Source organism: Acipenser ruthenus, chromosome 26, assembly GCF_902713425.1.
Source record: "Acipenser ruthenus chromosome 26, fAciRut3.2 maternal haplotype, whole genome shotgun sequence".
Classification (NCBI taxonomy): Eukaryota; Metazoa; Chordata; class Actinopteri; order Acipenseriformes; family Acipenseridae; genus Acipenser; species Acipenser ruthenus.
This window is the reverse complement of record NC_081214.1, coordinates 20,276,302-20,419,515: the sequence shown is the minus strand read 5'-3', so window position 1 is coordinate 20,419,515 and position 143,214 is coordinate 20,276,302. Positions and strand designations below refer to the sequence as shown.

Below are 143,214 nucleotides of genomic sequence, written 5' to 3'. Positions count from 1 at the left end.
CTATATTGAACGGTAAGGCGGTACCACCCCAGACAAGCTGAATGCCCAATGCAAGGCAGATAAGAAGGGCTTGGGAGCCTGAAACACGCTGGCTAATTAGATCATACGTATATCATGCGCTTGTTTATAGATCTCAGGTGATATGGAGCTCCCATTCTTTCAACTACAAGATGTGCTATTGTGGAGCCCGAGGGCTCATTTGTTTTAGTTAGTCGGAGGGGTCAACTGCTTTAAACACACACATTACAAGACTACCGGTAGATTGTATTACATTATTTAAATAAATACAGGGCAATTTGTCAATGTCATGTTACGCACAGCTCTGCCCCCACAGCAAAACAGCAGGAAATGGTAATCTTGATTGCATTAACCTCTGCTAGAGAGAGGTGAACTGTATCCTCTGTTTAGGTAAAGATAGTGTTGCTGAAATGCTTTCGTCTGCACCAGGGTATTTATATTGACTTCCAGGTACCTGGGAAAAGTAAACAGTATGAAATGTATGTTTCCAAATCCGTGCTTTCCTTTTTTTGTACATTTCACCCAAACAACTTTAAAATGCCAAAAAGGTTATAATACAGGGTCATAATAATTTAAGTTATTTAAAAAAATAATAATAATACACTGGTAGATTAATTCGATTAATATTATTGGATATTTAATTCATCAACCAAATGTTGGCCAGATTTACTTATCTTCTGCTCCAGTAAAATGTTCCTTACACTGAAGCACTGAATAAATGTAAAGTACAACTAGTAAAGGGCAGCAGTGTGGAGTAGTGGTTAGGGCTCTGGACTCTTGACCAGAGGGTTGTGGGTTCAATCCCCAGTGGGGGACACTGCTGTTGTACCCTTGAGCAAGGTACTTTACCTAGATTGCTCCAGTAAAAACCCAACTGTAAAAATGGGTAATTGTATGTAAAATAATGTGATATCTGTATAATATGAAATAATGTATAATGTGATATCTTGTAACAATTGTAAGTCGCCCTGGATAAGGGCGTCTGCTAAGAAATAAATAATAATAATAATAACTATATAGTACAGTAATACAATTTGAGCAATTTACTAATCACAAACCCTTTTAAATACTCCTACACAACAGATATTGAAGGAAAGAGAAGGTGACCCACATGGTAAAAGGCATCACCATGTTGGCCTTTGTCCTCCAGGCCATTGTAGTTCTCCTGAGCTGCTGTGGGAAGTTATTACAGTGAGGGAAAATAATTAGAGTATAAAATGGGTATGGCATTGAATTGAGAAGCTATTTAAAAAAAGATGTCAGGTCATTTCTTTAGTGAGTGGTTCACAAACTAAAGAAATGATTTTCATTGTGGTCAGCCTGTGATGGGCATCTCTCTGTTCTCCTGTATCTGAGGGGATGGTCAGTGGTAGAAACACTCGAATATTTTTATAAACATCCCGGCTCATTATTACACCTGGGGCTTGCACAACTTCGCAGGCTTTGGACAGAGTTAGCTGTCAGAACTGAAAGCGCAAACTGTTTTTTAGTTTTTTCTTGTTTACATTCTCGTGAGAACTTTTTTTTAATGAATCCTTTTGGGAAACTTGTTATTTCTTATTAAGGGGAATTAAATTATATGGGATAGTACTGAGTAACAGGGAAGAAAGGTGATGACATGTCCTGGAACAGTTTGAATGGTAGCACTTAGAGTATTTGTTCCTATTTAATAAACAGAATGCCCTGGGTGGGTTCAGCTTTACTTTTCCACCTATGAATAAAGGAAATAGGAGCCATCGGGCACAGTAATTGAACAACCTCAGATCTCACATTGTGACGCCCTGGTTTAAAAACCCATCAGAAAAAAAAATTAATAAGCTTTATTTATGATTAATATGATTAATATGCTTTAATACAATGTCCTAGGTATTAAAAACACTTATTTATCCAACACCAAGGAATGCTTCAAGTCAATATGCATTGCACAGATCAATCCGGGTGTAGATAGTTGTACTGTACATGTATCCATACATAGTCCCAGCAGGTAATATATCAAAGAAGAAAAACTATGCCTATAAATAACAAATTCTCGATTGATCTCCTTTTCCAGAAACCACAGGGTAATTCAAGTCAACCGTGCCTTGTTGAAAAAGTTTGTTTTCCACTTTCAGAAGCAAAGTTGGCTGCACACAGTGAGTATTCCAGCAGCCCAGTATAGACATGTCTGTGAGTAATGACATGTTACTAATTGACCCAGTCCCATAGTATACAAATGATATACATATACAGTATATAAAAAAACAACATTATAATAGGAATTCAAGCACAGATGAACATTTCACAAGCAGCCAACAGAAATAAAACTCTATCCTTTGTGTGCACAACCTCTTGCACTTTGACACGTCCTCCTCAGAGAAACTTATCTTTGATTAAACCAAACTTAAACCATATTCCCTTTCATGGGAGTGAAATGTGCTGGACATGTGTTCTGCAAAATAAAAGCATGTGCATTACAGTTCCTTAGAGGAAGATGCTTTTTTACGTTTTTATAGGAGAGAGCATCCTCCCGGGACCCTCCATTACCCAAGCCAGTTAGTACAGGAAAAGGGCGAGCTAGTGCTGGATGTGAGGTTTTCTAGGCAGGCTGTGTAATCAGGGATATTTAATATATACATGGAGAAGCTCCTGTTGAGAACCCTGCCTGCGAACCTGGGCCAAAATGCTTGCTTAGCAGATAAAAGTGAAACCTGAGAAATTAGCAGGAACTTTGAGAGTGGCCACCTGTAATTTTGCCCAGAAATAGCATTAAAAAAAATTGAGTTTTAACAAGCCCACTTTCAAGGCGTTCGTTTCTGTTTCATGTCCAGGATTCACCTTTTCACCCACACACCGGGGTTCAAAGGGAGCCTTTATGAATCCTCCTTTTTCTCCCCGCTTTCAAAGAATCATTTGTGAGGTTCTTGCGGCATCTGCAGCCATCCCTGATCCAAGCTTTTTTTGTATTTCTAGAAAATAAATCTGTCTCCCTCTTCAGCTGCTAACATTAGAAGACGTTTGGTTATTTTTGTAAAATGTGGGGCCGTAGGCATGATGGCGTTATTAGCAGGGGAAACACAGGGCCTAATGTCGGAAGAAGGGCCTGGTTTGATACAGTTGACGTCAAAAGGTGGAAGTTTAGGTTTTACGTGCACTCTGTGGGATACGGTATTTATTTGTGACTGACAGTGTTGTTCAGTGTCTCCATGCCTTTCATCTATCTGTTTATTGAGCAGTCAGACAACACTACCTACAGCATCCTGCAGTAGTGCACACATCACAGAGCTAATTATTATCATTTTAAAAAGTGAATTTATGTATGTAAGTGAAGCATTGCTACAGACTAAAATTACAATTCTCATTTTAATCACATTTATTTTTAAATGCTGGTTTATATAATGAATTATCCTAGGGGGTAGGGAAAAATCCTAGTGCTGGCTAATTCCCCAATTAAGAAAATTGACAAGGTTTTTGTGTTGCAGGTGTGTCAGGTAAGAGAGTTGGTTTGGAGAACAAAGAAAATATTTGTGGGGGAAGCAAGTTGTCTTTTTTTTAAATTTATTTATTTATTTTGATTTCCTTTCGTTCATTACCAACAATTTGTTTGGCGACTTGTGTCTGATTCAGGGTTTTTTCAAGAGCTCGAACGATTTCCAACTTTGTGTAGCAAGAGAAACAGCGTTGCATTTTGCCATGCCATTTTATAGCGATGAGGTGCACTCGTGGAAATCAGAACACGAAACAATTCAATGATAAGACGGTGGTTCTGGAAAGATTTAATAAACCAATCAGTGTCCCTCAAGACACTCTCGCGATGACTCTTGCGAATCACTATCGGTGCCAAGAAGTGTTATTTTAAGCAAAGTTCCTGTTCCTTTAGCCAGAGCATTTTCACTCAGTTTCACCACAAGGGTGTTCCCTTAGGCAAAGTGTTCTCTTAGGAGGTGTTCCTATGCGTGGAGGCTACTGTACTAGTAGGATTTTAACCGCCACTAACGGAGATGATTTTTCTGCTGCCAGTAGCTGGGCTAAACAAATTATATAACTAGCCATTTCACTTTCTCTAAACTTAATTCCTGAAGAACTTGCAGCAGTCTTTTTGAGCTTTCTTACTGGCAGTATAATTTGTACTGGTAATAAGAAGGACGCAGTTGTTTGCAGAATTTAAAACAGTCATAGGCCCTTATATAATTAAAATGTGTGTGGTAATACTGACAACAGAGAATGGAGTCAAATGTGTGCCCTTGAGATCAATGGCATTCAAGAATTTGAACATCACAAGGTACAACAACATGGGTGCTGAAACCTTAATTTGGTTCCAGACTTTCATACATAGTTTCAAGCTTGTGCTTACAGGACTGACAGTTCCCTTAAAAAGCAAATGTCCCCTTGAGAAAGATAGTGGGGAATCATTACATCCACACCTACCATCTCCATTCACTGGAGATCTTTGTTTCCCTAATGGTCCTAATGAAAAGAGAATGCAGTCCCCGGGGGTCACTCACGGCTGTTGTAAACCCAGGCCTGGGCTCTTTTATGGCTGACCTGTGATATGTAATTGGAGTCTAGTTTTACATTATAATTTTTTCCCTCCCTGGCAGAAAGAGCATTACAAATGTGAAATGGCCCGGGCTAGTTACACATGCATGGGAGGTAAGGAGGCAGAAGGTAATTGTGTATTCAGTTTAAATGGAGCTGGCTCTCCTGCTGAGATTTCAATATCTGACAGCGCTGCTTTCATTGCCCCCAACCCCCCAACCTCCCTGTGATGTTTCACCTTGGCCGTGATTAGAACCCAGCCGCAGCCTCCCTGTGACGCTGCTAAGCAATCCTAGCTCAGACCTCACCTCCCTGTTTGATTTCTTGCCATCAAAAAGGGGACATCATTAACTGGGCTCTCTGTTTTCCAAAGATTTGAATCACCACCAGCAGCAACTCAGTGCAGCAAGGTACAAACTAAATAGGGGCCGCAGGCAACCAAGGTTTATTGATATTAAACAGCAGGGTGTAGGCCAATCTCAATACCCTTATAGGAGCTGTCTGATCCAGTCCTCATAACCTAAAGCCAGCAGGACCTCAAGATTGTCAGGTCTTGTGTTTATTGGATAGGGTCTGGCAGGCAGCGTGGTCTAGTGGGTAGAGCTCATGGGCTGGGAGGCAGTGTTGTCTAGCGGGTAGAGCTGATGACTGGGAGGCAAGTTTGTAGTCTGAAATTATCTTTCAGATGATAGTTAGAGCAGAGTGGAAGGCAGATACAGGGGTGGGAAGCATTGTGGACTTGAGGTAAGAGCTGAGAATTATGAGGAACTGGATATCTTTAAAGATAAGAACTGGGAGCTATTGCTCAAGCAATGGAAGGCAGTGTGGTCTTGTATACAGAACTGTGGAACAGGAGGCCGTGGCTAGAGCCAACACAATGTACCCTAGGGGTGAGAGCTGGGCAGGCTATGAGACAGCTTCCCCCAGCACACAGTCCCTTTTAACCACTTGGTTGTCTGCCATGTGTCACGGCTCACTTACAGTATTTAAAGGATAACTTTCAGGACATAAATTCTGTGTGTTGTGCTAAAACCATAACAGCTTTGTATCTATCAGCAACAGCGTATCTCTTGCCTATAGGTTTGTTTAATATAAATGTTATCCTTAACATTTGTATTTTTATTATTTTTGTAAAATTTGCTTCATAAAATAAACCCAGGAAAAGGTGTATCAATGTTTCAAAGGTACTATGATGTTGCTAGGGTATCTAAACCCTACAACATGGCACATGGTGTAATTTTGAAACACTTGGTAAATGCGTTTGATATATTTCAAAAAGGCATTTCAGAGCAAATGTAGTAACAATATTAAAAGTAATATTGTCTTAAAGGTAATATTGCATCTTTGGGGTCACGTTGGACCGCATTTACTGTGTGTTACTGTCAATACAAACTCACACACAGACAGATGGATAGATATGATAGTGCTGTGGCTGCAGCACCGATGTTTGCAGGCATCAGGCTGCCCAGTTGTGCCTGAGTCGTTGTGCCTGCGTCATCCTCCCTGCTCTCCAGCTTGCTCTGACTCCCATCAGGCATTGCGTGGGGTCAGGTTCACAAAGGTGTTGTCACCCGATTGCAGCAAACACCGCCATGTGTTGTGTGTTTGATGAATTAAAAGGATGCTGCCAACTTAATTACACTGTAACCCCTCAATAAAAGGAGGGCAGAACTGATTAACTAGTGAATAATTGAGGACTGACTGATGGCTTTCTCCCTCACCGCTAAAGGCTGTATAAATAATTATTTTGCCTTTGGGCCTAATTTTTTTGCCACTGTAGCTGCTGTGCTTGTCCTCAGCTGTAATTTATGGATTGAGCCTGGGGTCTTTAAGAACAGGAAAAAAAGGCGAGGAAATGAAAAAGGCATGTCTCCCCCGATATGACACCTGCAAGCAGCCCCAAGGCAGCCAGCTTCACCCCAACAGCTGAAACTGTTTAGCAAACATTATCACCTCTCCGCTGGCTTCAGCTTAATAAATGAATCAGACTAGTGCAGTTATACGTTAAGGGAGTGCTTAGCACCCTGTCAGGCATTTTTTCCACCCTCTTCCTCTTTGGTTGGTCTCAGTTGCCATAAGTAATAATTGATAAACGTTATTGAAGGCACGTTTCAATGGGATGGGTTTTCTACTTCCCATTATTAGGTTGTGGTGAATATCCCCTTCATTCGCAATTTTTCAAATTTTAGAAATTTGTAAAACTGTTCATGTGAACTTAAATATTCAATTTTAACCCTTATATGTTCCCCACAGTCGATTTGCAGAGCATTTTTTCCCATGCTTTTCCCTTGGCTGTACTATGCATTTACCATTCTTTACCATACCTCTTCAGGCTATACAATGCTTACCTATTTTTGCTTTGGCTTTCTCTATGCTTTATTACACTATGCTTTCACTATGGTAAAGGGAAGAGACATGCAATATGAAAACAAAATGTAATTATGAAACAGCTTGCCCTATTGAGATGTAAGCTGTCCTTGATGGGCACAAAGTAAGTTAACTTAGCAACCCTCCAACAATTTTGTCAACAAAGACGACCCATACACAAGGCTTTAGACGTTGATATCCCACTGTGACAGAGACAGCATGATTCTTGGTGATAAATCTCCCTCCCGACCTGTGAGGGCGCTGTGTAGAGGGAACAGAGTGCCCTGGACTGGATGGCCAGACAATTCACTCCCAGGGTTCGGTGGAAGTCGGCCATCTTGAAAGGGGGTGGAGCTACGGTACACCAAGTCATCGACCCGGAAGGGAAACGATGTGGCAGCCGCTGATTGGAGAAGCTGTTGTAATCGTTAACCAAGGGGGCGTGATTGACAGTACATGAGGGAACGTAGCGAGGTGATCTGTTCCTTTGTATGGCTAACGCTGAACCGGAAGGAGAATTGTATTGTTATCATGAGCATTTTGTTTGTTTTGTCATGTCTAAAATCTACTTGTTTGTTCTTATTAGACGGCTAACACGATCCAGAGCTGTTGTTACAGGCCAGCACTGAACCCAGACAACACTGCACTTGTGTCACGATTAATTGTATTTTCACCATGAGCACTACAGCACTCACTTTGGACTTGTGACCGTGTTTGTGTGTGTTTAAAATACCATGTTTATTATTTCGGGACTGAACCCGTGTATTGCCTGTTCTCTTTATTGTTTACTGTTGTCATAAGACTTTGGATTATTTCACCAGTACTTTGTTGTTTGTCCTTGTCTTTAGCACTGCATTACCCCTACACCTGCGCACTGCAAACACTTTGCCACACCCCCCTACTGGTAGTATTACTGTATTACATGTATGCTACTAGTGCTACTAGACCAGTCCTTAGCCACCAGCTACACACGTAACAGTTTTTCCCTCTGACATTTCCTTCGTTCTAACTGCCTGTTTCATATTGTAAGAAATATATATCTTTTTTCACACTATACTATACATATACAGTAGATTTGCTGTACTGTATACAGCCCAAAACAAACACTATATTTGCTTTTTAACCTTGACCTGTTTATTTATTTGATCTGTATCACTGGACTTATGCAATTCCAGTTTAACCTTGGGTCCAACGGGCTATCAATCCTTCTCTTTAAATAAAAAAGCAAAAGAAAATAATGGAATAAAAGGACGTGAGATGTGCCTTGTCAGAGCTGTGCTGGTTCAGCCCCCACGGAGGGAACTAAAGGTTTCTAAATGAGGATCTGGGGCTGTAAGAAAAAAAAAAAAATCCTAAACAACTTCAGCGTTGTCCCTCGACTCTAGAACAGCAGAAACATTAGAAGAGAGAGTTGGAGAGAGAGAGAGAGAGAGAGAGAGAGAGAGAGAGAGAGAGAGAGAGAGAGAGAGAGAGAATGCCAGTGGGCACACTGGTCGAGAAAGCTTGTGAGAGAGAGAGAGAGAGAGAGAGAGAGAGAGAGAGAGAGAGAGAGAGGGAGGGGAGTGGAGGCAAGCGAGATTGATATTTGCCCTCGCTTCTTATCTGCACTTGATTTATAAGTCAGAGCGAGTATGCAGGCGAAGGAGGGAAGGCAAAGACCTTGATGCCTCCCTGTGGAGAATATGCACCATTTGGATTGAAGGCATGAAAGGGGGGTTGAAATTAATGGTAAGCTGTTCATCTGTCAGCACTGCCAGTCTGACGGCTTGGTGTTGAAAAGATGCCTGGATGACATGCCCTCCAGTCAAGGGCACAGACTGCCCGCTGTTCAGGGTGGGGGGGGAGTAGAGGGGGGGCATGGTTCCTGTTTTCCACAGGAATTTACATTTAAATTATACTTTTCCGAGGACAAATAATTCCAAAAGCTTGTCTGTTTTTAAGCCTTCGCACTCCTTTTTTTCCTTATCCATATACAGGCTCCCTCTTTATTCTGTTATTACCAATACAAGGAAATGGAGTTTCCATTAGTAATCAGAGTATGGGGTTACTGCACAGAATCATTATTATTATTATTATTATTATTATTATTATTATATAACCACTTAGGAAATGTGGATACCTTTATACTATACATGAAAATATTCTCATTCCTTTAAGCATGTAGCTTTATTGTATTAGGATTCATTCAAGAAAATAAAGAGCATTTATGAAATAAAGAAAACAGTTTATAAACCTTGTTGAAAAATATTTTTTTGTTCATTTTTTTATATTCATGTATTGCTTTATAATTTCAAATGCAGATGTTTTACACAATAATTCTTTGCTAAATTTAAATCTACAATGTTAATTCACATATAGTACTGTACATTCATATGCCAAGTGTTAATGAAACTCATGTAAAAATAAATTTGGGCACTGAAGGTTGAATTAAATGTAACCATAAAACAAGGAAAGACACAGGCTCTGTATTTTCTGATTGAATACACCTCTAAGAGACCTGAATTAAACCCCTCTTTAGTTGTTTGGATCTAGCTTTGCAAATGAACAGGTGTGTTTCTCCTAAAGAGAGGTAAATGCTATAGAAGAATACACAGAGGTCAAGCCAGGCTAGCAGGTCATGGCTCAGTTCAGGGGGCAGGCGGGTGGAGAAATACTGGCTTAGAAACAGTAGTGCTTTCAATCTATTTGTCATGAGAACAGCACTGATTAGATTATGTCTAGACCTGAAACCAGCAATCCTTGGCATGTTTGTACATTTGATGTCCAGATTTGAATACATTTATACAAGATGAAACCACAAGGGTGGAGGGACTGAACACATTTGAAATTGAAGGGATGTTTTACATCTGTGTTTTTAAACCCTGGTCCTCGGGCAAATAGATATTGTCTCTGGAGCAATCATTGTAGCTGTACACTGTTTAAAGTCTCAGAGGCTGTCTGAAAGTATGGTCTGATGTGCATTGTAAAAAAAAGTGCATGATTAAAACTAATCTTTAGTCCTTGGTTGAAACAAAAACCTGGACCATGGTTGAAAACCACCGATTTATATAACCTACATTTTCATAATTTGTAATATCACTTTCTAATATCATATTACTGTATGTTCTCTCCCATTTAAATGTGTATGGTAATTTAGCAATTTTCCTAGGGTTATACTGTGCTATGTGTTTACTATAGTTTACCATGGTTTGACATATTTTTAAATATGCTGTATCATACAGTACCTCTCTGGACTTTAAAATACTTACCTATGCTTTCACTTCATGCTTTTACTATGGGAAATGTTTATAAGGGCTAGAATTATCTATAGCATTACTGCTTAGATTATTATTTAACATACTCACTAACCATTCCAGCATGTCCCTTTTCAAATGTGCGTTTAGAATGACCAGGCAGGTGCAGCTGTAGTTTTGCAGTTTCCCTCTGCAACTATTATTTTGTACAGATATTTTCCATTTATTAGCACATGGTTGCCATAGTTGCAGATGGGTCAGAAATCACAGTTGCACACCCCTAGTGGTCATTACAAAAGCCATCTCAATTCAGGTTTCCTTCTATTATGTATATGATAAAAGCTTCCCTTAAATTCAGCTGCTGCACATACTGCACAGTGCATATGGACAGTTTCTTGGGTGGAAACTGACATGTTGTTATAAAGTAAGGAATCAGCTTTTCCATTTAGCAGTAAAGTAGCTGGTATCCGTTATCTAGTGACTGATTTGTTCATTAGTGATTTATGTAGTCTTGGATAGCACCTCTTATTAACCGTCTACCAAACTAGCATGCGCAGGCTATTGAGACTGAAACTGACTTGCAACAGGGAGGTGCAGATTGCATATATTACAGAAGACATGTGAGGAATTGTTGAACACATTCATAAGTGAAGGACAGTCTACTGTATTGTATATAGTATCTATAGTATATATAGATATACCATGTAAATAATACTATATTTTTAGATTATATAGCCACATAATGAGGTATAGAAATCTGTCGTTTTATTTTTGTGACAACTTATCACCATCCGCTTTGTTTCTTCCTCAAAGAAATCCTGCATCCCTTCCTACCAATAATGCGATCTCTACTTTTATCACAATGGGTTATTTTGTTTTGTCAGCTAATTCTTTCTGATGAAAATGAGCCCCCTCTCTTTGCAGTAGCTGATCTCTATTTGCATGCGATTGTCAGCCTTGTCATATCAGCTCGCTCCATTTTTATGCAGATCCCGGAGCCTAAAGCACAGGACCAGCTCGGCTAAACAGCTGGCGCAATTTGCATGAGAATAGGATGCCCTTTTCCATGTGTTAATTCTTTCGAAATAAGGTGATAATCTGTCTCAAAAATACACAAAACAAAGGAAGATAGGCACCTTGCTTAATTAATGGAGATGAAAATATATCTTTTTACATGGGAAGTAAAAGGAAAGTAGGCCCACCGAATGGCATTGTTTGTAAAGCCTTTTAAAATCAAAGGTGTTTTTTTTGGGTCTTTTTATAGCAGAAAAGACTAAACCCACAAACAAAACAAAAACAAATAACAAATAAAGTTTGGCTCCAGTGTTTACTGCTTTTGCCAGTTTAGCTTCAACGGTCATTATGATCTACCACGTACTTTTTTTTATTTATTTCTTACATCCACTGGGGGCAGTGTTGAATAGGGATAAGTTAATGGTTACACTCTGGTGTACCTGATGTTCTTAGAGGGAAGACTTTGAGATCTTTTTAGAGGCTACTGAGGTTATCAGTTACAAACAGATCCAGGTTTTGACTAAAACCACAAACTAAATTACTTTTGTAAAACATTCCAAATTTCTGCTACTGCAAATTCAATAGACCCTGCCAAACGAGGCACAACTTCAGGAACCCTTCAGTAAGTTTCTGACAGAACTGAAGTGTTATGTCAAATCTCTCCAAGCAATTTTAATGGTACAGAGCAAGAAACGTGGTTATAAAGTACCTTATAATTTTATATTCTCAACTGACTTTAGCTTTTACGCTCTAATGCTGAGGGTCTCTCTCTATACTAAATGTATCTCTGTGACCGAAGGCTCTCTGGTGTTCGTGAGCTAATTACGGTCACTGGCAACCCTGGGAAATGAAAAAGAAAAGGTAAAAGGAACGGTAAAAACTGAGGGGACACAATTAGAGACGGGACAAGCTGCATATCTCTGAATTTGATCAGAACTGGTTTTACTTTCCTGTACTATGGTGACATTTCTTTTTTTTGTTCTAAAAGGTGCAATGTGTTTTCAATACCGAATGTTTTTGAACGTAGTGATGTGTTCAAAGCATGCCATTGTATGTCCGGAGCTTTGATTGAATGGCACCATAGACCAGGGAAATAACATGTTAGGACACATGGGTTAATGTTCACAGAGTTCTGGAGTTATTGAAGTAACCACAGCAGTCTAAGAATGTTAATGGAGTATCCTGTTTATATAACAAGTACAATGTTTGAAAAAGAAAGTATGTTTAAACCTATATTTAACAGCCGATATCAGAGAATTCCTTACAGTAATTTGGTACAGTACGATTGTCCCGGTCATTGGGTTTGAATGAAAGCAAAATAAAAAAAATATTCACTCAGTACCACTGGACATGACAAAGTTATTTGATGCTACATATCTCAACGCTTATTTTATAAGATATTTTCTCTATGTTTTGCTTGAACTTGATGGAATTAGTAAGGGGTCTGAGTATTTATTGCAGGACTATGATGTTAAAAAAGAAAAACATTAATGAGATTGAGGGAGAAAGTAGTCATACCAAAAAATGAATCGGATGCATTCATCATTCAGGAACCATTTGAAAGATGACAAGTGTATGAAGTTATTTTGGTCATGTATGAAGCGATATATAAAGGAGGTATCCCGATTCATGAACACATATGAATTGTTTCACCCGAGAAACCACATCAATTTCGTGATTATCCTATCAGATAAATAATAATAACATTGAAATACCCCGCTAGGTCTCAGACAGCACAAACGAATAGTTTTAGCTGGTGGATGACTTCCAATGATCAAATTATACATTTCGAGATGAAGACGCCCTAGAGGCAAATAAGCATTTAAATACAAAAGCACTTGCTAAACTAAGACTTGGTATTGCTAGAAAAAAAAAATGACTCTGAATGTTAATTTAAGGGCTCTTCAAGTTGTTTCTCCCAGTTTTGGTTCATTAATTATTTTTACATTTGGAACAAAATGATGTAAACTTGGGGAAACGGTTTTAAGACATTCATAGTCAGGTCTAAAGCTTAATTTGAATCTTTTGGAGCCATGTTTTACAACAACAAACTACAATTATCTTAAAAACACAAACATAATAATTTCCTGTTTAAAATGCCACTAATCAAGGCCAGGGGAGAGTGTGTGCTAAGGTTAGCTTGAGAAGGGCTAAGGTTAGCTGGTAGAGGTACAGTACAAAGGAAAGCAATGAGATGAGGCTGTGGAGCAAGGAGATTCTGATTAGGAATCTGTGCCACTTCCTCTCATTGAGTGACATTCCCACCCAGGGAAACTAGCCGGGACTCCTATTAGAAAAAAAGATGTAGAACTCCATTGTGGGGTAGAATGTTTCTAAGTGGGAAAGTTATGTTAAATAACTGTATGTTAAATACACATTGTTAATGCTTACAGTCCTATAACTTTGTGAAACTCCTAGAACTGCATTTCTTAGACTTATTAAAGAAAGAAATATGTATTATCATCACTCTAAGAAATATCCTATCTATGCTATATAATATCTACACAACAGTAACAAAGGAATCTGTTTGACTAAGAACAATTTTCGCGTGAACTCGAGTTTAACTGTTGCTTCAAAAATTCAATTTTTGAGGGGGGGTAGAAATCAGGCTTTAATTCCATAATGAGTTATTGTTCAATTTGGTTTATGGATTAAACAAAGTTTCACATGTATTAAAGTTTTCTATTGTTAAATAAGCCACCCACAGTCTTTATATTGTATTTAACACATCTAAGCTGCCTTTCAGTAACTCTTATGAATAGAGACCATTAGATAAAGCTAAATAGACATTTTCAAAAGAGAGAAACGTGTGCTAGTTAATGTTTTTTGTGTTCTACCCTAGGATTACATTTTCATGATGGCGCCGTTATCCTTTTGTACCAAATTACAAAAACTATGATAATTGTGTGCAATTACTTAATTCTAACACTGCCTAAAAAAAAAACCCAAACCATTTGATCACAGTTGCTGTTTATTTTGTTATTAGGTTCTTAAGCCGCTATAAGGATAGTGGAGTCATAATTACAATGTTATCCTAGGGCTAGAGTTTTAAAGGGTAGTTATCTGGTTTTAAAGGGTATCCATTTTTTAAATAGAAAGCTGGTGCTGGTGAAAGGTGATAGATGGATAGCAGTGATGAATGAGGTTTTCTTTTTTTCCACTGGGGAATGGTCTGGCACACGCTGCCAAATGTGCCTCAACCTTGCCCTGGAGGAACCAGTCTCAGTAGGAAGTGAGGTCCCTCAGCCGCTATGACAGCCTAGTGAGAGACGACCAAGGTGGTATTTTAAACTTAAAGCCCCTATAGATTATACTGTCTGCACTGTGGTAGCATAGTGAGTTTCACGAACATATCATACAATTAAATGCATCTCTCCTATACAAATTTCAGAATTAAACATTTAAATGAAAGTTGTATATGAACATACTATACAATAAGGATTCTGCAAAATGCATAACCAAGATCTATTGCAAGTGTTAGAAAAGCATCATTCACATATGGCAATTTTCTTTGTTGTCTAGATATAAAATACTAAAAAAAACTTCATAAATGTATTTGAAGACATTGAAAAAGACTTCTAGTCGAAAGGCCTGTCATTTAATTTATCAGGTTTCTTTTACTATTTCTAACTTCAGCTCTATTGAGTGTTTCATAGATATGGAGGCCTAGATATTTCAAAATCTCAGTCTTACACTGAACCATGTTTGAAGATACTGTATGAATACATACATGAATCTATAAATCATATTCTGTATCAATATGGAAGCTGTTTGATATAATCAATCATTTGAAGTGTGGTGGGTTTCATTGAGTTTATGTGTATGTTTCAGTTAGAATGGACACTTTTCTCATATGGAAGTTGTTAGAAATGGGGAGGTCTTCAAGATTGACGCTAAAAGAAGCATTTCCCCTTATTGCTCTAATTGGAGTTTTTTTTTTAATCCCTTCATTTGGCTGGGGGATGGGAAGCTAGAGCGCACTGTTTCTGTCTGCTTGTGTTTGGCCCTGCCTTCATGCAGTTTAATAATTTTAGATTTCAGCCTGTGTAATTCGCAGGCCCTCTGTGAGTTTGGATTGCTTGTTTGAAGATGTCTGGGTTTTTTCTCCTGCTTGGAATTGAAAATGAGAAATCTGCCTCAAAGGGTTATCTAATTAAAACAAATTAATAAATAGATGACTGAACAAATAATTAAATTAATACATATTCATAAACATGTTTTGTTTGTGTGTCTGTCTGTTCTTTTATAATACTGTTCTGTATGTTTGTCTGCCTATCTGCAAATAAGGGATTTTTGAAACATTCATATATTTCCAAAATAACCTCCCATTAAGGTATTATTGTTTACCTTTGGTTCTAATTGGATTATGACTTTGCTTTTGGTGCCCCCTGAAGATCCAATATTGAAGTTTTATTTTTAGGCGCATTGGCTATATTTACAGTGACTATTGGCCCACAGAATGGAATGTTCTTTTCTAGAATTTTGATGTCATCATGCTGTCATTGTATTATACTTTTCTAGATTTTGGAAATGCTCGTTCCATGCGTGGAATGCCTGGAGGGGGTAAGTGAGTGACAGTTTAGTTTGATTTAAATTGTTTCACTGGTCAAAATACATCAAATTCCAAAGACAATTTGAAGAATCATCATCTTTCTGAGACAGAAATACACGTCTTTACATCCTGCAATCCTGCTGGAAAACTAGTGCTTATCGAACAACTTCAGAACAAATAACATAATGACCAATGAAAAACAAGCCAACCAGGGAATGGACACAGAGCTACACGAGAGCTTCCCCACGATTGTCAAAAGTCATTATAGCTTTTTTTGAAAACTGTATTGGTCTGGAGGTAAGACTCATATTTCTTTCATCAGACACATTTTGTTTTAACTTGAAATTCATATTCCAGTGAAGCTATTTATACTGATGATCGTATTGCTGAGTGAAGAGGGGTAATTGCATAGCACACATATTAATAACATGTAGTTCAACAAATTAACAATAGAATTAGTAATAGTGTTCATTAGTGTAAACACCCTTTTTTAATGCGATGGACGTTTAATTCATAGTACAGTTCTTATGATGCGTGGCATCTGAAATATAAGCCTCCTTAATTACCATAGAATGACATCCACTGGTGCGGGCACTTAGAGGTTTGTTGTAAACTCATGTCCAAATAGAAAAGGACGGGGTCAAGTGGAATAACAGCGTTGCTGTCATAGCATGCAATCTCTGTTTCTCTGTTTCTGTTGTAAACATAGCCACTGTGGTTTGAAATAAGAATGTTCTTGACGCCTATCAATCCATTTACCTGCCTGCCTATCTAGATCTATAAATATCTTCGAAGCTTTGCTGACTGCCTCTGTAGATGTCTCTGTCTGGCAGTAAATCGGGGTCACTGTATGAAGTTTTTACTCAGCTTCTAACAAAAAGAATATCGTATGGTTGGTTATTTGTTCATTTGTATTAAAAAGTCAGTCTTGCGTTTCATACATTTTTGGATTATGGGGTTAAAGTTTTATGTATTTTTTTAGAAAGGGTTTAATGTACAGATGTGCTGAGCAGCTGCTCATCAGAGTAATATTATATATAAGCAAATACATACAGAATGTATAGCCCTATGCATATGTGTAGGAGATTAGGAATTGACAGCACAGCAAGAACACAAACATTCTGTTTGAAAGGTCATTAGAAGTGCTAACAATCCCTAGAACAATGCATGTTAAAGCTTGTTTATCACTCATCCAAGCAGGTAAGCAGTAAATGCGTTATGTGACCTGTGGGGTTACTTCTGCAATGTTTGCCGACCATAATTTAGTGTCTTCAGCTGCCAAGTTAATTAGCTCTGCAGAGTGTGTTTATCCAACTGTCTTTGTTACCACTCTCTGAAACTAATACAAATAATTAAAACAAATTCAAATTTGAAACTGGCATGTAAACGCGTCACCCCAAATAAGTCAAAACACAAAACAGGAAGGAACCTTTCTTTCCTTCCAATTAAAAAAGGGCTCTTTTTAGTGTCATATTATCACAAGGTGGCGGTGCGTCGTACAGATACATGCAGCTCTTTAATGTTTTTAATTTGTCTCTCTAATGTTTGTAGAGAGCATCCTAAGATTGTAATTAAAAAATAATTAGGGAGGCTAAAGAAATCTTTATCATGCGAAAAAGATTCGCACATAATGTTAATTTCTGTCAAAATAACTGAATACACGCACAGATGCCTCCCGACAGAGCTTGTGATTTCCGAGTGCTTTGCATGTCAAATAACTTGTTTACCCCTCAGTGTTTGCCAAGTTTGGATACTGTCAATTTACAAATAATTTCCATTTTACTGGTTACTTCGCTGCCTTTTGATGGATTTGTCTCCCTGACTTTTATCTTCTTGTGTGTAGGCAAACTAATTAATATTTTTCCCTTCAGGCAAATATTTGTTTCCTTAGATCTAAATCTGGGCTAGATGTGTCTTCAGCTCCATATGCTTCCTCCTGTCAATCATTGCTGCTCTAAAAAGTAGTTATTTTGAAAGTTTTGACCCCGTTCTATTCTTCCTGCAAAGTTAGCATGTCTTGTGAATGAAACAATTAGGCCATTGCAAAAATGTATACACTAAACAGTCCACTTTAAAGGGTCTTAATAAGAGAGTTGGTTCTAATAGTGGGAGACAAGATACCAGTACTGTCAACTGGCCTTCATATGCTATATCCAATTTTCTACTACCCAATTTCTTCCTACTTTTTTGTACCAATGGTCACCTGAATTTATCATCTCTTTGTATGTCCTGTTATGCAGGGTTGTTGTGACATATTGCCTTCATGTTCGTTACCTTGGTAACAGGGTGGTTTGCACTGACTCACTCTGGATCAGGGACATCTTGAATAGCTTGGTTACCATGCCCATTTATGGTAATAGAATTTCCACCACTCCCTTACCTCCACCTGTGTTTTACCTAGGGTATGTGGAGTTTGACTGGTTAGTTTGGCCAGGGGTTCCCAAACTCGGGGTGCGAGATGGTTTGCGAGATGGCAAATATTTTATCTCCCAAATGACCCTGACAAAGCAATGTTCTTCAGATCAGGGGATCAATTAATTTACAATAACGCTGGTTTTTGGGGTTATTTTGAATGTAGCATTAACATCAGATCATGCCCGTGCTTACAGTATGTACCATATACAACAAAATGGGGTGATTGTGAGGAGAACAAAATAGGCAACAATACTGATGCACTTATAATTTACATTGACGGACATCATGCATTTATTTATTTATTTATTTATTTAAATAAATAAATAAATAAATAAATAAATGATTTCTGTCAATGTATGGTTTTTCGGTATAAGTTCTTGATATATTTTCCTCCTACTAGACCACTCCCACTTACCTTTACAGACAGGTTTATGCTGCATTTGCAGTCAGGCAGTGTACAACAGAGTAAGATTATTATAGAATGGTTTCTCAAACGTGCAAGAAACGACTCTGAGCACAATGAAAACTGTACTGTAGTACTTCTACAAGTACAAACTAATAACCTCCCTCACTAAAGGTCTACACATTTCAACACTGTCGAACGATACAACGATAGATGCCATTCGATTTTTTTTCTAAGATAAAAATCAATTTCTATGGATTCATTGGTTGGGGGACTTCAGTCAGGATACCTAATGTTATGGGGGGGCCTTGAGCCAAGAAATTTTGGGAACCCCTGGGTGAGGCTATATAATATTGTGGACTGATTGTTGGGCCCTGGATGTGAAGAAGAAAACTTTAACATCAAGCTTTTAGAACATTCTGCTTCATTCACAAAGTTTCCAACTGCCACTGACTAGGAAATTAATTCCTAGCGACACACGTAATGTGCTATACTGTACTATCTAGGCTAGGTGATTTTATTTAGTTTTTTGTGTTAAGCTTGCTTTTCATCGCCGGTTTAACAAATCACCCATTTTTATCAGCGGCACCAGATCCCTTTGTTTATTGTTCACGGGGAAGCTGCCTGAACGAGCCCAGCACGCTGCTGCTGATGATTAACAATAAAAAAGAGCAGCCAGGTACGAAACGAAGCCAAGAAGCGGATTGCCCCAAATCTGAGACAGATAGGCCGAAAGACACATCTCCTTTAGATTCCACTAAAGGGTCTGTATATATTTTAAAACCAGCATTCCACTTTCATAATCCTTCAGTCACGTATGTTGTCCTTTCTGTCTAGGATTTTCACATTTATTTGACTATAATTTATTTATTTTTTTATCAGAAGAGAAGCAGGAAAATGATCCTCCCTTTGTTAGGTAAATTAAAGAAGAATCTGTCTGAGCCTGGACAGTGCAGAGCTTTTAATTCAAGCTTGTAAGTGGCAGCACCCCCCTCTCCCCCTTTTTCTCTCCACTCGGTCAAGTTGGATTAAGCCACACAGTAAAGAAGGCAGAGCCCTTGACATGTTTGGGTGGGAGAATGGGATTTCTGATAAAAAGGGAAGATGGGAGAGACGTCCTTCCTCTTGTTTCCTTTCATCTCTTCTTATCTGGGTGGGACGTGTAGACAGGCTGCAAACCTCAATCAGAGGAGCAGTGTAGCCTCCGAAGGCTCCTTTGTGCGATTCCCCCCGAGCTCCAGGTGATCTTGTACATGTAAAAGAGGAGTGCGCACCTGGGGGCACAGATTGAGCAGAATTTGCTGTGACTTTCTTCTCCCCCCCCCCGTAATTTGACTTTCATGTGGCTGGCAGACGGTCGTGTTGTTGCTTTCTGCTTGCAACTGGAAGCTGGGAGGAATCTCACCATTGGGACAGGGGCTAACTACTGTACTACTGTATACTTAGTGCAGTGCTAATAGAAGACGCTCTCTGTTACTGGAAATGCATTACATACCCAGGATGATATGCAGGTTCTCATGAAGATAAAGAAAAAACAGTGCAACACCAAAATCCTCATCTGACCTTTTCTTATGTTCATTTGTAAATGAAATGTTTATAATAATTAGTGAGCAATCTTTTCAATGGGCTCATCCAGTTGATATTTCCCATAATAACTGCCTGGTTATTACGGGAAACACGTGCTCATTAACACCAGCGACAGAGCGTGACCACAGCGCAAGTTAATATAATAACTCACTGACATAGACTAAGCAGTAAGCCCCCCACAACAAGCAACACAGAACTCTGGCAGGAACAAAATGCTCACCAGAGATTATAAAAAATACTTAATGGGGTAGTATGTGAGAATATAAGGCCCTCAGGTATAAGTAGCATCTCACCCCTTGGGTGGGCATTAAATTCTGAAATCACACACAACCCCATACATTATTCTCTAGATAACTACTGATGCTCAGGCTCTAATTTCTTCTCTTCTGGTTATTTTTATTCATTTCTGATTATGTTATTTGCACACCAGTCAGGTCTCTTTGTATCATTTGCATCTATGCTGTCTGGGAGCTGAATTTATTACTGGTTTTAAGCATCATGAGGATGGGGATCACAAACAATAGCAAGCTGAACACATTCTGCACAGTCCGGTTTCCACAGTAGTACCATCAATGGCACCACAATAGATTAGGAACAAATATGGCACAGTGACCCTGATATAGCAGCATCCTCGTACTGATGTGGTATTAAAGAATCATACTAGGATCAAGGAAGACATACAAGCCCATAAATGCAAGTTTAAAGCAAGAACTATGTATGGATGACACAAGGATAAGGAAGGATTCCCTGCATGCTTTGCACAAAAATATGCCAGAGTTATGCAAGGGGTGCATGGATCACTCAAGGAATTTGCAAGATTTGAAATATTAAAAAAAAGACCTCAGGGATTATGGAAGTTTTATGCAAGGTACGCAAGAAATCCTTCCTTTGTCATCCTTGTTTTCGCTAACTTGCACTTTCTGGTCTTGGATGTTTTTACCTGATCCAAGCAGAATCCTTTTTTTTTTAGTGGTTTTTATTTTGTTTGTAGGTACTTGATGTTTGTCATTTTTGTGAGTCTACCTTCCAATCCACCACACTGAAGGACATCAGCACCATAGGCATGGAGGTATTGCCAATAAAATTGCCTATGGTAAACCATGGCATTGGGAAGTGTGGAAAAGTATTGATAAAGCAAGAATAAAAAAGCATGGCTGGACATGGTTAAAGATGGTACAGTAAATACATCATAAAAAAGGTAAAACAAAGGAAAATGCTAAATTGCATTGCAAATGTATTGTGGTAGACTTTTTTAAGGGTTCAGCACCCCTGAAAATGAATAGGATGAGATGCAAGACAACAACTTTAATATAGTAAGAATAAGAAGAAGATGAAGAATGATGGTTTAAATAATAAAACGGCAATGTCACTCTCATCCAGGGCTTTGCTAGTTTCATAAACGTACATCTCATAACTGAGTTCATTAGACAGGAGAAGAAGAATCTTTCTGGAGCGATTGACATTCGTTTAGATTTAAGCCATTCTCTGAATTATTTGGTACAGGGGGTAGCGGAGTTTGCTGTATTCCTGGATAGATGGGAATCTGCACTGCCTACTGAAATTTGCAAATAGGTTTCCTTCAATTAATGAGCTGGAAACAGCGTGCGATTGCATTATAAATTAGGTTTACACACGATAATGTTAGATTTGTCATGTAAAAAATTGCTTCTTTTCAACCCATTGAAAGAATTACATTTGCCTTTGTGCCACATTCACAACCACAATAAAAGGCAATGTTCTTTGCATAGGTATTACAATAAGGAAAGTCTATAATTCTAAAGTGTTGAAAAAAAGATGTTATTTCCATACAAAGGTAGATTGGTGTTGACACGTAAATGATTTTATAGAAAAATCTGTCTACCTACCTAAAAAAAAAAATAACTGGCTTTATTACGTTGTGATTGCATTATTGCCCTTTTTGCTGTGTTTGACCAATAACAACTATATTATTGTAAAGCAAATGGCATCCTTGTAATAAGCAATCCGTGAATGCTGCATATGTTATGTACTGTAACAGCACCCAAGGCTCTATAAATATCCACAGGACACTAATGCAATCTTAACAGAATTCTCTTTCCAGCTTCCCTGCTTTGTTTGCTTAGGGAATGCTCACAAGTGAGTCTGATTTCAATTAGAGAACTGGTCCTAATGACACTAGCTGGAGCCTGTGTCCTTAATAAATAGAAGTTTAAATATTCCGCTGTCATACCTGGTAGCTACAGTATATGGATTAAATGCTTCTGCTCAAGCATTTTGAGTCAGAAATGGTGCACCATTTCAAGGTAATTCCCTTTTTTTGTTTCTGTAGGCAAATATAAAAGCTGGTCCTTCTCATGTTGGCTCTGGCACTAGGGAGGCAAAATCAGAAGAGACATCTCACTTTGCTACAGCGGTCCGCTACTGGCCAGGCACTTGGTGAGCTCAAGCAGACATCTGCAAGGCTGGCCTTTGTCCTAGAGAGGCCAGCAGCAAACTCCTGGGTGTAAAGAAGAGGCTGTTGGCTTGGGATCGGAGGACGCCCACTGATCTTCAGTTCTCCTGGGCTGGTGTGGGGAGCTGATGCGGTGAGGGATTATAATGAGAAATTCTAAAATTGGAGAGAAAACGGAGGGTAAAATAATTGAGCAAAGAAAAAAGGTTACATGTTGGGGATACCATTTGCAAAACAGCCCATTTACACACCGTTTTACATACCAATAACAAGCTGGCGTTGACCTTCAGCAGTGGTAGGTACTATCTACACTATCCAAAGCTTAGTAGAACATCTTATTAATACATTTATATAGTGTTATCTTTAGCTGAGCGCTCTTCACATGGCCCTTTGGAAATCCAAATATAACCCAAAAGAAATTCAATTTGTTTCTATTCCTACTGAGGGAATGTAAAGAGAAAAAGCCAGATTGTTCTTGACCCTACTCCTCTTCTGTAAATATTAAAATACCGTGATAGACACAAAACTTTCTGTTCTGGAATTTTACATTGACATTTATAAATATTAAAAATGTTAGCTTGCTAACCTTAGCCATTTTTTTTAAAAATTTCAAACAAATACATGCTTCAATCTGACAGCAATCTGTTCTTTCTTAGTTGGTCTACAAATCCTGGTATTAATCAGTCACCTGGATTGCTAGTCATGCTTTCAGAAGCATTGCATGGGCAGGGTTGGTGAAAATGTTGAAGTCAGGGCATGAGATTGTATGGTCCAGTGGCATAGCCTGCTTTCAAACTGGTGATCGCCAAGCTATAGAACGCACTCCGGGTGGAGTCCCTTTACTGGATGCCCCCACTCGGGAGCCCTCATTCAGTATGTTTTGAGCAAGGGAAAATATACGTCACTATTCTGATTAAATTTAATAAAGAGTTGTTTCTTGCTAGTTTCCTGCTTCTCGTTTATTTGTAAATGCATATTTTTATGACTGCCTGCATTAAATGCCAGCATGAAGGCAATAAATAATATTTGTTTTTTGCTTGCCATACTTGGTCAGACATATGCACAATTTGCCTGAACTATCATTAGACGGTGTAAATGAAGTATTTTAATATATTTGTATTGCGATTAAAAGGTGCATTTCTCTGTTCCCCTTACACTTCAGAACCACCCTTCCAGTATAATTAGCTTTTCTTCATTTCTTGAACTCCAAAAAGAAAAGTGATTATTTCCAAGACTATTCAGACTGTCAGAAAATCCTTCAATCTCAATGCCTAGCGAATCTGTGTAAAAAGTAATTACTGAAACTCTATTCAGCTGTAATAATAACCTGCCACTGATGACAGCAATTACTGGAAAGGCGTAATAGAAATCAAAGACACATTTCACTCTGACAAGTACTTCTCCAGCTCAGGTTTGTGTTGGTTGAATAGTGTTTGACAATGAGGATGTGCTATATCATTCTTAATCAATGTTGGCATGATGTTGCAGCTTGGGCTGTGAGACGCTCTGTATTAGCATGGAGAGTTAATTGTGTGCTTGCTGTGACCCACTTGGTGCTGCGTGCTCTCTCCTCTCACTGCAATGCATGCAGCCTGGTGGCTCTGCTAACATACCTGCTCTCATTCTCACCAGGTATTTCTTTATGAATGCTTTTCTTAGAAAGACACACCGAGCCTCAAGTCCTGTTCGCTTGAGTGCGCTGAAGATTTACTTTCCCACATACCTGCCCTTATAAAGGTCTGCCCTATTAAAAGCATAACAAAGTGTAATACTGTAGTTTGGAACTTAGAAAAGAAATAAAATCACCCAGTGCCGCACTGATAAAAATCACGCCTAATTCCAGAATATTCTCCGGATTGTAGAGGGTATCACACCATTCATTTAAATAGGGATTTGGCCGAGACCCAAAAATCATGCTGAATTATACAGAATGCTGGTAAGCAGAAGGGTTGGATTAGACAGCATTTACTGCATTGAAAGTATGATAAAGCATAGAAAAGCATTGTAAAGCCCAGACAGGTATGGTGAAAAATATAAGAATTAAAATGCTTATTTTATGATGACTTTCAATGAATATTCAACAAGTAAGATGATGCATAGGTTTAAAATTTAAAAAATAAAATGTATGTTTTGTAAAAAAAAACAGTGGTTTAAAACCCTTGAAAATCTAGATTGTCTCTATTGATCTAATGATAACATTTCAGTACCGTGATAAAGTATTCAGTATTTACATACTTCATTAATCACAAAGAAGTGATATTAACTCAAAGCATGTTATATTGTTATAGATTAGCTCAAATGTGTTTTATAGAATTTTAAGCTATGTCCTGTTGTCAGTGTCTTCACTGATGTAAACGACTGCCAGGTAATTACTGATTGATCTCACAAGATTTCTGTAACAAACCAGATGAAAACTGGACTAAATGTGAGTAGAAATGGCTTCTACCAGGAGTCAGAATAATACCTTATATTGGACCTGAAAGTGATAAACTTTGTTTTACTCATTTAAGACAGTTCAATTCAAAAGCAGGTTTTCAGAATCGCATGTAATGTTCTTATATTCCAGCAGGTGGCTAGCACTGCGATTAAAATATAAACATTTTTGTTGTCTACAATGCTGGATATAATCCCACATGAAAACCTAAGAACTTCTTAGCCCCCTGCTGGACAATAAACACATTACAGACATGTTAGACCCTGTTTTATGGGGACTCCACTTACTGTGGAAAATCCAGACCAGGTTTTTAAAATACACTGTTCCAAACTGAAACTTTCTAGTTTCTGCATGACTGAGTCTCACGTCTCTCCCGCTGTGAATTACTGACCTGAACAGCCCACCTGATGGGGTCACAGTGGGCGTCAACACCGAGAACGCTCATAATATTGCTGTTCTGGAGTGTTCACCAGGGCGACTAACATGGAATGTTTACTCACTCTACCCATGGTCCTTCCCAGACTACTGTAGGCTCTCGACCGCTCTAGCCAGTTTAGACAAGCCTCTTGCGACTGTGCCCGAGACTTGTTTTACAGCAGCCTACCCTTTTTAATATTCTTATTTGTAATGAATAATGACTGAAAAAAGAAAACGCCAAAAACGATAATTTCTGTGTGCTGAACCCTATGGTGTTTGCACTTTCATTTGGCTGAGCCGCATGACTCACATCCGATCCTTGTTTAATAACATCATTTTCCATCCTTGCCCATTCCCCATATTTTCCATTTTTTTTGACAGGTAATAAACACGGCGCAAACAAATTCCAGGCCCTGAGACATTTAGATAGATTCCGAGCATAATTACTGCCATGGCAAGTAATATGGCCCTTTTGTTTATAGGTGCTTGCCTTGGACTTATTATCAGGCAGCTCCGCTGGTATTTGTTAATGCCCTACAGTGCAGTTAGGAGGGCAGCCGAGGTTAATTTGTGAATCATTAAGTCACATTATTTCCTCATTCACATCTCATTTTTAAGGCCTACCCTTTTTATATAATCAATGACACCCTCGCAGCCGCTGTAATTTTGTAACAAATGAACTTAGATTCCTTTTGTTGCAGGTGACAGAAAACGCATTATAGGTTAATTAAGTATTCAAGTAGAGGTACTGTATGAATTCTGTGCAGTGGCTGGTTGCAGCACAGCTACTGAAATCCCTGCCCTGGCTCTGTCTTCTCCTCAGTCTCTGTGGCTAATTTCCTTTTTTTTTTCTTTTCTGGCTTTCTGGATGTTTACTTGTAATCCCTATTGCCAGCGAGTACAGTGAGTTATACTTGTGACAAAGCCCCCAGAATCTGGCACCACAAACCATCCATTGCTTACATTTTGAACAAGTTGAAAGAGTAGCTCTAATGTTACTTTTACAATAAGCCAAATGATCAATTATGTCATGCAGAAAAACACTGCTTTTCAGAACATCCTTTTTTATGAACACTTCTGTTATCGATCATGTGAAATGCATCATAAAAATGAGTACAAACTAAATAATTAGAATATTACATAGGGTAGACTGATGTATAAGAAACATAATACATAAAGACATTGAAAACTTTAAATTCTGTTTAAATATACCATTAGCAAGTCACCATTAGCAAGTCCTCAAAGCTGGACCAAAGGCACCGCTGCCCCTACCCTTATAAAAGTTTACCATGGTAGTCTTGCAGTTCTCCCATGCTTTTCCCATGGTTATACGATGCATTTACTACAGTTTACCCTGCTTTGTCATGTCTATTAATAAGCTTTAGCATACCTCTCTGTTCTTTACAATGCTTACCTGTTTTTTTTTACCATTCTTTCACTGTGCTTTATTACACTTTGCTTTGATTTTACCATGGTAAATTTGTACAAGGGTAGTGGATGTAAGAAATATCGCCTTTGTTCTATGTGGTGTTTTTTACTGATGTATTTCTTACATTCACCTGGGGAGTATTGCAGGGGACAGGTTAATGCTTACACTCTGGGATACTAATATTTGGGGATTAGACATGATTCTGAGAGCTCTGTTGAGGCCATGGGAGTGTTTTAAACTGGATACAGGTGATTCTAAACAACAAGAAGAATACAGCAGTTAAGATGTCTATGAATAATGATATTTCACACCTGATTGACATGCTACAATCAAATCAAAGACCAGCAGCTGAAACACTTCATGCCATCTAGTCGATATGCTGAGCCACCCAGCTCCCAGGAGCACAGAGCCGAAAAGCCTCTTGTTGTTTAGTTTGTGTCGGCCTGGTGGAACAGCAGAGCGCATTGAAATGAGCCTCGCAACCAGGGCATTCCTGACTATTACCCTGCGGTTTTGATCTTCCTCGCTTCATTTGTTCTCCAGATGGGGAGAGAGTGAAGGTCGGGAGCCCGGAGGCAGCACGGCAGTTTGAAAGACAATCGCTTCTGAAAGGAAATTTAAAAATAATAAAAAATAATAATAATAAAAAAAAGTAATCGCGCTCGCCATTGTCATAATAAGAAAGGGGCAAACAGAAATAAAGAGAGCTTTAATAATGAACTGCCGTCTCTTCTTTTTTGCTCGCTCTTTACAGAGTCTGAATGGAGGGGAAGGAATTTGGGTAAAGCTGGTCCTTCATTGTGCTGAATGCGCCCTTAATTAACTAAAGTTTACACAGAGGATTGGGACTGAGGGAGCCAGGGCTCAGTGCCACTAGTATAGGTCCTGCATCAACAGTGGAGTACAGTCATAAACTGCCTCTGTTTCTCTTACTCCCTGTCTACACTGCACTTACAATATGCCTTGATGTGGGGGTGTTGAATGCAATCGATGTTGCATTGGTATGTCCAAATATAAAATACTACCCCTGTGGTACCATTATTATTTATTTCTTAGCAGACACCCTTATCCAGGGCGACTTACAATTCTTACAAGGTATCACATTATACAGATAACACATTATTTTTTACATACAATTACCCATTTATATAGTTGGGTTTTTACTGGAGCAATCTAGGTAAAGTACCTTGCTCAAGGGTACAGCAGCAGTGTCACCACCTGGGATTGAACCCACAACTCTCCAGTCAAGAGTCCAGAGCCCTAACCACTACTCCACACTGCTGCCATTCCACCAATCACTCATACCATTGTAACTGCCCTTGTGCTACCATTACCCATTCATATACAGGCCTTCCCGTAAGTCGGACATCACAGGCATAATTGTTAATATTGGTCGTCTGTCTGTTTCTTTCAGATCTGAAATGTCTTTGAGCAAAGGGGAACTAACTCTGATTGGCATAACATATGATATTGCCTGTGACGACTTACTGTAGAATAATTTGCATTGCCATTGCTCCATCATTGCCAGTGAAGATTATTTGGTAAGGGTAAGTAGCTTCCATTTGCTATTCATGCTGAGAAATAGTCTGATGATGAGCCTAGGATGTAGTGTTCATGATTATCTCCTGGCACATATCCACAAAGGTTATTGTAAGCTTTAGGCTTTTCTTATTTTAATTTCGGTTGAGGGTTTAGATGGGTAATCCTTTGATTTGGTTGTGGTCCTGAATTCTTACTTGGAACACTGCATGTAGTGACTAATACAGGGTGAGAGTGGAGGCTGCCCCTGGTCGGAGCTGAAGTGGGACGACCTGTTGCTGAAAATGATTGACATGCAAGGCACTCGCTTCATGGTTCTCTCGCTCACACAAGATGATACAGTAAGAGACATACCACATGTTCATTTATAGAATCATACTCTTATTGCCATTAGGCTCTATATTTATGTATTTATTGGACACTGATGCTAGATCTAAACTTTGTAATATATATGGTTTTTATATGTGTACATTTTAGTCTGTATGTTAATAAATGAACATACAATTAATACACATTTTAAACTATTTGGGCAAAAGGTAATTAATGTTACTTTCTGACCGATATACTGATACCAAGAAGCACAGATCAACAATCAAAGCAGCGCCTAATCCATTAATAAAAGTATTGTGTGTGTGTGTGTGTGTGTGTGTGTGTGCGTGCGTGCGTGTCCCCGTAATGTTTAAACAGAGATTTCAAACATAAAAATGCAGGAGTATTTCATTTTGTTCTTGTAACTTTCATGATTGTATTATTGTGCCCAGGGTATGGGAGTCAATGTAAAGTCAATGTAAAGTCCTCAGGATCACTGGACGTTGCTCACACTCTCCTAATGAACGTTAATCCTCACCTGAACCACTGCTGTGCAATCCTGACCCTATGACCCTCTCAAGCATAGATTGCAAATTGTCTCAAACGGTGTGATGCTTTGTGATGTAGACTAAAGTCTGCTGGGGGCTAGGTTGAAACCACCAAACTCAATTCTTAGTTGGATTTGAACCTAGGTCTTTTTCATATGGGTAAATATCACTAAATACACAGAATTGTCAGATAGCAATCCAATCAAAAATAGGAAAACAAATTTAGAAACTGTGTTGACTTCTTATGAGTTTCACGGGTGGTGTCGGTTTCAGTTCCTCCCTTTTAAGGCATTTCTGTTTGTTTTGACAGTCGCTGCTTTAAAGCTGAAAAAAACAACAAAACACCTTGAGGCCAAGCAGGGAAACAACACAATAAATGCAAACCCTGCTCCCTGCTATTGATGAGGCAGAGTAAGAAACAAGAGTGCCCTCTGCTGGCGAGATTGTTATATGCTAGCTTTACAGAAAACAAACTAGAAGCTACAGTACATTTCATGGGATGAACTACAGTTACATATCGCCAAGGGGACCCACATTTAAAGTGTAAGCTGTAACATCAGGAGCTAAGGATGAGGGGTCCGTGCAATGCTTATAAATTAAATTTTTAGAAAGTTTGGTGAAATTGAAAACAAATGAAACTGTGCTCTGATCTACAGTGTTCTCCCCCAGCGTCAATGGTACATCCCCATTGTGACCCTTTCATTACACAAACGGCAAGCATTTTGAATTTATACCATTGTTTTGGTTTTACTTTATTTTAGTAGGAGTAACAAAAAAATGACAGAGGTGTAATTTCGAACCATTTTCTGAGAAAACAAAAAAAATGAAGCTATGGTGATTTTCACCAAATTTCAATTTTTAAATTTTCGTGTTACACATACCCAATCGCCATGGCTTCACACTCTTGGTAGCTACTGTCGCCGAAAGGGCAAAATAATTTAGTACTTAGAGCACAGTAATTGCCCCCCAGCTCCCCCCCATGTGTCTTATTAAATCAACTTGCGTGCAATGCTACTACAAATCTCCATTTGTTACATTTTACATATCTCTCAGTTTTAATTGCCTTGTCTCTAAAAGCTTGTTAAAGGATAGGCTTAAAACATGTAACCAGCATGGAAACCATTATGTAGTGGTGAGTTTTTCAATAAATTGGTCAATAATAAACCAATCCCTATGGAGCTCACAGTTCTAATTCGTGGTGCTGTTAATTTTCTATTTTCTATAACAGGCTGAGTTATGCAGAAAACATATATCCATGCTGATTAAAACCCCTCTTGGTACCCTGTAGTGGTACTTGGATTTTCATAATGTGGCATCACAAATCCCACAATTTAAGTGTCATCCGCACACAAGATGTAATTGAGTAATACTATATAGATACTTACTATGTAAAATTCATAACTGCAGTACCGGTAACATCATGTATAAATGTGTTAGAAATATTTAAAAGACTAGGAGACAGATTTAATAAGCTTTTTCTCTGGTGCAAAAATAAAGTTTTCTCCCCTTTTTAGAAAGGAAATACTATATCAGAAATTAAACACAATAACTCTTAGCTGTGAGAAGAAGCCTATCATTAACATTCACAGTTTTTTTTATGACCTTGTTCTGCAGTTTTTATTTATTTCACTTAATAAAAAACAATTGGAGCAACTTTTGGTTCATCAGTTGTTGTTTTTTAGCAGCAGATAAACCTTGATGGACATTCTAATTCAATGTCCTGTTTTCACAAATTAAAATATAACTGTGATAATGAGCCCTATACTTAAATTAATATGTAACATATATGAGCCTTCATAATCAACCAGAAATACCAGCACTACCGTCAAAGGTTTTGGTCAAATTAAACAGGTGTACAGAGTTATTCAGCACACATGGTAAATGTCAGCTTAAAGTTGTTATAACTAAGGCCTAAAGTTAAGTACTTGATGTTTTTATAGACTGGTTTTAATGGTCAGCTGGTCTTTATAGGCATGGTTGCAAGTAATGTGGTTACTGTAATCCCTGCAATGCAAATAAATTACTATCAGAAGAAATGACACCCCAACACCGTAAAATAAAGTAACCAATTAAACATTGTTTTTATAGGAAATTCATTTGATCGTGCAAAATCTAGATGGATAGCTAGACGGAATGAAGCCCTGTCTGTGTGTCTTTCAGGCATGGCTAACCTGCGGAAGGTTTGTGTTCAGCAGACCGTTGTGTTTCTCTGGCTGCTTGGATTAAAACGGCTGTCACAAATCTGACAACAGTTATCAAACCAGCCATGCCGCGGGCTGACTGTCAGAGATAGGATGGTCAAATGTTGGGCGCGCACTACAATCAAACCGTTTGCGTCGGGTTTGAGGGCTGCGGAGGAAAGCTGTCAGCTGAGAAATGAGGCTGGAGTAGCCTGGAGCCTTTCACCACGTGTATCCAATTATGAAGACCCTGCTCATATCCTTTGAGCAAGCTTTCTTTTTTTCTTTTTTTCAAAATCAATTTTCCCATTGTAGCTTAGGGGCTGGAAAAACAAAAAGCCCCCAAAAGCATTCAAACATGTTGTTTCAGGGATTCTTTTTTTTATTTTCCTATAAATTAGACTCCGAACTAGAATGGATTATTTCAAATCTAAATAATGTGGTCCAATCTCCATTTTGATATGAACGCTATAGACAGTTTGCTCATCAAAATATAAAGTTAGTGGATACCAGGGCATTGAGAAAGTATGTCGGGCAGAACAGAAACATACCTCATCCCCATTCCATTTCTAATAGTGACATTATAAGGACACAAGTTAGGATAGTTACTGTTTATTAAGACATTAAAATGCGATAACCCCTCTAAAGAGATCAGTGTGCCATTTCTAATAATCTGATAACATACTGTTTTGTAACATTGCTGGTGTGTTTTTAGGAAGTCTACAACTGTTGCAGGGTCAAATCTACTTGCAGAATATATACTGCACATATATCTGCATCATGTAGTTACATTAATGGCATTGTTATTGCACAACTACTGGATCAATTGCAGTGTACAGTACTTAGAAAAAGTGTCAGCAACTGCCCCCAAACTTTTTTGTAACAATGACTTTGTGACCACACAACTGTATATCCTGTACACTGTATAATTCAATGCAACTCAGTGGTTTCTTGATAGTTTGATGCCATTAAAGTTGCTTTATTCCCTAAGCAAATTTCACTTTCCATTTGCACTTGCTTCAAAATAGGACCATAAAAAGTAAATTAGATCAACATTTAAGCTAATGCTTTCATAAGCGTGATGATATGCTGTGTTATACAGCATGTTAGATAGGATAAGAATGTTACTCATCATTTTAAGCTTGTAAATGATCACAGTGCGTTTTCTGTTTGCCGCTTTCTTTTCAGTTTCTCTGTTTAATATCTAGTGACTGATGTGCATCCTCTGGGATCCTGCTTTTCCATGGATACAGAGCTGTTTGCTGTCTGGAAGACAGTTATGTTTCTACTTTCAGTTCCAGCACCTGACTCTAAGGACGCCAGCAGACAGTTTCACCCAGATCTGTCACAGAGGAAAACATTGATTTCTCACCCTTTGTATCTTTAAACAGAGTCAGACTGATTTTTTTTTTTTTTTAGTGAAGAGGGATGTTAGTGTTTGGGTCTGACTACTGGTTATTTTTTTCTATATGTATATTAAAAAGAGACCAGGCAAAATAAGATGAAAACAGTCTAACCTACAGTATAACGAACAAGTGTTATGCGTTGTCATGGCTAATTTATCTCCCGATACAGCTCCATTTGTTTTAAGTGGTGAAAAGTTAGCTATGGTTGCGTGTTGCATTCTATGGAAAGAACCTGCGCAGTTGATGGAAGCTATAGAGGCAATGATTCAAACATTGAAATATGTAAATACATAAATACGGTTGACATAAATACATACTTTAGGATTTGCTGACTTAAGTCTGTTCTTTGGCTCTTGTTAGAATATGACCTACTTATCCAGTGTTTGAAAACCTATCCTGACAGGCATGGACTGCCCCTCACACACAGGATATAAAGATTCCAAACGTTCCCCAGGCTCTCTACACAGGAAGGAAGCTGAGGGCTCCCCAGACCGCTCACCTAATGAACCCATTCAGAGGAGTGGAGTCCAGGGAGCCAGGCAGTGCTGGCAGCCAGCAGCAGGAGGTGTGGCCATCCAATCTCCTCAGCAAAGATGCTGCACATCTGCCAGGCTATATCGCTGTTCAGAACAGGCTCAACAGACACAAGGTGAAATGGGATGAGAATAAAAGATTCAGTGGAATGACTGAGTAGAGTATTATAAAGACAAGTCTGTGTGCTCCGTAAATGGAGTCCCAGATCTTTTGGCAAAACACATTTCTGAACTGACATACTACAGGATTATTACCGTAGCATTCAAGGCAAGAATACCTGGTGGCCATGTATTACCATTGTATTACCATTGTATTACCACAATCCCCCAATGTCAATCCAATTGAGCAGGTTTGGGATGAACGTTAACCACAGATTTGTCCTCATAATCCTCTGCCTACCTCTCTGTACCAGTTGTGTTAACTAATAATGACTGAATGGATTAACATCTCTCGAGGCACTTTCCAGCACCTTGAGAAGTCTCTGCCCCATCGTGTCAAGGCTGTGAGCCCAGCCACAGACCACACAGTGTATTTCCTGTACTTTATCATGGTTAAACTTTTGGTTGTTTTTTTTTTACAATACTTTATAATACATACTTGCTCTTACAAATTTTGCTTAGCTTTACATTTGTGTCACTATGCTTTCACCATTCTGTACTATACACTAAACACATTGTTATCCTACTGCCATGGTATACTGCCAGAGAAAACTCTTTTCAATGTAGAAGGCAGTGATTACTGTACAGATGTATTTTTTTATTAACAAGTGCCAGTAATAACACCTGTTTTGTAAATCCTTGATTCGATTAAACTATCAAGAAAGGGTTAAATTAGCGGTAAGTACTTGCAGTATCATAATATGATGTATTTGATTAGTATGGTGTTTGATGAAATCCCTATACTTGACCATGAGAGAAAAGCAGTGGGTAAAGAAAGCTACAGTATGTTTATATTGAAACGAGTGCCCATTAAAACCTGCATTTCATTTCATTATTAGCAAACCTTTCATCGCATTGCTGACAATCTTTTTGATCGGATGTTACTTTGAAGGAGGCAGATGCAATATAGTCAGCTTTCATTTGCGTGGTTCAAAATGATGGCATTAATAATGCAACCAGACACTTACTGTCGTGTGACAAACATAATTTTTTTAAAAGATTGAATAGCCTAGTCTCTTGTTTCGGTGAGGGTCAATGGCAAAGGTTACAGTCAGGCACGGAGTTGATAGGTGTCATGGAAGCTCTGAGACACACCTCAGACCTGATCTGAACCCCCCTTGCAATTCACTCCTGGGCTTCTTGTAAGCAGAGACAGACAATTGTGTTGTGGTTTTGCAAGAGTCACTAATATCTACAGGGGCTACATCACCAAACTAATTTCCCTAGTGATCTGAGCCTGGTTTGAACCCAGACCTCCAGTAGTGAAAGGCATGAAAGACTGGTAAATGATCCCACTGCACCACCCAGCCCCCTTGCAAACACTATATCTCAGATTTTCCCCATCAATGTTCTATGTATCTCACAGCATGCAGATTTGTACTACTGTGATTGCATCCTTCATTGCTCCATGTACAGTAAGCTTGATTGGTTGTCCCTGTATGATAGGAGTATATAGCACTGGCTTAATTGTTTTGCTTAGTTCCAAATCCTTTATCTCTTACTTTCCCCGGACATCCTATACCTGTGCACATAGTTACAGTACCAGCTGTCAGAACTTCTATTGTAAAATCCACCTTTTCTTTTTGATTGTAGCTGGATTGTCTTTTTCAATCTCTGTTGTTTGATCCCCTCAAACCGAGATGCCCTTGTAAATAATTGTTTTGTTTTTTGATTCCTGTCTGAGTGTTATGCAGTACTGTCCTCCTGCTGTGAATGTAATGTAACTGCTCTGCTGCTGCATTCACTGATACTCCCTTTCCCTGGCCAGTCTTCTGAACAGGTTGCTTTCATCTTCCTGGTAAAATGCTTCTGTGGTTATAGAGGGAGAGAGAGCTCTGTCCATCAGGTGGGAGAGGGTGTTGAGGAATCAATCGAAGCTTTTGACATCTCTCCTGTGTTACGTATTAGTCTTCTGTGCTACTGGACAGTTAAACACGTGTTTATATGCAGGTTAATTGGATGACGTCACAGGCCATTCTACTGTGGGGTCTCTTTGGAATAGGGTGGGGTTTTTTGATCACATAACCCTCCTCTGTAATCCCACTTAAAAGAGAGGGGGGAGGGGATGGCATTGTAATATGGCTTGGAGCAGCACTGTTCCTGTAGGGCCTGGTGCAGAGAGAACAATGGATAGTACCATCCTTGACAGGGCCAAGCACTCAGGCACAGTGCAAGGATGAGAAGGCAGGCTGGCCAACCATGCAAAGCATTTAATTAAGCAATAACTTGAGGGCTGGTTGAAAATAAACCCGGCAGGATGTGGTTTGCGTCGGCATCAGTCAACACTAAAATCCATGACTGAGCTGGAAGGAAAATGCTGTGGGTTTTGAGTTTTAGAATAATGGGGCCAGAGAGACCAGTGAATAAAAAAATAAAAACAAAAACAATCTTGCTTTTTTTTTTTTTTTTTAACAAGTGTAGATGAATATCAGATCAAAGTAAGGTATCTGGATCTTTTTTGCAATTATATAGACAGCTATTCTATTAATCGAAATGATAGGCTCTTTGAAAGTACAAGCCTGAGTCAGATTCATTCAGTGGAGGCTGTAGACTGAGCTGTACTGGGGTTTAAAAAGTGTAAACCTTCATGACGTTGGGTTTATCACAGCATACCCGCCATACCAGCTTGGAATCCCAATAGAAGTAAGTGGCACTGTTGTATAATAAATAAATATGTAATTTGTGCAGATTGGCATCATAATGACTGATGTCACCCCTCTTAAAGGGCACCTCCAACATTTATTTTAAACTCTTATATTCTTCATACCCTTTAAAGACCAGACCAGACAGAGGAGCAGGTCCTGTATCACTCAGGGAGGAGGGTCTGAGCTGAAAATACGCAGGTACATTTTTCATAGCTCTGAATTTATCAATCAAAATCTGTTTTACGTTTTGTTCTTTTTTTGTTTTTTTAAAAAGAATGACTTCAAATAATTCAAATTAATAAAGTGCATCAGCGCTTTTTTTGTGTGGATTTTATTCAATAAAATGATATGAATAACAAATAAAACGACTTTACTTTGTTGTGGCTGGATGCCATTTACATCAGTGACTTTTTTTGGTAAAGGTTTTTCAAGCTTTTCTTTGAAATGGGAAGCTGCTTGAAGTAGATAAGGGGAGAAGTACAGAACGTGGCCTCACTATCAGAAACTTCAAGGCTCTCCCTCCTATTCACTGGTTATTTTGCAGAAAGGTGCATAAATGGTTGTGAGTTGACAGCAGCTGACAGGGCTTGGCTGTGATATGCAAATAGACAGTGATATGGAGGCAAATCAGAGAGACACGGCATAGTCAGGTTCCTGAGCAGGATCTGACACTCATCAATGGAGAAGAGAGAGACTGGACAGGGGGCCGCAACGCTACTGCAGACAAGTTTAGAAAGCTCTTATTTCTTCATTCATGAAAGACCCTCAGATGTTTGATCGTGTTTATGTTAGATTATGCAGTGGTGTGTGTGTTTCTGAATGTGTGTGTGTGCGTGTGTTTAGATTTATGTATGTATTTGCATGTTTTGTTTGTTTTAGTTATGTCTTGGTAATGTGTGTTTGTGTTTCTGTGTTCACTACGGATATGTAAACAATTATATATACTTATAATTAATAATATATCTAGGGGACAAACAGTGATTGGATGAACTAGTATACAATAGTACATTGTGATGGATGGGTGTGTTTGTTTATGAGCTTTTGGTGTGCTTGTGTGTTTGTGTGCACACGACTGTATGTGAAAAGCTAAAGCCATGTGAACTAAATAGCACAGCAAGAAAGACAAACAGATGCTTAAAAACAACTTGGGTCATGTTTGATGATAACAACAGCAGGCGTGTAAAATGAAATGGGAAAAATGTCTTCCTTATGAAGTGCCTTCAGCAAAAACAGAGAAGCCGACCCTACAGTACTGTATAAGAACGGTGAATGCCACTTCTCACATTTGACCGCTTGCATACATTGGTGCACCTGCTTGACGTTGTTTTAATTACAGATTTCCAACCACAACTTCAATTGAAGAATGGCATATTCATTGAATCACGTATCCCTCAAGTCAATCTCCTACAGATTTGCTGACCATGCTGCTTATGGTGGCCCTGTACCCTATTGACAGGGTTTAGCGGGTGTTACATTTTTTGGTCCGAGCCCTTGCCTGCTGAGCCTTGACCTCTAGGTTAGATCTGTTGTCACCTGTGCTCCATGGGCTTTCTACAACTGAATAGCATGTTTGGTTATTCTTCACTATACTGTGCTTGTATTCTGAACTGTCTAGGGTTGGGGGATTAATGTAAAGTTTAAAATTTAATTTCACACAAACTGAGTTTGTGTAGGACATGGAAATGTATTTGCATAGGAAACTGATCTATCCCATTAGAATTTGGGGCTGCATTGTCAGTGTATCTGTAATGAAATCTGAAATCAGTGGCATTGGTTTTCAATAGCAGCAATTCAAACTGTTTGATTTGGGGATTCTGCCATCACCATTTTACTATTACAGCCTGGATCAATGGGGCAGATTGAAACATGGCCTGTAACAAAAAATTTTTATATTGATCTAATATTTCCTGCACCCATACACCATTGGACACCCCCCGAAGTGGACTGGCTGCTCCCATCGCCCCTGGTCTCCATTCTGCTTTGTGTTTCACCCCCCCCCCCCCCCCCCCCCCAACAGAGCTGCACAGGGCTGCACAGAGCTGCATAGGGCTGCACAGAACTGCACAGAGCTGCACAGGGCTGCACAGAGCTGCACGGCTGCACAGAGCTGCATAGAGCTGCACAGAGCTGCATAGAGCTGCACAGAGCTGCATAGGGCTGCACAGAGCTGCACAGTGCTGCAAACAGTCCCACATCAAAGCTGTGAGTCTGCTGCTGAGCTGTCACTGTCGGGGGCACTCTGGTTCCTGAAGGGCTGTCAGAGCACAGGGGCTCTATGAAAGGGCTTCTAAAAAAGCTGTCCAGATTCTGCCACACAAATGAATCATGCAAATACGAAAGGCCTTTATGTGTGACAGAGCCTTTTAAGAGCCCATACAGAGTATAATTCGTCTCTGCATAAGAGGCTGCCTCCCCACACAGCAAACCCCTGGTACAGAAACTCCGAAACTCAGAAAAAGATTTTCATTTCCTTTTTTGCTTAAAATCTTATGTTTTAACTTTCTCATCATAGCAGATAATTAATGAGAATGTTTATTCCACAAAGCTTATAGGTATAGTTAAAACAAAAAGAAGACTCCCGCCCCTTGAAGTCTATCATTTGTTCCTCTGATTGTGCCAGCCAATAAAATAAAAGAGCAGCCCGCTGAGGAGGACCAATGGGATCCCGGCCGTGGAGAACATGAATGACCAGCCGTATTGTACATACACCTCTGTATCCAGGCAGATTAGACTCCTCTCCAGCAAGATATACTTATTCATGTCTGCAACCAGCTCCTTCCACAGCACAAACAGAGCGATCAGCACGACGAACAGCCCCCCTGAGACATGACAAAGCAGATTACAACAGACATTTTAAAAAAACGTCTTGCTTATTATTAGATACCATTGCGTTAGCTTAGATGCGATGGGAGTTAGATACAACTCTGTGTGCAGTTCTGAACTTTCCCTTTCTATAGTTCTGCACTAATCAACAATATTGTATAGGTCTGTTTTGAAATGGAAGTTAAAACATTTACCTAACTGCACACACACATGCTAGTTCTAAGAAAAGGTATTGCTGGCCTGTCCGTGTAAGGCATTCTAATGTGATGAGTGTGTTCCATCACTGGAACATACAGGGGACAGAAACCTGATAACCATGAGCCTGACCACACCTCTACCAGGAACAGAGAGGAGCAGCCAGCCCCCCCACGGCTTTTCATTTAAATGCCTTCAATTCCAGACTGCCTCATTTATATCCTGCACTTTCCCGCTTAAGGATTACTGTTACAATCCACCCCCTCCATGATCCCCAACCCGCACATACAGTTCATGCCCTCTCTTTAAAATGCTGTGATCCCCGGGCACTGTGACGCTCACCAGCTGTGATAAGGAACCCTCCTCCCAGTTTGTACAGCTTGGCGCTCATGAAGGGCACAGCACACACCAGCAGGAACACGCCCACCAGACTGGCAGTGACAGCTTAAACAATGAATGCTGTCCAGAACCCACGGAATACTGGGGAGACAAACAGACCACATCTTGTTAGAATGACTGTCAGAAAGAATTCAGTGGCGGTAATGTGGAAGGCCTATACTGGTTATTTTTGCTCCTTACACATTGTATTTTGCTGTAAATTAATGTAGGTTCAAATAAAGAAATATGTCCTTGTGTTGGATATCCTTCTTGGGTATGTGATTGTTAAATATTTACAGTACTAGCATATTGAAAATACTAATAACTCACCCAAACACCCATTAAGTAAACAGTTTAACTAAAAAGAAACTTAAAAGTGGACAGACTTTCAAATCGTTTACTTCAGTCTTTAATTAATTTCTATTTTTTTTTTTAAAGAAGAAACATACACATTATAAAACTGATAAACAAACAACTTGACAGAGTTTGGTTCTTTTAAAGTAGTTTCCATAATTCAAATGTTGTATATACTGTACAATATGCTGACAAAGGATCAACTCATTTTAACTGGTCACGAGTTCAATCTAGAGTTTTCTTGGAACAGTCCCTCCTTAGTGAATTACTCGATATTAGCAGGTACTTTATGTTCCTGGTGTATCCAGAGAAGCAACCTTAAGCCTGTTCAAAGCAGCTATGTTCAGTGTGTGCTTCAACATACCTGCAGCAGCATCATAGGAGGGATGGGGAACTGGTCCGATTGAAATGGGCAAGGGAAAGAGGTATCCATGAACACAGTATTTGGATGGAGGCTGATTTGCTGGAAAGGTAGAATGATCATGAATTGTATAACTGTTGTTGTTCATGTATCATCATCTATGTCTGTGCTGGCGTTTTGAAAATAATGAAGGTCTTTGTGTGTAAAGATTCCCGGTAATTGTATATTATTTGAAGCAATTCGTACATGTTGTGCTGAGTTGTCTTATCCTGTAAGTAAGTGATCTAAATGATATTCATATAACTGAAGTTTCATGTGGCAAAGTATCAAACCCTACTTAGTACTGTGTAAGGTACAGTGCCTAGTCACAGACCATCATAAATTCCATGTAGGTTTCAAAAGCATTTTTCTGTTTCAATTGAAATATATTAGTAGAGGACAGTGCAGTCTAATGTAATAGCAGATCTATCTATCCATATATCTCTCTACCTATCCCATTTGTTTAATCTGTAGCATGTATCTTTGATAAGGGATGTGACATTCCTTCAGAGACGGTTAACAATGACACCTACTGAACAGGAAGTTCCATATGCTGTCGTGGGAGACATCCTCAGTGAACCAGCACCTCCAGAAGAAGCCTTCGTGGTGAAAGCGGATCTCTGATAAATTGTTCTCAACCTTTACAGTCTGATTCTGTATTAGAATAGGAGACGGTTTCATGCGGATGTAACATATCAAAAAACAAGTACATGTAACAAAACAATAGAATCACCTGCAATATGTTCATTCATATGCACATTACAAATATATTATGTAATATACAGTATAATAGCTGTCATAAATCTCTGCCATCAATCAGTTTCAGTCACAGTGGCAAAAACAACCAATCAACAGAGGGGTGATGGTGAGAGCTCAGTTGGTAGGTGCTTCCCGAGGTTGCACAAATCAATGACATTTCATGAAGCACACTCTCAAAACAGATAACACTAAAAACAGAAAAAAAACTTTTGTAGATTTAAACCCCCATCTTTCTAGAAGGAAGGAATTGAGAAATGGTCAGCAGTCTTCTTCACCTGTCACGAAATCCAGCAAGTGGTGGAAATGTGTGCCAACAGTCAACTCAATCAATGCAGATTACACACAGCATCGGTCTATTAAAACTACTATCTGTAAAAGTGCAAAGCATCTGTTTTAATTAAAATGTCCAATTACAAATTTAAAAGGGCTGTTGAGGTTGTTGCAGTATAGTAGCAGAATATGATAAGGTACGGTAACAATTTTATCCAAAAAGATTGTCTATCCCTTATTAAAAGTTTACCATATTAAAAGCAAAGTGTAGTGAAGCATAGTGAAATCGTGGTAGAACATAGGCAAGCATTGTACATTATACCGAGGTATGGTAAAGCATATTAAAAAATATGGCAAAACATGTTGTAGTAAATGCATAGTATGCAGTAACCATGCCAATATCATGGTAGTAAAACTCCAAAAAAATATCGTGCGAAAATACTGTGGTAAACTTTTATTGAGGGTTTGTTGCATCTTTAAAACAATAAAGTATAAAAAAACTAAAAATTACCTAACCTCTGTATTATTAGCGAGCCCAGAAGTGCTAGTTTCGGGTTGCATATGTTCGTCAGCAGCGCAGTTCTCACTGGCCAACAGCCAGTAGTCAGTCCCAAAGGCCGTTAAAAAACAGAGAACACCAATGGAACCGACGACCCCCGCTACCAGTGCTGCTATACCGACTTTCATTGTGAAACCAGGGGAAAGGCTTCTGAGCAGAACTATGGAGCGGTATGAGGGGAAAGTTCGGTCGGAGAAGCGGGTGAAAGAATGACAGGGGGAGAAGGGTAGTTTGGGGGGCTATTTTAAGAATTAACAGCAGCTTGTGAGACTCGAGACTGGTATGATTTTCACAGGGGACTGGGATAATCACGCGAACACAAGTACAGTAATTAAAAAGAAAACTGAGCTAAAGTAACAGCACAGTTAATGTTGGTTTAAAAATAATAATTGGTGCTGGTGTGTTTCGTTGTCTATTGCTGTGCATTTTAAACCAATTTGCTTGAAAGCATCAAACAAGTTTGGCCGTTTTATTTTTAAAGGCACGCTTAACTATTTGGCTCCTCTATGTGAACCAGCGTAGGATCCAAAAAATAAACGACACAGTAAATGCAGGCTGCATATTTAAGCTTCTCTGAATAGTTAGCATTAGGGCGTGTGGTGTAGCCTGACCAAGCTATTTAGACACGCCAGTGTATTTGATACATTTGGTTTGGCGTTTAGATCTAAAAATCAAAGTGGTTACTTGATTTAGTTCAATACCCATCTAAATATTAACCATGGTAGGTTCGCACAGTATTCTGAGTATTCTGCAGTTAAACCACAGCTTTTCCATTTTTATATTGTGTATTTGTTACACTTTGTTTTACCAGGGTTTAACCAAAGTAAATAGAACCTGTGGATGTAGCAGATCTAAAATTACACAGAGGTTTGGACAAAATATTAGAGATACCTGCCAAAACACTGTCAATAGGGTGCAAGGACACAATATCACCGTTAGTCCCCTAGCATTATAAGGGTGATAGATTTTACTTGGTGATTTTTCTTACATGTCTATTTCATACTTGAAATGCTTTTTGCCAGATACATAGTACAAAATGCTAACCTAAGCAGCAATTCCAACCCACTCCTATTGGGTAATGCACCCAATTTAACAGAATTGTATATTCAGAACAGGCATAACAATAACTGCTCCAGCATAAAACTGCAAAAAAAGAGTTTCTGTTTTATTAGCACCATGTTTGATCAGAAAAGTGTAGTAAAGTACAATGGCCACAAGAGGGCACTCTTTTATCAAAGATGAGTGCAGCCACAGAATTTATCTTGTTTTGCTTCTCCTCTCCGTCCTTGAGAGATTGATGCTGTATGTGACTCGGGCTACTGCAATCTTTAATGATGTTTTGTTGATGTATTTAAAAACTATTGGTTGAATATAATTTATGTAATGTTTGGAAATTACAGTGGTGCAGCAGTTATAGTGTATTACAGAACAAAACAGTATATATACAGGGAATGACCCATGGTTTAAAACAGTGGTGTCCAAAGTGGCCCTTCCACTCCTAGTCTTTGTTCCAACCCTGTTCTAAATGGTTTAATTGAACTAATGCAGACCCAGACCCTGAAGTAGTTTATTATATAATTGTACCTGTTAAACCTGGAGTGGAATGGCCCTCCAGGTCCGCGATTGGACACCCCTGGTTTAAAACCAGGTAAAGAAAGTGCACAATGATCCAGTCCTCCTGTAACATGCATTTACCCAATAGCTGCTAAATGTAAGTTAAATATCTCATCCACAACCAAATGCTCCATGATCATTCAGTTCTCCAGGAGTATCTTCACATAAAACCCAATCCTAACCTTAGATCACAAATTTTCCTAAACCTTTAACTGCTATTCAGTCTTCCAGCAGAACTATATATTAATCTTAAAATGTTGCTGTTCAGCAGCCTGCCTCATGCATGCTTTAGTTATACACTGTCTATACTGTAAGTGTGAATTTTAAATCAGCTGTCAATAATTTTACAATCGGAAACAGTAAACCGTTTTATATAAACAACCAGCAGGTACTCCTTGTGAAAGAAAGCCGCCTATAGCAATGCCTTTGATGTGTTCTTTGCTGTGATAGGTGTATTTCTGTGTTGGTTGGAACCCTTTTCAAGATCTTCTGTGCAGCTTAAACCATCCTTTTGCACCTTTTGTTTTCCTTTTGTAAGACTCTTTACTCTTGAGTTTCATTTTGAAAAGAAAAGCTCAGTGTTTTCTGAGGTTTGTCTCTTCTGTTTCGGGTGCTGCCTCCAGGTGACTGGGTGCTTTCATTTAAACCGGGTCCGTTCTCCATGCCTCCAGCCCCAGTAGCACACATGGATGCTGGGATGTCAGATGGAAGAGGCTTAGCGACTTCAACAGCAGGTTTGTGCTCTGAACCCACTGTGGAGAGATGGAATAGGAAGGAATGGGGATTTGTAAAGCTTCTTAAAAACTCCTTTTTTCAAAGTAGGTCTATTTAATTGATCTGAACAATGCCAGCTGTAAATATATCCACTGGCACAGCTCAAAGTTTTTGTGCCAACATTATGAAAAGCAAACACCCATTTGAGACACCCAGAGTCTCTTTAGTGCATTTCTGTCAATATTCCAGTCCTGTTTAGTGATTGAAAGAATGGTGGAATTTGAACCAGCTGCATTTTAGAAAAATTGTATAGACAACAACATTGTGTATTTATTTTAATATCTTACTTTAAGTGAGGTTAGATTAGTTATCGTTCATTCTATAACTTGAAAGGTTGTTTATTAAGCTATAGAAAGTGTGCTGTTTATTTCATATTATTCAGTAGCAAATTCCCCTTCAAAAAATTTGAAAACACAAACTCGTTCATGGTTGTAACCATTCAAAGCTGTAATATCCGGTCAAACATTTTGGAGCAGAAATTGAAAAAGTGCCAGTGAGTGTGTGGTTTCCTCAAAATTTTCATTTCACATATTGAACCTGGACTGTTTCTACATTACACACTAAGAAATCAGGCATGTAAATAACCGTGGTGAAAGCATTGCAAAGTGCTCTAAGACAAGCTGTTGTGAAAGCATGGTAAAGTACAGACGGAAAGTATAGAAATAACAGGGTAAAGCATAGTGAAGGCATGGTATAAGCATGGGGTAAATTTAACACAATAAACTGTAACTATCAATAAAGAGATGATATCATTCTACAGTAACTAAGTATAATAGTTTAGATTACCAGTATGAGATCTTGTTAATCGTTTCTCTTTGCTTAGCTCCTTGTCTGACTCACTGGTACCACCCTTTAGAGTTAAAGGAAACAAACAGAGCTTTAATAGAAATCACTGCTATCCAGGATAAACATGATAAACCACTGTGGTTCTGCAGTTGTATCTACCAATGAACTTCACTGAAGTTTAAAACAAAAACAAGGATGTTTATAGCACCTTGAAATCAAATCTGAAATGAATTATAGATGAATGGCACAGGTATTTGTGGTGCAATTTCTTAAAACTTTTTCTAAACAGTTAAATACTGGGATTGTTTGCTACTACTCAAAAAACCCACCTTCCAGAATTTAAAAAAGATAAAACTTAAAGAAACTACACATCTACGTAATTGAATAGATATTGAAAATGCTAGGATTTTTGACAAGGGTCTTTAAATGTCTGAGGCTAAATGAAAGTACTTGTCTAACTTATTTGTAAGTCTAGACTTTGTAGCTGAAGCAAAGACGGGTACCCGTTTTCTGGTGAGGTTCCCCCCCAGACTCTGGCGTCTCCTGAGCAGAATCTCTTTCATCTCCTCTGCATTCCCATCCCGCTGCAGGGTATGTCTGTTGTAGGCTGGCGTCTGTACAGGAAATAAGTGATACATTATTACAAATTATAAAGTAACCCTACTACAATGCACACACAACAGCAGTTAGGGTTTTATACAGCTCTCTGCCCAATCCCCCAGTTCAATTATTTAGGGTCTTTTTCTCCGCCCTGGTTCGTTCACCTTTCTCCTGATGTGGAACAGGTTCCTGGTCAGGATGGTCCTGATGCTGTCAAGCTCATCAGGCAGAAGAGGTGATACGCTGGGCGCTGGTTTTTGGCAGTCTCCTCTACAGCAGAAACAAGAGAGCACGATTACGGCACAAAACACATTTTCAGGTACAGATCTAAACTCAGGTTGTGGGCACTTTGTTAGGAAGTTCCTTAAGTGGACCAACCTTCAACTCCCTGCACAGTGCATGCAATGTTTAGTCACTGTGTACATTGATTGACATCTCTCAGATGTCACAATACTCTGCAGCAATTGTCTTTCAACTGTAATGGAACAAAATGTAATTTCCCATTCTGTAAAGTTTTGTGGCATGTCTTTATTCTGAGATACAAATGCAACAGCTGCATACCCTTTCAATCACTGATAAATCTTTACTTCTTTCCATTACACAGCAGCTCTTGACCTTCAATACCGCACAGTCGATCAAATACCATGCCACGCAGTTCAGCTATGCTCATATTTTATTTCCTAATAGTCCCTAATGCACCAGCGTCCTGTAAAACTGCCTTGATGCAATATCAGCTAAAAGGAAACTTGACCAGCCAGTAGTGATAAACTCATGGAGCCTAAAAGCAGCCTGTGAATGTGATAAGTGATATTTGTGAAGGCAATTTGCTACCCACGGCGGATGAGGTGGTCGGATCAACTCTTCGGACTCGTTGAACTCAAAAGCATGTTTTTTCTCCAGCTTCTGGTAAAAGAGGACGATGCTGGAGTTTGGCTGTTTGTCCCCTCGGATTAAAAACGTCTTCAAATACTTCTTGTTGAAATATTGAAATCTACAAAAAAAAAAATCCACATACATACATAATCATCACATTCCTCCTTGTGTGTTATAGCTTATCTATGCTGTTGAAGAGTCTGATTCACTGATAAAAGACTCACTTGTCCTTCCAGTAATGCTGGCCCCAGTGCCCACTGATGTCTTCAACTCCAGCCAGTATGTGGTCCAGAAGCTAGAGGAAACACAGCTAGCTTTATTTAAGTAAGAGTAGCACTGAAAGAATAGAAACTGGATAATACACTAACCAGCTTGAGGAAGGACCAGCAGGTAACACAGCACTGTCGTCTGCAAACTTGTTATTCAACTAGTGTCCAAGCAAGGAAGAATACAAATGTAAGAAGAGATAAGCAGCAGGGCTGGTCAGTCTTTACCTACCCTGCAGTGGATCTCCTCACTCACAGTGGGAGGAGCTTTTCTTGTTTTCTTAACTTCCAGCAGCTCAACCAGTGGTTTGATTGTCATTCCCTGTAACAGAAGGACACAGTGAGCCTCCAATTCTATGCTTCCCTTGGGAAACTAAGATGGCATTTAAACAGTATGGAGCAATATCTTATGAGGGGTTGCAATGTACCTGCACAAAGACAGTGAAGAGGATGACCACTATTGTGGCAGTAATGAAGAGCTTCTTCCTGGGGAAGTCATCAAGTAGGAAGACCAGAGAAAAGGAGATTGCTCCTCTGAGACCACCGTAGGCAATGATGAACTGGTCTTTAAAGGTGATGGTATTCATACGGAACTTGTTCACAATGGAGGTCAGAAAAATAACTCCTAAAAATGGAACACGCACATTATGATACTTTGTTTCCATCTGGATGCACCCCTGACCTCCACAGCAAAATATTTTAATATGAGAATGCTGGTAAATGAGTAACTAATAATCCCTTGCCACACTGAAACCCGACATACCTCCTCAAAAACACAGCTGGTGATGTCATTTACCATTATGAAGTGTAGCAAGTCCAGCATTTCCACTGGCTTTTCAAATACTTATGTACAAGTTTACTTTGCTATGGGTTCACCCTGGAATACAACAGTGCATATTTATAAGGGCTTGTATAGGGTTAAGCTTCACATATTTCCTCCCACTTGCCTAGAGCTCTCCAGAGCAGACAGAAGAAAAGTGTGAAGGAGATGTAAGGCCAGCTCCAATCGTGGCTGTCTCTGACCGTGGAGACTCCCAGGAAGATAAAGATGAGGGTCTCACTGACGCTGCTCCACATCTTCATGAAGTACTTGATAGTGGTGCGTGACTTCTGGGAAACATTCGACTCCACATACTGCTTCATAGTCACTGCACAAGTTATAATGCTGAGAGAAAGAAGGTCAGACAGCAGTTGAACGTGGTTTCCATCAATGGATACTTAGGCGTATTGTCTGGGTGTAATTGTATGAGGTTTTGGAATGCAGTTTCTGAGAAGTGAACAAAGCTAAAAGCTTGGCAATAACTCATCAGAATAAAACCTACTGTACCGGAATAGTCATATGATCCTGTATAGAAAGAAATGTCCAAATACAGGAAAACACAAAGTACCACAAGATATACAAGAAATATTCTGCAATTTTTGGATGGTTAAGTTGAATTTTAGTATATCCATAACTTAAAACACTCAAGCCTAAATTAAAATGCAAAAGTTAATAAAAAAAAAAGAGGTATGATTTGCACAATACTGGACCAACTACAGGACCAAATCACCTGAGCTTTTCTTTTCAATACCATGCAAACAGCCTAGAGAAGTGAGAAGTGGTACACCGAGCCTCAATTGCAGACTTCAGTTACAGAATGCAGTGTGCAGTTCGTTTTCTTCAAGCTCCTTTTTACTTCTGAACAGTTTGATGTGATACGAATACATTATACACTGAAAAGGCAACTGGTTCCCACTGTACTTACGCCATGATGCCAGAGAAGTGAAACATTTCAGATGTCAGATAAGACAGGTAGCTGTACAGGAAGACAGAGAGAGGCTCGATCACCTGGATCTTCTCCGTGAAACGCGTTGTCAGAGCCGCAATGAACCCGTAGACTATGCCCACCGCCACCCCCCCCACCGCCACCATGAAGAACTGGCCGATCCCAGCCACCACATCCACTGCAGAGATCGTTGGCATCTGACAGAATGCTTCAAACAGCTTGTAGAGGACCTGCAGCGAGTGGGAGAGTCCTCATTTATTCATGCAGTGTTAGTACTGTAGATGGAGTAGGTCAAGGGAATATCTAACAGGAATCCTTCCTGCTGTCTATACGCTGTTTATCTTCTGTTTCACAGCACCCGTTTGTGATTCTGATCAGCATCATTTTAATATCGACACAACAGCGGATCAAAATACTGCAACCATTGTGACCTTGTTATTAACCTCACTGAAGATAATTCAAATATGACCTAAAGAGGTCCTCGATAAAGCAGTTTTATGCAGTGATATTAAGATCTTCTGCTGTTTAGGTAATCAAAAGAGATTTTAGGAAAGCAAGTGATATACTACAGTATATGTTACACATATCAGTGTCTTGCTCTATTTAAACTAAGTGTAATAATAAATAATAACCAGTGCATGTAATAACCAGTGCATACCACAGTGACGGCATCGTTGAGCAGCGACTCTCCAAAGACCAGGATGTGGAGCTGCTCGTTGACGTGAATCTCCTCAAAGACTGAAAGGACAGCCACAGGATCCACCGCAGCGATCAGGCTCCCGAAGAGCAAGGCCTGGAGGAGGGACACGTCGCCCAGCCCAAAGGGCCCCACCTGACAGATCCCATACAGAGACAGGCCGATCCCGAAGACGTTCCAGAACGTTCCCAGCACAGCGTAGCACAGGATGGTGCCCAGGTTCTCGAAGAAGAGTCGGATGGGCAGGAAGTAGCCCGCGTCCAGGACGATTGGAGGCAGCAGGTACAAGAAGAAGACGTCTGTACTCAAGAAAGGACTGGTCTGGTGCGGGGCCCCGTATATAACCCCGCCCACCAGCAACCCCACCATGATGAGCAGGCAGCTCTCCGGCACCACTGCAGGGAGACGACGGTACAGGTGGAACCCTACCAGGGAACACAGAGAGGACCGTCTGTAACCAGCACGCGTTGTCGTCATTACACCACACATGGTGGCTTTTCTGTGCACGTCTGGTCATTTGTAGAAAGTGTAGACAGTCCAACATTGTCAACAAATCTTTGGCCCCATAAATTATGTAACACATCTTTAAAGAGTTAGTCATAGTAAAGGCATATCATGTTTTTCCTAATTGACTGAGTGGTCTTAATGATAAGCTGGTTAACTTTACCTTGTACTTTATTGTACCTTATACTAAAAATAATATATAATCTACTGTATAGGTAAGCAGGTCAGTAAAGACCTGTTAGGCTAGGTGGATGAGTGAAAGTAGGAATATATACAGTAGATAGACTAGATGGAAATAAACAGATCAACACTTAAATCTATAGATGTCACCTATGAGATTGAAACCAAACAAATGACTAGCCCCTGGGTTTGAATCCCACCAGCTCAGAAACTTAATATTGGGATCTCTCAGGTGACCCCAGTCCCAACTCAGTGAACTGATGCATAGCCTTCACTGGATACAAAGAGATAAACACAGTATCAGAAATAAATCCTGAGCACATTACAATACGTAACAAAAGTGTGCTTACCTAATTTGGCCAGAGACGCCAGCATAATCCATAGGGCTATTTCAAAAGGCGCTTGTACATGGGTGTAATCGAAAGTGAATACCTTCAGCTCTGACCCATTGTGGAGCCTGGGATCCAGGGCATTGCTGTGGGCTTCTGAAGTCTTGAAGCTAGCATCACCTGCAGAAGAAACGGCCAATTCTCTGCTTGATAGGAACCCAACTAGAGCAAGAGCCAAGAGCCTGACCATGGCAGTGTCGGGAGAAGCAAGTCCGCCTGCCTAATGCACTGGCCTGGGTTAAAGCTCTTTCTGTGCCTCCACACCACACCCAGTCGGGACTGCGCTCGGCTGCACAGAGGGTTATTGATGCACTTACTTTAATGTGCACTGGAATCCATTAGTTTGCAATGATTAGAGACTGGAAGGGATCCATAATAGTGTTGTTGTTTTAGTATTGTTTGACAAATGCCCTCCACTGGCCCCCTTTTACTGTGACGAAATCCTTTTGATTGGTTGGTTGTTTTACAAGATATTTTCAGCAGATTCTGACAGCAGATACAATAGTGCAATAGGTACATGTATATACTGTTGCTGCCTGGTAGACTGCAGGACTGGTTATAATAAGGCCACTGAAATGAAATTGACATACAGCACACAATGTGAATGGATACCCGTAAGCAATAGTCACTTTATTATACAGTTAGGAATGATCAATGGTAATCGCTAATGAGAAAGAGTAAGAACATTGATTTTAATCTTGGTGATCACTCCATTAAATCCTGGTTTGCTGGGCATTGGAAAAGAGATGTGACTGTGAAGTGATCTGCTGTTAAGACACAGAACTTTTTGAAAGTTTTGATTGCAAACCAAACTACTGACATGCCAATATTATACTGAAATTATGTCAAGTAGGCATTGTTCACAAAACATTCTATTTCTGTCTGAAACATTCTAAAAAGATTGTATTTTTGATATTTAATTGATTACCTTGTTAACATGATTACCTGAAAATAAAGAAGCCATGACATTATTTCAGAGTAGAGCAGACATGTTGCCCCAGGTATTCTGGTTAAATTACTGGTTCAAAATGCTGGTCTGGGCACACTTCCTTCCAGCCCTGGGTAATTGTGTTTTGTTTAATTATGGATTGCTGTTTCTGTTTAGATCATTTTTGACCAAAAACACGTTATTGTAACAGACTCCTGTTATCGCTCCTGTACAATAAACCAATGTTAATTTAAATACAAATGATATTGACTCGCAGTACTTCACTTTAGCAAAAGATGACAGCCTTTGAATGAATGCTTCTTAGCAGAAGTTTAGATTTAACCCTTCAAAAAACATGCTGATGCTTTTAGAAGTCAGGTAATTAAGAAAATATGTTAATTATATCCAATAAGGATATGAATAGTTACCATATGCCATAATCCAAATCGATTGTTTTCCATTTTTTTAATATTATAATATTATCATTGCTTATTGCTCTCTCTATATATTTATTAGTTCACATTTTAGCCCATCAAGGTGTTTTGCTGTTTAGTCAAATGCAGTAAAGATAATAACACTAATTATTATTATTATTATTATTTATTTCTTAGCTGACGCCCTTATCCAGGGCGATTGTTACAAGATATCACATTATTTTTACATACAATTACCCATTTATACAGTTGGGTTTTTACTGGAGCAATCTAGGTAAAGTACCTTGCTCAAGGGTACAGCAGCAGTGTCCTCCACCTGGGATAGAACCCACGATCCTCCGGTTAAGAGTCCAGAGCCCTAACCACTACTCCACACTGCTGCTAATAAATGTGTAATTGGTCATAAATTGACAGTACAGTGCAATACAACTTACCTCAATGAAAAACAAGTAAAAGATACACATTTGTAATTGCAGTACTGTTAATAAGTGAGTGTTGGGGAAGTTGGGTTATGCTTTGTTTATTTGTTTATTTCGTTTTATTTAGAGGGCTCAGCTGTTTCAGTGGGCCTTCTCCAATCCCCAAACTCCTCTTTACACCCAGGAACTCGACAGCAGATGTCAGCAAGCTTCCAGCCTCTGGAGGACGATGAGGAGACACAGTCCTCCTTAACCCGCAGGAGCACCAGAGCAAATACAACGCTTCCTCTGGAATCCCCAATATTTTCGTTTTTTTAAACTAATGGCTGGATTGGATTCCAGTAGACTCCAGTATGAATAATTTCCACTCACAAAGTGCACGTTCCATTCTACATCCCATTTAATAATACAAATACAGATGATGAGAAGAAAGGTCACAACAGTGTGTAAATGCAGTAGGAATTCAGGAACAAGTTGTCTTTCTTGTTGATATGAAATGAAATTCATATAGGAGCAACTAAGCATGCACATATAAAAAGCACAACATGTGAAATACACCCAAACAAAATATTTAAAACTGAAATGAAATCCATATGCCAATTTTATACAATTACATATCTAAAAAAATATATTTGTGAATTTATTAGATTTAAAAAATATTTTAAACATGAACATACGTCATAAATATATGATCGATGTAGCTTGTATACATTTAGCAGGACCAAGACAATTCATGAAAACTACGAAATATGAAATACAGTTGTGAAATATTTATATTTCTTTTTCATATATGAACAATCTGGAGTTTGTTAATAATAGTGGACCTGTATGGGTGATAGGGAGCTGTCTGACACAATGACTCACGAATATCATTCTGGAATATTGTAAAAGCAGTTTTTGTGTATTGCAGCTTCATCCCTCAGTTCAGTTCAGAGCAGGTGAAAAGTCAGCATTAGCTGGGGTAAAGCAGCTCCAGCAGCAGCACCCCCATGTCTGTGTTTCCTATGACTGGCTGGAAGAAGAGCTCTGTGATGCCCCTGGCACTGATGGTCCGCAGGGCATCGAGGGTCAGGAGGAGCTGTGAGAGTCGAGAGGGGGCGCCGGGATACAGGGAGCTCATGTGCTCCTGTAAGGTCATCTTGGCTTCCTGCTGAAGGTAGTGGATGTGATGGGGCCACAGCAAGCCTGGGGCAGCTGGGGAGGATCAGACACAAGGCCAGTTATTATTAAAGATTACAGTGCAAAACAATACAGCAAACATTTGAGCTTCATAGCCAAAGAGCATAATATAACACATGAACCAGTCAGTATACTGTAGATTGTTAAACTAGCTCTATGCTGGAGGGATTTGGTTATGTTGCTCCAGTATTGCTCTGTTATCTAGCTGATATCCTTTTCACTTTGTCATTGAATTCTGCTCAGTGCATTTAGGATTATCCAGGCAGGCTACAGTAAGAGACCAATAAAGACAGATGTAGGGGAAAAAAATCTAAGAACTCATAAATGGAGCACTAATATCTCATAATAGTACCACTCAAATAATTAAAAAAAAAATAAACACGGAAAAATAACATTTGAAGCTACTTATTATTTAATGTAAATTACAGATAGACAGTCACCCAACTTCTAGTCTCTTGACTATGGCTAATAGAGCTTAGACCAAGGTTTAATTTTCAGTGGGATCCTGGAAAAGTTTCAGGTGGAATAAATAGCAGCTAATCCCCAGCGTCCCATTCGCTTGCGGAATTAATTCCACGTGTGGTTCTGTCTCCCTCTTCCCTAGCATAGATGACCATGTTCAACATCATATGTCAGTAAATTGAGTTTTTCCCAGTAAAATAAATTAAACAGTGGAAAAAGTACAGCAGTGCATTGCAACATTTAGAAACAACCAGCTCCACGTCATACCCATGAGAAATCCTATCGTTTATTACAGCACTGTCACAACCCCTACAGTTCCGCTCAGTACAAAACCATAAGATATTTATTGTGAGTGTTACGTAATCTTCAAAAAAAAAACTCTAATTGACAACAAATAATGCATGCTACCTTCAAAGCCAACTATTTGCATTAATATTATTAAATATTAATTACTACAATTATTGCAGGATTTCAATGGTACATGTCTGCTGAAGCACAGGATATTGTAGCCAAATCCCAGGGATGTCCTGTCTCATTTATGGGGACTTGGAAATACTTTTTCAATTAAATTATCCAAGGCTGGAAGAAATTTTGCCCAGAACAGCATTTTGAACGAATCATTTAAACAGAATACCTGGGGCAACACGTCGGCTCTGCTTTGAAATAGTGCCTTTTTATTTTCTAAAAAAAAACAATTAATCTGAAATATAGCACCACAATGAGCATATCATAGCACCCTACTGGGTCATTGGAGTTAGAACAGTGGCCACACCGACACTGCAGTCTGGGCAATATTACAAAATGTTTTTGACAGCATAAAATGTAGTTCCACCAGTGTTTCAAAAAGAAGAAAACACAAAACGATTAGAAAGGAAATACTCAAAAGCCACTTTCAGGGTGAAATGTCAGTTAAATTCTAGTGTTGTAAATTTAACTCAAGTTTTCTCCACTAAGAAACAAAACAGTGCACTCAATGCAGCTTAGCTTTAAAACGTGACCAATAATATTCATAAAAAAAACTAACAAATATATATAAAAAAAATAAAAGGTTGGCTGTCTGCCTGGTGGCTCACCAGGACTGAAGAGGACAATCCCTTTGAGATAGACATACTCCTTGGTGCTTATATCCAGACTCCAGCACTGGTTCAAGAACTCTTTGGCTTTCCCCAGCTTCTCCCTGTATTGTCCCCCAGAGTCTCCCTGTTGCTGCTGCTTTTCTGTCAGGATCCCCAGCAGGATGCTCTTTTTGGGTGACGCCAGGTGGAAGTCCAGCTTCTCCTGAGCCAAACCCAACAGAAAGAGTGGCGCCCAGCCTTCCTGGAGCAGCTTGGCACAGTCCTGGGGGGGCAGTGCCAGAAAGGAGGGCAGCTTCTTTACAAACTCCACCGTTTTCAGCAGTACCTCGGAGGCTGTCTTGCTAGCGGCCCATGGGGATAAAAGCGCCCTCTCTTGGGCAGCCCCACACTGGCAGCCCCGGTTCAGGAGCTGGTAGAGGATGCTGGTGCTACACTTCTCCTCCGACTGCCCCTGACAGCTGCACCTGCCCATCAGCAGCAGACTGGGGTTCAAGCTGGAAGCCATCAGGCTGCAGTGGCTGACCTGTCAGGGCTGCTTCCTCTTGCTCACGCTGAACTGTTATGATGTTACGTGAGTGAGGAGGGGTGAAAAGAGAAAGAGAGAGAGAGAGAGAGAGAGAGAGCGAGAGAGAGAGAGAGAGAGAGAGGAGTGCTGATAGATCCTTTTATATTCCTGGCTGCCTGTTAGCATTGAACAGCACTGTTTGCAACTTCCAAGGTCAGAATTGCAATTGTAAAAAAAACAAGAAAAAATAAACCTGGCAGGGATTATAGCTAGCTGTTTGGGTCAAATTGTTTTCCAACTTATTAAGCGATATTTCTGTGCACTAAGATAAGGCAGATCTGTTAAAAACTAACTACAGCTCTGTGTCTTACTTCCACTGGGACCCTATTTCTATCCAATAGTGTAGGAGGGATAACTTTGTGCAGTACCAAATTCATTTTTCTTTGAAAAAGTCCGAACACAAGCTGTATTTATGTAATCGGATACATTACATTTTTACTTTTGCGGTTAACAAAATTAGAATAAGTTATCATAACATTATAGTTAAAGAGAATATTTAAATAACAGGTAGGTGCCAGTTAAAAATACTCAAAAAAATATTACAAACTAGCCTGTCCTCAAATGAGGACAATGACACTTAATGGGTTAAGAGATGTTTTAGATATTTCCTTCTTTTTCTCTTCATTATTAATATACCAGGATGCAGCAAGCAGTCGCTCGCTCACACCATGCAGTGACTGACATGCGTATTGATTGACTGTAAGTCCAGTTTTTTTTTCTTCTTACATAATCAAGTTTTCTAGCTTGATCTTTAAACTTGACTTCAGTTTTGTTAACCAGTGATGAGCAGCAGCCAGCTCATCACAGATCTAAACAACAAGCCATTAACAGAGATGTTTTTCTTGTTCTGTTCCCCGATGCACAAATCAAAATGTAATTAGCACTTAATTACTCTGACAAGAACCAATTCCCTGTGAATAGAAGCACAGCCACAACATATAGTTTGAGCCTTGCTCCTGCCCTTATAACTGCATTACAGTAATGTGGTGATAACATAGATCACAGTGGAAGTAATTCAAAGCACAACCAAGCAAGGGAAATCACAGAGAAGAAGGCTTATGTTAAACCACTGGAAAATTGCAAATAAGCATGGGCAATGCATAATAAACTGCAATGGAAATTTGCCATGGCTAACTTTAAGATGGGAAGTGAAAGTTCTGTGTGTAACACCCCTTTAAGTTCTTCAAATAATATAACAGAATATGTTGCAAGATAAGGGAGTGTTGCTTTTGTTTTGTTTTTCTGCAAATCTAATATAAAGGAAAGGAAACATAATATTTGTAAAGACAACAGAGGGAAATGGTATATTGTGTTCCAAGAAATGATTAGGAAATATTACTTTGAAAAATAACACATGAAAGAAGAATAATGGGAAGTGAGGTTCTGGGGCATCAAGGCAGTGTGGGATTTACGGTTCTCAGAGTTCACACTGCAGTCTGACTCTCAAAAATACAAGTGGACAAGAAATAAACAAGGCCGTGAATCACAACTTCTGGCATCGTTTTCTGGCAAATGTTGAAGCAAAAATCTTAAACATTTTCAAGCAATTCTCACAAGTTACCCAAATCAAAACTGTATTGTTTTTGTTACTTGAATTGAAGCTGTTACAAGTTATGTTATTTAAAGGGGCACTGTTTTAGTTTATTGTTTGCAGCAAATGTTGTTTATTTTGTGTTAACAGTTAGTTAATAATATATAGTACCTCAAATCTATTGTGTTGCCACTGCTGCATAACCCTTATAAAAGCTTACATGGTAAATGTGCACTGTCATTTCACAGATTACCAGGCTTTTCCCATGCTTATATTGCTTATGTTGTGCGTTTATGGTTAACCACAGAGTTACCATATATATTTATCTAGCTTGTGGATGGTTTACTTTTACAGTGCTTTTACCATGACTAGTATACTTATATAAGGAAACCAGTAGGTGCATCTGAGCACCCAGCCGCTGTTGATACAGTGCCTTTGTGTGATTTGTCATTTATCTAGCTTGTGTATGGTTTGCATCTGAGCACCCAGCCGCTGTTGATACAGTGCCTTTGTGTGCTACAGCGCTTCACCCTCCTTAAGAGGAACTCCAAGTTTCCCAGGTAGACTGAAGCTGGAGCTTCTGCTGACATATGTAGTAGATTATTGTGACAGGACTGGCCTTGGTGTTTCCATAAAGCCTGCTTCTATTACTGGAAGGCCCCGCGGCCGTGCTTTAATTACTGCAGTGTAAATCTCCAGACAAGGCCACGCTTCCATGCAGGGCTGGAAGCTGGGCTGCAGCCTGACAGTAGCAAATCTAACAGGCCAAGGCTTGCGCCAGGTACAATCGATAGTCCTTGACAGTGTGCTTGCAGTGGAGCCTCCCTAGTGGGAACATGTATTCATCGTCCTGGTGATCAATACAGGATACGGTGCCCCTTAATTCCCGCTCAGCTCCAGGCGGATTCCCTTTGAGGTGCAGGGAGTTACTCTTTAAGCTGGGCTGTCAACTGTCTTCTCTGACCTTTAGTTTCATGTTGAGTTTGATTCCGGTGCCAAGCATGAACACACACCCACTCACCCAGTACAAACAGCAACAGTTGTTATTATTATTATTATTATTATTATTATTATTATTATTATTATTATTATTATTATTATTATTATTATTATTATTATTAATTTCAGGTAAACATTTTGACAAAATAACACTGAAGAAGACTTTCCTATTACTAAGACACCTACTGCATCCATGTTTTCTAAACAGCTCTCCATTAGTACTCATAACCCTCCCTCCCTCATTTGAACTAAGCTAGAGCTTTTATTAACTTTGTCTGTGTTGACCTTGCTGCTGTCCATATCCTTGAGATCCTTCAGAACAGTTCAATCTGGAGAAGCTTTCATTTTTTTTGTAATCTTGTCAAAACAAGCCTGTCCTTTCTGTAGAAACGCTCAACACAAGTGATAACAACAACAATAACAGTAAAATGAAAGAAACTCAGCTGGGTAAAATGCTAATAGATGTGTCAGCTGCTGGCTTTGTTGTTGGTGTCTGTTTGGTTTGATGAGCACCATTAAGAAGCGTTCGTCCTTGCTTACTGTTACACAGGAAGCAGATTTCTTTTTGTTGCTGTCGAGTAATTATCCTTTTCATTAGTTTCCGAGACCCTTTGAATGCAAGGTCTCCTGGAACTTGCGTTCACTGCGTTCCGTTTCATATTAACTGGGAGAAGGCCTTTCACTCTCTTCCAGCATCGCTAATAACACCCCCGCCTGCCTCAAGGACACTGCATCCCTGATTCCTCTGTACTAGGCTTAGCCAACTACTGTTTCCAGTGAATCTGTGGTTTCCACACACAAACAGCAGGCAGCCAAAAAGATGAATTGTCTGGAACCTAATAAACGAGTTAAACTGTAAGTAGCTTTAATTTAAATGTGATTTGCTAGTTTTTGTTACTGTTCCCTTTGTCTGAGAGGTTCTTTTGCAATTAGTGCTGTGCCTTGTTGTCCTAAAAACCCTTACAAATATATCCTTTCTGTTTGTTTAGCTTTCAAATTGTTATTCTAGAGCATATCAGCTTCTCAATTTGCTATTTTTTTACTGCTGTATTTTACTAATAATACTAATAGTACTAATTTATTTTCTTGTAAAACAAAGTAAGAAGCTGTTACTTCTCTTTCAAGCAAGATGTAAAGGTGCAGTGTCTCGTCATCAGTATTTACAACCTGACCTAATTCCTTGCTACCCTTTTTTCAGAAAGTGAAACTAAAATGCCCTTTCTAGTTAAAAACAATGCATTTGCCTTTGTCAAGTTACATGCATATAATACAGCACTTTGATAATATGTTCTCCTTTAAAGAAATAAATAGGAGGAATTGGTGCAAAACAAAAAGAAATCTGAAATTTAAGCCCTGTGTTAGATTTTACTTCAATAAAAAACAATTTGTAAGAAATGTATTCGGTATTTAAATGCCTTTCCTGAAGTTCTTAGTTTACCATAGTACATTTGCATGGTCATTATACACTTTATAATGCTTTTCCATTGCTTACATTATGGATTCACAGTGCTGACCATGCTGTAACATAATGTATCTGTGATTTCCCGTACCTATCTGTGTTTGACTCTGGTCACACACTTCTGCTTAATACTCTTTACTATGCTTTTACCACAGTGTACCACAGAGTTGATTGCATTCCCAAATCATGCTCTTATAGAAAGGAATGCTTTTGAAAGTTGTTGTGAGATACACTACACATGCAGAACTGTCACTCTTAATCCCATGAATATTAATATACCAGTCTTCTGATCACATACGCACAGTAATTCCTGTTGCACACCTTTAAAATATTACTTTGCTATGCTTTTCCACTCTAATTATTTAAACTATTACATAAGACATACGCTTAGGATCATTGTTTGGTACCCGTATTTTCAATTTTTAATCTATTTTTTTAACCAGAAACACAGCATTTATTCACATATTGATATTTTATTTTAAACATGGTTTAAATTTCAGTAAGATCATAGAAGCAAGCACTGGAAATGTACAGTCACAAAAACATATAGAAATAGAGAATTTTACAATAGAGTTCGCAGATAAAACAAACATCCGGATGTGCTTCGTCTGTAGAATTTTAAAACAATTAACTTTATAATGACTTACAAATACAGTACTAAATTCATGCTTCACAGTATATAGAAGTGAGTTTTTAACACTGTACCACAGTAAACATTTTTACTTAGAAATACCTGCAACTGAATTTTCTGATAATAACTGAATTTTGGAATAAGTATAATGGGATTCTTTACATTTCACACAGAGGGTTTAAAATCATTATAGTAATTGTGTAATTTGCTTAAATAGGTACAGCAGTGTTTCTCAACCCTAGTCCTTATTTTGCCCCCTACAATACATTTTTTCCTTTTCATTTTATAAATCGTATGCTCTCTGATTGGATTGAGCACTGGTTAAAAACTTTTACAAACATCTTGATGTTCAGTGATTTTCCCTTTTCCAGTACCAGCACGGGTCTAAAAAGAATGCACTACAAACTGTATTGTTGTATTTGTTCATTGCATTTTGTTCTTAGACTTGTTATGCTAATAAAAATACAATCCAGCTCTTAAGAACAAACTTGTTCCTGTGCCAATCAATTCACACTGATCATATATTGCTGGGTCTAACATCATGTTGCCATATCAGGACCGCTATGCAATATTTGTTCTTAATTCAATGAGTTGCCATTTATGTTAATACTGTTGTCTCCATATTTTTCTGCTACTGTTTCTATTTGGTAATGCACTGGTATTTTTCAAATTGTTCTTCAGAGGTGGAATTGAGATCCACTTCTGTAATGTGTGGGAAGTACTGTTATTTCAGTTTCTACAAGGCTTGATGGCTGATCGTGGTCTTTTTCTTGGAAGACTCTGGATATCTCTTCTGCTCCAGGTTTGAGAAGTGCAGATTGGGCGTGCTGAACTCAGAGCTGTTCCCGCTGATGGCGCTGAACAGGTAATTAAGGACCATGCTCCGAACCTTGGAGGTTTCCATCTTCTTCTCCTGAGAGATCAGCATGCTGATCTGGTTGACGTTCTGCATGACAAAGCTATGGGCCAACGTGTGACTGGGGGAGGCACACTTGGTCAAACTGTCCTCCAGGTATTGCTTGTAGACCTCCAACACCTTCTTCTCCAGATAGCTGTTGAGCATGGAGTTGGAGAGGGGCTCCTGCTGCAAAGTAATGCTGCGGTCCAGAGCTAAGTAGCCTTCATCCGATGGTTCTTCTCGGTACAGCTCATCCTCCTGGTGGTTTGCAGTGGACTGTTCCAGCTCCAGATCTTCCAGGTCTCCAGATTGCAAAAGAGGTCCACTGCAGGTCTCATACTCGTATTCCCGGATGGCTAATCCAGAACCAACAGAGCTGACGTTTCCAATGTGATCCCCTCGGATCTGGAGGTCCGGATAGTTCTTGCAGATACTTGTGCAAGACCAGGAACGGTAAAGCTCTAGTCCATTGTAGCTGTCTTGGGGACTGGCAGGAATAGGACGAGCGCAGGACACTTTCTGTTTGTAAGGTGGAACCTGCAGCCGTTGAGTTAGTGGAGAGGGCTGCTTAAGGGAATCAGTGGACTTCTGTGCCGGAGGAAGCTCTGCATTTTTCTCTGCTAAATAGAAGTAGAGAAAACATTAGCTCACTTCTAAAACAGTGTTTATGGCTATTTGTGGATGTCCAGCTATTGAAGAAGAGCGAGGGATTTATCCCACTACCCTGGCCAAGTTCTCTCAGCAGTGGAAAATATTTATTAGTGAAATAGTATATAACATTCTCTTGTGACTGTGTGGCACATAACATATTATAGCCTACTGTATTCTACTTAATTGCTTACATATTTCGATTTTAACTCCCTCTTTATTGACTTCTGCTTTGAATAATTAAACAGAGCTACAACAAGATACAGTACTCTAACCCTATAGCTTAACTATACCCTGATACTGAAAGCCCTGAAGTGCATACCTTGTGTTGCTTCAGTACACGCTGGGAACTCTGCTAATACAAAGTCTGTTTTCAGTGCATCCTCCTGGTTGGGTTTGTCTTTCCCTCCATCCTGACAGTGGAGGCTCATGGGAGTGGCTGTGTACCTGCTGTCCTGGTATCCAATGACCCGGATGAAGCCCTCTGCTAGCATGGCTCTGTCAATGAGGAAAAGGTAAAGGTCAGCTTAAACACGCCAACACTTTGTCCTGCTTCAGAATCCACTTCAAAGTTCCTAGCAGCTATGCAGACAGGAGAAGGAAGATTTACTTTTGTGGCTCAATGATACATAATTCCACCCACACCCACATATAAATAGTATGCTGTGGAAATAAGCAATGTACACCACCAGTGTTACTTCCTCTACTTAGAAAAGTGTCAGTGACTTCACCGGACACAGTACGCATTTCATACTTGAACAAATTTATAGTCCCCAGTGCAAAATGTGCATAAAAAAACATTCATTTTAACAAAAAACTTTGAACGCTGGTATTGTTCAAGTTTATCAGCTTTTCAAGCTCCCTGAGTTGTTCATTCCCAGTTGCATCATGGATGTTTTTTTTTGAAGTACTGAAAAAACTTTGTTCAGGGGCTCAGTGCTAGAACAGATCAAGTTGTAAATAGTGTGCTGTTACTTATTAAGTTTTACAACATTTAGACTTCATTTACACAAAAATGATATGTATTGTATAGACTGTCTCTACCTCCGCTACGCTCCCCTGCCTCCCGAGCCCGCTCCTTCTCCACCCTTGCTCTGCAGTGGTGGAACGACCTTCCTACAGATGTCAGGACTGCCCAGTCCCTGACCACATTCCGGCGCCTCCTTAAGACTCACCTCTTCAAATAGCACCTGTAGAACTCCTCTGTTGTATCCTGGGACACTATCACCCTTCATTTAAATGTGCTTTATTTTGCTCTTATCTGCCCCCTATTTTACTGCATTTAATCCTGTACTTCAGAATATTGTAATCTGCCAAGTGTTTAACCTGTAGTATTTTGTACTTAATCATATCCTGATGTAACTATCACTATTTAATCATATCCTGATGTAACTATCACTATTATCTGCTGTATTATTGAATTATGGTTTGTCACACTTGAACAAAAATTATTGTATTTCTTGCTCTTATTGTATTACTTGTATTGTAACACTTGAATGTATTTGTATTTGCTTGCGATTGTAAGTCGCCCTGGATAAGGGCGTCTGCTAAGAAATAAATAATAATAATAATAATATGAAATAAACATTCAATATGAAAAACCTATTTGCCTCACACATTCCCAATGCTGCTTGAAAATCAACATCACAACAAGAACAACCTCATACTTACAAATACAGTTAGTAGCAAAATAATAGTGTAGTGCCATATACAGCAAGTAGACAGACAATTTGCATTGGCATCATTTTTAGCAACACATTCCAATGACAGGATCATGTAGCTGCTATTGACAGGAAAGGTGTTTAAGTCCGTGGCTTGATAGAATAATATGATTCCCTGTGTCAGACTATCAATCATGTATAATAGATTTATAAAGATGTCAATGTGTACTCACCAAGCCCTGCTCGGATCAATCAATTATCTGTCAATTTAAATGAATGGTTCTTGTTTCTGTAGAGTGGCTATGATGCAAACCAGACAGTCACTCTGGTCTTCTGATGATACACAATGCCAAAAACAAAGAGTAAGATAGGTCTGGCTGGGTCTTGGACTTCTGCAAATTAAAATGCTTGCTCATAATGTTAAGGCACTGTCCCCCCCTCAGAAACAGGAACTTAGCGTAGAATTCATTTTAACAGAAGCAGCCATTTAGCAATTTAATTTTTTTTTAAAGAAAAGCGGATGGTTTGTGCATGCTTTTTCAGTATGCCCAAATTCATGGGGTATTTTGTATTATTAACACTCTATGGCAGCAGTAAAATAATTTATCGGGGGGAAATTTATCCCCCCCCCCGGGATGACAACTGAAAGTACAGAGCCAGGGAGTAAAAACAAGCATTTATCACCCCCCCCCCCCATCAAATCGCACCCTGCTGTAGACATAAATAATAAACACCTGATGGAGCTACAAAGTTGTGACCAAAGCCCAAACCATTGTGTGGTTGGCATGAGAAATACCAAGGAAGAATTATAAGCAACTTAAAATAATTAGAGAGTGCCCAGTTCCTAACACCCAGCCAGGGATGCATATCCGTGCCAGGGAATATAGTGGAGGTTAGCTGCCATACGGACATACCTCCGTACCAATATCATTTTGAATTTTATGTGTTTGCATGTCACACATTTTTACATATAGCTAGAGAACGACTTGACCCATTGTGACACATTTGCTAAGGAGCTTCTTTATCTCAAGTTACTGAGTGTAAAATAATCTGGGGGTGTCTATTTGTAAGTTTGAGAGAGTTTTTCCATTGCAGTTCTTTAACTCCCTGTTTCCAGGGGAAAGGAATGACTGGTTAGTAACTGTGCCATTGTCCATGAATACAGAAAGAGTAATACATGATAATAAAGAACACATATCATGGGATAATAAACAATCACATTATGCAAACTCAGAGGGTATTGGGTATTCCTAACTGGAAATGCATGCAGGTTACTAAGACCAATGTTTTCCGATTCAATATTTCCAATCAGACTGGAAGAGAACTCACCTTTTAAGTCTTTACAGATCATTTCCATATCATAATATTTAACAGAATGCCCTACATCGTGTACTAGGCTGAGTATTCAGAGATGAACATTACAGAGCTGAAACTGTCAATCCTATTTAAAACCGAAAATTTTCTTCTTAAGTATAATCAAACCTGACCAGCTAGCACAGCCCTGATCATATTTCAGATCAAATGAGTTTGTATATGTTTATATGGAGGCACATCTTCTGTGAAATTTCCATATATGGAGCAACACATCCTGTTTCTTTGACCAATACCTAATTCCGCTTGCTGTCATAGGGAAGCTCAAATATGGCCATGTGATATGTAAATGATTCAGTTTTATTTATAGTATAACAATGGTGAAATACTAACCATGTTTTTGAATGCTGGTTATTTGAAGGGACATTGTCCAATGTTACATGTGTAAGAAGGTTTAAAGTCTGCATTGGGATTACCAGCTCTGTGTGCTACCTGGTAAATGTACAGTATAACAAAAGGGGGGAGGGTTATACCTTACAGCTAATAATACCTACGAGGAACATACACAACATACTATAAAGTGCACAGAAGCCTACAGCTTCCATTAGCCCCAGTGTTTATCTAGAAGAATGGCCAGTCAGTCTCCTCAATGGAAAGGTACCGCTCGGTATTTATGTCTGACACTTTTGAGAGGAATGAAAGAAACAGCAGCGAGGTGACAGACTGACATTTATTTTCCCAATGCCTGTAGTAGTTCTTAACAAAAGAACATGAGCTACTGCTGATCATGAGCTACTGCTGCTTTGAACAGTTCCTAAGAATACACTCTTGGCGTGCCTGTGTGTATATCTACACACAGGGGCAGCAGTGTGGAGTAGTGGTTAGGGCTCTGGACTCTTGACCGGAGGGTTGTGGGTTCAATCCCCAGTGGGGGACACTGCTGTTGTACCCTTGAGCAAGGTACTTTACCTAGATTGCTCTAGTAAAAACCCAACTGTATAAATGGGTAATTGTATGTAAAATAATGTGATATCTGTATAATGTGAAATAATGTGATATCTTGTAACAATTGTAAGTCGCCCTGGATAAGGGCGTCTGCTAAGAAATAAATAATAATAATCTAAATAAGCAGTGCCATCTACTGAGCAAAACATGAACTGTCATCTACTCAAAAAAAAAAAAAAGTGTAATTTACTAATTTTGCATTGTTATTGTTAGTTGTCACTGATCTGTCTTAAACAAAATTCCAGTAGCAGAAATAATTGTGATCAGTGGTATATAGGGGGTATTTTTAATTTGCTTCTGGTTATGTAAGGTTTTGCAGCAAACAATAAGAGTTTAAGGCTGGAATGCATGGCAAATTGCACTATATTAGTTGAGTTTTTTTAATCAAAGCACTCTTTCTTTCAACACAGTAAATCTGAGAAGCTAAATGCATGCAATCAACCTTACTGGGAATATACTTGAAAAAAAACTTCTAAGTTTATTCAGCCACAGTACAGCTGCTGATAGTATACACCAATATGTACAATTTCTTGCATTTCTGTGCTTTAACCGTGCATCTTAGCTTTGACATACTGTCACCATGCTATGACTCTTTGCAATGCTTGTAGCATGGTATACCACAGTAAACAATTTCCCTGTGGCGAGAGAAACAAAGGAGACACAGTGAATGGAAGTATGTTCTTTAGTTTTACAATGCAGGTATTACCAAAAACACTTGTCTGCTTGACATATGTCTACAACCGCTATCACACTTAAAAACAATGTAAATATCAAGCTGACTTTGTTTTGTAAGTACTATAGGACAGGGGTTCAGACATCATCTTGGCTCAACGCCTCCCATTACATTTGATCTCCTGACTGAGAACCCCAGAATCTATAGAAATGTTTTAATGTAGAAATGCACGTGCTGTTAGCACAGGCCTCGGCTGAAGTCAAGGTAGAAAGTGTTCCATTCGAAATGCAGTAACCCTAAACAGAACAGCAATGTTCATGAGAGTGAACTGACCCCCTCGCCGTGGGAACGCTGCTTTGGGAGGTATCAAAGTTGTCTGGGAGAAAATATTTCTGAGCAACCCAATTAGAACAAACCTGGACCTGTGGTCTTGTGTGAGCAATTAATACAACAAACACTAAACAATCTGCAGAGAAAAAAAAGGCTTTTTATTTCATACACATCATCAAAAGGTAACAGTTTTTTAATAAGCAGTGGACCCTGCACCATTTGTAGCATCAACTGTTGTTTTTAAGACCATTGGTTTGTTTCATTGGACAGTACCTGGTTTGTTTTTATACTTTGCACTTTTACACCAGAGAGGTTGGCACTCATTTAACATGTAGATGTGTTTTATATTAGCTGGCACGTTAGGATGAAAAGGGTTTTTTTATGCAGTTCTTTTACTGCAATCAAGCTTGTATCTGTAGAGGAGAACCAACTATAGTATAAATCAATGGGACGAATCCCTTTAGTTTGAATATATAATTTTATATATCCTTTTGTCTTATTGCTGTGGTATACTAGAAGTACTCCACCCCCTTCTAAATACCGTAGCTTGACAGATTTAACGGTGTGTGGAAATGTGTCCTTTAAACCCGGTTAGATCATCTGTTACAATGATTTAGAATAATTATTGCTGGAACTGTTAGAATAATGTACCATTCAAATAATGTTTTAATCTACCATGTAATGTATAAGTTGTACGTCATCATTTATTTTACTTTAAAACTATGGATATTGAAACTTAATTGTCTAAATGTTTACCACTGTGTATTTCCATGTCGCATAACCTGAACCAAAAGGCAGCTGTTCCTTCAAGTCCACTTTTAGTGCTAAATAAGCTGGCTTAAACAGCAAAGCAGTGAATATTGTCCTTATTGTCTTTAAAGCAGTAAAACTGTGTCACAGCCAGAAGGTCATTTGGAGTACTAATTCAAACGCCTTGACTTTTCAGCCACAGTAATCCATGAATGCAATTGGACCCTGCAGATAAGCAATCATTCTGGAAGCTTGTTATATGGGAAGCATGGTACCCTTTATCACAGAATGAAATCAACACATACTGGAATATGAAGGGCAGGTAAACAGACCCATATTAAATACAGGGCACTGTCACTCTATAGGGTTAACATTGAGTATGGATTCCAGCCCTGAAACACACAGGATCATACTTGTAGTTCTATACGTTTTCTAACAGGCTAATGCTTATCATTATGAAAGGATTCATGTAATGCTTAAGGGCGGTTTAGATCTAAAATGCACCTATATTTTTCCAATTCACATCCGTCATTAAGGGAATACAACTTTTCTCTCTTGTAGAAAACAAGGCACGTCTATGGTGGCGTGGAACAAGGAGCTATGAGCCAATGTGTTAAGTGAAGTCACAATAAATATACACTTCCTGCAATCTCATTATATTAACAAAAAACAGCTACCAATAAAAATATATATTGTACTATGCTTAAAGGTTCTCCAGCATGCAGATTAGCCCGCTACACTTTTATCATTTACTAAATTTGTATGCAAACGCCAACTCTGTCTGCACTCATATTGTAGTTATATATATATATATATATATACATATTTCATACCAGTTGTAATGGTTAGTACAGTGAAATATGTGTGCATTTTTCTCCACAAAGCAAAGAAAACAGATACAAAAGAAACTATGTGATAAACAGAATGTATGTTCTGGGTGGCATATGCAAAATTTCTCATATCGCACTCTAAACCTCTGTATTCTCTATACACAAAATAAAATAAAACAAATTAATAAGCTAATAACATTTCTTCCCTCCTTTTAAATTATTTTTTGGCTCTTCTTTTATAGAAAAGAAATAAATGGTGCAACATCAAAAAATATCAATGCATTCAAGCACAGTAGAACTGGTTCTTATTATTTCAGTGTTCTCTCAGTGCCGTCACTTCTCCAGTTAACTGCAGTACTGGAGGTTGGCAGGAAGTGGCGCTGTAGTTTGATGAAGGGCGATTGCTCACTGCTGCTGTTTGGCTTGAGCTTCAGCTTCCTGCAAATGAGACAGTGGTCAGTTTGGAAACGTGAAGTAAATTGCTTAAGGGAGCATCTAGCTTTTGCTAAGGCCATTGTAGAGAGAAAACACCAAAACACGTCAAAGGCAGCATTCTGGAGCTTAAAAGCTGCTGAGAATTCTTATCCCATTTGAGATCAGCCATGAGAGTTTCTTTGTCCTTTCTTTTTGTTGCTAAGAATAGAAAACATTCCTATAGCTTTTACAGAATGCAATGATAAAGTGAATGAATGAGGGACTAAGTTCCTAGTTGGTTGTCATCCTGCCAATGTACTTGGGGTACATCTTTGGATGACTTGCTTATAAAATGAGTTCTGAGTGTAGGGTTAATGGGCAACATATGTCCCAACTTTCTCGATCATTATTTCTAGAACATGGATAATACTTTGGTTTACCACTGCTCTTGTCCGACAGGTAGCTCATTAAAGATATCAAGCTATTTAGTAAGCATGTCTGGGGTAAGTGGGGTACAAATGGGCAAAATAAACTTAAAAGAAAGTAAAAGAAAGCCGCTTTTTTACTAATTGCAAAGCTAATATTACCAACCTTTGACCCAGGTGGAGCAGTCAAGCCTAAAAACGCATACACGCAGTTGTCTTCCCTGGCATCGAAGAACGCTTCATAATTCTGAAAAGAAAAATAAAGAACTTTTACAATAAGATTGTTATGACCAACATCCAGTGACCCCCTCCAGACCAGAGAGAGAGAGAGGAGAGAGAGAGGAGAAAGACAGGAGAGAAGAGAGCGAGAGCGAGAGAGAGGGAGGAGAGAGGAGAAAGAGAGGTACGATTATTAGGTGATTATGAGGACCCTCTGTACACTGGTTCAATTTTCAAATTGCTTTCAACAGCACTGAGGACAGGACTCAAAGCCTCTGAGGTACTTATTGAGTGGGAAGCAGCCAGAAAAGCAATAAAACATTTCTGTATATCTTTACAATCCAAGACCGAAATAGCTCCCATCACTAGCCAGCCCTGCTTGCGTTATAAATGATTGTTTATTCAGTGTTTTTTGGGACAAGAACTATGCCTCACCCCACAGTACCGCTCCTCGTTGAAGATCTGAGGTGGCAGGGGGTTTCCAGTTGCAGGCCTGGAGTTTTCCGGAACGTTCTCTCTCATCCACTTCCTGTTGTCCTCGTTGGCTGCAATGTCACACTCCTCAAACTCAATCTTATTGACTGCCATGAACCCTATCACATCCTGCTGCTGCTTCTTAATCTGAAACAAGGAACACAGCAAGGGCAGTCAGTCAAGACACCGAACACAGCACAGGACCTGGTGGTACCAAACGGGAATATGTCTTAAATATGTGTCAACAAGTCATATGAACGTTTTATGGCAGCCTAGGTCAGCATCACAGAAACTATTGTGTTTATATAATTCTGCAAATATGAAGACTGTATGAAGCTGAAGGTTGTGTTGATGTAGCAATCCTGTTTCAATGAAAATAGGACTTTTTCCCTTTAAGGAACCTCCTGTATTATAGCACTGCTAGGCTCCAGTCCATGCTGTGCCTCCTGCTATTTGCTTCATATGATTTATGATTTATTTAAAAGGGAATTAATTCAATATCTGGTAGGTCCGCCCTGCGTTGTCATGCATTCAGAGACTTCACAATAAACATGTTTGTTAACAGCACAATGTTTCCATCTGCTGGTGCAATCTCCTGGCTGTTATAAGAGCCAGTTTTTTTTTTTTTTTGCTTCATTGCTTTACATTTTCAGAATCATTTCCCAAAAGAAACTGCTGGATGAAAGTGTCTCACCCTTTAGACATAACAGCTGTGTTCAGTTACATAACTGTGCGAAACTCTCAGCCAGATTGGTTATACACAAGCTGTGAAATGCAGAATAAAAACGAAACACTCCTATTGCATAGCAACTGGAGCCACGTGAAATTTGACAACCTATATACACATATCTGATCGTGAGGAATACAAATTTAAAATAATGGTACTGCTCTTCTTCAGCGACAGTAACACCCAAAATAGCCAGCAATAATCTTAGCTGGAATCGAGTGGGCTTAATTAATATGGAATCTTGAAGATGATCGTTTTGCAATTAACAAAAGCCTTTTTAATTCCTCACTCATATGTACTTTGAATTCTCTTTCACAATAAAAACTACTACAGCAAGACTCATATACCGTTAGCAATCGTAAAACATATACTGTAATTGAGATAAAAACCTCTTTCAAATTGAGGAAGTACATGCTGAAATGAAAGAAGTTTACTGTTAGCATTCAAGGTTAAAGAAAGTCATCAGTCTGCAAGCTTTGCTTTCCCTTAGTCTGTTACAGCAATATTTTCTGGTTCAACGCAGGTCAGTCATTTGAGATGTTTGGTATAACGTGCTTTTTTCAAAACAGCACTTTATATACACGTTATATCAGCAGTGTGGAGTAGTGGTTAGGGCTCTGGACTCTTGACCGGAGGGTCGTGGGTTCAATCCCAGGTGGTGGACACTGCTGCTGTACCCTTGAGCAAGGTACTTTACCTAGATTGCTCCATTAAAAACCCAACTGTATAAATGGGTAATTGTATGTAAAAATAATGTGATATCTTGTAACAAATGTAAGTCGCCCTGGATAAGGGCGTCTGCTAAGAAATAAATAAATAAAAATAAATAATATCCACTCGCCTACATGGCGAATAGACGTGAACTACATACAAGATGTATGGAATCATGTCATTACCTCCAACCCCTTTATCAAGGCAACTACTGAACGTCTGAAGATTGACAAACTTTCCAAAGAGAAAAAAAACATGCTGTTACAGTGGCTACTCGCCCAGACATGAATCAAATCAATGTAATGTTCTTCTTAAAAGCAAGTATGCTGTACAACACTTTGGGAGCACTGGGTTAAATAAAAGATGAACGAAAAAAAACGAAATAGTTCAGATGTCTCAAAAAAAAAAAATGAACACAAGACACGGGCGGGGGGGGCGGTTGCAATATAAGGGCTGTGTTAAAAAAAACGAAACTTTATTGCACCTTATAATGACATCTCAAATACAAAACACAAAATGCAACTTCTTTGTTTTAACAAAGTAAAATAATGAGAAATAAAATCGTTTTTTTTCAGTAATCTTTGTTTTTAAAATCAGATAGAATTACAGTCGATGTTTTGATAAAATCATTACTATTTAAAAATAAACATGTTTCTGGTTTTGTGAGTACAAAAGTGCTTCACAAAAAGTTTTATACAATTTTTTGAAGATTTCGTTTATCTTGAAAAATGCCTAGCTGTATATATAAGAGAGATGATAAAGATACTCCAGGCCATCCCCAAACTGCACCTAAAACAAGTTTAAAGTCCTATTAATCCATCCATCGCGCACTAGGGAACAGTTCATCAATATATACAGATGTTGCTCTCCAGTAACAGCAAGGCCATATAAGGACAAGCAAAAACACAGATCAGACCCACAGCATGCAGAGGGGGAGCAGGAGCCAGGCAAACACAAACCAAATATGGTAGGATTGTTGGAATCAAGTGTCAGAAATTCAGGAGGCTCACCATCCCCAGGATACAGCACTCTGAGATCCTCAGCAAAATCAGCGGGTTCCAGTGAATGAGGCTGGACACAACAGACACACCTGCCATGATGCTGCCCATGCATTCACAGTGTATAGAAAAACTTCTCATGAAAGGGTTATCAGACCACACCAAGTTTCACCTGCAGGATTGGATATAGCCAAAAATGCTAGTAACTAACTGATATGTAAATATTATATCCCAAAGGTAATTATTATGTTTTAAACAATTATAAATCGGCCTACTTACAAAAAAATCAGGTAGATTACTTCCAGCACAGCACCACAAGTGTTAAGGTCTGCCGCTGCTCATTAGTAGCCCCCTTCCAAGCCGTTTAAAGACTACTAGCAGGGCATTCCTTTTACAGGCAAGCCAACTACAGAGGGTTCATTGTACTGGAGCCAAGCTGAACTAATTTGCTAGGGAACTGAGCCAATCTGAGGCTAAAGCCGTATGCTTGCCCTTTTGTCTGGCGGTCCACAGGCCGCAGAAACAGCGACAGCCCAGCATCTACACAGCTAGCTCTGACCAGCAGCTGTCCCACAATGGCAGGGCTAAGTGAACATTTTTTATTTTTTTTTTTACTTGAAAAACATTTCTGGCACTGAAAGCTGTGTTTCAGTTCACACAAGGAACATGCAATTAAATTGTCTTTTTTTTTTTTTTACAACTTCATTGCTGGTAAAATGTGATGGAGCAGAGGCCCGGGAGATTGGAACTCTGTGAGGGACCGAGTCTCAGAGCACACAAATGAGGTCATGGATTTAGTGGCTGTAAAAAGAGCCTGACTGCGTTAGAACCATGGAGACAGAAGCCGTGTTCAACGCAGGTACAAATACAGTTGAGAAAAGCTGGTGCCTGGGGCTGTAACGCACAAATAACAAAGTATAATTCAGCATGAACAAACTTCGTGGGAGCAATCAAGATGTTACAATGTCTGTGTAGGAAAGGAAAGTACTGGGGTTGGCACCACTTCCTCTTTACAGTTAGTATTCACTACCTTCAATTTCACTGCACATTGTTTAGTTTTAAATGTATCCTGCCATCTGCTATCACACTATAGAGACACTTGCTGTGCAACAGGAATTGGGAGCCCGGACTGAGCCTCAATCTCACAGTTGCTGTCAGATGAGGACCTCATACCTGTTACACAGGAAGTTCATTTATAATGAGGTTATGGCAATAAAATAAGACTAAACCACAACTTAATGGGGACATACCTGAAAACAGTCAAGGCAAAACACAATTTAAAAAACAATCTAGATTGCCACACTTAATTGACATCTTTGCTATGTTCTTTTATCATATTACTTCAAACAGTACACTATTAGATTGGATTTTGAAGGAATGGAACTATTAGTAAGGTGAGAATTGCAATGCAGTAACGGTTACATGCTTGGAAACAAGCCCCAAAACCAACAAGAACGTGAACAGGAAACTGAAACATGAGATGGACGTTATCTCCTGAGACATGGCTACAGGAGGCAGAGTCAGTTAATAACTCTGAAACAAGCCGAAGACAATGAGAGAGAGAGACAGCACAGAAAACAGCCAATGCAGACAGGTACTTTTTCATGCAATTTCAGTGAATTTCTGTAATATTATCTTCTACCCACACAAAGCACTACTTTGTGTTTTAAATTATAGACCACAGCCACTTAAATGCACTCGTGTGTTTACAGTAAACAGTGAATAATTACTGATTTGCTTCCATGAGGCATAGTGCAGCTCCCAAGGTGTGCGATTTGCTTAGGCAGACCCCCCCCCCACCTTGTGGTATTCTGGTTAATGAACCAAGGTGTGCAATGGACCGTGGCACATACTTGAAAATTGGGTTTTGTTTTGGCAATGATTGTATGGATGCAAATAAATTAACTTGCAAGGTGTGGTTTGAAACTTGTGTGAATCCTCAGAGTTTTCACCTCACATCATAAAGCATTAATTCAAACACACTGTGCTGTTAAATAATGTGTTTATAGCACCACAATGCCAAAGCAGCACTGTCATTTTGATTTAATCCCAGGCACTGTGACTCTTTAGTGTGCCTTGTAATTTCTTACAATGCAACACAGGACTCCTCAAACATACCCCGCTGTCTGTAACATCCCCACTACCCAACAGCGCCCCCTGCTGCCAGACATAAGAGCACAGTGACATTTGGTTTCTAATGAAGTACACAGAAAATTGACGTTCTCAGATGTTCTCATTTCAAGCTGCACAGTAGAAACACTCCCCAGCCATGTCCTCACTGGGAAGCAGCCAAGCAGACTTTGCTAAGTTGTCAGCCAAACGAAGGCCTCGAAATTAAGAGGTATGGAGGACAGTGCACAGGACAGGGGTGTGTGTGTGTGTAGAGGATCTGTTGGGATGTGCTGATTTTTCAGTCCAGCACACCCAGGATTGAATGTATTGCTCTTCTCGACAACCAGCTGATTGCCTGCTCAAATGTTTTATCACAAAGGTCACTGAAACGAAAATGTTTTATCTAGTCTGCAATCTATAATCTCTTGCAGGAGCTTTACCCCATTGAAAGCCATCATATCAATCAATAAACCTTGAAACATAAAGCATTTTTTAAGAGTGTGGAGCGCACTCTACACGACCAGTGATTTTCCACTTCAAGATCTGTCATATCCACATTCTTTAGTTATATTTATTTATACATCACACATGCTGGACCCTTTGTGGTCCTGGCAAACACTATTCTTTTTTCAAAGGATCAGCCCAACTTTATTACCAACAGACCCAAATCAAATGCAATTGATTTCAATATAGTTTTAATTCATATTAATTTGCATGTTGCTAAGTGGGAGTTATAGCCATATGCACAGAGCCTGGGCTGTTCAAATTAGAGTGTACTGTGATAAAATGTGTTTTACCAATATAGTGTTAGCAAATAAAAAACAGACATATGGTATAATTTCAAAGCCTATCCTCTCATTTCTACAGGGGATTAGAGAATGCGAGATCCGGGTCTAGATATATCTGCACTGCATTCGAACACGCAATGTAACACTATGATGTGTTAATTCATTTCCACACATTTCAAGTCTAACCACATTGCACAGTGCTATATTTATAACACAGAAGGCACGGTGGCAAAGTAAATAATTAACTCTGAAAAACGCACCAAAGTAAAATGTATGTTGGCTGTAATAGCCACAGTTTAACATAACACATTAACTAGCATTTATATTCAAATTCTTTTTCCGGTTAGCCTGCCTTATTTTGAATGCACAGCAGAATAATATTATTCACAATGTTACCCTTGTGAGAGTATTGAATTAAAAAATTCAAAAATGCTGTAGAAAATTCCAGAAAGCTTGTTTACCACTCTATTTCCATATATAATTCCATAGGATTCAAGCAAATATGTGTTTTCTTACAGAACAGCATAATTATGCAGAAAGACAATTCTAAGGAATATGTTTGGGGGGAGGGATTCCAGGAATTTCCAGCAAAAATACAGCAGGAAATACCACAAGCCCCCCCACCCCCACAAACTGGAACAAAATAAACATGGAGTACCTCAAAAACTATCCTGCTACAGACACAATAAAGCTTTTGGTATAGTCAACTCTATTTGCAGTCAGTCTAATTTAATGTAACTGCCTCCCTTGGCTACTCTGTAATGGCATGCAACAGAAAGATTTGCTCCCTCTGGAGACTGGAGACCAATCACCGCGGGTTTAATCAGCTTAAACCGTCTTATAACCTCGCTTACAAGATGGCATCTGATACTCCTTGAGGAATTTGGTTTGAAAGTTTTTTCAGGTGGTCACACCAGGAATCAGACTGAGCGGTAGCTTCTTCATCTGCCCCATTTAAATGAGGTACAACAAAGAACAAGCTATACACGAAAACATGAAACTCAAAACGGCTTTCTATCGCTGATCATGGAGTTGGCCTTCATTTTAAAAAGCGGCTGATTCTGACATTCTGTAATTTAATGTAACTTCCTCCCTTGGCCCAAGACACTTAAAAGAAAATGCTGGGTCTCTGTGGAGAGTGGAGAGTGGAGACTGACCACAGCATGTCGTGTTTGACTTGACAGCTCTCGTCTCTAGCAGGCGGTCATATTTATTTTTTTCAAAACGCAGGAAATCTTGAAACAGGTCTTGTTTTCCCGTAGGTACACACTTTGTTTGTATAGTAGATGGCAATGAAAGCAAATAAAAGCCTTACTGTTTCCATGTTAGAGTAAAGCAGATATTAAGTCAGCCAGACATGTATATGTCTATGTGTGGAGTATCAGCCCTTGAACGTGCACATAAAGGCTGCTTTAGTGAACACCTGGTTTTAGTTTCATACAAAGCCTTTATTCATGAAACCCACTAACAATGGCAATCTGATTAAATTAGCATGCAACTGCTTTTGATTAAGGTAATGGTTTTATTCTGAATGCAAAGCAATGCTAGGAGGCAATGCAAAACCTGTAACTGAAATAAGCTGCCTTTGATACTGCTGGTCGGGCAGGAACAAATCACAAGCTGTGAACTTCCTGGTATGTAGTCTCCACACTTCTACACAGGCCTGGATACCAGACTGCAGAGAGCAATATCAAACTCACATGCAGTATATTCTGGTATATAGCCCGGAGGCAATCAAACTCACTAACAACAAGAAGAAATATCCAACAACTCAACTTCTCACGTTTGCTTAGTTTTGATGCCAAAAAAGGAAGAACAGAATATTGCAGTACATTTGAAAGCCTTTCTCTTTGTTTAATTCAATGCTGTATGCTTCTCTATTGTGATTATCATGTAAACAGAATAAAAAGATATTGTCCTCTGTAATCCTGATAGAAATGCTCTACTGTAGACTGCATTCTGTTCTGCAGGGTACTTGCATTCCATCCCATCAAAGCTCTGAGTAGGATGGAAAGTTCCTGAAGATTTCTGAGGCCAACTAATTCTTCAGCATAAAAAAGGAAAGATATTTAATGTATACAAGTGACACGGCATAATGTTTTTAGTGCCCAAAGTTACACCCAGCACAGACCACAAGTTGGTAAATAGTTCTGTATGATATAGTTAGGCCTACACATATTCACAGAATGTGGTTCTATTCCTGCTCATCTTTTATAATTAGGCTTTGCCTGACAGACAAACTGGAAAAATACTAGTTTGGAGTGACTTCTGGGTAAAGAAAACTTAAATTAGAATCCCTGTGCTATGCAAACAAGGCGTCACTCGATACAGTTCGTTTTTGACATGTTGCCACCTCTCTGAACCAAATCGATGTGTTCTGCTACTATTGCAGCAGTCTGAAGTTATTCGTTACATACTGGGCTCTGTAAACAAAACTTTAAATCACAAGTTAATTATTTCCCATAGAACAGGTTAAAAAAACACATTAAAACGGGATACTCTGCAACTGTGTGCACCATACCTCCAAGCCAGAGAAAACAAACCATCCTGAGGCCAGATGCAAAGCAAACCTATCATGCAGACAGCCCATGGAACTGAATGCCAGTTAGTTAATAAAACCTACAGAGTAACAGAAGACAAACAGGTCCCTGGCTATGTGTGGCTTTACCAGATTGGCTCAGACTTTTAAAATGAATACTGCACTTAAGGGACAACCCCGTGAGCTTTGCAAAGACCTGTGATATGCTGGTGGGTTTTGTCTAACCCCACAGGGCTTCATAAATGGCTTGCTCCCATATCAACCAGACTGTCCCGAGGCTTGCGTGGTAGAACTTGCTCAACGCACCTTATTTAGCATTCCGCTGTGGAGCCATCCACACAGTCCTGTTATTCCATAGATAAACAGTAACATAGCTAACTACCTTGCAGAGTCTATCTGCTTAAGATAGAAATACAATGTGTGTTTATATTGTAATAACCGAGTCTAATTGCAGTGCACATGCTACGCTATTAGAAAACACAGAAATAATTAGATCCATACCAAAATTCGATCAGGATTAAAGGCTCAGGCTTCCATTCCAATAAGTTAACCATTATTATCGACTGGAAGTGGACGCAGTTTTATAAATGCAAAATCTTTTTGTCATCCAAATGTTTTCTTAATACTAAACCTGAAAAGTTAAATGCATTAAAAAAAAGAACAGAATTGAAAAATAACTTCTCTCGTTGTTATCTTTCATCTTCACGTTTCTTTAACTGCCACATAGTGGTTCGCTATATAAATTGCCCATATATAGAAACTGTTCTCTTACCGATGTTGACCCAGAAGAGGATGCTATATAAACTTTGATCACCATGGTTTCCTTTGGTTTTTGTATGTTTCTTTCAGGAATAAATGCAAACAATACGGATCCTTGCAAAAATTAATTTGGAACTTAAAAAAAAACAAAAAAGTTGAAATTTCTGTTGACTTCACTCTTAAAGGTAGAGGGTGAACGACGCAGTTATGTTCTTGCAAACGCAGCTGCTCGTTGCTGGACTGCGTATGCTGTGGTTGGTATGCTTCAATTTGAGCCCCTCCTTCTGGCAGTGCAAACTCTCTTAGCTGCTGCTGCTGTGCAACTGTTTTGACTGCAGGAAAAACCCTTTTCAGTCAGGAAGCCGGAGAAATATTTGCATAATTTCTGAAACCATCACATCAGTCGGCAGCGAAGTCGCTGCTGGCCAGCAACGCGAGATCTTGCCTCCTATTTGCTCAGCACCAATAACATTTTCAAGTGAAAGGATAAAGGTTAGATTAATTTCAAAGAGATTGCGACTTGCATTGTTTTTAACAAGTCGGTGGGTAAACTTGTTTGTTCAATGAACGAATGGCTCGCTTATCTACTCAGGTTAAGGTTCAGTACTGTTAGAAAAAAAAAGGTGGCTCTTTCAGCCTGAAATGGTTTTTTCCCTGTCGACCACGTTCCGAGCAGCATGTACAACATACTACGGCTTATCTTTACTCTGCGTGTTGCACTGTATGTCTCCTGCAATTTGCATGGACAACACTTAGAAACGCCTGCAAGACGTGAAACACTATCAGGTGTACACAGACGCCCCTCAAAGCACTGATAACTCTCATTCGAATGGAGTCATTGACATGATGTCTTCTGCAATATATAAAGTCTGCATATCCCTATTTTGCAACAGTTTCAGTCACAATGGGCAAGATAGTAGGTCTGACAGACTTTGCTAGTGACAGGAGCTCCTGTATACTGCAGAGAAACAGACCTTGATGGAATTAGAGCCAGCTGTTAATCCGAACAATCTAAGCATCTTGCCATGTTGAGTGGGTGAATTCTTGGATGCCCTTGTTGGTCATGTAACAGACTATGAACAGTGCTGTGGTGCCTTTTGGAAGGAATGCCACATTCTAAATCTGTCAAGTTGCAACTGTTGGCTAAAAACTAAATTCAATGAGGAAAAAGCAGCACGTGTGTAAAAGTACAACATCAAATGAAAACATGAAAACTGGAGCAATGTGATTGCGGATGTGTATCAGTCAGCATTGTTGCTCTCTCAGAGATAAAGTAAACAGGAACAGTGCAACAGCCACGGGGGCTGAGAGAGCTACTGTCATTTCTCTGGAAAACCAAGAACAGCTTTACAATAACAAAACTAACTAAACTCTCCAAATAAACCAACCTGAAACTTCACATTTGAATACAGCATTAACATGCTGCTATGAAGTTATTTAATTGTGTGGTTGCTGGTAGGGGGACCCTATAGGAGATTATTTTAATGTTTATATATTATTGTTGCTGTGACTGGTGTCCCATGTGATTTTCAAATCAAATATTTTGTGCTGTTTAAACTAATAATGAGCTGTGATGGTCATGCCATGCAAACTGACATTCAAATCCAGCACTCACTACAGATTTACTGGGTGTGTTTGTGTGTGAGATTAGCATGTTAAATCCCTTTCTGTTAAAAAAGCAGAGCTTTTACATCCCGCGTTGCATTAAACTGGACCCCTTTGTCAAGGACACTGGCTGTCTTCAGCTCTGAGACTTGGTTTGAATCCTAAGGGAGGAAGAGCAAAACCAGTCCGCCATAGAAGCTGCAAAACCCATTCACTACTTCACTGTACATTCAAGCTATACCTCCGGACCACAGCATGTTAAAGGAACCATGGCCAGAGCAGGGCGAGTATTTAAAGAGTAAATGCCAGCAAACTGAATTTTCTTAGTTTTTTTCTCCCTATACTTTTCTTTGATGTCCTAATTGCAATCGCGTACCTAAATACTGTGTTGCCTTTATTTTGTGATGTCTGTGTGAAGGTGCTTTCACCTGAGCTACTCTTCAGTTCTATCTGCCAGATATATATATACAACAGACCAGAGTAGCACAAGTATCTTTATAGAAGGGGCCAGCGCCATCGTTTAGATAGATGCACACAATGCTATTAAGGTACAATACAGATACTTGAAAACGTGTGTGTATATATATAGGATATATATATATGATGGCAGCAGTGTGGAGTAGTGGTTAGGGCTCTGGACTCTTGACCGGAGGGTTGTGGGTTCAATCCCTGGTAGGGGACACTGCTGCTGTACCCTTGAGCAAGGTACTTTACCTAAATTGCTCCAGTAAAAACCCAACTGTATAAATGGGTAATTGTATGTAAAAATAATGTGATATCTTGTAACAATTGTAAATCGACCTGGATAAGGGCGTCTGCTAAATAATATATATATATATATATATATATATATTCTTAATAGTCACGGATTTCAATTTTCAATATTACCTTTGGTTTTAACTTTGTTCTTTTTAAATATTAATCACAAAGAATGGAAATTTGATCTACAATCTATTATTATGGTGTTGTACCTCCACTTTCATCGATTGGGATCAACGTTGTGACGTTTGGGAAACTGATCCCGGAGGTAGCACCAGTAATAGAAATACTGGTAATTGTATTATAAAACAGTCGATGTGCGATGTTAGCTAAGTGTTTTGGACTTTATATTATTAATAATAAATCATATATATATATATATATATATATATATATATATATATATATATATATATATATATCAGTAGTAAACAATAATATATGTTATTGTTTCCTCAGGCAACATCTAACGAGATGTGACTCTGTCTACCCACCTGGAATCAAGATGAGAGGATTGATTTACTTATTTGCATTTGAGACCTTGGCAAAGATACAACAACAAAACCATTGCTGTGTTATTGTCAAGTACATAATGGTCTTTGCATAGAGTGCTTATTGCACCGGGTGAAACAATGGCTTAGCCTGCCAGGTTAGGATTTATTGGTTTTAATATGTGGGGAGTACACCTTAATTGAATAAGATAGTAGTATTATATGCACTGTCTTTCATAATGAGTATACATAATAATTTAAAAAGCTGTTATAATTCCAGAATTACTCAAACAACAATAGGAACAGTAGTAATGATTTGAGCTAAAGAACTGCTGCCCTCTGCTGGAATCATTGTAAAACTACAGTTTTGTAATTATGCCACCATTTAATTATGCAGCGGAGTAATTTACAAAGGGCAAACTAATTGGGAAAAAAAAAAATAATAATTTAGGAAACCCACACATAAGATATTGTTCTTTTTGTTGAGTAAATGTGTTGGAACTGGAGAGACTCCCTTGTATAAAATGTTATATAAAATATACATTTGAGTTCTTCTTTAAACTGATTATTAAAAAAAAAAAAAAAATGTAAACCAAAAATCGGTGCTTGGGTAGAATAATGTTATGGGTTAAAAATCTATTCTGGTGTATTACGCTTCGCTGGCATTCATGTTGTAAATAAAAATAATCTCTTTCAAATCCATAACAGCTGCAAATGTTTTGTTTACATTAAAACATATATTATATATTTAAATAATGAAATAAAGGAACACTATTTGTAACTAGTTACGTGTTTACATTTTACACGTTTCATCTTTTGTTGTAATGATTCGTTATAATTGAAACATAGTTTAAATTTTGGGAATACAAATGACATGACAGTTGTGTGGAATGTAGAACATTTCGTTGATGGAAGTTAAAATGTATCTGTTTACTATTGCATCTATCATGTTTATGTGTCCTCTTTGGGTTTAAATACACACAGATGGGGGGGACACTCGGGGGATGATTTTTGTGTTGTTTTATTTTTTAATTAGAAGGTTTACATTTGTATTTTTGCCTACTCCCATTGAATAAACGAATTAAAAAAAGAAAATAGAGTTTGTCACAATTGTTTAGGGAAACTATTACATCTAAAACCGATTGACAATAACAATGAACATGCATTCATAAATTCTGCCACTAGGACCGCTACTGAGGCAGCAGTCATTGGTTTTCTGCCATCGGGGGCACGAATAGGATCGTTACTATCAATCCTAAATCCCGTCTGAAGCGGGATTCAGTTGTCCTTTCGGGGTTTTCCGACTGAGGAATTTGTATTATACGTCGAACAGGAATGTCAACTAGACTGGGCGCCATGTTGGATTACAAACAACCAAAATATCTGAATAGATTATTTATTCTTTCAGTAAAATTCTGTAACAGCTCTGACAATGTCCATTTCTTTCAAAGCTGAATTTTGAATCAATATACGTTGCTGACTGTTTAACACCATAACACCACCCTAAACCCTACGTGTAATATAAACTACGCCAGATGGTCTTTTCTTAATGGTAATAACTCAATCCCTTTAATTCCACCCCATACGATTCAGCATTTCGCGCGTAAAAATTCCCGGTGCTGAAATTCCAGCTCGATGCAGCTCAGCGTGCAGCCCGCGGATTGGTCGCCTACAACATCCATCACCGTTTAGCCGCGCCCCTCCCCCATTCAACCACAGGGTTTTAATGTTGGAGTGTTTTTACTACTGTATTTAGTAAAGGGGAGCATTTGTAGTTTACATGCAGTAAACACTCAATTGCAGTACAGGTTTTTACTTTTATTTTTAAGAGGCCAGTCAGGAATCCAACATGCCCAAGAGAAAGGTATGTAAAAAAAAAAAAAAAATGCAGGTTCACTTTTCTTTTTAGAAATCAAAGAAGCGCATTATGTAGCCTGTGAGACATCGGTGATTTAATTCATTAAAAACCCTGTGAATTTTATCAGGGTAAAAAGAAGGACTTGTAAAAATAAAAAAATGCATTTAAAAAACATCTTTCCCGCATGTTTTGCATGGGAAATGCGTTGAAATGAAGGTGTTTCTGTTTCGCGTAGCAGTAGACGTCCGAGTGTCTTAAGGTTAGTCTCCATGCTGGATACAAACACGGCAGCCATGGTCTAATTCAGATACTGTAAACTGTTATGATAGATAGGCAGAAGGCAAAGACATGTTGTTTTTATACAGGCACAGTCCTGTTGTATAAAACTAGACGCTGCACAAATTTTGCGCAGTGTTCACTTATTTAATATTTTACGCCCGAGTGTGTTTTCCGCTTTCTGCACATTTAATTTTATTACATTTTCTTTGTTCGTATTTGTTGTGGCAGATGGTCGTTGTAGTTGTTTAAAGACGCTAGGTGGCGCGAAATATTGCTCTGTTTACGAAAGGAAAACAAATGCACGAAATAGCGTTGTGTGTGCGTTTAAAATGTTGCTTTAAAAAGGAAAGACTTCACTACGTGTTGATGAAAAAATAATGTCGTGAAAACAATAAACATAAATAAATTGCGTTCGATATTAACACCAGTGAATATTATTAAAAATAAATAAATAAATCGTTAATGATAAAGAACCCGGCTACTTAACAGCCACAATAAAACACATTTCTCCTCACTGCAGAGCATTAGACTTTTGGTTTTGTACCAGAATGCTAGTTTAAATCTGTGGTGGCGCGAAGCATTGTGGGATGGAATGAAACCCTACCTGCAATACCTGACCTCCCACATAAGCTTAAAGTTGAAATGACTTATTATCAAGTATTTATTACACGCTTTCATCCCCCTTTCAAAGCACTTGTTATTCGTGTAGTTTGTTAAATAATTATTTCTTATTCTCTAAGTTCGAAGTACCAACGATTTTTACGAATAAGCCACATGGATGGGCAAAAATAAAACCCAATCCAATGTTAAATGATTTACTTGTATTTAATTTTATTTATTTATTTTGCAGGCTGGAACTGAGGGAGAGGTGAAAGAGGAGGTAAGTTTGCTTTTAACTCCTTAACGAAATTTTTAAAAAAACGATTGTCAACAGTATTTTTTTTTTAAAAAGTATTTTCATTTGAAAAAGTATGGCATTTATCTTCAACTTCAAAACGCGTTGTAATACAACATATCAGGGATGCAAATAAGACTCCCATTGCATAGCAATTTGCCTCCTTGTTTTACTATGTTAGTTTAATAAGACACTGAGCTTGTTAAGTAAACACTATGGCTAATCAAGCTCTTATTAAAACCTGGAATGGGTAAATCTGCTGTGCATTTCATACAGTACCAGTAAGAATGTTTGTACAGTTTTAGATACTAGTCGATAAGGTAGCCCTTACCTGATCTTTAAGAACATCTGAAAACCTACCAGGAATTATTATTATACAAGTTGTGTGAAGCAGAAATAATAGAGAGATAATGTATTCTTTGAGTAGATGTTGTTTGGTGAGGCTAACCTGTTTGTTACATTTCCACAGCCTCAGAGGAGATCTGCAAGGCTATCAGCAGTGAGTATTGCATTTATTCTCCTCTCTTGAAAAGTCTAGAACCCTGTTTTTTTTTTTCATTAAAAGGGGAGGAAAAAAACAAACCAACATAAAGTGTATTAAACTAGGCAGAAACAGCTGAAGGTTGGAGCAATTAAATACTTGCTTGTTTTTTGTTTTTTTGTTTCTTTTTAGTTTTATGAATTTAAATAAATACATAATGATAATAAACATTACCATCGTCATTTTGGTCAGCCAAGGTCACATTTACAGGTGAAGTCACCATTTTGACATTATTTTACTTGTTTTTTGTGGAATAGCAGCCATTTTGATTTTAAATGCAAAACTTTTTTGACATTAGAATTTATAAATGGAAAATTTGTTTTTATCTACCCTTACATTAAAAAAAAACATACATTTTCATTACAAAATGGCCATCGTTCTTTGAGCTCAGTTCACAGTGTGACTTATGGGTACCATGTCCGTAATTTGAGCCTCAATTGACTGGAGCAACGTGTGTATGTTGATGTATATTGTATATTGATCGGTATTGTATGTGGCAGGGCTTGCTATGATAACACTTTCTTTTAATTGTCCAAATCATGATTTTTCTTTTTCTTTTAGAAACCAGTACCCCCCAAGCCTGAACCAAAAATTAAAAAGCCAGCAAAGGTACACCTGTCTGTCTGTCTGTTTGTTTGTCTATCTGTCTGTCTGTCTGTAACTGAGATCAATCTCGTCGCTCACTGAACATCACCCGTGGCAGAAGCAGCTGTAGTTTACTGACCCTGCTTTTTTACAAGGGAATCCTGTCAGTGGAGGTTCGGCCAGTTCAAGTTTGCACCAAGATGGCACTTGAAACAGACATAAGCATTAAAAGAGTACCACCAATCATTAGATCTATTAAAGCACAAATACTATTAATAATGCAACCTACCGTCTTTAACCAGCCTTTAAGAATGAATGGACCTACATGTTCTGTGGTTTACTGTACTTAAATATCCAGCTGTAAACTTTTACCAAAACTATATCAGTCACGTTTCACTGCATGTGAATGTTTGTTTAGTGTTTATTAACTGTATCATGGACCATTGGTTTTTCACTTATTGTAAGCAACTATTGGGGGGGAAACAAAGTAGACTTCAAAATTAGTAGCTACTGTTCACATTAACATTCTGTCAAAACAATGTGAGTAGCTATTGCTACCTAAAATGGTGGCTTTCATTTCCAAAATGGCTGCCAGCAATTTTTGGCATGCTGGTCTATGACCAAATGATTGACAAACATAAAATGCAAAATTTCCAATATATGCAATGGTTATTAAAAATAATAATAATAAAAAAAAAACTGAAGTCAATATACATTTCAAAAGAATATATAAAAACATGTTTTTTAAGGTCTATTAGGTATTTTTATTTGCAGTTTCTTTACAGTAGAGAGTAGACTCGCTTATCGGATGGGATCAGACCCTGTAATAGACCAATAAATAGTTGCCAGCAATACAAGGATTTGAGCAAAAATACATTAATTGTAGTTAAAACACGTTATACTAGTTTTACTGGAAGTTTAATAAGAGTGTATGTGAAGGTATGGTGTGCAATACAAGACCCAGAAGTGTAGCAGGTTTAAAGCACCATGCTAACATCATATCAGAATGCTCAGTATGTATTACCATTAGATCATAGATCTCGCAGTTTCCATGATTAAAGCCCCACACATATATTTTATTGTAAGCTCTTAATTACCAAACGTACTGATGGTTCCCTGATGATCCCTGAACTACAGCACTTCCAGTGTGTCCTGCGTGCCACCTCATGATAAAGATTGCATGGACATTGGAAAAGCAGTCATTGGTCATAGAGGGCTTACTTGTAGGAGTTTTAAAATCACTCCAAGAAGCTTCTTGTATTGTCTCTCCTTCACAATGCTGTAACCAATCGCTGGTTTTCCTACATGTTTTCTTTGTCTCTGTTCCGATATGCAACCTTTTTAAGTGGAATGGGAGGATGGGCCGGAAATGCAGAAATCAAAGAGTGATCAGTGCATTTTGTTCATTAATATAAAAAAATACCATATTCATTTGAACTTAAGATGCACTTTTTTAACCTTTTTTTTGCTTCTCAGAAATAGCCTGCGTCTTAAATTCGAGTACAGTGTAGCGATGTGTGTATTAAAAGACATCACTACCCAAGTACACAAGCAGCAACGTGACTTACTGCTGAGAAAAGACTAGACCAAAACTTTACTGCCCGATCTCGAATCATCCGTGTCAGTTTTGTACAATACAACAGCGTAATTGAGGTTGTATCTAAAAATGCAGTACCATATTGTATGCAGCTTTTATACAGGAGACCTGTGAAGTAACATGAAGTCACATTAGGTAAGAATTAGAGAGCTGTGTTGCTAGTTCTGTGTATTTGAAGTTAACATGGCATGGTGATTAGTGTGTACATACTGTACTTGTCACTGTAGGGAAGGAGATCCTTGGCTCTACACAGGGATGTAATTACCCTTCCCGTGAAAGGGATAACTGTCGCTTCTCTGGTCGTCTGCTATACTGCTAAAACGTCTCAGAGATTTCTCTCTACGAATGTCAGTTTTTCGGTGGTTGGACAGAATGAGATTGAGCTCCCTTCAAGGAAACGCTAATTTCACGCCCTGTTGGTGCTCACGATTTAAGGCAGCCAATAACCATTTAGTGTTTAAACTCTTCAGAAAGTATTTAAGGTTTCTCTCAAATTAGAATTGCGTGGCTAAGTCTGCAGCCAACCTGTCAGATTTGGTTTTTTTTAGTAGTGCCTTGATTGCCACATTAAAGCTATACACTGTATTGGCTTCAGGTAAAATTAAAACCGAACACACCCATGGAGTTTGCATGAAGTGGTGGTCTGGAAACACAGTAAATACAGCCTGTGATCAGAGTTCATTAAAATGGGGCTATTCCATTGAAAAATATCCAAATTAGGCAGCATTATACAGGATCCCGTCTCTTATTTAAGTTGTTTGTAATGGTAAAATCATAGCAAAGGTCAGTCAAAGCATAAGCAAGCTTGGCACACCACGAGTATGGTAATGCATAGATTAGCCATCGTAAAGCACAGTAAAAAAGCATGGTATATTGCACAGGTCAAATTATGATAAATGAACAAACCAGTTTTTATTATATTTATTATTTAAGCAGCAAAAATCCATATATGTTTCAATTTTAAATAGAAAAACTCTGGGCACACTGCTTGCCTTTCCAGTGGAGAGCGGAATCTTGCTTGAGAGAAGAGCTTTTCCGTCCCTCGTGTTAAAGGTGCTAATGGAGTTTCCCCTCCCACAGAAGGTGAAGGCTGTGAACGATAAGAAGGAGGACAAGAAGGCGCCGGTGAAAGGGAAGAAGGGAGCGAAGGCAGAGGCAGACACAAACGAGGAGAATCACTCTGAAAATGGAGATGCCAAAACTAACGAGGTACAAGCAAACAAAGCAGTGAACTGGGACTGGCAGGGACGCTGGTGGGTGGATGGAGCTGGTGACAGTGTGAAGAGCCACAGCTGTCTTCTGTACTGAGGATAAGTCTTACTGATGAACTAGCGTGTGGCATCAACACTAGCCCACACTGTTGTTCCATGCACCTTGATTCAATACTGTTGTCTTTCGTTTCCTCATTCCAGTTGGTCAAGTGAAGTAATTTACTCTTGAAACTTATCAGACTCTACATTTTAAGCAGTATCGCTGCGATACCATAGGGATATTTTCATACAGTAGTAATATAAAATCTCACCAATCTTCATGTTAAGTCCCCCCTCTACACATTTTTTTTTTTTTTTCTACCCATGCTGACTGAAACAATGTTCCTCGCTGCAATAATTGAATTTGTGTGAACTGTGCTCTCTGTTGTGGCTGGTTAACGTCTCTTTCCCAGTTCTCTTTATCTAAACGTCTCTCTCCTTCCCTCCACAGGCACAGTCTCCTGAAGACTCGGAAGACAAGGAAGCCAAGTCTGAGTAGCCCCTCCCCCATCATCATCATTTCTGTTGTGTGGTACCCCAATCTCCATGATGTATTGTTAACAGAGGAATATTTTTTATCAACGATTTTATAAATACAGGTTTTTAGCACAAAGCTAATTAAGCAAGACCATTGCAGTGAGGTACATCTATAATATCTCTTCAATAAAAATAAAAAAAATCATTTTTTATTTGAGAATGAAATGTGGTTGTAACAGTTTGTTATGGTGTAGGGAAAGGACAGGTGGTAGATTTGAAATGTGAGTGTGTTGCTCCGAGGTCCTTTCCAAATGGCCCCATCTCCAATATTTTCCTTACATGTTCAGTGTATTTTTATTTATTTTTTTTAAATGGGGAAAAATCTGAAAGAGGAATAACGATGTACCAAACATTCCAGGAAGGTTGTGAGGGTTGACTTTGTAAACCGGGTTTAAAATAAACCATTTTGATAAAAACTTGCAGGATGTGAAAATAATAAGCAGGAAGAAAAAAACAAAATAACAATGTCTTTTCTTTTTTTTCTGATTTTTAAATCACGGTAAACAGTTTTTTAAAAATAAAAGTTTTAACATCTATTTAAATATGCAGGTGTCTGTGTGTTCCCACTCTTTTAAACATTAACTCTGGATGTATCTTAATAAAAAGACTCTGTGGAATTTTCCTCATTCTGTAGCATGTGTGATTGTTTCAAATTCTGTAGATGTTTCTGTAGCATGTCAGATCACCAGGAGCATCACACAGTAAACCTTTCAATTTTACCCCAAACCTTTAACTTAATCCTAACCTTAAAGTCAATATAAGTTTGTGGAATTTCTATTTATTCCCTCGGTGGGACAATCTCTTATACAACAGATGTTATCCAATGTGTAAATGCTCTTGGGAGACTTTATTATCAGAACAGCAGGTATTTGTTTCTTTATTCACACCCGTCGATGTTGAAGAAATCGGATTCTGTTCTTGAGCCTCATATCTCTTAAGTACAGTCTTGTGAAAACAAAAGAAGATCTCTGTATGCATGTACAGAGTAGAGGTGGTAACAGTTCAGAGTTTAAACGTTCTCCAAAAGTTACATTTTTAAATGTTATCAGAAACATGCATGTAAAATAGAGATGTTCGCTTTGTTACAGTAGTTACTATACATTGTAAGGTAATTGATTTAATATTCAGTATTTATTCCTAGTCCATTTCATATACACATTTGATCTGTACACATGTTGTCTCGTACACATTAATAATGTAGGCATTGATTTTAAACTCAGTTGGAGTGCTTCTTGTTCTGGGTTATCTGAGATGGTTTAAACTTTAAGAGTAAACATTTAGGAGTCTTGCACTCCCGATACAACGTAGTCCAAAATTCACTTGACCAAAAAAAAAGAAAAAGCAGTTGCCTTTGAGCTATCCGTCTTGGAATGAAGCTTTAGTAGACAGTGGTGAAGAGGGACTGGTATGGTTGACACCTTATAATGTAAATGATGCGCACCCATCACCCTTATCATTTGAGTCAGACCTTTACAGGATAGCGCATTGTCATGCATTTTCATAGAAAAAAACAAGCAAAACTGGATTTTTACAACCCACAGAAAGCCAGGGAAAGTCTGCATTAAATTATGAACAACAGTGGTAACATCTTGGATGTTTCTGGGCAGAGTTCCAGACCAGATGAGGGGTGATGACTAAAGCAGACAGCAACTTCTCTGCCTTGTGTTTAGGTAGTTGTGAGTGTCTGGCAGCCGAAGACCACAGCTGGCACTTGGGAATGTAAGAGGCGACCCAGTCAGAAAGATAGGTAGAACCAATAGAAAAGTACAGACAACAGACTGTGGAACCCAACAGGCAGCCATTGTAACTGAGCCAGAATTGGAGTTCTCATTATTGGAGTAATAGGACATTGTCCTCGCACAGTATTTCAGAAGATACCAATATTCAGGTGACACATCCCTCTATCTTAACTGGTACAAAATTCTAGGCATTGTACATCTCTGGTATTGCCTGTACTAGCAAATCCTGCTGCCTCAAGCTGTTCTTTCTCAAACCCAGTTAACAGCACAAGCCCCTCCATTCTGATACTAAACCGGGCAACAGCTTTCATTTTCCATCGGGTGGATCCAATCCAGCGCTGCATGCAAAAACCGCTGCGATTATCAAAAATAATTACAACAGGATTACTGCTCTTTAGAAAACTTGAAAATTAGACTCGCTACAACGTGAAGTCTTTGTCAATGTCTTTTGTAAAACAACAGGCCACAATATTTGTTTAATTTTATAACGTTTGCATTTAGTTCACCTGCATATCCTGATTGAGAGGTTAAGGTTATGGACACATTTATACAGCACATACACAACACTTTCTGTTAGTGTGTGGTGCAGCATGGCATTTGCTTGGTTACAAAAGTTGTTACTACATTTCCAATTACCACTGGGACAGCGATGTTTAAATATCGAAACCCTGTTTGTTTCAATGGACATTATCCTGAGATGAAACCGGTTTGATTTCGGACTCTTGTCAGCCCCAGATATCGTTTACCTCAAATTCACTTTGATGGAGGTGTTCTTAAACCTCTGGCTGCAGAAGGAAAAAATAAGGCAGAACAAAAGGCATTGCATGAATTATGCAATAAGATAATTGATAATCTCTGACATTTGTGGCTGAATATTTAATTGTTGACTGCAGATGGAATTAGCAACAGCCGTAAGTTAGAAATATAAACAGGATGAGTGTGACAGATTGGTTTCCTGTGGTAGACAACAGTGTGGCATATATGAGGGAAAGAGGGCAGTAGATACATACATAACTATTAAACACAACACTGCTACTTAGTGTAAGTTTAGAAATACTAATGATGGAAGTCTTGAACAGACTGTCAGGCAGAGAAAGTGCTTTTTGAAGCTATTGCATTTACTTAAACTGCTTTTGTAATAGTGTACATTTTCACAAAGGTCAAACCCTAGGCAATTCACATATTTAAGAAGATAAAACCTGCGCTGTTTCTTTAAGGTCTGTAGCTATGGGGCTCTATGTTGTCATTCACAGCAGCCCTGGCTGTCAAAACACATTACACCAGCTCCTATTGGAACTGATCTTTCTCTTCACAGCTGTTTGCTGTTTTTCATACACTTCAAAACAAATAAGCAAGCTTTCATTGCAGTGATTTCCTATTCAATTCTGCAGAGAAAAGGATTCGCCATCTTTCCTGAAAGCCAATTTCTGCATGGGCCAGAATATCCGAAACCTACATAGAAATAAGGCATAAAGTAGTAATTGGATACAATTTGTTTTCGGCCGTCAAAAGATAGAGCCAGACAGGGCGAAGAGCCACTGTCATGCTTGAAGTGGCTTAGAGAGGTGCTTGTGCAGGCAAATGGTTCAGAGAGGGGAGAACAGAGCTATAGAAGTGACATTCTTTTCATGATACCTCTGTGAAGGGTAATGTGGTATGTTCATTTCCCCCATTGAGCAGGTGCAGTTTAACAAAGCAAGGGCTGCTGGACCTGTGCTGGCATCCACTCATACATGAACACTGCAGCAGGTAAAAAGCCCTCAAGTGCTGGGCTGTAGTGACGGCTGCTTATTTCTGTCATCTGCAGCACCACACAAGACTCTTTTTTTTTTGGCTTTCAGTAACCTTCTTTCATCCCTTTGCCTGTTATTACAACCAGTCTCAAATATGACATCTGGAAAGATGAATAATGTACACCCAACTGTAATAAAGCTCCAGTTTCTAATCATGGTTGTTTTATCAGATTTTCTGAACTCTAGTTTCCAAATCGGCATGAGCACCACACCAGAAATAAACAACTCAAGGCATTTAGTTTAGCTGTAACTCTTTGTTTCTTTTTTGTTTTAGATGTGTTATTCATGTTTTTCCTATTAGAAGAAAATTGACTGATTCAGTTGAAGTCAAACTCAGAGTGAAAGCAGTACTTAGCTGTTAGATTTTTTTTAAACAGACCCTTACAATAAGGAAAAACCAAGTCACTTGTTATATAAAAGAGCACATTGACTGTATTTATGAGTCTCCCTCCCTTGTATAAAATCGTTGACTCTAATATCTCCTTGTACACTTTGCTACACACTGCGCCTTGTAGTTAACACCTAATGATAACATGAAAAACAGTAATACTAATTATAAGATTTGATTTGACCTCATATGGAGTATATATAAAGCTACCTGTTTAAAACAACACGGCTGGCCACCCAGTGTTCAAGGGTTTTTCAACTCCTGCACAGTAAAAGTTACGTTTTTATTTTAACCTGGTTCTAACAAAAGAAGACATTCCTTTTTTTAAAATGTCCAAATAAATGTATTTCAGATGAAAACAATACAAACAATCAAAACAAAGGTTGCTGTGTGCAGATTTGGAGCAACAATAGAAACACAAACAGAATAAGGTTACAGTATTTAGAAGAGACAGCAAACCCAGGGGACAAAACAAGAAGGGCATCCTCAGAACATACTGAATCTATGCAGGAAAAAGGGAAGTCACTTCAGTCTGAGCCAACTTTCAAACTTGTGCTTCATGATGTTGGCTGGCACAACGCTCATGCATGGTACTGTTATTGCAGTGCTTTCTAATGGGACTGGATCAAGCTTCTTAAAGCATTCTTAGTTAAAACAAGAGCTAAAAGAACCGTTCTCTGTCCAGCTCTCCACTACCCTGTAAAATCTTTAGGTAATTAGGAACCGATGGCTTTACTGGGCGGAGGTTCAATTGGTTTCAGATGTGCAGATGCTTAATGACCAGGGCAGTGCAGTTAAACCTCTTAATCTGGCAGAGACCGGACATGGGAGGCTACATTACCCCCAGAGTATCATGCAGTCCAGGTTACAGCGCTCACAGAAGCAGCCTGATCTACACCAGGCTCATGCAAACAAACTGGGGCTAGTCTGACCACATTTCAATACTGCTGCTGTTACTTTACAAAGTATGGCACTTCGGGCTCAATTCTTAAACCCACTTCTTCCAAACTGTCATTTGCACAATTTTTTTTTCAGATAGTCGAAATTTAATAAAGCCCAGAAATAAACAACTCGTGATTTAATTTAGGGGCCTGTGATTTGTCTAAAATGGTTTCATTCTTGAAGAGCAAATTATGATTTTTGTTTTGGTTTCAGACAAAAAATGTACTACTGGCGATTTAGAGTATGTCCCAAGGTTAGTATAACTATTGAAACAGGTAGGGGAAGAAGGCGCTGACGTACTTCCTGCTGTAAGGGGCACGTGCACCACAGGAGGCACTGCACTTGCTAAGTAACAGTCCACGTCAGTGTCTCTGGTCTGCTGCTCTCTGTAATGTACAAGATATTTTAATGATTTAAAACAAAACCAATAATTTACAAAACAAATTACTCAGTCGAGAGCGAGGCAGCTTGTGCATGCAAAATGTGAAACAGCCACACATTGTAGGCGTTTCTTTAGTCTTACCTTACCAGTTTGAATGTATAGTATATAGCGTATTTGAAATTTAAATTACAATTAACGCACTTTGTATTCTATTTTTTTTTTTTCTAAAGCGTAATTTCCAGCAACTTCTCTTACCTCTCCCTGCACTTTGTTTCTGCTCAAACTAGGAAAAAAAAAACCAAAACGATATATTTGTTAACCAATCCCTTTTTTTTTTTTTTTTTTTTTTTTTTTTTTGTAACGCTAAATTAAATGGCCAACCAATAAGATTGCAGGTAAGGTTTGATTTTGGCACAGCATCAACACAGACTTATAATGCCAGACACCTATCACGCCATAGTTGGGCTGGCATGTTTGCCCCTCTTCCAAACTAAATAAATATGAAATCATATGTGTGTGTGTTTATAGGGTAACGCAACCAGGTATGCAGCAGTTCCTGTTAAAGAAACCTTTTTCTCGCTGTCCTTGCCTATACCAGAACACCATGAAAAACTGTCGCCCGACTCCCCGCCTTGCTGTTCTCTCGTTGTGTCTCCGCTATCCTTCCCTTTCTACCCAGTTTAGCCAAACCTGCGTGTATTTCAATATTGCCACCACGGGATTTCGATTTTAAAGCTGGTTGGCTCTTTTGAGTCTCAATCAAGGTTGAGCGCTTCCCCCTAGTCCTTATTCAAGCAGTTTGGTTGGAGTGTTGGTGTGTTTAGTGTTTGAAAAAAGAAAAAAAAGAAGAATTTAGCTGCAATTAATCCACAAGAATATCATTCCCCCTTTATTTCTAACTTGATAAAAGCACAAAAACATGCCGAAGAGAAAGGTACGTACATACGCTAATTTTGCCAGTTGCTTACCTGCACTAAAAAAAAAATTATAATAATCAGTAATGCATACATTTAAACTAAAATATTTTATAGTAGGAGACTGTTTCGTGAAACTATATATATATATAATGCAAATGTTATTTGCGAGTGTTGGACAGGTACATATGTGTGCTTATTTGTCTTTTATTTAAAAAAAGAAAACGTTTTGTACGAGAAAATACGTATGGGATCACGGTGCTTCACTCAGATTTCTGCTGTTCTGTCTCTGCATAAAGAGGAAGCGACGGTTGCCGATTATGTGTCTCCATGCTGGATTACAAACAGCAGCCATAGCGCCCCAGAGGAGATTTATATAAAGACTGCAAGGACATCAGTAAAAGGAAGGTCTAATCGGAGTTCTACTGAAAATATCTATCTTTACAGGCGGAATAAACCGCGCAATAAGAGCTGTTTTATGGATTGTACTTATTATTATGTTATGTATTTGTTGCATTTGACTTAGTTTTTCTGTATTTTTCGCTTTCCCTCCATTGTCGTCTCCCCCTTTTTGAACTTGTACTATGGTGCCAGATGGTGACGCTTTAACCATTTCAACCCAGCAGGGGGCGTAAGGATAAACATCACGGCTATCTCAATAATACCTCAGAGCCACAAATAGCAGTTTTGTTTTACACTCTTTGGCGGAAGGGACGGGGCTCACTGCCATTTTTTTCTGTTATAATTATCTACAGTTTCATAAACTTTATACATAGCTGTCTACCTGTACAATGCAACAATCGTACGACTGTACCTACGAGATTGTTTCTGTTAGGTGCCCACTCTGCTGTCGTGTTGCTTCGGTTGATCATGTGCTTGTGGATATCAATGCAAACGGATGCTTCTGCAGCATTGTGGGATCTGTAGTCTTTGTTAATTATTTAAACGGCAAATCTGTGCTGTTTTTTTTTGCACCAGAGCAGTCGTTTTATTTACAGCCTCCAAAATGAACAGTTCTATTAAGAAAAAACAGAATGTTAGTACAATGTATTTGCCTTGATAAATGTATGACAACGGTCGTCTTTACTGTAAATATATTAATTTACAAAATACATTGTTATCCAAACTATCAAAGAAAAAAAAATCTACTTGCACACCAGCATTCAAATAGAAATTGTAATGAAATTTACAACATTGTAATGAATGAGCTGTAGTGAAGACGAAGTAAAGGGGAAAATAGGCAAAAAGTTGTATAGCCTATATAGTTTATTAACGTTAAAATTATGTAATTATTTTTCTAAATACATTGGGGCAAACTTTGCACTAAATTCAAAATTATGGGCCAATACACGTGTAAATCAAATTGACAGATTTGAAAGCAAATCTTGAGTTACTGGTTTGCAGAATTTATATTATCCCCATGTCATCATGCTACTCTGTTGAACTTGCTTTGGCCATTTAATTTCTTTATTTCTCTCTAGCTTGATTTGAGCAGAAAGGTTAGTGTGTAACAATGTACAGCAGAGCATGTTTCTGCAGCTCTTCCAAAACCTCAAATCACAACAGACTTCTGCAGATATTAAAATGCAACAAGGGGTACTGGAACAACCCAGAATGTTTTTTTTTTTATTAGTATTATGACTGCTAAGCGTGGTTAGAAACTCATACTAACTCTGCACCCTGTCTTGTTTCAAAACTGCCACATTTCTTCTGTGCTTCACCTGCTATATTTCTTACTGGTATAACTACCATCCACTAGAGGAAGTGTTGCAGGGGGACAGGTTTCTGGTTACACTCCATTATACCTGATGTACTAGGAGGTTGGACATGATCCTGAAAGCTCCAGAGATGCTTTAAACTTCATTAAAAATGCCACCTGGATATGATAAATAAAACAGAAAATTATACAAAGCGAATCTCTAGACAACACAAATACATTAGTTAAGATACCAGTAATATTCTCACTTTTTAATACTGTCACCTAATCTAACTTTGTTTTTTTATTTGAAGAACAGCTGTTAAGTTATTAGTTTTGTATTTGTACAGAGCCTTCCATCATTCTGCGTCGTGCCAGTATTGCAATAGTAAGCCCTGTGTCTGTCTAGACTTTGTTTCAAGAGTAGGACTAACCAGCTGTAGCCTCCCAGTCCTGAAGAGTGCTTGTTTTTATTGATCCTCTCGTGATCTCATCTTGGGGTTACATCAGTCTGTTCTTCCCGAAATCCAGTTTGTTCAGCTGTTCTGAATAAAATGTTTCTCTTTTTTTCCTACAGGCTGTAGCTGTAGAGGGTGATGCCAAGGAGGAGGTAGGTTTTGTTTTGTTTGGTTGTCATGCCATCCTGAAGGACGTAAGAACTGCGAACATCCTATTTTTTTAAATAAAAATAAAAGCATGTGGTCATTCATGTTTTAATCTGAAGATTGTACGGTGGTGCTTGAGTACAGGTGTTAACAAATTAAAATCACCTATTGACGTGAAGCACATACGTCTGTAAGTGGGCAGTCCTTCAGTTGCCCCTCATAAGAGGAGGCTTTTAATGCTTGTCCAGTTCCTAGTAGCTGATTGATCCCAAATCATTGTCCAGTTGAGTCACAATGGTCCAGCATCAAGAATGTGGCTTGGTATCCTATTCCAAAACACAAACCACTCTTTGTAAAAACATGTCCCCTCTGTCCTAAGTCTGTCTCCGTTTAATTTGTAACTGTGTTCTCATCCTGGTTTCTGTGCTCAGAGTAAAGGCTAGGGTTTACTTTTGAAGAGAACCCTCCGTCACTGACAGACATTAGCGGACGAGGGGGGCCAGCAGCTACTCCTGACCTCCCTTTTCCTAGAGACATGACTAAGCATTGAAACTGTCAGCTGGTGTAATGTTTGTGCAAATTGCAATACATACGGCCCTCCTTTTTGTCTATTTCCAAATCCTTGTGTAACACGTACTTACCACAACACTGTTTTAAGTGTGTACAATACCGCTTCATTAAGCCTCATTTTAAAACTAGGCCGAGCACTCCAGTATGAAGTGGAATCTCAGTGGTGTGATGGCAACAGATTATGACATCATTCTCCAATGAGCATTCAGCCCTGGGGGTGGGTGGGACACAGAACAATCCTAGGCTTGTTGGACACAACGTGCATCACTTCTATTAACCATTGTTTGCGTCTGTTGTTGCATAAAGCTCAGACTCAGTAACAGAATATACAATACTACATCTACAAAACGTGTGCCAAAAACCAGGGTGAAGACCACTGTTTCAAATTCAAGAACGGGCAGAAACAAGGACTGAATTGTAGCGTCTGATAAATCACAAAATTTGAATGGCCAGATGGAAATGAAGGAGGTACACTACCTTTCTACACCCGATTGTGGTACGATAATGGGATCTATTCAAATAGGGCTGTTTCTGTAACCGGGTATCCAAATAAAACATCTTGAATAAGAGTCTCTTTATGAAACATGTACAAGCTCCTTATTTAATGGTTTAAAGGTCAGTATTTGGATTCGACAGCTTTAGAATCAGTTGAGTTGACCCCGATGTGTTATTTATTTATTGCACATCACTAACTTATTTTGTTTTCTTTACGTAGCCACAGAGGAGGTCGGCAAGGTTATCGGCTGTAAGTATGTTGTTTCCTTCTGCCTTAAACATTATTTTATAATATATAATGTTGATAAAATATGTTTTTTTTTTGGTTTTTCAAATTTAGAAACCAACAGCACCGAAACCGGATCCAAAACCCAAAAAGACAGCAGCAAAGGTAAAGTGACTATGCAGAATCAACAGACCTGCCAACTGTCTAGCAAGCCCCTTTTTCTGTTTATTTTTCAAAAAATTACTTCCTTGCAAGTTTCTCCTGCCACCACACAATAGATTAACTTCCTGTGCAGCAGTATTCAGACTTCCTGCGTAGCATAAACAGTAGGCCTTTGGGTGGGACCCTAATTCCCACTCACAATAACAGTATCAATGGTATGGTGGCAGGAAAATAGTCTGCAAAACTATTTATAACTATATATTATAAAGTTGTTATGCCAATGAAAGGTAGTTACTAAACAAACAAAAAAAATATGTTAACCTTACTGTAGAACAGGGGTCTCCAACCCTGGTCCCGGAGAGCCCCTATCCAGCAGGTTTTATAGGTGTCTTTATATCATCAGTGGCTAAAGATCTGGAACACCTGTTCATCTTGACTAATTAAGCCAATAATTGGTTCAATTAAGTAACTGAGCGATTAGTTGAAAAGAAAACCAGCAGCCACAGTAGCTCACCAGGACCAGGGTTGGAGACCCCTGCTGTAGAGTATTGTTAATCAACCATCAAGAGTTAAACAAGAAAATGGGGTTGATTAATTTAAGTTTATTGATGTTTATGTAATTTGGTATTGGTAATATGAAAGAACATCGAAATCCTGTCCTACAAGCTTTAAGACTGTGGTGTCTTTATCCACAGGCCTGAAACTGAGCTGGTTCTGTGGCTTATCTCACTGGACCAGCCAGACACAGCATACATCATTTGTGTCAGTTTAGCACAGTGTGCACTGGCTGCCATTTATATCTGAGGTCAGCTGAAAAATCAGAGGTCTGATTCATAAGTCTTGAGGGGAACATTTTGCCCCGGATCTGAGTTTGCACACCCCTGCTCCAAGATAAGAATAATAAATGAGGCCCAGTTTACCAGTAAGACTTTGCGTCTCTTCCCTAGCTGGAGGGGCGAGTGCAGGATTTTATTTATTTTTTTAAATTTTTCAGCGCTTAACAGAGTGTATCCCCTGCAGAAAGAAAAGGCTGTGAACGATAAAAAGGAAGACAAGAAGGCAGCGGTGAAAGGAAAAAAGGGTGTGAAAGGTGAGACCAAGCAGGAGGATACAAAGGAGGAAAACCACTCTGAGAATGGAGACACCAAAACCAACGAGGTACAGTGTAGAGGGGGAGGAGCCTGGGTGGGTGTGGTCAGACAGGGCTGGACAGCCTCCTCCCCACAAGATATATAGGATGGACATACATTGTAGATCACCATGGCCTTTATCCAGTGTATGCACATGTGGTCATGCAATTTTAACTAATACTATCAATGGGTTGTGCTAAAGCATGTCCAGATCAAGGGTAATCACAATTAAAGAGGCACAAACCCATGACTTGATTATTGAGATCTCCACAGAAATCCAGTGCTGATGTCAGATGAGGGTAATTAGTGTTGATTGAGCTCATTTACCATTCAGAGTATAACAAGTGAAGACACAGATGCTTGGATTTGTGATTGCTGCTTTTCTTAGACTGCAGAGCAGCAATCTACAAAAATCTAAGCAGCTGTTTCTTCACTTGTTTCACATGGAATGGTAAATTAGCCCAATCAACACCAATGACCCTCACCTGTGGAGAGCTTGCTCCAACTAATAAAATATTTTTTGTAGCACTACTGTAAAAACTTGGTGTGACACTGGACAGAGAAACAGGCAAACAGGGTGTGTCTCCAAGTACCCCATATTCTGAACTGGATGGACATACAAACAGACTACATACAGTATACCGCAATATATTATGTATTCAGTATATCTATAAACACAGATAGACTTGGCAGGTGAAAACAACAATGGGCAGCCACATTCTGGGACTACACCATGGGTCCCAGCGGTTGTCCTCACATAACATTTTTTTTTCGCTGTTGATATTTTGGTTTTTACAGACTGACTGGGGTGAAGCTCATTATAAGCCATAGCACTATTACATTTTCTGGAAGTACTTGGGTTGCTTTGCTCATTGACTTCCTGTGGGGATGTATTGTACCCCAACTGACCCAGAATGCTAGTGTAGGGTTGGGGGGGGGGTCTTTTATCTGTAAGGCAAGAGGTGAACCTCTAATGTTGGGACAGGAAATACTTTCTTTGCCTGAACTAAAGTGAAAGTCTGGTAAACAAAATGGTCAGCTGTTGGAGAGGTAAGAAAACTATTAACTTATTTGAATATGGTTATTAGTTTTTTTTTTTACTACTAACTCAAATTATAAATTGACTACCATCCAGATAGATTGCTGTGTACTGTAAAATCCTCTAAGCAAATCCAGCTGTGGCTCATCCCAGCGGTGTAGACGTTCATCAAACGTTCTTTCAGATTTACCTTTAGAAATAATTGCTGTGTCACACTATTTTATGGATCTATTTTTAAACATATATGTGTATTAAGGTTTCGGTGATTTATAACAAGGAAAAAGGTTTATTACAATAGCATTTTAATGTTGCATTAGTTGTGCAAGTCTTTATTGAAGTAATTATAACGTTTCTTGCCAGTACCTTAGTTGCTTGTTTCTATTGCCATTGCATTTTCTTAAGTCTGTGTGGAGGTGATTTCACCTGGGTCCACCTTGCTCTTCATTGCTAGTTGCCTGCCATATAGATACATGAATTAGCCAAAGGGGCTTTTTAGCATCATCATCTGCCAGTTTGTCTCCTGTTGTTTTACTGGCGATACACAGCATTGCTAGATGGTGCTGCACTTATTAAATAAAGACCTGTCTGATGTAGCCTACACTACATATGTCTGTGGAAGGCAATTCGAACTGCTGCTGAACATGGCCAAAGCACCTTAAAGTGATGGTAGTAGCAAAATACAGTCTAACTTCATTATAACGAACCCCCCTGGGACCTGGAGAAATGTTCGTTATATCAGGTTGTTCACTGTAATGGGGTTTGGCAATTTGCTGTATCAGAAGAATGAAGAAATGCCCAGATTGAATTGAACATCTTTATACAGTATTCAGTAGCTCTTTCAAGACAACACTGATCAACATTTAAACTGTATATTTAAGAAATATGTATACAGCAATTACAGTTTGTGTGAAGATGCATACGTCACACGTGATTCGCACTATAATAGGTTATCTGTGAATCAGCCTTATCTTCGAATTCGCCTACCAAGGGCTTTGTTTTCACTGAGAGAATAAAACATCCACACTGGAGAAAGTTCAGTGTCAGTCACTATCGAGATCGTTTTATCCGGGTAGATTTTGTAAAAGTGATCGTTCTAATAGGGCTAATTTCCATTGAAAAAAAAACAGTTCTTGCTGCTTGGATCGTTAAAGGGGGTTCGTTATAGTGAAGTTAGACTGTAATGCCATACATTTCTAATGCCATACACCTCCATTCATTAATTAGGTCTCACTTTTGTAGTTTTTAAAGTAGCCAACATGTATTTTCATTTTAAAACTTGATAGCTGGTACTACACAAAGTATTCTGTTTGCAAGCCTGACTTACTTTCATTGTCATTGCACCTGGAGAGTGAAATTGTCCCCACCCCATCGGTGTCGCCTTCCCTGTCAATAACCATCCCGCTGCCTACCCTAATGAGTGACATGCTTTGCAGCCAGTAAGATGCTTTGACCCCAAAGACACTACAAAAAATGAAATGACCCAGGAAAAGGAAGTGCAAAAGATTTCCTGAAAGCGAAGGCAATCAAGACCTTTCTTTCCGTGTATGTAGTACCAGATGTCCTGTTTTAAATTGAAAATACACGTCTGCGGTATTGTGTGTTCTTTTGAAACTGCACATTTGGGACCTACGTGTACAGTGTCTAGTGAACGGAAGTTCACTTTTGAAACACAGTGTTTGAGTAAGTGCAAAAAGAACAACTCTGAATGTGTAAGCATCATAAAAATTGAAGCAAAAAGGAAGAAAATTGAATTTTAAGCTACTCTATAGTTTTGTGACTAGGGCCATAAGACGCATGTATATGTGCATTATTGATTGATATATAACAGGTCTTTAACTGTTAGTAGTTGCTCAATGCTGTGGTTTTTGTCAGAGAATCTACTCATGTCTTGTTCCATTTCGCAGGAAGAGTCCGTTAAGGCCTCTGAAGAGAAAGAAGCCCACCCAGAGTAACATGCTGTCTGCCCTCCCATCTCTGTTGTCCAGTATCTGTACCTCCATGAAGTATTGTTAACAGAGGAATATTTTTATCAACTTTTTTATAAATAAAAGTTTTTTTTAAAGCATGAATTTCAGAAAGGAGCGCCAAACATCTTGGTTGCGTGGGGTTAAGAAGAAATTCCAAGAGGAAGGACTGAAACCGTGACAACAAGAAAAACATACACATCAGCGAGGACAGGAAACCCTTAAATTTTAAACTGTGGTTGTAATAGTTTGTATGATACCTAAGAGGGAAGTTTGTGGTAGATTTTAACTTTTGGTCTTTGTGTCCCCTTTTCATGTGTGCAGTTCTACCCAGCAACTGTTTTAATTTTCTCCATATCACATTTTATTTTGGGTTGGTTTGCTTGTTGTTTTTGTTTTTTGTTTTTTTTTTTTCCAGGGAGGCCTGGAAAAAAAAATAGGTATAAAAAATAATACAGTGAAACATTCCAGTTATTTGGGGGATGGCTTTATAAAAATTTGAAAAAAATCAATATTTTAGTGATATTGTAAAGTGTGAAAATACTAGGTTTGTGGGGTTAATTTTATTGATTTTTATACAATTAAGAAGAAAATCATGTAAAATAAGTTTAATGAAAACCAACATCTCTTTGAATGGGCAGATGGATGCGTGTACCCAATTTCTTTTAAACGTTTTGCTGGATAGATCTTAATAATATCTTAATAAAAACAAATTTAAAAAGAGAAAAACACTCCTCGAAGACCATTGCTTGTTTTGAGTGTTTACTTTTTGTGAGGTGTTAGTAGGGAAATTACCTTTTAGAGCATAATATGTGTAGTTCACACATATATATATATATATAATATATAAATTTTTGACGATCCCTTTTTAAATTGCATAAAATATCGTTTCAGATCACAAAGGGCTTCAGGTGAGGAGCTGAAGCTGGCTACATGTCAGTTCAGCCTAAATATTTTCGTATAAATTGTATTGCTTGTTTGACATTTCCTGTGCTGTTTTATGGTTTGTAGTCATTCAGAGTTCTCTTTTTTTTTTTCTAATGCTGCCTGGCTTTGAGCTGAGTTTGTCTAGCGTATCCTTAGTGTCAATACTGAACAGCATTCCCTATACCATTTAAATCGTGACAGTGGCTGTTGAGCTCTGCTAGCCTCACCTTTGTGTACTCCAGAGCTAGTGAATGTCACATACGTAGTCAGAGGATCCTCAAAAAACAAATTGCATTAGTGTTTATTAATGCCTAATATCCTCCAGTCCAAGAACAGGTTATCCTGCCGAAATAGAACATTGAGAAAACATTATTATTATTATTTATTTCTTAGCAGACGCCCTTATCCAGGGCGACTTACAATCGTAAGCAAATACATTTCAAGTGTTACAATACAAGTAATACAATAAGAGCAAGAAATACAATAACTTTTGTTCAAGTGTGACAAACCACAATTCAATAATACAGCAGATAATAGTGATAGTTACATCAGGATATGATTAAATACAAAATACTACAGGTTAAACACTTGGCAGATTACAGTATTCTGAAGTACAGGATTAAATGCAGTAAAATAGGGGGCAGATAAGAGCAAAATAAAGCACATTTAAATGAAGGGTGATAGTGTCCCAGGATACAAACAGAGGAGTTCTACAGGTGCTGTTTGAAGAGGTGAGTCTTAAGGAGGCGCCGGAATGTGGTCAGGGACTGGGCAGTCCTGACATCTGTAGGAAGGTCATTCCACCACTGCGGAGCAAGGGTGGAGAAGGAGCGGGCTCTGGAGGCAGGGGAGCGTAGCGGAGGTAGAGCCAGTCTTCTAGTGCAGGCGGAGCGGAGAGGTCGAGTGGGGGTGTAGGGAGAGATGAGGGTCTGGAGGTAGCTGGGTGCAGTCTGGTCAAGGCATCTGTAGGCTAGTACAAGAGTCTTGAACTGGATGCGAGCGGTGATCAGGAGCCAGTGGAGCGAGTGGAGTAGTGGAGTAGCGTGGGCGAAGCGAGGCAGAGAGAACACCAGGCGAGCAGCAGAGTTCTGGATGAGCTGGAGCGGACGGGTGGCGGACGCAGGGAGGCCAGCCAGGAGGGAGTTGCAGTAGTCTAGGCAGGAGAGTACCAGGGCCTGGACCAGGAGCTGGGTAGCATAGTTGGTGAGGAAGGGTCGGATTCTTCGGATGTTGCTCAGGAAGAATCGGCAAGTGCGTGCCACAGTGGAGATGTGCTGGGAATAAGAGAGGCAGGGGTCCAGGGTGACTCCAAGGTTCTTAGCGGAGGAAGAGGGAGAGAGTGTGGTAGATTCCAGAGGAACAGAGATAGAGAGATCAGAGGAGGGGGAGGAGGAGGGAAAGAAAAGGAGGTCAGATTTAGAGGTTGAGTTTGAGGTGATGCGAGTGCATCCAGGAGGAAATAGCAGACAGACAGGTAGAGATACGGGAGGAGATGGTGGAGTCAGAGGTGGGGAAGGAGAGGAAAATCTGAGCATCATCAGCATAGAAATGGTATGAGAAACCATAGGATACAATGAGGGGGCCCAGGGAGCAGGTGTAGAGAGAGAACAGGAGAGGACCCAAGACTGACCCTTGGGGGACTCCAGTTAAGAGAGGGTGAGGTGTGGAGGTTGCTCCACGCCAGGTTACCTGGTAAGTGCGGTTGGAGAGGTAGGAGGAGAACCAGGCCAGAGCAGTGCCAGAGATCCCCAGGTCAGCAAGAGATGATAGTAGAATAGAGTGATCAACAGTGTCAAAGGCAGCAGAGAGGTCGAGGAGAATTAAAACATGCGTCAACCTAAAAGAAACACCAGCCTTAAGAATCATTACGTCATTGCCATGTGTCAGAACTTGTTTAATATGGTGTGCAAAATATTGCTGGCCAGATGACTTGCACAAAAAAGCATTTTGCAAGAGATGTTCAAATAGTACAGCATTACAATGTGCTGTCCTATTAGGAAATGTGCATTTGCCTTGTATTCAAATTAGGACTATACGTTGTTAAGTTAGTCATCTAACTTATATATATATATAAAAAAAACAAGTGTAAACCCCACCTGAGCTATCCAATTGAGTATGTGCCTATCTTCTTCAGCACATTCACTGAATATACTGGGGGTACTACACAAGTTTGCTATAAAAACATCGATACAGCGAGCACTAACACATGCTGTGTAAGATTACATTGATTAATATGAAGGGTGTGCAGATATATGGAATGATTTCACTAACTGTAACCTCTTTAAAGCTGGGGTAGTAAGACTGCAGGAGAATGCATATTACAGAGTAGTATACTATTTACACCGCTACATCAAGTGTTTCCTTCTAGTGTCTGCATATACAGTATGAGGCTCTCAAGAAATGACAAATAGCCACACATATAAATGTCTTTTAAGCACTGGCACTAAACCCGGTATTCACAGAAGGGTGGGGTTTGGGTGTGTACAGTGACTGGGTGGTTAGTAAAGGGGCAGGAGGCACATAATAATTGTAACTCTGGAGCAGCATATAAAATAGAGGCTCTCACACCAGATCATGGATCACAGCTGTTTTGTTCCACACCTAATGCTGAAGTTTATACCAACATGTATTATTCTTTGATGCTGGTTTACTAGGGTCCCTTCATCCACTGTTTAGACTGTCTAGTCTGTTTACATTCCCCAAAGGGTTTAAGCTGCAGTGACTTATTTTAGAAAAATATACATTGTCATTAAAATGTTAGCAGCTTCAAAAGTGTTTTTTTTTTTCTTTGCCTTTTATTATATGGTGTTTGTAATCCTTCAGGGTTGCTCCTATATTGAGTTATTATCAGTGTTTTCTAAATCTGTCTTTACCTGGATTTGATCTTGTCTGGAGAATCCCATGTGCCAGGACTCTAAGCCTCCCCCATTCAACTCATTTAACTCACCACGCTGGCCAAGCGGGTTGGTGAGTGCCCCTTCCACTTTGGCCGAGTATGTTACTCAAGCTTTCACAGGCACAGGCAGTGTCTAATAGTATTTGCTTTATTGTACCATACTATTGTGAGTTTTTCTAGCAGTACAGCATACAGTGAGTATATTGTAATGATTGGAATGCCGCAAGAACTGGTGGCACTGGCAGTGTCCGAAAGGTATGCATCCAAGCCTTCAAACAGGAAGAGCTGCTATTAAGCTTCTAAGCATTTCAATAATGTTAATTGTCAATTAGGTCACATCCAAACTGACCACTTTACTGAAAATGCAAGGGGGGATAAGGGCTTGCAATGTATATCTCATCATATAGCGTAGCCTACAGTTGTACTTGCATTGCGCTTGTCAGGAACGCAGGCACCATAACCCTAACAGCTAATGGCTGCCATATAATAATACTAGGTGAAAGAGGCATGTCTATATTGTAACACTTGTATTGTAACACTTGATATAGGCTCTGTGTATTGTACACATTAAAATGTTTTTTATTACACCTACATGTTTTTAGCCAGACGAAAAATTGATGCTGCTGATGAAAAAATAAATATATCAATACAACACTGAACTGAACATTCCTTCAATACGCAGTATAAGCATTCACGAATGTGTTGTGCATGAGCGCCCTCTTGCAGAAAGTAACCGTATGACGTTTTCGAATTACCGTTCCTCAGAACCCTAAAGGTTTAATAGGCATGTAATAGTCTGTATGGAGAATGGAGCTATTAAAAGCCCGTTAAGATCGCTAAACAGTCAGTGTGATCTATTTGTAGTTAGACAGGAATATATAAGCATATGTATATGATCTCTGTGTTGAGATCACCAAATGTGTGTCTTTTGCAATTATTCAATCCAAGCCGCAGGTATATTTCAACATAAATTACAGCTCCCCTTACGTCCCTTGCAGAGAGAGAGAGAGAGAGAAACCAACCAACCAACCAACGAACGAACGAATTACGCATGGGGAGTCACAATTATCAGTCTGCCGCATTAAGAAACGGCTACATTTGAGTTGTGTTTTCTATTTGAGTTTATTTTTAACATCTCATGATTTTGCCCACATGAAAATAGCCCTACTGACGACTGCAATATATGTTGTATGTTTGGCATTTATAACTCATAAATTAAATTACAAACATATATAAACATGTGTAGAATATATTCTAAAACACAAAACAGAGTCATCATACAAATTCATTTTCGACTCCTTCACCAAGATGTCTTTTTTTATTGTCAATTGCATTTTGTCCTTTACAAAAATGGCTTCTATACACCCCAGCGGCCGGTAAAGTGATTGCAAGTTCCCAGTATTGCCTGGTGGGGGCATCGATAAACACAGCGCGATGCCGTGAAAGCCAGAGAGGAAAAAGGCCGAACGCCGGGGAAACAATTCAACGGGTAATTTTATATAAACAAATAAAAACAACAATAGGAGTACAAATACAACTAATAGCGGCTCCCGGCTCGCAAGATGGCAGACATCCGCTGTTCACAGATCGAGGCTGGTTAGTGTCTTTAAATAGTTTTATATTTATATTTTTTTATGAAAAGGCTTGTGTATATAATTCTTCTTATGCTCCCCCTTTCTTTACAGAACTGTATTACCTCATTGCAAGATTTTTACAGTCTGGACCTTGCAAAAAATCGGCCCAGGTGAGCTAATAATTGTCTATATTAATTGTAGGACATGTTTTTGGTGTTTGTTTTTAAGCGACACGGTGTAATTCCCGTGTCTGTCTTCCCCGCAGGTCTTTGTAGAAGAGCTGGAAGAATACGAGGTAGGCAGCGCTGCTCCGACTCGCCTTGTGTGCGATCTTTATTCTCACATCTCATTTCCGCGATATCACTTTTCACGTGAAAATACTATTTCATGATTGTTTGTTTTGGATTCGGGTTAAATCGGAAAAAACATACGGTTGTGTAGTTGGAGGTTTGCGCTGTTTAACCGTGTGCTTCTTCCCCATAGCTCATACCGAAACGATTAGATTGGGAATCGAGAGAACATAAACGAAACTTCGATGACTGGGTAAGGATGTCATTAGAAAGTTTGAAACTTCTGTCAGGTGTATTGGACAACTTTTTAATTAGTGAATTGGGCGTTTTATGTACAATTAAGAAATTCACTTGTAAAAACAGAGACAATCTTTTTAATAATCTGAATTCGGTTTGAAAATAGAGATTTGCGGGTGAGTTTTTTAATTTTTTTTTTAAAGATGAAAATCATATTTTGTATTGAAATAAACGCCGTATTGTGCATAATGGCAAGGGGGGGAGGTATTGCAGGGCACGTACAGAGGTGGTGGAAAGACGTCCGTCTCGAATTGTAGCCAATCAGTAGGGGACTTTCATTTGAAATGCAGTATTGTATAATGAAAGCCACCACCTGATTGGGCGATGCAATGAGACGCTTGAACCAAGTCTGCAGTGCGTGCTTAAATATTCATGAGCCGTGGCGAGGCTGGTGAGAAGAGCGAGGACTAATACGCGACTGAACACAGACAAAGAAAGCGGGTCTGAACCGTACTGGAACCTATTTGACGGAGAATAAGTTATAAATCAAAAGTTTGTTTATACATGTGTGCACTCTTATTATAATTTTGACGTTTTAATCTGTTAACCCCTCAACACACACGGAAAAACAAAACAAAACAAGCTTATTATTATTATTTATTATTATTATTATTATTATTATTATTATTTATTTCTTAGCAGACGCCCTTATCCAGGGCGACTTACAATTGTTACAAGATATCACATTATACATTATTTCACATTATACAGATATCACATTATTTTTACATACAATTACCCATTTATACAGTTGGGTTTTTACTGGAGCAATCTAGGTAAAGTACCTTGCTCAAGGGTACAACAGCAGTGTCCTCCACTGGGAATTGAACCCACAACCCTCCGGTCAAGAGTCCAGAGCCCTAACCACTACACCACACTGTTGCCCTGTATTTACTGTATTGTAAAACACATTCTTCCTGACCTTGTTAAAATTAATGTCACCGAGAACACCCTTAACAAATAGGAATGGTCTGTGTGAAGGACAGCAGCTAGAGTTGAAAAATTGTCTGCACATGTAATTTAAATAATGTTAAATGAACAATTATGCCTTGAGCGTTGTGATCCAAAAATAGTGACACGATTATTCTCAGAAAAGTTGTGTAAGTCATGCAGATACAGCATAACATAAATGTGTATTTCAGTGCTGTTCTGAATTTATTAAGAGTCCACCTGGTTAAGTCAGCACGTTTAGCATATGTACACAGTAGTCAAAATATCAATGAATTGTATGCAGTGCTATTCAGCTGTGATGTATTTATTAACCATGTGTTGTTAAGTCTGTTGAAGTAACCCACAGCCTGACATTTGTTATTTTTTAAACCCTTCTACATTAAAGCCATATCAGTATTCATTACTTGATAACAGCTGTATGATCAAGTCCCTTCTGCTTTGCCTGGCTGTGAGCTTGTGTTGCAATGCAAGCATGCATCACTGTTTATTGCCTTGCATAGCTCAAGGTCGGCATGCAGTAGTTATTATGCACTAAAAAGTAAGAGGACCCAAATTACTCCAGTATAAAGAATCATGTTCTGGTCAATATGGAGGTGATATTTTGGGTATTTATTTATAAATCATTTGTTAAGTTGTTTAGGGAAAGCACTGTAAAATTAATAGAAGTGCAGGTTGAGAAAGTAATTCTTCAGTAGAATATAATGAAAATCTAATGGGATTTGTCTGCCCAGTAGAGTGTAAAGCTGTGTCTCAAGCTCATTTGAAGTGGTTCAAATGTACACTATTGTGGGCAGACTTACAATGATCACAGTGGAGTATTGTGAAGGACACTTGCAGAGAAAGAATTAACCAGCCCTCACATTACACAGCTGCGCAAGTGGGGTCCAAGCATAGCATTGTTCTGGGTCTGATTAATGGCTTGTTGGAGTTGACTGTACAGGGATGCTGCCACTCCGTTTATAACCAGTAACCTTCATTCTACTCGGTTTTGTGCAGATGAAAACCAATAAGCACATCCCAGCTGATTACCTGCTCCGAATCTGCCAGCGAATCGGACCCCTCCTGGACAAAGAGCTTCCTCCCAGTGTTCCTGGAGTTCAGACTTTACTGGGGCTCGGGCGACAGTCCCTGCTGCGCACAGCAAAGGGTAACAAATCCACTACTAGAAGCTTGCCATAGGAATACTGCCACTGCTATCCTTCCAGCAGCTTTTAAAAAGCACAAAATACCAAACTAAGATACATGTAACTGTGCGCAATACTTTAATGCTAATGTACCAAAGAGGAGGATGGGAGCGAACCAGTGACCCTACGCACCGCAAGCAAGCATCTTGCCCACAGTGCAAGAGCCGGGCTCATCTGCACTCATGGTTTTAGAACTTATAACCTCGTCTCATCTCGCTGACGGGACAGAAGCTGTAATGGCAGTGCATCACACAACATTGATTCAGGAAGTCAAGCATAATGGCATACCACCTTGCAAAGCATTGCTCAGTCTAATGTCACTTTTGTGTCCGCACCAATTCGACTAATGTTCATGGAAATCAGTGCTGGCATAGATTTAGCATGGGACTAGTTTGGATCTGTTGGTGTGTGAAAACTGGAGTGACTTAATTGTGAAAACAGGGAGTGGAGCATCTGGGCTCCCCCTGAACAGTTTTTACATATTTTAGAAAGTAGGTCCCTTTGAAGACCCTATTGAAATTAGATCTTTAGATGTTCCATGTCTATTATATTCTGCATGGCTGTTTGGTGTTTTGTCCTCCTGAGTTAATACAATACAAAAAGCCAAGTAGACAAATGCTCCAGAGCTGACCATTAATCTTGTTTGTTTAATTTGCAGGTTGTAGGCACCCAGTATGGAGCGGCCCTGCATTTGCAGCTCTACACAGAGGCAGACCGCCAGAACCTCCTCTGATCTATGGCAAACCACCAAATGTTGGTAAGTTGTTTTTACCCAGTCCGTAACAGTGCTTGAAATGCAAGAACACTCTGTTTAATCACCCGCCTGACAGTTGTATTCCTGGAATGTGTTGTATCTGATAACTTGCTGCTTTTTGTATTGACATGTTCTGCCAGTAACAACTTGAAACCAAAGACTTGTGGGTTCTATGATGGTTACATTTATTTCTGCCTATATCTTTAGTGCTGCTAAGTGAATTATGAGTCACTTACCTAGTAAGGGGGATGCAAAATTTGCAAATTACAGGCTTACCTTAGATACCAGTGGATACCTTGCATGAATATAAGTCATGATGACCCACTTTTTTGTTATACTGGCCCTCCTAAATATTTGTATATCCTTGCAAAGCTGTATGTTGTGGACATACTGTACCTTGGTGGTGTGTTTTGGTTTACTATTTATGTAGCAAAGAGAATTGCTACGCAAACTATTGTAATTAAAGAAAATAAAATGGTCAATTTGGACTGACCGAACCCTTGCTTTACTTCCAGTGACCATCATAGGGGCCCGGCAGACGACTGGCTTTGCCCGCTTCAGCCACATCGTGCCCTCCTCCACCTATCAGCACATGAAGATGCACCGGAGGATTCTGGGACATCTGTCTTCAGTGTACTGTGTGGCCTTCGACCGAACTGGCAAAAGAATCTTTACGGTAGGTTGCAGAATCACCCAAAAGCCATACATGTTTCTGTGTTGTATAACCTTCTCATACATTTGAGTTGGAAAGCCAGGAGAAAATGCTTGAAAGTGCAGTTTGTTGTTTTTTGTTTTGTGCATTAGATACCTGAAAATTAATTACCCAACCAGAAACTTGTAAATTAATTGAATTTTACCAGCCTTGCTTAAAAAAAAAAAAAAAAAAATAATCATAATAATAAAAAAAATTAAGTTAATTTGAAAAGATGTTGGTTTTTATTAATTTTTTTAATGGACAGTCAAGCTGAGGTAAACTATCTTTTCCAAGAAGCACCCTCGTGCACTGTAAATGTAATGTGTGTGTCATTTCAGGGTTCGGACGATTGCCTGGTCAAGATCTGGGCTACGGATGACGGCCGGCTCCTCTCGACCCTCCGAGGTCACGCTGCCGAGATTTCAGACATGACCGTAAACTACGAGAACACGATGATCGCTTCTGCCAGCTGCGACAAAATCATCCGCGTGTGGTGCTTGCGGACGTGCGCGCCTGTGGCTGTGCTGCAGGGCCACACGGCGTCCATCACCTCCATTCAGGTAGCGTGACAGGTCATTGATGGTGCCTTTAGGTGCTGTTGCATTAAAACGATTTGTTCCTAGTGAAGGTAATTAAGAAAGCAATACCTACAGTTGATGTAAGATAACTACAGTTGATCTTACAGTATGTACCAGAGCTTACCAGCAGTCTAGTGATACCGTTCTCAAACAGGATCGCTTTCCTTTAATTTTGAACCTCTTGCATGAGGAAGTTGGCTAGAGAACAACGTATTAATGTAAGGAGACCATTTCTTTGCTGCCGCACCCCTTTTTTTTTTTTTTTTCATTGGGACTGGGAAAAGTGGTCTCAGTAGGTATTCATTTGTGGGTTATCCTAATACAAATCTCAGTGAACTCTTCAAACTTGTATCTTGTTCAGTTCTCTCCGGCAACAAAAGGAACAACTCAATACCTCACATCCACTGGGGCTGACGGCACGGTCTGCTTCTGGCAGTGGCAGTCCCACAGCATGAAATTCAAGTAAGTGTTTGAATAGCATGATACTCCAGGACGTCCGAACAACCACCTTACTGAACAAAACGTTAGTACTTCATTGCGAATGAAGACTATAAAGAGTGACGTTTGCTTTGGGCGCGTGTCTCGTTAACGTTTCTGCTGTTGTTGTTTGTTTTTCATGCAGCGAGCGTCCATTTAAATTCACAGAGAGGTCCAGACCTGGAGTCCAAATCTCCTGTTCTTCCTTCAGTTGCGGTATGTATCCACCATGACATGTCTCCCTTTCCACTGTCTGTGTGAGAGGTGGGGCTGGAGCAACTACACGCTCCCTCGCACGCACACACACTAAACGGTGTATCCTCTTTCCCTTCCACCACATTTCTGTTTAAAATCGAGATAATAAGAATGAGATTGCTTATTATCAATGCTCCAGAATATTGTTGGGTCTAAGGTGCTGTCCTTCAGGTCAATAAACCCCCTTGCTGGCTTCTTCCAGGGGGAATGTTCCTGGCGACGGGCAGCACGGATCATGTGATCAGGGTCTACTACCTGGGCTCACAGTCTCCTGAGAAAGTGGCTGAGCTTGAGGCACACACGGTAAGGAAGCCCCTCTGTATGTTTTTCTATCTTTAGTTTAAGTTCATTGTGACCAAAGATTTGTTGCCTGTTGAGGTCATGCTTCTTACTTGGTTTCCAGATGATATAGACCAAACACATTAATACTGGCTTCATACTTTATATGCAACTGTGTTCTGTGATTTCTTTGTCAAGTCTGATCATTGTACCAGGTAAAAGTAACCCTTTTTGAGGTGATGACTTCATATTTGAAGCATTTAATGCAGCAGGTGAAGAAATGTTCATGTTCCTGGTAGGCCAAAGCCAATACATTTTGTATATTGTGTGAATGGAAATATAGTATGTACTTTGTAAATAATATACATTTTGAATGAAGTGCAAACACAAATTTTCAGAGGAATACAAACATAAACTTTATGAAACTAGCAAAAAAAATTAAAATAACAATGAAACTATTCTTTACTACGACTAAGTGACTGCTAATATGTGTGTTTTTAACCCATATTTTATTTTGTATTGTTTCAAGGACAAAGTTGTGGCAGTGCAGTTTTGTAACAACAGCGACAGGTAAGCCTTTTGTATTTCTTCCGTACAAAGAGGTGGGGGCAAGTAATGTGCCCTCCTTCTCCCACTGCAGCTAATACTGGCCCCCCCGAATTGGTAATTTAATGGGTTTAAAAACTAAAGGATTCCATTTATTTAGTTATGTTTGCAGTTACTGTAGTGCAAATAGAACTAGTTTGCTGTGTGTGTAGCTGTGTGAGTGTGTGTGCATGCTGTCACTGAGTACTCCTATTTATGTCCCTAGCCTGCGGTTTGTCAGTGGCAGTAGAGACGGCACTGCACGCATTTGGCACTACCAGCAGCAGGAGTGGAAGAGCACAGCCCTCGATATGACTGCCAAGCTGCCAGGGTAGGTGACTCAACCAGGGTTTTGCTTAGGGCTCATTAGGCATATTGTCACTGCTGTGTTACAATGGTATACTGTAGGAAAATGTATCTCGCTACCACTTTATCATGTAATGAACATTAATTCGCCCCAAACCTAAGTGGATAAATGGTTATGGCATTTTTAGAAAGAAAAACAATATTTCTGACACTTGTTTTTTGTGTAATATGGGAAAAGATTATCACAAAGTAAACGGGTATAAATCTATATATATATATATATATATATATATATATATATATATATATATATATATATATATATATATATATATATATAATCCTGTGCATGCTTGTGATTATGTAGCCCACTTTCTAATTTGCATTAGGAGGAGCGAGTTTAATTGCATTGGGAGGGAGCGAGTTTAGTTCTTTTTTTTTTTGCCTAGATGCACACTGTAAACCATTCCTTAATGATCTGTGAACATTCTTCCTATTAGAAGCAATGTGGTGCCAGGGGAGGACAAGGTGACAAAGCTGAACGTGACGATGGTGACCTGGGACCGAGCTGACAGCACTGTCATCACTGCTGTCAACAACTACCTGCTCAAAGTGTGGAACCCATCTACCGGGCAGCTACTGCACGTTCTCTCGGTACAGACTGAGTCCTCTGTCTCCCCTTACTTAGTCATCCCCTCCCACTATTCCTCTTCTGCTTGCTTGCTTCATTCATTCTTTATTTATCCACAGTCTCTGTATTCTAATTCTCTTGCTGCGCTCTTGCTCCTATTCCACTGTGATCTAGTGACTGCTGTTATTTCCATTCCTTGTTCTTGGTCACTGAACTCATGAATTTCCTGAAATGAAACCTGCTCTCCTCCCTTTTCCCTCTCCCCCATGTTTGGCTTGCTGCCTGTACCATGCTGACCCCATCTCTGCTCCCCACAGGGGCATGATGATGAGGTATTTGTGTTGGAAGCCCATCCCTATGACTCCAGGATCATGCTGTCTGCAGGGCATGATGGGAACATTTTTATCTGGGACCTGTCCAAGGGCACTAAGATTCGCAACTACTTCAACATGGTGAGCCCTGTGCTAGACTTGTGTGTGTGCTTCAGTATCAGCCAATCACTGTTAACAATTTTCTTATCCTGTGTACAGATGTCATGGTGTGCATATGACACACAACAATTCTAAAGTATAAGGAACAGCAAGACTTTCATTGTAGTTCCCGAGATCAGTTTTTGTGTTTTATGATGTTAACATTTCTTAAAATCCATTTTGCAGTTTGAGCAGCCACAAGATTCAAAATAGGAGAAATTACACACAAATAATCAAGTAACAGACTCCTCGGAAAAAGCTGATTTCAGAATTTCAAAGTTGGAGTCTATAACTGTAACCATATATGAGAACATTGTGCTGTATTTAAAAGCTGCGTGTCTGTCCTCTTCAGATTGAAGGTCAGGGTCACGGCGCTGTGTTCGACTGTAAGTTCTCCTCTGACGGGCAGCACTTTGTTTGCACCGACTCCCACGGTCACCTGCTCATATTCGGGTTTGGCTGCAGCAGGCCCTACGAGAAGGTGAGCTATACTCTCTCTAGATCTTTTCACCTGATCTCAAGATCCAAGAGGAGTCCTAAGAGCTCATAATGAGCTATATGTTTCCTCTGAGGAGTTTCAGCTAACGAGATTTCTCGGCATGTTTCACTTCACTCGCATGCTTTCAAAAGAGACCTGTGAAGGCAGTGCTCCTTAAATCTGAACCTTGGGTATTGAAGTGATCAGTAATCTCCAATCCAGTTAGTTGTCTTTTTAGGGAATGTTTCATAGGAAAAATAAAGCAAGGTAATGTGTAGCAATCTTTTAGCACAGAACCCATTTATATTTGATTCCTGCTGAGTTTGGTATAACTATGAGTTTCTGTTTTAATTCAATTCTCTGGCATCTTCATGATGCTCATGAGAATATCTAGGGGTGGGTCCCTGTGGCTCACCTGGTAAAAGCATGGCTGTGTAGCGTGCAGGATGAGTCCAAATAATTGGACGCTAAATAAAAAAGAGAATATCTAGGGGTTTTGGGAAACACAGTTCAAGGTAGCAGCAGGAATAATCTTTTATCAGAAAACGGCCATCTGGTCACAAATACTAAACAAGTAGACGCTTGGCGAGACCTGGTTTCTTTGATGTGTTTTCCAGTCATTTTGTTTGGCTGCTTCCCTGCAGATTCCCGATCAGATGTTTTTCCACACGGATTTCCGGCCCCTGATCCGAGACTCCAATAACTACGTGCTGGACGAGCAGACCCAGCAGGCACCGCACCTGATGCCCCCGCCCTTCCTAGTGGACGTTGATGGAAACCCCCACCCGACACTCTATCAGCGCCTAGTGCCTGGGAGGGAGAACTGCAACGAAGAGCAGCTCATCCCACAGCTGGGTTACCTGGCCAACGGTACCGCTAAACACTCTGGGCAGGGTTCTGCATGTTAGGGATTTCACATACATTGTGCAGCCGGGATGGAAATGAGACTCCAGTTGCATAGCAGTTTTACTAATTCCAGGTTTGAATATGAGCTTGATTAGCCACAGTTTATAGGTAACAACTCTGGTGTGTCTAATTAAACACATAGTAAAACCAGAAATGGAGCAAATTGTTATGCAATATGAGTCTTATTTCCATTCCTGCAGTGAATCAGTCCTTGGGTTCTATACACTATGATATATACATACTTTGTCGAAATAAACTATTTTAAAGTGTTATGCCTTTAATTAGTGCACCTTAATTGGCTATAACACGATTGCAGTAGAGAGTAACAGAATTGTTTAAGTGGACTGCTGAAGCTGTTACTGCTAGTTAAATGACATTTGAGTAAAATAACATTTCTACTGCCTTAAGACATGTTCTGGAAATCGAACAGACTCATCCAAATGTTGTCCTCCAGTATCTCAATAACACGTGGGTTTGGGTAAGCTGCTGTAGTGTGTTCTGTTAGTGCTGAACCGCAATGCCTTAGTGTCTCAATGTCCTGGCTATCGTAGGTGACGGTGAGGTGGTGGAGCAGGTGATTGGCCAGCAGACAGCCGCACAGCCGGAGGAGAGCCCTCTGGACGGGCTGATTCGACAGCTACAGCAGGAGCACAACCAGAGGGAGGAGCCTGCCGAGCAGGACCAGGGAGAGGAGCCTGGAGACAGCCACCCCGGGGGTAAGGAGCTCCCAGTCAACACAAACTGCTTTCATCCATGTAAAACCAAAGAATTGGTCTTACTGGAAGGATGTGAGCAAAATACTACTTTTAAGTGTATTTTTATTGTATTAATGATTTTATTTAGAGTGTTCAGTAAATCATATATGCAACATAAGATTTGCAGTGCATTGCAGGTCGAAAGAGTAATTTGTTTTGTGTCCCACAGACCCGAGAAGCCCGGCTTTGATGGGCTCCCCTCCTAATGTGGGTCTGAGGCGCAGCGGGCAGATAGAGGGGGTCCGGCAGATGCACAACAACGCCCCCCGCAGTCAGATGGCAACCGAGAGGGACCTGATGGCCTGGAGTCGCAGGGTAGTGGTGAACGAGATGCAACCAGGGGTCAGCAGGTAGGAATACGAGGGAGGGGGACTGGGAAGGACATGGAAATAAACTAATACACAAGCCATTGATGCTAAAGCTCGCAATTATAGGATTTGAAATAAAGCACATAATGTATTAATCTGAAGGATTGCAACTAACTAGAACTTTCTGGCCCAGGGTCATGGAGGAGTGTCGGGCAGCAAAGGGAGAGGCTGAGTACACTCTGTATGCTTTGGAGAGGCGGAAGAAACCATCCCACTCAGTGCAGAGGGTGAGTGCTCACATATTTACAACTTGCTTGTACTGACAAGTTATCTGTGACCATGTAGGTGTACTGCAGTGGGTTAAAAAAATGTGTATTTTTATATGGTTTAGTAATATTCAGTCAGATGGATCATCGGATAGTAAGGCGGCATGTCTGGAAGTTTAGAAGAATTTGGGCTTTTGTTCAATAGCTCACTATCTGATCACGCTAGCTTTTATCAGTGTCTGTCATCACACGCTAACCCCCACAGGATGTTTCACAATGGGGCCCATCTGAGAACAGTATATTGCAGATACACGACTGGTGGCAGTTGTGTGACTGCATAGATCGTTCATAGATCTATATACCTCCAAGATAGTTCACAGATTATCTGTAACCATTCTATTTGTTGTATGATATAATGTGTTTAAAAGCCATAACCATTAGTTTCACTTGCAGCCTTAAAATATTTATATAAGAATTGGGGGAACAAATGCCCTTCTTGCTCTCCACCCCTAGAGCGAGCAGCAGGTTGGCAGCTTGCGCTCCCTGAGACGGACACAGCGCAAGCGGCAGCACGCTTACCAGACCCGCTCCGCCATAGACCACCCCCCACTGGACAGAGCGCAGAATTCCCAGTCGGATGAGGAATCGGAAAGCTCCCCAGAGGTGACTAGCCAGTCTGTGTTACTCGCGTGCTGCACTGCGGTGGAAAGTCGTTCCCTGCAGCTCCCTCACCTGTGCTTTGTGTCTCTGCAGCAGGACGACGAGGTTTTGGACGCCAGTAATGTCTCTTCAGATGAGGGAGAGCCGGAGTGGCAGAGTGACAGCAGCTCCAGGTAAATCCCTCTAGATGATAATGCGCGCTCTCTGATTTGCTGTGCTAGTGGGGCCCTGGGAATGTTGCTTCTATTTTAAAACATCTGTGTTTACTTTTTGGTGAGCTATCTCAGATTTACCTTTGATTTAAAGGCAAATAAAGATTCTTCACAATGTTTGTTTTGCATACCCATTTATGGAAATGCAGCTCATGCTGGGGGTTCTCCTTGCTCCACTATTAAATGCTCCGGCCATGGTGGTCCAGAAGCAATAAAACCCACCATTCTCACAGACCAACAAGATTAAAGGATACAGGAGAGAAGTATTATCTGTGAAAACGAATAAGTAGATCCTGTCATTCTGACTGGTCCTGGCAGTGTACGACCCTCCCATTTACTTGGCTGTGGTGCTGTTGTTTTAGCGACTCCTCCAGCGAGTACTCGGACTGGACGGCGGATGCAGGGATCAACCTGCAGCCTCCGAAGAGGCAGACGAGGCAGGCCGTGAGGAGGGTCCGCAGCAGCTCGGAGGAGGAGGACGAGGACCACGGCAAGGAGAGGAAGAGGCCGGAGAAGCGCAAGAAACCCAAACAGACCAAACGGAAGGTAATGCACGGAACAGAGGGCAGGTGCCGAGAGTGCCTGGTAATTTGCTATTCTTACTTACTATCATAGAGAAAAAGGTGAGGAAGCAAATTTGCATCATGCTGTGCATTGAAGCCCTTAGGGGCAGCATTGAGCACTGATGCCTGTGCAGCAGTAATATGCTTCCCCTACCACCCTACAAAAAAAATAACTTATTTTTCAGAAGCAATTTTACTGGAATTAAGTATGCATGGTGTGAAATCTACGCAGAAACAAATATACTGAATTAAATTGGAAACGGATAAGAAATTAAATACTAGAAAAATGTACATGGTAAAGTATCCCTGCAATGTTTTTTTAGCCATCTAACAAACCACAGTCTTTTACATTTGTGTGTGCGTATATGAACCTGAGGCAAGTGGCCTATTTTGTATTGTCTTCAGAAGGGCCCAGGTACCCAAGGGTCTCTCTTGAATGTAAACAGAGGGAGTTTCTTTCTTTGTAGTTGCCTGTGGTTGGTAATGTGCCCAGTGGTTAACCACATCTCTGTGTCAGCTACAGCTGTGTGCAAAAAGGTGCAGAGACTGGGGAGGAAAAGTAGAACACACTGCAAAGCCTGCAAGGCCAAGATACTGGCATCTCAGTGAGGCCTCTGGGGTTTGTTGAACTTGGTACTGCTTAACCTCTCTGTGTCAGCAGGACACCTGCTGCAAAGACATAAGCAGACTAAGCAATAGTTCTAGTAGTAACGTAATCCTATATATATTCATGCCCCTTATTTTCCCCATGTAGAAGCCGAATGAGTCGCTGGCAATGGCTGGAGACACGGGCGATGAGTGGCTGCCCCCGCAATGGATCATGGACACCATTCCACGCAGGTCTCCCTTTGTGCCACAGATGGGAGATGAGGTGAGGCTGGCACACTTGAGTTGACATGCATGACATGCATACAACAATGTTATTCTACCCTCACCTGGATTGCAGCTGAGGTTCCCACATGTCACATTTATTTTAGCTTTATCTTGCAAAACTTCTTTTGCATATGTTGTGGTCTCTCATTGGTTTAGCGAATCTTAGGAACCGTCGTTTTAATGTACATTTGTTATTGAACATACTGTAAATGTAGAATGGTTCTGATGTCTGGCAGTGCAGTAGGGGCTATATTGCCCTTGTCTTTGTACTGATGCCTCTGAAGTGTTAATGTGTTGGCAAGAAAGCTTCCCACATTCAACAATCGTAGCAAAAAGACAACCCTATTAAAACTAATTTAATGTAAATAGTTTCAGTGTCTTGTATGGAAGTAAGGCATACAAAAATGTAACGACATACTGTTTGAAACGTCAGTGTAATAAGTTTTCCCGCACTTGTTTCAAGTGGATTTGTTGCAAACCTTTTCAGAGGTCTGCAGTGTTGAGAACCTGGTAATAACCAAACCAGTGTCTTTTCAGCCTCGCCCTGAAGTTGTGACAGGTAGCAGAGCTTCCGTTCTGAAGAGGCACTCTGTCTGTCTTTGTCCTCCCCAGGTGATCTATTTCCGCCAGGGTCATGAAGCCTATGTGAGAGCAGTGCGCAGGTCCAAATCCTACAGCATCAACCCCCAGAAACAGCCGTGGAACAAAATGGATCTCCGGGTGAGTGACTGACCATGTAACCCCTCCGGATTCCATTCATGCTTCATGTAATGAATCAACAGCTACAGTAGGACTATTTTTGAAGGCACTTTTGCTATTTGCTGCTGAGCCGGTTTACATTTATTTTCAGGACCAAGAATCTGTGAAAGTTGTCGGGATCAAATATGAAGTGGGACCGCCTACACTGTGCTGCCTGAAGCTGGCGTTTCTTGATCCAGTCTCTGGAAAGATGACCGGGGAGTCCTTCTCTTTAAAGTAGGTGGTTTCTGAATCCCTGCAATTCCCTGATGCGGAGAAGCCAGCGATGCAGCATATACACAGACCTATCAAACCTCAAACCTACTGTACACTACTGTTCGTTATATTGGTCTCAAATGTGAAGTTTTGAAAAAACTTTCGCATGTTTAAATCCTGATATCTGATTTTTTAAAAAATAAGCTTAATTTTTTAAAAATAAATAAATAAATATATAATAATAATAATAGCTGAGATAAACATGTTAGGAAGTGAAACTGTAGCAGAATTCATATAGTATTTGCCAAGGAAGCTGAGAACTTGCTTTAACCTATTGCAGGACCAGATACTAAGTTTTAAAAAAGTCAATACATATTGGTACAACAAAAACTGCACATTTGATACATACGGCTGGTTTCACAGACCCTGGTTAACACTAATCTTGGACTACCTAATGTTACTGTAGGTAAAATACTCAGAGGTTAATGCTAATGATGGGGGGTCTGTTAAACCAGCCAATACTGAATGGAAGTGCGCGACAGGTATGGTTAATTGAAAGCCTTTTTTAGCTACAGCCTTGTTGCACTCCACTCTGAAACGGACACTTGAAGCAAGCCTTTTTTTTTTTTTTTTTTTTTTTTTTTTTTTTTTTTTATTCAATTTGCAGGTATCACGACATGCCAGATGTTATTGACTTCTTAGTTCTGCAGCAGTTTTACAATGAGGCGAAGGAACAGAACTGGCAGTGTGGTGAGTGTGCCCTTATGTAGTGGGGGTTGGGGTGGTGCTGCGCAAGGGGGTGGCTGTACAGCTGTTGTGAGGGCAGTGGGCGACTCCCTCAGTACAAATATAGGGTTATTGAAATAGATACTGGTATGTGAAAACCCGCGAGAAAAGGCTTTCATTTAGTGGTGACGTGAAGAATAAGGAAGGGGGAAACTTTGCTAGAGTAACATAGGATTGAGATCAACTTGCAGCATTGGTCTACAACGAATCTAATGGGCTGTGCTATGTGTGCTGTCTTCAGGGACCAAGTTCCGCAGTATTATCGATGATGCCTGGTGGTTCGGGACAGTGGAGAGTCAGCAGCCCTTCCAGCAGGAGTATCCAGACAGCCTGTTCCAGTGCTACACTGTCCAGTAAGAATCAGAAGCTCACTCATACACTCGGCTTGTATTCTCATATCAATCATTGTTTACAGCTGTCCCTGCAATTGTGGCCTCTAGCGGACAGAAGTGCACAAGAAGTAGTTTTACTACTTCTTGGCAACAATAGCCTGTAGTTGATGGATCTGGTCGACGTCAATTACTCATTGGTTATTAATGCTTCGTTAGCACGCACTGGTTCACAGTGAAAAGCTGTTCAATTCTGAGGTTGTACTCCGTGTTTTATTAGGTGGGATAACGGCGAGCGGGAGAAAATGAGTCCCTGGGACATGGATCCCATTCCAGATGAAGGTATGATTGCAATGTAGATGGGTTGTGTAATCAATGTTGTATGTGTCTTACCACAGTATAGGTGGAAGTGCCCATACATATGCATGACACACGCCAGAGGTTAATTGTATCAAAGCTGCTTCTCCAATTGAGGAAACTAGTGTATCAGATTATTTTCCACGTGGGTTTTTTATTTTAGTCCTAAACCGTGGAGCTGCCTCATTGCTATGTCACTCCTACTCCTTGGTGCAGTTCCACTTACTCTGGTAACTGAACTCCCAGTGGAGAGAGAACCCTGCCTTTCTATCTCGTGCCCACCTAAAGCTTCTCTCTCTTGCCCTGCAGCGCCGTTGCCAGATGCAGTGGGGGATGGGGTGCCAGTCACGGAGGAGGAGCTGAAGGCCCTGCTCTACAGCCCTCAGGAAGGGGAGTGGGGGGCTCGCACCCGTGACGAGGAGTGTGAGAGGGTCCTCCGGGGCATTGATGATCTCCTCACCCTCGGTGCGTCCCATCTCTGTGTGTCTGCAGTATGGCTCTGTGCAGTATGTGATGTTTGAAATATAGATTGACGACGGATCTCTTTAAAGTTACTCTTCGAACACAATTACCAGTGAAGCCTTGGGTGCAAGTACATCTTCTCAAGTTATTCAAGTCTTAGTGTCCCTGCTGGTGGAAACATCAAATGCTCTTTTCTCAGTGTAAAATAGTGGGACTTATTAAATATTTGCACTGTGCACATTAATTGGCTGTTTTTAAAGGGAAGGTATCTGACTAATACTGTTGTAAACCATTTTTTTTTCCTTCTGTGAAAGTGCTGTTACAAAAACTTTTCTCTTTGGATGCATATCAACATAGAATTACAGCAGAAAAGAATAGAAACAATCTGTTTAGGAACGCTTTTTAATGAAGTTTTACTTGAAATAGGAAGACAGAGGAGTTATTTACATCACAAGAGAAGTAAGATAAAGACACAATCTTCAGGTTGAAGTCAGAGTATTGAGGACCAGTATACAAACAATAATTTTAAAAAGGTATGTTTTTATCTATTGCAATGGATAGAAAGGGTATAGCGGGTGATTAGTAGTCTTTCTATTTATAAACCAGGACAGCTGTGTTTGAACAGAATCGGTACCTGATTGAATAAGTTGGTGTATATATATAACATAGTATGCACAGATTAACTCTCATGCGATAGAGACAGATTGTTGGAGTTGTTTCTTGCTTACTGTCCCTCCTTAGACATCGCTAAGGCCTTCACTTCCCCGGTGGACCTGCGTGACTACCCTCTCTACTGCACGGTGGTTGCCTACCCCACAGACCTCGGCACGATCAGGAAGAGACTGGAGAATCAATTTTACAGGTACGTTCCTTAGCTTTCACAGTGATACAAGCATAAGTGTAAATAACTTCTGTAAGAAAATTATTAACGAATCGTGCAACAAGAAGGAAGCCCAGTAGTTTTACGCAATTAATGAAGGGCTTCCAGAAACAAAGGTTTACTCGTGGATCCGATAGGCAGCGGATTGAAATCAAATTAGTCCTTGCTTGGTGTATGAAAGTTAAAACCTGTCTAAAACCCAGTCCTAACTTGTTATAGTTAGACTTATTCATGGTGTGATCAGTTCAGAGCAGATTTAGAAGTGGCCTAATGGCTCACTTTTGGCTGGTTCAACCCTAGTCAGGACAGCTATACTAAATGCTTGTGCTAACCACAAAGACATGGCTGGTGATACTCTGGGTTAGATACTTGTTTCAGACCCCCTTTGTTCAGGAATATTATAGGAAATGACCAGGTGACAGACATTTGATTTCCAATTAGCTGTATATTGTAATACTGCAGTTGCACTTGCAAACCAGGCTGAGTCCAGTAGATGTCAGGTTCGACCTCGCGTGGTGGATGTCTGTTTGGCTGAGGGCTGGCCAGTAGAGTTGGAATCCTCCTGTGAAGGCAGTGATGCGCTCACTAACTGTTCTGTTGCTTCCCCTAGGCGGATCTCTGCTCTGATGTGGGAGGTGAGGTACATTGAACACAACAGCAGGACCTTCAACGAGCCCGAGAGCCCCATTGTCGCCTCGGCCAAGATCGTCACTGATGTGCTGCTCCGATTCATAGGGTCAGTGTGAGGGGTGGGGGGCTTGGCACACGATGAAATGGAGGAAAAGCATTTGAGTGTTTGTAAATGGTGTTCTCTACTATAGATTCTACTGAATCAAATATAGAAAGAGAAAGACCAGCACTGTGTCTTATGGAAATCATTCTGTCTGTAAATAAAGTAGAAGTATGTCATGTAAATTGTGTCTTGGTTCCAACCCAAATGTGAACTGTGCTGCTCGACAGCATTCGTCATATTCAGAACAAATGCACAGATTATTACCGTAAGTGATTGCTCACAAAGCCTGTATCTTTTGGACACTGAACAGGGACCAAAGCTGCATGGACATCCTGGAACTTTATAATAAAGTGAAGACGGAGCTGAGCAGTGCAGACGAGGAGGAAGAGGTAAGGAGGATTCTGTATGTTGATACAGTACAACTAGTCACTGGAAACAGAAGCTTGTGAAGTGTTTTAATCAAAATAAACATCTTTTGCTGCAGGCTTCCCATGTCTATAGTATCCCCTGGTGTATCCACATGTTTTCTGCATTAAGTAACTTTGCAAACAGGTATTTTTCCTAGACTACGCTTGCAGTACGCTGTTTGGAGTAGAGTTATTTCTTAGGCCTGTTTAGAGGTCTGCCATGTTGAAAGCAGACTTTATTTTATTTTTAGGAGGCCGATGTGGATGTAGACTCTGATACTCCGGGGACCTCTACTGGACAAAAGGTGGGTAGCAGCCATTTATTTTCCCTTTTAACAAGAGCATAGCTTTTTCTTCATTTGGATAAATAATACATACATAAATAAATATGGCAGTCGGGGGGGTGCGATATGATTCGCAGTCAGAAATCATTTAGATGTGCACAAGGAAGTACAGGACAAAAAACACGGAACCATTGCTGGGACCTGGGTGATATAATGGCCTTGTTGGTTGGATGCACCTTTCCAGTATGATTTATTCCTTGTTTTTCAGTCTACGCCGAAGTACTCAAAGAGGCAGATCTCCCGGCTGGACGTGGGTGCCTGGAAGGAGCAGTGCCAAGAGCTGCTGAACCGAATGTTTGAGAGGGAGGACTCCGAACCGTTCAGACAGCCTGTTGACCTCTTTGCCTATCCGGTACGAAAGCCACCCCGATTTGACCATGTGTCCACACAATCCTACTGTTCTTAAAGAGGGAGACCTGACTTGCAGTTCCATTGTTTTCATCCTACAACCTCTGGATTTGCAGATAGTTAACAGAGGAATAATAAAAGTCTTTTCTCATAAGGGATGAGAAAAGTGAGTTGCAGAAATGAAGTCCATTTTACAAGCCCTCAGCTTTGTTGTATGTGTGCGTGTGTGTATTGTGTTCTGGGTAATGATACCTGTACCTTCAGGATTACCGGGATATTATCGACACACCGGTGGATCTGAGCGTGGTCTCGGAGACGCTGGCTGCAGGGAACTATGAGAACCCCATGGAGTTCAGCAAGGACGTGAGGCTGATCTTCAGCAACTCCAAGGCCTACACTCCCAACAAGAAGTCCAGGGTGAGGCCCTCCCACACTCGCCTCCAACTCCCACAGCAACGCAGTTGTATACAGTCTGGAATAACACACAAACCCAGATGGGCCCCCCCCTTTTTTTTTAACAGTACTGTTTTTAAATGTAAAATAGAGTTGACTAAATTTAAAATTAATTGAAATGTACTTTTTACCACCGTTTAACAGAGATTTACAGTCTATTGAAACCACAAACCTTTTCTGAAAAATATTGTAACCAGCTTTGGAAGGTTTTATAATGAAAAAATCTGCATACATTTGTTCTGGAGTTTGTTCAGAAGTAATGGTGTTTCTGCCTCTCCCCCAGATCTACAGCATGACTCTCAGTCTGTCTGCCTCCTTTGAGAACCAGATCCTGCCCATCATCTCTGACTACAAGTCCGCAGTGCAGGGGCAGAGGCGCAGCCGGCAGAGGATGAGTTACCGCAAGAGACTGAAGAGCAGCAGCAGCTCCCCCTCCACCAGCCAAGCCTCCAGGTCATTCCTTATCCAACCCTATTCACGCTTGACAAATCCATCCATACTACTGCAAACTCTGCAAAGCTTTGTGGGGCTGATTTTGTATGCTTATCTGGAGTTAAACTTGTTCAATAATCGGGCACTGAAGGTGGCACCTATTTTTTATTATTTTTTTTTTTTTCTCATGATTCCTTGAATGTGACGCACTGTTTTCTTCTCTCCTTCCAGTCCGAAAGGAAAGCACAAGCAAGCCAGGACCCAGCCTAAATCAACCCCAAATACCTCATTGTCTCTAACCAGGACCAGTTCCACAAGGTCATCTCAAGGTGAGAGTGGAAAAGTTTTATTCATGCCAGAAAAACGTACGTAATTAAGCTTGTTTACATATACACTCAACCCTCATTATATCGCCTCTCGCTATGCTGTGGATTCGGATATATCGCGGTCCTGGAGTTGGCTTCCCAATTTTACAGTCTTAACTGTGCAAAATTAGCTGCAATATACATAGGCAAATTCACTTAGAATTTCTTTTTGTTTTATTTTGTACTGCACAAACAAAAATACACAAAAAATTTAAAAACAAAGCATTAATATTGTACTGTTATCATATACACACACATTGTACAATAACACAAAGCAAATTAAATATCTACGTGCTGAAGCGTTTTTTATTTTAGCTAACCAGGTGTTCACTTGTGGCAGCAATGCATTAGCAAAAGACACAGGGCAGTGTTGTTAGCACCCTAGCAACAAGACTCCAATGTTTAGAATGGATTCTTTCAATGCAGTGGGTTTCTGCATTTGAGAAAGGAGAGGAAGACTCAAGAAACTAATTGGAGACTTAAGTTGATGAGAAGCAAATACCCTCCACAGTACAAATTAAAACGGTCTGCTGCTTTTTATACGTAAAATGAGAAAAAGCAGGTTGCGTAGAGAATTTATATTGGACCCTGACGCCACTGATAAAATGAGGGAGTGGTTGTACAGTATTTGTTAGCCTATTTGTTTTTCTATGGGTCTCTCGCTATATCGCAGCCCTCGATATATAGAGGATTTATATTGGACCCCGACACCTGTGTGATATCGAGTGGGTGCTGTATTACTTACCTTGCTGTTTTCTGTTCTCTGCTGCACAAGATCTTAAAACATCCCTGCCCATAAGTACACTGAATGTATAGTAGTATAAGTTTTGTTTCCCTATGATATTATCCTTTCAGCTTCAGAAACGACAGAGGACCCAAGCCGCTCTGTGATGGGTGAAGATGAAAATGAAGATGAAGACAGCCAGCCTTCCTCAACGAGCTCTATCACTGCCAGCAGAAGTGGAGGAGCCGGGGCCGAGCGGGTGACAAGAAGCCGCGCCACCCCTAGCAAGCGAGGTAGGGGGCGACAGAGAGGATTTACAGGGCATTAGACTTCCTCCAGGAGTTCTGTACACTTTTAATGTCCATCTAGTTGGTCTCAATGTCATGTATTATCCTGCTAGGGATGCAATAGAGGTGGTCTGTCTGTGTACATCTAGAGACCTCCTTGTACAGTTATGATGAAACTTGCTGTGAAACGTGTATAGCACAAGCATCTCCGTATTTGGACACTGTCTTGTCTGTTGCTCTTACATTTTGATATATATCTCTAGAGAACTGCTTAACCAATATCATTTTATTTCAAGCTTTAAACAGATTATTGACTTATCTCCAATTTTATTTTTCTGTTGATTTATTTTTAAATTCAGTTCCCTCTCCCAATGGACCATTGACCAATGGGGGAAACTGGCCCCTTTGTGCCTCCGCCAAGAGAAAGCTGGCAGTGGACTCTGACACTTCAGACATTGAGAAGCCTGAGGGAACAGAATCCAGCTTGTCCACTTCTTCGTTGTCATCGTCATCCTCCTCCTCCTCTTCCTCCTCCTCTTCCTCAGGCAGCTCGAGTTCTGGGAGCAGCAGCAGCAGCGAGGGCTCAGAGTCAGACCAGGAATTCATCGACGGAGGAGATCATGACTACAGCAAGGCCATCCGCCCCCGCCTCACCCGCAAAACCAAGAAGGCAGCCAGGCCTGTCTCTGCAAACTTGAAGAAAAAGAAGAGAGAGCCAGCGCGGGGCAGGCAGGCAAGTCGAAGGAAAAGGCCCCGGCTAATGGAGGATGAAGAGGAGCAGGAAGGGGGTGAGGAGGAGGAGGAGGAGGAGCAGGAACTGGAACTGGAAAAGGTGAGGGGAACCCGCAAGTCAGCTGTCAAAGAGTCCAGGATTAATACCCGCAACCAGGGCAGGAGAACCGTATTGTACAATGACGACTCGGAGGACGACACCTCTGTGCCAGCGGAGGACCCCCTCAACCTGGGCATGTCCCGCTCTGGCAGGGTGCGCAAGATGACTGAGAAGGCTCGGGTTAGCCATCTCATGGGCTGGAATCACTGATCTTCTTTTTTTGTGTTTTGTTAGATTTTTAGTTTTTTTAAAGAAAGAGACACTTTAAACTATTTAATGAATTTTTACTGCAGGGATTTTTTTTCTAAACGTACAGTTTTTATACAGGCATGCGTGGGGCGGGGAGGGAGTGGGAGTTTTTACTCAAATTGACAGTGGTGCTCTAAATCTCTTGCCAATGATGCACTTCTTTTAAATACAACACTCCACGAGCCTTACTCGCTAGGGCCTTTAAATGCACTGAACACATCTCCCTCCCCCTCCCTCCCTCTCAAAACATTTCCATAAACTCTCGCTACCAAACCAGCTTCTGTTTTTTGACACAAAAGAATCGTGGATACCAAAAAAAACAATCGATATTGTCTTGTTTAAAGAGTAAGGGAGGTATCTGGAGCGGTGGAGGTTGTTAAGAATACTGGCTGATTTGTTTTGCTATAAGGGATTTCTGGATACCCTCCTCCCCATTGTGGGACACAATTATTGGCCAGTTGGCCTTATCTCATAGGGCCTTAACGGATCTGCCACATTTCTAGCTAAGAAATATTTTCATGAGTTTTTTTAAATGATCCATTTCCCTGTGTCATGTTGTTTTCATCACCAAACCCCTCCTTGCAGGTGCATCTCTTCTAAACTGAGCAGCCCTATGGTAAAGAGGGCCACACGTCGTTCGACGTCATCTGGAATGAAACGGCACTTTTTTGTTATTACATTTTTTAAAATTTTTTTTTTGGTATAATGTTGCTTTGCCATGGCTTCAACAATGAGTAATAATGAATGCACAATAATAACAATCTTTTGAGGCAACTGTAAAACTAAACCGAAGCAAAAGAGTGGCTGCCATTGAATTCATGTTGAATGGATTGACTTTATTAACAACCTGATGTTTTTTGCCTGCTTTTTTGGGGTGGATCAGGAGTTTCTAAATCTCATCACTTTACAGACAAGTAACAAACCATGGTTGGTGTCTGCATAAGCCTGAAACCTACAGTGTGTATATTTTAAAAAGTGAAGGGATGCATACATAAAGTTGTATCCTGTTCAAAGACACACATGAAATATCTCAAAACAAATGGTGCCAACTCCAGATCTGTTAAACTTCTACAGGGCTTTTTATATGTATTTTAAATTATTTCTTTCCTGAAGCATTAACTAAAAAATGAATGACCAGTTCTATTGTACAAATATGTATGGTTTTGCAGCGTTTTCCATAATATACACCATCCATGTTGATTAGAAGGGCAAACCATAAAACAGCAGATAGCTATGCTACCTAACTGTAGCAGGATACTGTAATCCGTGTAGCAGAACAGAACTCCATGTTCTAGGTACTAAATCTACTTGACACAGCTTATGAGCAGGACTCTACTTAACTGGTAGCAAAAACAAGGTGCGTAATCTGTATAGGTCTACCTGTACATCTATGATCAAAAAAAAAGTTTACTGTATTTTTCTATCTGTCTAAATCTGGAAAGATTGAGAGCTGCCTATACATGTAAACTCCTACTAGGATGTATGTGAGCTTTTAATAATTGCGTGTGTGTAGCTAACTGTCTTTAATGAGTGACTAGATGCAAGGCTGCTTAAAATCCATTTCCAGATGTTTTTATAGTAGTACAGATGTGCAGAAAATAGTGAACATAAAGGTGCAATATTAATATTTGGACTCCAGGTGGTACCATGTGCTAGATGCAGTATGTAGTATGACTGTTCACAATGTGTTTTATGTTTTTATTTATTTAAAAATATATATTCCTGGATCACCGTTGATTTTGAGCAGATCTGCTTGTAGGAAGGCGGGGGGTAGACCTGTGCTTTGAGCACGTCGGACCAACTGTGAAGCTGTGTATTCTAGTGAGTCTGTAGCTGGTTTAGCATGTGAAAAGTAGTCTGAATGCTGTGTAGTAGGAGACGTGGAATACTCTAGATCAGGGTGTGCTAGAACAATCTAGATGTTTCCTTGATGGTAGGTTGGTGGTCAGTATGTTTACAGAATCCATGAACTAGCAGGCTTCTGCTTGTTTTGTTATTTGTGTGTACATAACGTCTTTTTGTAAAGCTGTTTTTTTTTTCTTCTTTATTACAGCATCATTGATGGTGTTGCTTTGATCAGTGTGTCTTTGTTTCATTTTTAAATTGGTGGTGCTAGGTAATTTATTGATCAGGGAAAGTGCTAAAGATTTCCAAACTTTTTTCTTTTTTCTTTGTTTAATTTGTCTGCAATGCAAATGGGGTCTAAGACAGATTTTTCGGTCTTCTGTAATTAGTAATATTAAGCCTTTCTAGCCGACAGTGTTAACTGCAGTAGGAAATTGCCAAAGTTTTTTTTTCTCCAATAAAGTAAAAGCATTATGTTTTTGCTACTATGACGTATTCATGTAGCACCATAGAATTGTAGCATTAGATCATGTTTTGCTTTCGGCTGACAAATTGATGGATAAGAGTTTGCCTCCGTGTGACTCAACATTTAAACCACTTTCTTACGGCTGGTTCAAATTAGTGGTGCTATTATCAGTATTACCCTTGTGTAGCTATTCACAAAGGGATATTGTTTGGCTAAACATAGTTTGTATAGAGGGCCTTTCCACCAAGCTGGGCTGAGCAATACTGAAGCTTCCTAGCTTGCCAAGAACACCAGAGTAAATAACCTATATGACAAGCAGAGCCAAATCTGAGCATTGACACCTGTATAAGCACTGCACAGCACTCGCATACAGCCCTGGAGAGCTAACCATTCAAACAGGGTCTGACATCACACCCGACCCAATCCCACAGAGAACCTGTCAGTCTGAGTGCTAGGATTACTGACCACTAAAAAAAAAATAATACAAGGGAGTGTGAAATGTTAGCTAGGAACGCCTTGTTACTTGACATTGTTGAATACTGTGGGTTTCATTCTTGTTTTAAAACAAACTGTCGGGTATGTGCTGGACAAAGCCCATTTTGTGGTGCCTGAATCTACCGATGGCTGTGTCAAACTCGCCATTCCTCTCCCCCTTTAATTATACATGAAAAGTACAAAATGCCTTATTTAGTATTACCCTTATGAGCCAATTTGTACATAGTAGTGCATAGGCTACATGAGTTACCTAAATCTACCATAGCTCGATTCTTAAGATGGCGTTTTATAGTACTAAATAAAAACCTGTTCTTGGCATGTATAAAAGTAAATGGAGGGTGAATGCATTGGAACCCTTTCTACACCTTTCTGTGGTAATAAATAAAGCTCTGGTTTGATGGGGATAATTCCTTGGGGCTTTCCATGTGCATTACAGTCTAAGCAGGTGCTGCTTTAAAGGCTGTGATTGGCTTCTGCCAATTCATTTACATAGCTATGCCTTTGTTTCTTTAATGTGTTTCCATCACCCTGCAATATTGCTCAATCTGGGATTTTACGCTTTGCCAGCACTTGCCACAGTGCAGCTGTGAGATTCCGAGTTAAAATTGACATCATTTGCATGTTCATGTCTTGCGTGTGCCAGCGTCATTTGCGCGGATGGAATGCATGCTGCTAGTTTCCCCTTGTATAGGGCAGCATGGCGGTATACTGCAGATCGAAACTAGCCATTCAGAAGTTGAAGGGATTGCATGGTATTCCAGTCCATAGAAGCTTTAGATCATACAATGAAATGGAAGTGTATGAAGAATAGGCTTGATCACTGATGTCCAGAGGTGAGAAGGTTTGTTTTGTGTTTTGATTTTTGTTGCCTCCCGCTCCCTGTCAATGTTCAGGTTTACAGACGTGTAGTTTTCCCTCTAGGTGTATTCAAGCGGGCTGATTTATGTGTGAATGACGGGACAGCGATGCGCCAAATCCTTCTCCTTGACCATCTCAGGACCCTTTCATATAAAAGTTCAGGGAATCTTTGAATTGCCGACGGCAGACCAAATGTAATATTTATATGCAATGAGATGCCTGTGGCTTTTAGTTTTGTTTGTTTTTTACTGTACAGATAAAGGAAATGACATGTACATTTTTGTAAAGTTTTCATTTTGATAGAGGTTCTGATTCTAAAATGTGTGTATTATGTACTTTGTAGTTGTTTTTTCATTTTCACTGGTAGGCTAATAAAATTGTGAACCCATCTTTTACAAGGTCTGCATCTTTTTTTTTTTTATTGTCTCAAATTATTTCAGTTGAAGTTCTAGTATTCCAAGCCCTCTTTCAACTTAAGTATCTTGTAAGAGCATTTTACAGAACCAAGGACTTCACTTGGATTTCATTTTTTAGGGCTTATTTCTTTCTTCCAATGTTGTAAAATACTCCAGCTGTGGATCCCAGGGGCGTGTAGTTTTATCAAATCTAAATTAAATTATTCTTACATTTTTATAGATCAACCTAAATCTTTCTTTGTTTCACAAGAATCTTGAAATACCTCAAATTAGTAAACTGTTTCTTATTAACAAGTGAGTTCACTTGCCTGTCAGTTAACTTCCATAATCCAAACTGTAACAATTGTGTATAAAAAAAGACCTCTAAGTGCAAACAGCAGTCTAATCTTCTGTCAGAGTGTTTCCTCGATGCCTCATTCCCTGCGCCACCTCTGGGTGGAACCTTAAAACTCCAGTTGCCTAGTAACAGGTTCTGTTTTTATTTTTTCTTGTGCTTGACCTTGCTCGGATCACCTATTCTGTTATGGTAGCCATACAATTAAACAAACAAACAAAATAAAAGGACAATGGAACAACATCTCATTATGTTTACTTGAATCTTGAGAGTGCTAATGAGACCATGAAAGGTAGGTGTATCACTTAGTGGTTGGGGTTGGGGTTGGGACAGAATTAAAAAAAAAAAAAAAAAAAAGTTAGATTGGAAGAAAGGCTTTAAAAAATATGGCCCAGTGTGTTGGGTAGACAAACAGGTAAAGCCTTCATCATGTTAAGATTGTATTATAACACTGATAACCATTCACGATTACAGAACATTATATATATATATATATAAAAGAAATGCAACAATATTTTAAACATAGATATCAAACAAAATTACAGAAAATGTGAACAAAAATACAGATCAAAGAATCATGCTACATTTTCAGTATGAAATGTGACATACTGTCAAAATGAAAACATTACAAGTATCCGGTATGACCTCCCTGAGCATTAACACAATCCTGGCAGCATTGAAGCATAGACCTGATCAGCCTCTGGATAGACTGCTGTGGGATATTCCGCCACTCTTCCTGTGCAGCTGCAGTCAGCTGGCAAAGGTTGGCTGGTCGCGGTTGTCTCCTGTGGATGGCACTGGCCATTTGGTCCTACAGATGAGCTGGCCACTGCAAGACCTTGACATTTTTTTCTTGAAGTCATGCAATTGTAATCCTAGCACTGTGTGGTCCTGCATTGTCCTGCTGGAAAATCGACACTTCCAGATTGGCTTGCAGGAATGGAAAAGCTGTTGCCTCAAGGACTTTGTCAATGTATTGCTGAACAGTAAGGTTGCCCTCAATCTGCACCAAAGGTGTTCTTGTGTTAAAGGAGATTCCTCCCCACATCATCACATTTCCACCAACGCAACAGCATCCTTAAATGACTGTTATATAAAATATGAATGATATTTACATGTAACAGTTCAGTAGCAATAGCCAGGGCAGGTATTGGATTTGCTGCACATTTCTTGTCCTCAGTTTGGAAAGTGTTGTAATTGTGCTGGTGTTAACGCTGCCCTTTCACGATTGCATTCCCTCAAATGAATGGTTGTGCAGAATTATATTTACTTTCCCATTCTCTTTTCTCTGAATTCAGTCACCTCGAGCCGTTACACAGGTCTATTGTGTTACCAGGCGGCAAGTGTTTGTGCTGTTTTCAAACCTATTTGTATAGAACAGACTGTTAAGGTTCAGGTAATTGTAGTTGCAGTAAAGCAAATAGTTTCAATTTTCAGTAACTGTAAGTATTTGCAGATAAGCTGTTAAACATGTGCTAAGGCTAAGTGTTCTAAGCACACTGTTTGGACAGGCTGATAAAGATGTACTGGCTCTTATGAAAATCCCTTTATTGTCTACTTTAAGTGTGTAGGTCAGTCCTATTCCCATCGGTTTGAAGGTACTGTGGAGCAGCCCTCTCATTTCATATTGGTTGATTTTGTATCTGGACTTAAAGAGCTACTTGGTATGGATGTGGAATATCAGACTAATGTATTTGGATTAACATTAGCATGTCATTTATGTTTCAGTCATCACATCCTGTTGTGGCCTTAATAGAATGTCTAATCTCCAGTTCCATAGGCGGTAACTATGAAGCTGTCCATTTGCACCACTCTGTCCCTAGTGGAAGTACAAACAGCAATAATAAATGTGCTGTTTCTTACATCCGCAAGGGGCAACGTGTTGCAGGGGACGGGTTAAATAGTTACACTCTGGAGTACACATGATGCTATTCAAAAACTGTAAGCATTTCCAAAGCAATTCATTCTCAAACCTTTGAAATTCAGTAAGTATCACGTGGAGCATTGGCCTGCTCAGTTGTGTTTTACCAGTATTAAAACATAAACACAAAAAAATACAACTAAAGGGAGCAGTGGATATTTAACTGACACTATAGATAGGAGAATGTTACTACACCTGTTATGTCAATATGCTAAAGTGAGGTGTTTACTGTAATTTCCTGTTAGAAAATTCTTTCTATTATAAATTAAAGTTGACAAATACATTTTTTTTAAACAAATTACTTTCTTGAGTGATTTCTAGTTTAATATTTCTCCTATTATTATTATTATTATTATTATTATTATTATTATTATTATTATTCCTCTCTGATTTAAATGAAAAGTTTTGGAGATGTCCTCTGACTTGTCAGTCTTATTAACTATAACCTGATGTCGGTGCATTCATTTACTCTGACCATTTGTAGCTGCCTGAAATGATTACAAAAAAATCTGGAGAAATATTCTCCTGCAACCTGAACTGTTATATATTTTTATAAGCAAAGGGGGTGGGCTATTGCTTTTACCAAGGAAATTTGTGAGAAACATTAAAATAGCTGTGCAGCCAGCTGTGGTGTGCACTTGCCACTTTAGCAATGCAAGCTGTTCCCAACCTGTGCTAAAAGGTCATGTGACACTGAAAGCAAACAGTCTACGTGTTTTGCAGGCTCTGTCAATATTTGTCGGGCTCCAGAGAGAGAGCAACAAGTAGCTTGTGATGTCATAAGGGGTGGAGCACACACATCCTGATGCTGTTCTAAGAGAAAATCCAGTTGAACAGATTCCTTCACGGCCTCTCCTGCAAAAACAAGATCCAGGGAGAGCGCTCACTAAACTAGGAGATGAAGGATAGGCTGGAGGAGCTGAAGAACCTGAGGGAGGATGATGAAGGCTTTCCAGATGACGACTTCCCGGGGTACGATAACCCCTGTTTCCATGAAGAAGTGGCAAAGGAGATGGAGGAATTCTTCCGGACGGTCTCAGATATTGCAGCAGAACTGGATGGGCTTGAAGATATCTCGGAGGACATTGCCAAGAAGCAGGAGCAGGTCCTGTGCAGCACTGCAATGGAAGCCATCAGCGCTGAGAAGAAGCTGCTGGGGGACTTAAAGAATGAGTTCACTGGGCGGGCCAAGGGGATCCAAGCCCATCTGGGACAAATGAAGGAGGCTTCCCCCTTCCAAGGGATGTATGTCGAGGGACGGATCCGACAGTGTCAGTTCAATGTCCTGGCACAGCGCCACAAGGAGATCATGGTCTGCCATTTTGCCAAGGAGATGGAATACGTTGGCCGGCTGAAGGAGCAGATTAAGAGGCAGACGGAGCTGGCCGGGCTGGAGCTGGCTGAGGAGGACCTCCAGATGCTGGTGGAGAGTCCTTCAGCACCCCAGATCGTGGGTTCTGACATCCACGTCCTGGAAGCCCAGAAACACTTGGCCCTGGCCCATGAACGCCACCAGCAGCTGTTGGCCCTGGAAGCCCAAATCTCGGAGCTCCACAGGCTCTTCTTCCACCTGGAGGTGCTGGTGTCAGAGCAGCAGGGCATGGTGGACAACATCGAGCACAACGTCATTCAGGCCATGGACTACATCAGCCAGTCCAACGAGCAGGTGAAGAAGGCACTCAAGTACCAGAGACAGTCCCGCATCGCTGCAGTCTTCTCGGCCGTGCTGGGGATGTGTGCCTGCTGCGCTTGTCTCTCTTGTGTGTCCAGGGTGGTGCCTTGAACCAGCTGAAACCATGTAGATAATTCCCTTTTGTATGAAAAGCTTTTAATTTATTATTTTTGGGGTGAGATCCTTCTTGGCAACCTTGCTTTTCTCCTACCTTTCACCTAAACTCTTCCTGTATCTCAGCAGACTGCAGATGACAACAGCTGGTAAGGATTCCACAAAACAGGTCTTGCTCACTGTGACCTAACCGAAAACAGCTCTTATAAGTCAAGCTTCTTGTTTTGTACTGACAAGTGGTAGTGGATCATTTCTCCCACTATACTGCAGGAAGGGTATTGTTGACAATCCTGTGATATGATCACCATGGTTATTCTTTAAAGTGATGTGCTGCTAAAATGCAAGGGGGACTAAAGCCACTTGCCTCTAGCCCACACTGATTGATACCTAATGGCCCATTGAGAAACCCTGTTCCCCTATACTACTTGAGTGAAGTGTTTGAAGGAGACTGAGCCACAGTGCAGTGAAAGGAGATAACGATGATGGGCAATCAACTTACACAACTGTGACATCTGACAGCTTTACAAAGCAGCGCACAAAGATGTTTGCTGTTGCTGATGTGGAACTGCTGCTATTTCTATCACTGGTTACACAAGCAGAGCTGTGATATTTATTGACATTCGCAGATACTGGATTAATTGCTAGTTCTGGGAATGGGATCTGGGCTCAATTCAACCTACCGTATCATAAAAAAGGTATTTTCTAAGGTTAAGATGTGTTGTACTGTGACACATGTGTTACAAATGCTGTGCTGTAAGTGTGGCTTTGAAAGATCACAGATGGAGGAATTAGCAAGCAGCCTGCTTTGTGTTCACAGTACTTTTAAGAATAAAGGACTTTATGTAGAAGGACTTTTGTATATAAGCATTTGAAGGGTAAGGCATAAACAAAGGGGTCTGGGTGTAAATATGATCATTTATTAAAATGTGTTCTGTGGAATCGACTTTCCATTAACAAACTGAAGAAATTGTTCAATAACAAATGTCTTTACAAAACAAACTGAAAATGACACTTGAAGCTACTTACCTTTTGTGCAACTTGTGGTTGTTTCCAAAACAGCAAACTTTTAACTCTAGTTGACAAACATTTTAATAAGTTCAAGTTTTGGATAAAGCTTTCAAGTTCCTTATCTTTGGTGACGAGGTGCAAGTAATACTGTTTGGCGTTATTTATAGGCATAATAAAAAAGCTGCCAAAGTAAATATTCCTGAGTTTTTTTATTGGGAGATTCTAAAAATGCATAACCCTTTATCATTTTTTTTTTTTTTTTTTAATATATATTATGTTAGGAGCTTTTTTGATTAAGCTAAAACAAATGTCTTGTTGGAAAAATAAGTGCATCAGCCTTTCTCATGTTTCTTGCTTTTGAGTACGTAGTTCTCCTAATCGTTGTTTGTGTATCCTTGTTTGGTTAAGGTGTTTCCAGACCTGTGAGTGACCAATTTATCAAGGTCTGTACAATAAATTGAAATTTGCACTATTGTCGTAAAAGGAAATCAAACTGATAGTCTCAAAACAAGTTACAGATAATGTGGAATGTTAAGTTAAGGACACAAATGTGCCTAAGTTGTTGGTTAGAATTAAGAGGATCTTTTACCAACAAACAGAATTGTAACACAGAAATCATATTCTACCCACAACACAGCCAAAAACCTTTTTTGTGTTTATTAGGATTTCAAAAGTTCAAGAAAATTGGTGTTTTTGTAACATTTATACTTATTTAATGCATACCTTTGGCAATGAATCTGCTCCTGTTGCAATATCTAGCTATACCAGGAGGTGGCACTAGTTGCTTTTTTAAAGGCAGGAACAGAGTTTGGCCTTTTAATTTGTCTTTTTATTTATTCTTTTCTGTTTCAGGAAGCACTTTTCTGACGCATTTACTCTGGAAAGGGTTGTAAACTGTATATAATAGAAATGCTTGACATTATTAAAAAGCTGTACTTCTCATTTACTGAGCTACAGGGCTGCATTCAGACAGGATTAGCATGCTGGTACAGGAGCAGGACTTGCCACCTGTAGCTCATGGTTTCATTACAGCAGGAGGCAAATGCATGCCGCATCTACACGTAAACCTAAGATTAAATCACAGCTGGCCCTCCAATCCCTGAGTCACAATCAAAGAGGCAAGACTGCAAATCTTCCAGACTTTGATAGAGGGCTGATAGTACTGATTACTGATAATTCACAGAGGACTGGCTGGAAAGAGGTGTTAACCATTTCAATTCCTTACACACACCCACACTGAGTTCTAGGAGGGGTCTCTTTTTGTCTATTCCTTGTAATCCCATTGCAGTACTAACATTTACTACTCAGTACCTTAAGAGTACAGACCACTGTGTCCAGGGTTCACTGTTTATATATATATATATATATATATATATATATATATATATATATATATATATATATACATATATATATATATATATATACATATATATATATGATAAGATATTGCACTCTAATTTGATCCTTGGGCTAAATTATTGTGGGTTGGGGGGTTGTTGGGGATGGAAAGCAACCTGTAATTGCTTTCCATCTTAAGACTTAGTAATAGAAAATGTTGATCAATGAAAATAGGCAGTGCGTAAAACCAAGGTGCCTTTTGAGATTCTTAGATTTAATTTAGCTCTGAATCATACCTAAAGGACAACAAGGTTTTCGTGTTATTGGAATATTGGTAGTTAAACAAATCTGATTTGTTATTTTTCTTTTCAAGTTTGTGTTATCTTTCTGTACCATGTTACAGGGCAATTCAGTTCATATTTACAAAAGCCTCATGCGGTTGCCTTTCCTGTACACTGCAAGTAATCTCTGATACAGCGTGACAAGACTGTCTGTTCATAACTGGAATTTAATTAAAAAATGCCAATTTAATTAGTGCGTTTGAAACGCTGTGTGGAAAGCGGAGGCTGTCTGAATTAACTCAAAACCTCAGTGAAAAGACTTTGAAACACTCGCACTGAGAGAACAATAATTAACCTTTTTCAGGGATGCTGTTTATGGACTTGCATTAAACTGAGTTTGGTTTTGCTGCTATTTAAAACTGAAATTCCATGACAATCAATTTGCCTTTTCCTAATTTTGTGTTTCGCAAATTGATTTGTTTTTCTTCTTTTAATACCTGCCGACTACATATTAAATGAAATTACTTTGGGTAACTAAGTATCTGCAAACCCCCTAAAGCTTATCGAGCACCAAACACATATTTTCTACAAAGCTGCATTTAAACCCAGTTGCATTCATGAATTTCTGATGCACTTTTAACATTTTTCATTACAACCTTTTTGTAGTAGCCATGAAGGAATGCTGAAGTTAGATTTAAAATACATTTATTAATAGTAGTTTCTGTCTTTAATATTATTTTTTGATTTATTGACAAAAATAACCAAGCAAACAAACAAAAGATTGGAAATTACATTGGTAGAGTCACACAACGAATGTGTGAGGGAGGCAGCACCTGTGTTGAAAACTAGAAGAAAGTGGGTGGCAAAGGAAGCTGTGGAAGATGCAAAGGCTGCCCTTCATATCAGTGATATCATGGGGCAAGTACAACATGGAAGAGGAGGCCGTGGTCTCAGTTCAGCTCCTCCTACACGGCGCAAAGCAGCCCCAGCTCAATGGAGGAAGCTGGTAGTCAACGAGGTGCAAAAGCACGAGGAGAGGATGAGTTGTGTAAAGGCAGTTTCCCAGGCATAACAGGGAGAATGGACGATATGGGAGAGTGTGGAACAACGCAAGATCGGCTGGCAAGACCTATGGACAATGGAACAGAGCAGGATCAGTTTCCTCATCAGGTCAACATACGATATTCTCCCATCACCACAGAACCTTAATCTATGGGTAGGAGAGGATCCGTGGTGTCCCTTGTGTTCATCGCCAGCTACATTAAGACACATTTTGACAGGATGTAAGTTGGGTCTTAGCCAAGGACAGTTTACTTGGCGTCATGACCAGGTGCCTTAGCATTGGAAGACAATCGCAGCATGACCAACAGATTGCCACCAATTCCAGCAATATATCACACACGAAGAATAACATTTCTCCATCCAGGGGAGCAACCACCAAGAAAAGGTATTAAGACCAAGACTCGTCTAGGACAATTGGAAGCTGCTAGAGACTGGAAAATGCTGGCAGATGTTAGACAACGGCTTATTTTCCCACCAGAGATTTCCACCACTAACCTTCGACCCGATATTGTCTTGTGGTCTGGATCAGCATGCCTTGTTCACATTCTAGAGTTAACAGTGCCAAGGGAGGATGCTGAGGATGAGGCTTATGAAAGGAAGAAACTTCGATACGCTCAACTAGCTGCTGAAGCGGAACAGCGAGGATGGAGAGTCCAGGTTTACCCAGTGGAGGTGGGTTGTTGAGGATATGTGGCATCTCTCAGAGACATCGGATTCAGTAGTCAAGAGTTGCAATGCATAGTGAAGAACATATCTGAAGCAGCCGAGAGGAGCAGCAACCTGCTGTGCTTGAGATGAAAAGATTCTGGTTGGGGGCCTCAAGCATAGTAGAAAGAAAGCAACGTAGATGGAAAGGAAGGTAAGTAAGTCAGCTAAGCTGGGCTTAGCTGAGTGGGGGATGGAGGGGGGTGAGGCTGGGACACCAGAATCACTGTTGAGCCCTCTTAAGGTGTCGTGGGCTAGTCGACTAAACACCAAGGATGGAAAGTGCCCACTTGGAGACCCCAGAGAAGTACCCTACTCAGCTCAGTCCAGACGGTTGTCATGCTGATGCGCTAAGGAGGCTGCACTGTGGTTGATCTCTGGAGCCAGCATTGCAGACGTTGTGTGTGCTGATGCGCCAGGGAGGCAAAATAGGCTGATCCCTGGAGCCATCAACACCAGGCAGAAGAATATCTACATCATCAGATGGAAACACAGATGGATCACGTTAGTTTATAGTAAAATAAGCTATGTCTTAGTTGGTGCTTATCTTGGCAAGAGCTGAGTCCAATATCAGCATGAAGTTTTAACACCTACTCTCATGTAATGGAAATCATAAATCAACATTTTTTTTTTGTTTTTGTGTGTGTGAGTGTGTTGCGTGTAGGTAGCAAATGGGTTAGTGAATTAATGAGTGATTGTGTGAATGGCAGGCACAGCGAAGAAATGTATTTAATGATTCTGGAGCTGGCATGATGCACTGCAAAAGGTTCTCACCTTTTTAGCAGATCAAAAAGTATAAGAAGTCATCTGCTGTGAATCTCATGCAAAGAAAGAAAAGCAAGCAGTGTTAGGAGTGAGAAATCACAG

The 143,214-nt window shown here is 39.7% G+C and overlaps 9 protein-coding genes and 1 long non-coding RNA gene across 11 annotated transcripts; 5 read left to right on the top strand and 5 right to left on the bottom strand.

Moving 5' to 3' along the window:
• Positions 1-39,518: 39,518 nt before the first annotated feature.
• On the bottom strand, positions 39,519-40,982 carry LOC117430411 (transmembrane protein 182-like). Its single transcript, XM_059001514.1, has 3 exons — positions 40,818-40,982; positions 40,249-40,347; positions 39,519-39,632 (listed from the first exon to the last, which is right to left on the bottom strand). Exons 1-3 carry the CDS (start codon positions 40,963-40,965, stop codon positions 39,598-39,600), a joined length of 282 nt encoding a protein of 93 aa, XP_058857497.1. The 5' UTR covers positions 40,966-40,982; the 3' UTR covers positions 39,519-39,597.
• Positions 40,983-41,088: 106 nt separating this feature from the next.
• Positions 41,089-50,593, bottom strand: LOC117430174 (sodium/hydrogen exchanger 2-like). Its single transcript, XM_059001513.1, has 12 exons — positions 50,283-50,593; positions 49,210-49,673; positions 48,531-48,781; positions 47,733-47,950; positions 47,214-47,410; positions 47,018-47,107; positions 46,744-46,814; positions 46,482-46,637; positions 45,811-45,916; positions 45,550-45,660; positions 45,047-45,110; positions 41,089-44,238 (listed from the first exon to the last, which is right to left on the bottom strand). The coding sequence occupies exons 1-12, from the start codon at positions 50,509-50,511 to the stop codon at positions 44,030-44,032; spliced, it is 2,166 nt and encodes a 721-aa protein (XP_058857496.1). The 5' UTR covers positions 50,512-50,593; the 3' UTR covers positions 41,089-44,029.
• A 1,505-nt stretch (positions 50,594-52,098) lies between these two features.
• Positions 52,099-55,444, bottom strand: LOC117430225 (nuclear receptor subfamily 0 group B member 2-like). The gene is made up of 2 exons (XM_034050062.3): positions 54,817-55,444; positions 52,099-53,296 (listed from the first exon to the last, which is right to left on the bottom strand). The coding sequence occupies exons 1-2, from the start codon at positions 55,322-55,324 to the stop codon at positions 53,055-53,057; spliced, it is 750 nt and encodes a 249-aa protein (XP_033905953.2). The 5' UTR covers positions 55,325-55,444; the 3' UTR covers positions 52,099-53,054.
• A 2,748-nt stretch (positions 55,445-58,192) lies between these two features.
• Positions 58,193-63,369, top strand: LOC117430483 (uncharacterized). Its single transcript, XR_009308989.1, has 4 exons — positions 58,193-58,769; positions 60,782-60,869; positions 61,928-62,065; positions 62,584-63,369. It is a non-coding gene; the product is annotated as an uncharacterized LOC117430483 (long non-coding RNA).
• LOC117430482 (TLR adapter interacting with SLC15A4 on the lysosome-like) lies at positions 59,779-63,587 on the bottom strand. Of its 2 annotated transcripts, none has more exons than XM_034050544.3 (3): positions 63,445-63,587; positions 61,873-62,048; positions 59,779-61,522 (listed from the first exon to the last, which is right to left on the bottom strand). In XM_034050544.3, the coding sequence occupies exons 2-3, from the start codon at positions 62,042-62,044 to the stop codon at positions 60,741-60,743; spliced, it is 954 nt and encodes a 317-aa protein (XP_033906435.1). In that variant the 5' UTR covers positions 62,045-62,048; positions 63,445-63,587; the 3' UTR covers positions 59,779-60,740. The 2 variants fall into 2 exon arrangements, with proteins under 2 accessions (XP_033906435.1, XP_033906436.1); XM_034050545.3 differs by having other exon boundaries at positions 59,779-61,519.
• A 3,080-nt stretch (positions 63,588-66,667) lies between these two features.
• On the bottom strand, positions 66,668-78,607 carry LOC131701711 (adapter SH3BGRL-like). Its single transcript, XM_059001329.1, has 4 exons — positions 78,290-78,607; positions 69,604-69,789; positions 69,116-69,196; positions 66,668-68,548 (listed from the first exon to the last, which is right to left on the bottom strand). The coding sequence occupies exons 1-4, from the start codon at positions 78,332-78,334 to the stop codon at positions 68,516-68,518; spliced, it is 345 nt and encodes a 114-aa protein (XP_058857312.1). The 5' UTR covers positions 78,335-78,607; the 3' UTR covers positions 66,668-68,515.
• A 4,218-nt stretch (positions 78,608-82,825) lies between these two features.
• LOC117430451 (non-histone chromosomal protein HMG-14A-like) lies at positions 82,826-89,299 on the top strand. Its single transcript, XM_034050484.3, has 6 exons — positions 82,826-82,995; positions 84,119-84,148; positions 84,633-84,662; positions 85,266-85,313; positions 87,967-88,095; positions 88,588-89,299. Exons 1-6 carry the CDS (start codon positions 82,981-82,983, stop codon positions 88,633-88,635), a joined length of 300 nt encoding a protein of 99 aa, XP_033906375.1. The 5' UTR covers positions 82,826-82,980; the 3' UTR covers positions 88,636-89,299.
• A 5,205-nt stretch (positions 89,300-94,504) lies between these two features.
• LOC117430249 (non-histone chromosomal protein HMG-14A-like) lies at positions 94,505-103,463 on the top strand. Its single transcript, XM_034050104.3, has 6 exons — positions 94,505-94,851; positions 97,105-97,137; positions 98,418-98,447; positions 98,538-98,588; positions 99,606-99,743; positions 102,659-103,463. Exons 1-6 carry the CDS (start codon positions 94,837-94,839, stop codon positions 102,704-102,706), a joined length of 315 nt encoding a protein of 104 aa, XP_033905995.2. The 5' UTR covers positions 94,505-94,836; the 3' UTR covers positions 102,707-103,463.
• Positions 103,464-107,844: 4,381 nt separating this feature from the next.
• On the top strand, positions 107,845-133,891 carry LOC117430616 (bromodomain and WD repeat-containing protein 3-like). The gene is made up of 40 exons (XM_059001676.1): positions 107,845-108,137; positions 108,227-108,285; positions 108,381-108,410; positions 108,599-108,658; positions 110,650-110,800; positions 111,496-111,594; positions 112,107-112,267; positions 112,624-112,845; positions 113,225-113,325; positions 113,486-113,556; positions 113,798-113,898; positions 114,404-114,444; positions 114,686-114,790; positions 115,266-115,419; positions 115,714-115,848; positions 116,219-116,347; positions 116,989-117,214; positions 117,802-117,966; positions 118,175-118,355; positions 118,507-118,600; positions 119,093-119,242; positions 119,333-119,412; positions 119,814-119,997; positions 120,769-120,885; positions 121,500-121,607; positions 121,738-121,862; positions 122,509-122,591; positions 122,869-122,980; positions 123,237-123,298; positions 123,623-123,778; positions 124,517-124,637; positions 125,266-125,391; positions 125,699-125,777; positions 126,047-126,100; positions 126,348-126,491; positions 126,752-126,904; positions 127,224-127,393; positions 127,604-127,701; positions 128,593-128,754; positions 129,108-133,891. The coding sequence occupies exons 1-40, from the start codon at positions 108,104-108,106 to the stop codon at positions 129,788-129,790; spliced, it is 5,286 nt and encodes a 1,761-aa protein (XP_058857659.1). The 5' UTR covers positions 107,845-108,103; the 3' UTR covers positions 129,791-133,891.
• Positions 133,892-136,988: 3,097 nt separating this feature from the next.
• LOC117412472 (syntaxin-1A-like) lies at positions 136,989-139,108 on the top strand. The gene has a single exon (XM_034020926.3). It carries the CDS (start codon positions 137,063-137,065, stop codon positions 137,945-137,947), a length of 885 nt encoding a protein of 294 aa, XP_033876817.2. The 5' UTR covers positions 136,989-137,062; the 3' UTR covers positions 137,948-139,108.
• The last annotated feature ends 4,106 nt before the right edge of the window (positions 139,109-143,214 follow it).

Coding starts and splice junctions, on each gene's coding strand:
- LOC117430411 (XM_059001514.1), bottom strand. CDS start 40,965: ATGAAACCGTCTCCTATTCTAATACAGAATCAGACTGTAAAGGTTGAG. Junction 40,348..40,817: donor CATATGGAACTTCCTGTTCA/GTAGGTGTCATT, acceptor CTACCTTTCCAG/CAAATCAGCCTCCATCCAAA. Junction 39,633..40,248: donor CTCCTATGATGCTGCTGCAG/GTATGTTGAAGC, acceptor TTGTCTCCCCAG/TATTCCGTGGGTTCTGGACA.
- LOC117430174 (XM_059001513.1), bottom strand. CDS start 50,511: ATGGTCAGGCTCTTGGCTCTTGCTCTAGTTGGGTTCCTATCAAGCAGA. Junction 48,782..49,209: donor TCAACGATGCCGTCACTGTG/GTATGCACTGGT, acceptor CACTCGCTGCAG/GTCCTCTACAAGCTGTTTGA. Junction 47,411..47,732: donor TCTGCTCTGGAGAGCTCTAG/GCAAGTGGGAGG, acceptor TTCCATTTTTAG/GAGTTATTTTTCTGACCTCC.
- LOC117430225 (XM_034050062.3), bottom strand. CDS start 55,324: ATGGCTTCCAGCTTGAACCCCAGTCTGCTGCTGATGGGCAGGTGCAGC. Junction 53,297..54,816: donor GATTGTCCTCTTCAGTCCTG/GTGAGCCACCAG, acceptor GATCCTCCCCAG/CTGCCCCAGGCTTGCTGTGG.
- LOC117430482 (XM_034050544.3), bottom strand. CDS start 62,044: ATGCTAGCAGAGGGCTTCATCCGGGTCATTGGATACCAGGACAGCAGG. Junction 61,523..61,872: donor GTGTACTGAAGCAACACAAG/GTATGCACTTCA, acceptor ACTTCTATTTAG/CAGAGAAAAATGCAGAGCTT.
- LOC131701711 (XM_059001329.1), bottom strand. CDS start 78,334: ATGGTGATCAAAGTTTATATAGCATCCTCTTCTGGGTCAACATCG. Junction 69,790..78,289: donor CCTCTTCTGGGTCAACATCG/GTAAGAGAACAG, acceptor TCCTTGTTTCAG/ATTAAGAAGCAGCAGCAGGA. Junction 68,549..69,115: donor CTGCTCCACCTGGGTCAAAG/GTTGGTAATATT, acceptor TCTCATTTGCAG/GAAGCTGAAGCTCAAGCCAA.
- LOC117430451 (XM_034050484.3), top strand. Junction 84,663..85,265: donor GATCTGCAAGGCTATCAGCA/GTGAGTATTGCA, acceptor TTTTTCTTTTAG/AAACCAGTACCCCCCAAGCC. Junction 85,314..87,966: donor AAATTAAAAAGCCAGCAAAG/GTACACCTGTCT, acceptor CCCCTCCCACAG/AAGGTGAAGGCTGTGAACGA.
- LOC117430249 (XM_034050104.3), top strand. Junction 98,448..98,537: donor GGTCGGCAAGGTTATCGGCT/GTAAGTATGTTG, acceptor TTTCAAATTTAG/AAACCAACAGCACCGAAACC. Junction 98,589..99,605: donor CCAAAAAGACAGCAGCAAAG/GTAAAGTGACTA, acceptor TATCCCCTGCAG/AAAGAAAAGGCTGTGAACGA.
- LOC117430616 (XM_059001676.1), top strand. CDS start 108,104: ATGGCAGACATCCGCTGTTCACAGATCGAGGCTG. Junction 118,356..118,506: donor ATGCAACCAGGGGTCAGCAG/GTAGGAATACGA, acceptor TTTCTGGCCCAG/GGTCATGGAGGAGTGTCGGG. Junction 127,394..127,603: donor TCCACCAGCCAAGCCTCCAG/GTCATTCCTTAT, acceptor CTCTCCTTCCAG/TCCGAAAGGAAAGCACAAGC.
- LOC117412472 (XM_034020926.3), top strand. CDS start 137,063: ATGAAGGATAGGCTGGAGGAGCTGAAGAACCTGAGGGAGGATGATGAA.